General features: G+C 40.6%; 6 protein-coding genes and 1 long non-coding RNA gene across 9 annotated transcripts; 4 read left to right on the top strand and 3 right to left on the bottom strand.

Annotated features, from left to right (window-relative positions):
* Positions 1-2,990: 2,990 nt before the first annotated feature.
* LOC119730440 lies at positions 2,991-9,355 on the bottom strand. The gene is made up of 6 exons (XM_038203329.1): positions 9,250-9,355; positions 7,861-8,062; positions 7,201-7,391; positions 6,164-6,371; positions 5,157-5,347; positions 2,991-4,165 (listed from the first exon to the last, which is right to left on the bottom strand). The coding sequence occupies exons 1-6, from the start codon at positions 9,262-9,264 to the stop codon at positions 3,419-3,421; spliced, it is 1,554 nt and encodes a 517-aa protein (XP_038059257.1). The 5' UTR covers positions 9,265-9,355; the 3' UTR covers positions 2,991-3,418.
* Positions 9,356-9,643: 288 nt separating this feature from the next.
* LOC119730442 lies at positions 9,644-13,898 on the top strand. Its single transcript, XR_005271374.1, has 3 exons — positions 9,644-9,753; positions 11,846-12,030; positions 13,839-13,898. It is a non-coding gene; the product is annotated as an uncharacterized LOC119730442 (long non-coding RNA).
* Positions 13,899-13,900: 2 nt separating this feature from the next.
* LOC119730441 (tRNA (uracil-5-)-methyltransferase homolog A-like) lies at positions 13,901-32,534 on the top strand (the record flags this gene model as incomplete). The annotated part of the gene is made up of 16 exons (XM_038203330.1): positions 13,901-13,996; positions 17,736-17,824; positions 19,618-19,693; positions 19,867-19,994; positions 20,901-21,050; positions 21,773-21,821; positions 22,148-22,211; positions 22,809-22,844; positions 24,100-24,320; positions 25,007-25,110; positions 26,404-26,498; positions 27,220-27,341; positions 29,027-29,102; positions 29,615-29,734; positions 31,089-31,185; positions 31,774-32,534. Coding segments are annotated over 16 exons (1,734 nt in total), but the record flags the coding sequence as incomplete, so codon positions are not given.
* Positions 32,535-36,050: 3,516 nt separating this feature from the next.
* LOC119730752 (probable NADH dehydrogenase) lies at positions 36,051-51,928 on the top strand. Of its 2 annotated transcripts, none has more exons than XM_038203777.1 (9): positions 36,051-36,090; positions 42,264-42,677; positions 43,576-43,666; positions 44,496-44,630; positions 46,150-46,320; positions 46,577-46,821; positions 47,595-47,748; positions 49,899-50,049; positions 51,690-51,928. In XM_038203777.1, the coding sequence occupies exons 2-9, from the start codon at positions 42,367-42,369 to the stop codon at positions 51,815-51,817; spliced, it is 1,386 nt and encodes a 461-aa protein (XP_038059705.1). In that variant the 5' UTR covers positions 36,051-36,090; positions 42,264-42,366; the 3' UTR covers positions 51,818-51,928. The 2 variants fall into 2 exon arrangements, with proteins under 2 accessions (XP_038059705.1, XP_038059706.1); XM_038203778.1 differs by having other exon boundaries at positions 36,080-36,169.
* A 6,234-nt stretch (positions 51,929-58,162) lies between these two features.
* LOC119730378 (arginine/serine-rich coiled-coil protein 2-like) lies at positions 58,163-83,901 on the bottom strand. Of its 2 annotated transcripts, XM_038203241.1 has the most exons (10): positions 83,736-83,901; positions 71,104-71,830; positions 70,765-70,883; positions 68,644-68,745; positions 66,092-66,720; positions 65,291-65,356; positions 63,985-64,217; positions 62,646-62,890; positions 62,182-62,299; positions 58,163-61,370 (listed from the first exon to the last, which is right to left on the bottom strand). In XM_038203241.1, the coding sequence occupies exons 1-10, from the start codon at positions 83,892-83,894 to the stop codon at positions 61,174-61,176; spliced, it is 2,595 nt and encodes an 864-aa protein (XP_038059169.1). In that variant the 5' UTR covers positions 83,895-83,901; the 3' UTR covers positions 58,163-61,173. The 2 variants fall into 2 exon arrangements, with proteins under 2 accessions (XP_038059169.1, XP_038059171.1); XM_038203243.1 differs by lacking the exon at positions 68,644-68,745.
* Positions 83,902-84,272: 371 nt separating this feature from the next.
* Positions 84,273-88,734, top strand: LOC119730379 (coiled-coil domain-containing protein 86-like). The gene is made up of 4 exons (XM_038203244.1): positions 84,273-84,970; positions 85,983-86,112; positions 86,544-86,618; positions 87,842-88,734. Exons 1-4 carry the CDS (start codon positions 84,273-84,275, stop codon positions 87,944-87,946), a joined length of 1,008 nt encoding a protein of 335 aa, XP_038059172.1. The 3' UTR covers positions 87,947-88,734.
* Positions 88,735-89,355: 621 nt separating this feature from the next.
* LOC119730380 (ubiquitin-protein ligase E3B-like) lies at positions 89,356-120,744 on the bottom strand. Its single transcript, XM_038203245.1, has 27 exons — positions 120,549-120,744; positions 114,965-115,130; positions 114,180-114,244; positions 113,237-113,293; positions 112,456-112,560; positions 111,572-111,671; positions 110,358-110,526; positions 109,484-109,589; positions 107,073-107,193; positions 106,789-106,823; positions 106,120-106,149; positions 105,071-105,183; positions 104,326-104,483; positions 103,564-103,728; positions 102,259-102,427; positions 101,316-101,434; positions 100,036-100,247; positions 99,490-99,609; positions 98,954-99,031; positions 98,257-98,355; positions 97,847-97,954; positions 97,174-97,311; positions 96,955-97,079; positions 95,720-95,902; positions 94,678-94,789; positions 92,880-92,972; positions 89,356-92,166 (listed from the first exon to the last, which is right to left on the bottom strand). Exons 1-27 carry the CDS (start codon positions 120,660-120,662, stop codon positions 91,975-91,977), a joined length of 3,252 nt encoding a protein of 1,083 aa, XP_038059173.1. The 5' UTR covers positions 120,663-120,744; the 3' UTR covers positions 89,356-91,974.
* Positions 120,745-121,896: the final 1,152 nt, after the last annotated feature.

A 121,896-nucleotide genomic window follows, 5' to 3' on the forward strand; every position in this document is an offset into this window, starting at 1 on the left:
CGGGTTCAAATCCAGGGTGGGAATTTTGGATTTTAGAATTTTATTTCTTTTTTGGTAAATTGAAACTTTATAGTTAGTTTTGTAACCACTAAAAAGTGTGAAATTATGCTTAGTCCAGTGGTACGGACTGCTGACTCTAAATCTGGAGGTTGCAGGTTCAATCCCACAGTGGGAATTTTAGATTTTAAAGTTTTTATTATTTTTAAGGTCAATTGAAACTTTATAGTTAATTTCTTAACAGCTAAAAAGTGTGAAGTTGTGCTTAGTCTAGTGGAACGGACTGCTGACTCTAAATCTGGAGGTTGCAGGTTCAATCCCACAGTGGGAAATTTAGATTTTAAAATTTATTACTTTTTAGGTCAATTGAAACTTTATAGTTAATTTCTTAACAGCTACATAGTGTGAAGTTGTGCTTAGTCTAGTGGTACGGACTGCTGACTCTAAATCCGGAGGTTGCAGGTTCAATCCCACAGTTGGAATTATAGATTTTAAAATTTTATTATTTTTTTAGGTCAATTGAAACTTTATAGTCAATTTCGTAACAGCTAAAAAGTGTGAAGATTTTCTTAGTCCAGTGGTACGGACTGCTGACTCTAAATTTGAAGGTTGCAGGTTCAAATCCAGGGTGGGAATTTTACATTTAAAAATTTTATATCTCTTTGGGTAAATTGAAACTTTAGAGTTAATTTCGTAACCACTAAAAAGCATGAAATTATGCTTAGTGCAGTGGTTCAGACTGCTGACTTTAAATCTGGAGGTTGCGGGTTCAAATCCAGGGTGGGAATTTTGGATTTTAGAATTTTATTTCTTTTTGGGTAAATTGAAACTTTATAGTTAGTTTTGTAACCACTAAAAAGTGTGAAATTATGCTTAGTCCAGTGGTACGGACTGCTGACTCTAAATCTGGAGGTTGCAGGTTCAATCCCACAGTGGGAATTTTTGATTTTAAAATTTTTATTATTTTTAAGGTCAATTGAAACTTTATAGTTAATTTCTTAACAGCTAAAAAGTGTGAAGTTGTGCTTAGTCTAGTGGAACGGACTGCTGACTCTAAATCTGGAGGTTGCAGGTTCAATCCCACAGTGGGAAATTTAGATTTTAAAATTTATTACTTTTTAGGTCAATTGAAACTTTATAGTTAATTTCTTAACAGCTACATAGTGTGAAGTTGTGCTTAGTCTAGTGGTACGGACTGCTGACTCTAAATCCGGAGGTTGCAGGTTCAATCCCACAGTTGGAATTATAGATTTTAAAATTTTATTATTTTTTTAGGTCAATTGAAACTTTATAGTCAATTTCGTAACAGCTAAAAAGTGTGAAGATGTGCTTAGTCCAGTGGTACGGACTGCTGACTCTAAATTTGCAGGTTCAATTCCAGGGTGGGAATTTTACATTTAAAAATTTTAAATCTTTTTGGGTAAATTGAAACTTGTGCTTAGTCTAGTGGTACGGACTGCTGACTCTAAATCTGGAGGTTGCAAGTTCAATCCCACGGTGGGAATTTTACATTTAAAAATTTTATATCTACAGTGGGAATTTTAGATTTTAAATTTTTTATTATTTTTTAGGTCAATTGAAACTTTATAGTTAATTTCGTAACAGCTAAAAAGTGTGAAGTTGTGCTTAGTCTAGTGGAACGGACTGCTGACTCTAAATCTGGAGGTTGCAGGTTCAATCCCACGGTGGGAAATTTAGATTTTAAAATTTATTACTTTTTAGGTCAATTGAAACTTGATAGTTAATTTCTTAACAGCTTAAAAAGTGTGAAGTTGTGCTTAGTCTAGTGGTACGGACTGCTGACGCTAAATCTGGAGGTTGCAGGTTCAATTCCATGGTGGGAAATTTGGATTTTAAAATTTTATTACTTTTTAGGTCAATTGAAAATTTATAGTTAATTTTGTAACAGCTAAAAAGTGTGAAGTTGTGCTTAGTCTAAAGGTACTCTGAATTGGAAGGTTGCAGGTTAAAATCCTACAGCGTAATTTTAGGTTACAAAATTTTATTAATTTTGAGGTCAACTTAAACTTTATAGTCAATTTCCAAACTAGTGTACAGTATTAAATTGTGGTAGTCGAGTGGTGTGGACTGCTGACTCTGAGTCGGAAGGTTGCAGGTCCAAATCCCACAGCGTTATTTTAGGTTACGAAATTTTATTAATTTTGAGGTCAACTTAAACTTTATTGTTAATTTCGAAACTAGTGTAAAGGTGTGAAATTGTGCTTAGTCTAGTGGTACGGACTGCTGACTCTAAATATGGAGGTTGCAGGTTCAATCCCACGGTGGGAAATTTAGATTTTAAAATTTTATTACTTTTTAGTTCAATTGAAACTTTATAGTTAATTTCCTAACAGCTAAAAAGTGTGAAGTTGTGCTTAGTTGTGTGGTACGGACTGCTGACTCTAGAAATCTGGAGGTTGCAGGTTCAATCCCACAGTTGGAATTATAGATTTTAAAATTTTTATTACTTTTTAGGTGAATTGAAACTTTATAGTTAATTTCGTAACCACTAAAAAGTGTGAAGTTTTGCTTAGTCCAATGGTACGGACTGCTGCCTCTAAATTTGAAGGTTGCAGGTTCAAATCCAGGGTGAGAATTTTACATTGAAAACTTTTATTTCTTTTTGGGTTAATTGAAACTTTATAGTTAATTTCGTAACAGCAAAAAAAGTGTTAAGTTATGCTTAGTCGGGTGGTACGGATTGCTGACCCTAAATCTGAAGGTTGCAGGTTCAATCCCACAGTGGGAATTTCAGTTTGTGAAATTTTATTACTTTTTAGGTCAATTGAAACTTTATAGTGAATTTCGTAACCACTAAGTGATGTGAATTTGTGCTTAGTCAAGTGGTATGGACTGCTGACTCTAAATTGGAAGGTTGCTGGTTCAAGTCCCACTGTGGGACTTTTAGATTATAAATTTTATTTATTTTGAGGTCAATTGAACGGCTTTATATTTTGAAGTTGAATCCAGTCCCCACTTCTAGTCTAGCAAAAGTTAAAAAGTAAAAAGCAAATATTTTCGCTTGAAGGAAATAGAGAAAGCATTTGCTTTTTTTTTATTCACGCAAATCAAAGTAAATGCTTAAAAATACGTAGTAAAAGCAAATGCTAGTTTTTATACATAGGAGCCAATAAATCATAATTGTTTATGTTTCAGTGATAGATGTAAAGTGTTTGAGGACCTACATGGATCTGTTTGGGCCTACAACGACGCCCATTCACTGAGCGGATTCGGGATTACCCATCGAGAACTCGAAAAGATAGGAGAGACCAAGGTCAGTTTCTTTGGTAACATTTTTCATTCAGGTAAGACAAACTTCCATGAAGACTCAACTCATTAGTTCAAGTCCCCCCCCCCCCAACTAAGCCCTCAGACAACACTGAGTGTACACTGTTTACAAAATATGTCAGGTTTTATTTAGTTAAGTGGCCTTCAGGCTGTTAGTTCTCCCACGTTTTAATGGTGGTTCCTCATTTGACATGTCGTCTTCATTCGTTCTCGTGTCAAAGCCATTGGGGCAGAATATTTTTGGCGTGCTGTTGGAAAGAATCAATTTCAAACTTTTGTTGTTGTGAAAATCCTGTTGCATGACATCACAGCCTGTATTGTGACGTGGATGAGTTCTACCTGATTGATAAATGTGACCCGACTCAGAGGTGGCATGTCTTGGTGACAGTCCCTCACTTGTCAGTTGGTACGGAATGTCATTTGGTGACAACTGAACGTCCTTATCCAAAGTCAAGGCCTCGTGTCCCACGGTATCTCCGGGGTTATCCACGATGTTGCCGAGCGGCTCTGAATCCTCCTCCGACGTTATCGTCATGACGACTGTCTGCTCCATGTTCCCAATGGTGTCCTCCGAGGACGACATCATGGCCATGTGTGAGATGTCCTGTGACTGGTCGGCCAGGTCTGGTACCAAGACTGCAGACCCGCTGGATGCAGATTCCTCGGGGGCTGGTTTGGATAATGCGCAGGCCTGAGCGTACAGCCGCAGCTGTGCTAGATGGTGGTGCAGCAGCTGGGTGTGCTCCTCAGACATGTGTTGCAGTAACTCTTGCAAAATGGACTGGTTCTCGCTGTCGTTGGTCAGACGTTTCAAACTGGACGTGTGCATCATGGACAGCTGCTGCTTGAGTGACGTGTTTGTGTTGGACAAATACTCAACCTGGAGGGCAAGAAGGATGGGCAGAGAAATTATTTGTTTACAGATGGAATTTTAATAGACCATTAAGCCCTGCCCCATGATGTGTAACCAATCACAACCATGACTGCACACGCCAAATGTCCATTCAGTGCAGTTCGAGCATGATTGCCTACGGAGGCACATATGTTGTTGCCCAATTATGAGTGCAACTAGAGTACGAGCGCAACCACGGATCCTCTACACAAGGATAAACGACTCATCTGAGCTTGTGTACAAAATGTGTGGAACAGTTGGTCTATTTCTATCATATTTGATAGGAATACGTATAGAAAATGTAGAACAATGCACATGCGCCATGATCGCCCACAGCTGGCATCCTGACAAAAATCTGACCACTGAAAGAACGCATTCACGCGCTTAGTCTCGCGCATGTGCACGCATGACAAACAAGTGCCACACCTCGCCTACAACCAGAAATTTGGGAAAAGTAATTGATCCTTGTGTAGAGCATCTGTGGTGCAATTTGATTCAAGTTTGTTGACAGCGTCCTCTGGTACTGCAGTGGCTTGACCACACTTGTCAGGTATGTGTACCTGTCAGGGGTGTTGATACTGGGGGATGGGGGGAAACATGTCCTTTTTAAAAAATATATCATATCATTAGTCCCCCCCCCTCCACTTTTTCAATCCCCGAATAAGAAGTGTAGCCCACATTTGATTCCACAGCTCAGAATAGCTAAGGCAATGATTCCGAAATCGAATATGATGTTTAACTGATGGTCTTTTGCTGAAAAGAAAGTGGTCAGAAATTGCCTCAGATTGCAACACAGAAAGTCTAGAATCCAAAATTTTTAGAATATTCAGCTTCGTGCCCGTATTAGTTCTGATCAAGGTATGTCCACCCCCCCCCCTCCCACTTTTGAGAAGCGATTGACGCCCTTGGTACCTGTTGCATTCAGGGAACAAGATCCAAACTCATTCTCAGACCAAGACCAGATGGAACGCCCACTTACCTTTGTACGAAGCCTTTCTATAGTGCCTTTCATCCTGTGCTCTGTCTGGGCCCACGTGGTCCGCTCCTCCTCAAGAGTCTTCTCCAGACGTTCCTTCTCCTGCAGCAGCAGCGACAAGTTGTGCTCTGTGTAGCATGTCTCGCCCTCAAAATCCCCTTTGCTTCCTTCGTCTGGTATCTCAATAAAGACAACTGTTTATGAGAGGACAGAACGGTCGAGGGAAAGGTTGAGTAATTGTCCTGGATAGTGATTCTTGTGCTAATGAAAGTCCCTCAGAACAAGGTCACTCCAGGTGTGGGCTACACAAAGAGGTGAAAAGACGGGAGGAATTTACGGAGTAGAAAGGTTGCCATGTATGTTGCGCTTGAATGGGGACAGATAATATGTAGCGGCAAAAAGAAGATACAGACAAGGAAGTCCCAAGTGATGCAGTGTGTGACAAGGACATTTTATTCCTTATACATATAAACTGGGTGCAAGCAATCACTACTTTGTAACCTTATTACTAACGTAAGGTGGGCAGGGTGAAGGACAAATTCCAATATTTAATTAACTGTAGTCAGCTTTCAAAATTGTTTTGCTTTGAACCTTCTCGAATCCTCCAAAATCCATCAACTTAAATAACACCAATGGCACACTCTTTGCACCTTGTAATTTCAATTTGTGTCAATATGGGCCCTCACCCGCCCCAACCCCCTAAAAAATCCTGAATTTTTGGTGGTTGTTTTGTTTATTTTAATGACTAAACAAGTGCAGGAGTGAAGACAACTGTATTAAACATGCTGTTGTCCACCCATTCCCTTCTTCCATATGGATTCACGATATATCAATTGAAAACAAAGTGGGGGGTTGGGGGAAGATTTATTCCTTGCATCAAATGCTTCCCTCTTGGCTTTTACTCAGCTTCTTCTAATTATCCTTCACTGCTGGTGGCCTTTTCCTCCCTGACCTCTGGGTAGATGCTGAAGGATCTTGGAGGATTAGGGTTAATATTCTTACCATCTTACCTTCCCCATTGGCAGTGCTCTGGTTTGGATCATTGATGCAGGCGTACTGGTACTCGATCTGCGGCTGCTGCCCGTCAGTCTGCTCATAGCTCGGGGATGATGTGTCCGTCTCCGATGGCTGCTGTGACTGGGGGACTATGAGGTGTGTTACAAGGCTGGCACTGTTGGGTGCTGGGTCGGTGTATGTGGTGAAGATCTGGTTGACATCCTGGGTAAAAATGGTGGAGTGAAGTGGTAGAGGATGATAAAATGAGACAAAACCTGCAGGGTTGCAAAAGATTTACGACACAAACGTACAGTGATAAATTTGGTTCAGACCTAATTATTTTAAAAGGCACGAAGTGTTGGCATTTGATACAATGCACCCAAATCCTTGTAGAACTACCATACCTGCTCACAACGTACATAAATTTCAACTGATTAAATTTATTTCATTGTTTTTTTTCATGCAGATTATGAAAGGGGACCATTACATCACAATAACGGAATACTCAGTTGTCGTGAAGCAGCACTGAAACTGTGAAGGTTAAAAATAAGTGCATTTTCAAACACTTTTCAGCCAAAAATCATTCTCAAAAGAATGGATACTTGAGTCAAATGTTTGATTGTGAAATTTATTTCAGAGAGTCTTTTAACCCTAAATCCCCTGCATGATTTACTAGGAACCATACCCATCCTGGCAAATTCCAACACCATATGGGAAACGGCACACACACATATTTCTGACTAAGTTTAGGGGTACTGTACCCATCCCAACAGATTCCAACAAAACACATTCCGTTGGGGTTTCATGGGTTGCGTTCTGTTTGGGTGTAAGCTATAAATAAGTCCAATGAGTTTTGGAATTCAAGCATCAGCAATTTGAAACAGTTTCTGAGTGAACCATGGTAGTTTGACCAACCTGTGCCAGTGTTTAACAGCTTATCACTGTTGACACAGTTTAATTGTAGTTGACATGTATTGTATATGCAGTCTGATGTGCCCACTGGAATAGACTGAAGTTACGTGAATGTAAAATTGACCATGACATACTGTACCCGAGTAATGACTATCTGTATTGTGGTCTCTGGATTACGGAAGTGTTGCTGGTAGTGCTTCATAGCCTCGTCCCTCCTGCTGAACCCGTTGCGACAGTGGTAGCAGTGCCAGTGGGCACCCTTGAAGCATTTCTGCTCGTGAATGATGCCGTGGACGATGCAGGATCTACAACACCGCAATATTTTAAGACCTGGGGAGGGATACAGTAGAAGATTGGTTTGACAATTTTGACAAAAGCTGACAGCCATATGCACTTTGACAAAACATGAACTATGGATCTTTTTATATGGTTCTCTTGCTGTAACAGGCACAAGTAAGCTATTGACCTGAGTTAGGACTCTTGTTCAGGCAGGGATGCAAAGTTTCTTCCGAGACACAGCCGGCGCTTGGGCATGGCCTGTGACAATTAGGTCTATCGAACACTGAATAACCAGCCCAGGTATCTGTCAATTTCATAAAACTTCAACAAATGCCAATGCTGTCCACTCCCTTCGACTTAATTCCACTCACAAAACTTTTCACAAACACGGACCACAAGTCATCTTGTAGCATGACTCGTGAAGAGAAAGTGAAAACATTGTCCTTAACCTAAAACTTATTTCTTGGGATCCAGTCACAAGTATGCCAGAGCTTGGTCTTGTTCCCAAATGCAAACTCACCCCCAAAGTTGATGCCCTTATCCACGTGCTTGACCCTGTAGTGCGCCTTGAGGAGAATCTCATCAGTGAAGAGACTGTCCTGAGAGCAGAATGGACAGTGCAGATGCGGAGCCTTCATCAAGGAGTGGCTACACTCCCTGTCTGTGCATTGTATGGGCGTCCAGTCTGCCTCAGCGCCTTTCATCCGCACTGATGGATGCGCCTACAATTGCGAAAAAACAATTGAGAAAAAATGTCAACAGTCAAATTTGTATGATTTTAACAAAAAATATGTAAATGTATAAAACGGCAATGCCAATAAAATCAGTGGAAAATCTCATTTTCTACTCAATCAAAATCTTCACAGAAATGTTCAAAGTGGAGAGGGGGGCGGAACAAATTAGGCCGAATAAAAAAACAAAATCATGTTAAGCGTCCCCGCCTGCTTCCTTTTTGGAGGCTGCCTCCTCAGGCTCCTTTTTTTTTTTTTAAACCAAACTTTTAAAAAATTTGGAAAGATTTCCATATGCGAAGTTCACTCAACACCCTGTGTACAAACCCTATGAGATTGGACTGAAAAATTCTAAGTGTTTTCTAAGAAAATGCTTGTATTTTCTCACTGCTCAAATTGACCTTGATGACATGAAATTGCAATCTGGGGGCTTGTTAGTCAATACAGAGGAAAATTAGTGAACTTCGTATATGGAAATCTTTAAAAAAATGTTCAACAGTGACATCAGTTTGGCCTCTTACACTGTATCTGTTACATCATGGAGCTTATATATACATGGAGCTTATATATATATTTCGATATAAAGCTGTTAAGTAATTTGCTGAGTCCAATGGCGGGCTTTAAAAAAAAAACCAACTGGCAGCCATAAAACCAACTGGCAGCCATCTTGAAAAAAAACCCGGTCGGGCAAACATTTTGGAGGACCAAAAAAAAGGCCTCCCTTCCTTTTTAAAAAAAAGCAGGACCCTAACTCCCCCTAAGCATGTTCTTTTTGGAAAGATTCCAATATCTGGCCATCACTTGTCAATGTCATCCTGTGCACAATGAGACTGGTCTGAAAATATCTAAGTGTTTTCTCAGTAAATACCCCAATAAATTCCCTGCTAAATTTGACTTATTAGGACATATTTATGATGTTATCAATTTCTTCTAATGGCTGAGTGATAGGTCACTGAAGGAAAACATTAGAGATGGCCAGATATGGGAATCTTTCCCAAAAAGCCTCCTACTAGCACTAGCGATCAGCAGGCATTCAATATTGTGAACAGTGAACTGTGAAGTGTCCGGAAACTGGGCGATTTCACATTTTGCTTTTTTTTTTTTTTTTTAATTACTTTTACGACGAGATGTCCAACTAAAAAATATAAATAATTTTCTAGAATCTCTTGGGTACCTACCACATGAATAGCCATGTTCAACAACTCCTTTGTCTTGAATAATCACCTAAATAAATTCTGGGGGAAAAATCAAGGGGAAAAACTAGTGTTCAGCGTAAACAGCGCCCTCCAGGGAGAAAAAAAGAAGACGTGGGTTTAAAGGGTTTTCCAAAATTCGATTCATTCCCAAGGCGGCTTCGTCTATTATAATAATTTGAAGAAGAATATGTCATTTCCACACAGCTACTCAGAAAGCGTGGGTTGTCAAATAAGAAAAGACGAGTAAGTATTTTTGGGGCTTCCGTTACGGGAGACGCATGCATCTTGTTTAAAAAGGATGTCAGTTCAATGATGAAGCTGCGACACTGCGACGAAGGCCGAGGTTTCGAAACGGCTTGCATGCTGCCAATCGATCGCGTATATCGCGCGACACATGAGGGCAGCATTCAACAACATAAACACGCGACTCTTGTAAATCTGGCGCTCCCCGAATTCTTCCCGACTGGCTGAAAACTTTCTTATTACGTCAGTATCAGCAGATAAGTTTGTTTTAATTAATGGTAACATTAATTTGGTTAGCTATTGGTGAAATCTGCATTATTTTATTTAGTGAAACGTACTGCAGAAGTAGCCGTAGACGTACTGCGTTAAATAGCGTTGTATCTAATTCGTGAAAAGTTTGAGATGCTTACTTAAAAATTTCGGCTATCGTGTGGTGTAGGGCCCGGTTCCTATAAGGAAACAAAATCCACTTTAAAATTATTGGACCTACAAAACTAGTTGGCGACATTCTCAATAAACAGGTATGTCATAGATTAAAGGGCAGGGTTTTGATTTTTTTTCAGAGAAATTTGGGGGTAAAATGATGATGACAGCACGGCGACAACACGTGACCCAAAAATAAGGATGGCGATCACTGCGCGCTGAATCGCAGGGCAAAAACTGTGCTGGAAAATCAGGATTTTTACCCCAAGAGTCTGTTCAAAATTGCAAAACGGGTGTCATTAGAATTGAGAAAAGTCTGCTTTTGATTGTAAAGTAGCTTGAGTAACTCCAGCTGACATGCTCATATTCATTCACATGTGAATGAATATGGAACATGTCAGCTGGAGTTACTCAAGCTAATTGTAAAGGTGATTTTTGAGCAATAAAAAACATTTTTTACTCTAATTTGATAAAAACAAAACAGGGGCCCTACTAGCTGGAGTTACCCAGCCCTGAGTTTTATCATTAGGTTGTCATCTAGGGCTGGAGCGAGTTTTTCTCGTAACTTGTAGTATAGGCAAAAAAATTTGGAAAATGTTCAATTTTGTCCCCGTTACACACTAATTGCAACTGCAACTCACCCCAAACTTGCCTGGAATAACCATTACACAGGTCCTTGAAGTAAAAAACGATCCACGATGAAGATTCAGCCTACAATTGCAGTGAAAACAGGAGGAATAACCGCTAACCTGACAACCTTTCAGGCATGGCCAGGACCGCAATTGGTTTGTGCACTAATATAAGGTTTACCACTCGCATCACAGCTGGAACCGCAACCAATAGTGCATAAAACAGTCATCGGGTGTTACGCTTCCGCGTGACGTCATGCGCCAACAGCCAGCGCAGCCGGCAAAAACGAGTAGTTAACAGCGATCGCTCTCTGTGGCTGTGCCTGTTAATCGACCGCCATTCATTGTACACAATTTTTTTTGTGCACAAACCAATTGCGGTCCTGGCCATGCCTGAAAGGTTGTCAGGTTAGCGGTTATTCCTCCTGTTTTCACTGCAATTGTAGGCTGAATCTTCATCGTGGATCGTTTTTTACTTCAAGGACCTGTGTAATGGTTATTCCAGGCAAGTTTGGGGTGAGTTGCAGTTGCAATTAGTGTGTAACGGGGACAAAATTGAACATTTTCCAAATTTTTTTGCCTATACTACAAGTTACGAGAAAAACTCGCTCCAGCCCCAGATGACAACCCAATGATAAAACTCAGGGCTGGGTAACTCCAGCTAGGGCCCTACACTTCATGATCGCCAAAATTTCAATGTTAACATCAAGCCGCATCCTCTTGGAAAAATTATGTGACCACCCAAACTAGTTCAAAGTTGGCGACTTTAAGAACATAATTATATGTCATAGATAAAGGGCAGTGTTGAATATTTGAGGGAAATTTTGGGGTAAAATGACGATGGCAACGACAAAACGCAACACGAAAATAAAGATAGCGATCACCGCGTGATGGACCATGTGTATAAACCTATTTATGAGATTGAGAAAAAACTCTCATAGACAGTATTGAGAGTTCCAAATTTTCAGACTAGAGTTTCTCAAGCTAGAGCTGGGGGAACAACTATTGGAAAGAGTTCCATACCTGGACATCACTTGACACCCGGTGCACAAACCCTATGAGACTGGTCTGAAAAATTTGAAGTGTTTTCTCCGTTAACGTTTTAATATTTGGTATCCAAATATACGTCACACTGCGTAGAGACATGTACACAAAGTAGTTACCATACTAGTTTCAGGTGCGCGTTGTGATTTCAAATTTCGACCCCTCCCCCTAGATATCCCACTGGTCATGGCTTTCAATAGTATGCAACTGCTTTATGTGCAATTTCTTTATATATCCAGTGTGTTTTTGGTCCAACGTAATAACACCAAAATGGATGAGAAGCAGGGAGCAACTTCTGATGATGTCCCAACTGGGGAGGTAACGTCAACCACAGTTACGGAGGGTGATGTTGTCAAGATGCCAACAGATGTGGCCATCACTATGGATGCTATTCCCAATCAAGATAAAGAGGACAAATCCAAAGGTGACTTGTTATTCTTTTACTTGGTGAAGACGTTTGCCCCTTTGCCAGGTCAGCTAAGTGTAATCCCATTCATTTGATTTCCTCCATTCTTGCCAATTACTTGATATTTTTTGGCCAAATGACTTAATTTGCTGCAAAACAGTTTCATTGTTTCAATTTTGTAAACATTTGCACCTTTGTTGAACTGTCAAACTTATTAATTTCTGATGAGTGAATGCAAAGTTTACAAAGCCATTCATATCTTAAAACATTCTTTTGATTGATTAATTAATCCAAAACACATTTTAAAAAAAAAGGAAAATGAAATATCAAAATATTACGAAGCATCAACAAAGTATCAAGTCATCGCAAAGCTGACATACCGGCGAATCGACCATTTTGGTGATTTCGAGATTTTGTTATTTTTAGTGCGCGCGTGATCCGACAAACTGACGAATAGCATACAAACATTTCGCTGGTAACCAGCTCATGTAAGATGTGCGTTCAAAGTACCAACGAATGTTATTCGTCAGTTTGTCGGATTGCGCGCGTGTCTGACAAACTGACGAAAAGCATACACACAGTGTGAAGATCAACCGGCTATTAGAGATAATTTGTACTTTGACAAACTGACGAATACGTTTACGATCAAATAAAATCATATCGCACAACTTCTCTGATTAAATAAGTAACCTGATGGATACTACGTTTCCTATTTTATTTCGAATATACATGTACACTAAAAGGGTTATTATCGAAACATTAAAGGGTAAAATATGACGCCCAGAAAAATGTCCAACTTCAAACGCGAATTACTTGAAACAGGGTTTTCGCTTATTCGTCGGTATGTCAGCTCTGTGATGAAGTATCAGAAAACCATACCAGCTCAAATATCAGAATGGTGATAGTACAAAGCATTATTTGTGTTTGGTAGTATTTAATTACACACACACACAAAATAGCAGCTTATATGAACTGTAGAAATGGGTCATTTTTGGGAGCCATCCAAATTAAGATATATACAGGTTAATCTCTAACTTTACAAAGACATTCATATTTTGTAGCATTGATTTTTCAAATATCCATGGGTTTGTTACAGTGTATATTAAGACTATTCAACTTTGGAATGCTTCTTATTCAAAATTTATTGATCTGGTTGTTATTGTGAACTGATTTTGTTGTGCAGTGTCTCACTTGAAAACTCGTAATTAAACTTAGAAAATATCTCATGCTTAAATGGAATAAACAACATTTGCAAACATCAAAAAACAAAACGACCAAATTTTTACGAAATACCTTAATAGGATGTTGGTAAATGACAGTCTAAAGCATCCTGTAAAATTATGGCACCAGGTGTGAAGTCATTTTCAAGAAAAGTGGTATTTTTGTATAAATTTTCAACGGTGGTCGGCTGACCATTGTTGGAAAAACCTAACTATTTTTAACTACTGCTCCAAATTTACCTTTTTTTTAGTCCAAATTTTGTTTGCTATTGGTTACATGTTCCTGAACGGGTGCAGGCCAGCTAGACTGGTTCCCTTACCTTACATTTTTCTGGCATCTTTAAATTGATCAATTTCATCTTTAGTGGAGTCAGGGAACCAGACTACTTGAACGTATTTTTTTTTCTTGGTTTTTTCAGCATTTTTGAACACAAAACTTCAAAAATGTCGGTGTAACAATATTTGATCTACATGTATTATACTAACCCCTCAAATAGTTCATTACAGCAAAAGCCAATGATGTACATTCCCTTTAAAAAATATCAAACTAAATTTATTTTCTATGATTGGAGTTGGTAATTTAAGTTGTCCGTTTTTGTATATTAGGCCTCGACCCACAAGATAACCATTCCACCAGCACCTCTGACGTACCAGTGACTGGCGCTGCCATAACGGATCCTTATCACTATCTGACGCAACAGCACTTCACCTCAGAGATTTTCAAGATTGAGATCCAAAACCTCCCAAGACATTTTGGATTTGCGGTGAGTTTGCTCTCTAAGCATTGAACCCTCGTTAAGGATAATCCTACAGTTTGTGCTCTTTCAAGAGTTCATATTGCACTCCACGGTTTGGATTTCTCAAGGTCTTTTTACATATATATAACAGAATTAAAAGGCCATTGGATGAATTTCACTAAAAACGTGAAAATATCCAAGCCTCGTGTTTATATGAAAGTAATGATTAACAACTAGATAATTGTAATCTTTTTTTTTCCAGTGCACTTTTTTTGCATACGTGTACACTTTAATAATTGGTTGCTGTGATATTTACAGCTTTGGGATTTTCTAAGTAATTTATGAACCTAAAATTCATTGCATTAAATACATGTGCACATAGCGGTTTGTGCATTAATAGTACCTATTGACTGCCTGCCATGTACTAAATGAACAAGACAGTCACATCAACCTCGACTAAATCACTTTTGTAACTTTTGTCTTAAAACAACAGTGACACTGAAGTTCCAGCTCATGACATCACTGTATTGCTCATAAATTTAGATCTTGGCACTATCATAAAAAAATTAAAACTTGCAACATCCTAGGACTTATCTAAAGAGGTGTATTTCATAAAATCAAAACCTCAAAATCTGTTTCAAAGGCACTTAAAAACATACATATTTACAGTGGAAAAGTGCAGGGTATATTTGTGCCAATATCCCCAATACTTGTATATTTTCACATGAAAAATTAACAAACTTGCTCATATAAGGCCAAACAAAAAAAATATTCGGTCTCTGGTCAGACCAAAGTTCCGAAATTGACGCGGCCACGCGTTTTTTTTTGGGGGGGGGGGTTTCTTCAAGCTTGGATTGTACAGACAAGGTGGGTACTATTTTGCTTTTTTGGTGTTCTCATGTACATTGGTGTACTCCAAATTTGCATTGGTGCTTTCGATCATTTGCCTTGGTGCAATTTCCCATTCCTTGGTGCTCTTTGGTAAAAAAAAATTGAGGAGGTGCGGAAATAGAGGGCGCTGTTGGAGCTTCCTCGGAACCATTTGGGGAAAAAAAAGATTGACGCGCATGATTAAAATCGACGCGCTCGCTGACCAGAGACCGACTTATTTTTTGGGGGGGCCTAACACACACAAAAACCTCATTTAAGTAACAAATAAACTCTATAGAATTTATAATTTCTGAACTACTTCCATACATACATTGAGTGAGTTCCAGTTGTTCCCTTCACTGATAGTTGGTTGCAATCTGCTCTGGGCCTGCACATTTCTGATGTCATGTGCATACAAATTAGCAATCTGCTAAAGTAATTTAACACATTTCAACTCCAGCATATTATGCTGTTTATGTTTCTCGATGTCAAATCTACTTGGCATGCCAATGAAAAAGATGTGAAAAGCCTTAAAACCGCTCTATAGTTTGAACACCACACAGCAAGTTCAAAAACACACTGACTGTGCTCACTGCTGCCCTTACGTGGATGGCTTGCACTCATCAGTTGCCAGAGAACATTGTTCTTGACAACTTTCCAACTATTGACTCCCTTCTGGTTCTGGATGTGCATACTGCTGCCCTTGTGCTGATGGCTCGGTGCCAGTCAGCCCAGGACATTGTTCCTGAGTACTTGCAAGTGACTGCTGGCTCTCTGCTGGTTCTAGATGTACACACTGTTCCCCTTGCATGGATGACTTGCAGTCAGTCCGACTAGAGCATTGTTCCTGATGAGAACTTGCAAGTGCTGGGGTCCCCGCTGGTTCTGCATGTACCTCAACATGCACTTGAACATGCTGCTGACTGTGCATGGATGCCTTACTGCTGCTTTGCCTGGAACATTGTTCTTGACAGCTGTCCGACTGCTGACTCTCTGTGTGTTGTGCATGCCCTTGGCTTGGTGGCTTGCTGCTGCTTGGACTGGCAGCACGGTGCTCTTGGTCATTTTCTGCCTTTGGAATCACACGAAGTTCAATCTGCTTCCTTGGCTGCGATGGTCGGCTGGGATTCCGTCTTGGGCAGCAACGACAGCACAGTTTCAGGAATGAGAAAGCCTCGACTATAGCTGCACGATAGTCAGCGTTTGTGGCACTGTAGACCAGGGAATTGATTGAGCTATTTACGAGTCTGAAGATTTCTATGCATATAACTAGAACAAATAATTTTTCTCCAAATTGAAGACGTTCATCTTCTCGGGCAGGGGAAATATACGTGTTCACAATGACAATAATTTCAGTTGCTATGTCCAGTGAGTTCAGAATTAAGAAAACAGCAGTATTGACGATTACCATACAGAAAACCTTGCCTGCTCGCTTGGGACGGTTTCGCAACTGTGCTGATTGCTTGCCTACTTTAGCTACTATATAGATGTACAGAACAAGAATGGCTATTGAACAGACAGTATTGATAATGGAAGGAATCCAAAAGATGATGTGACGAAAAACAGTCTCTGGTAAGAATATCAGAATCCCACCAACAATAATTGTTGGCACCCAGAGTCCTGCTGATATCTTTGCTGCTCGAGATTTAGAGGATTTTTGCTTGAATGTCAGAGGATTGCGCACTGCAGAGAATCTCTCAGCTGCTATGGTAACCACAAAAAAAGCAGAAACTTCAAAAAGCATGTATTTGACGCATGAGAATGCTTTTTGCCTTAAGAAGTCGGACTCTGTGGGTGAAAAAAATAATGCATATATGAAGTGAATCATAAGATAGAGTGAGTCAGCCACAGCCAGATTAGATAAGTAGATGTTGATGATTGTGCGCATGGACTTCACTCGACTGACTGTAAAGAGAAAGACAAAGTTCAAGAGGAGGCCGATTGGTGCAATGATTTCAGCACTTAACGTTGATATTTGTTGACTTCTTTTGTAGCTGTTGTAAAAGTGCTTTTGTACTTCAGTTGATAGAGTTGAGCTGTTTTGGTAGCCATCACCCATAGTTCATGTACAGTCTTACAGTAGTGCAGCATTAATCTTCATATCCAACATTTTATTCAGATGCAGCAAAGAGTGTTCTGCCTTATTTCAAGATCACTCCAGTTTTATACTAACAGGGAATATTAGATTTTGAGAAATGTGTAGTCGAAACAGAAAGTTGCTTCGCATTTTCTCCCTATTTTCTGCATTTCTCTTAGACATATTGTAATGCACGTGACATATCTCATGACAGCAGTAGCTGTAACCAAAGCAGACAACTCAGTTTCGTTACTGGCATTGGGAAATAAAGTTGTTTCAGTTTTTATTATTTGCTCCAGATTGCTCCAATTGTACACATTGTGTAATGCTTTGGTTTATAAATTTGTTAATGTAACAGAAGTCGGACAAGTTGATTCCCACAAATGTGCTATTAGTTTAGTGTGTTTTGGAAAATTCATGAAGTTTCATTGGAAACTATAGAAGAGTGAAGTCAAAGAGTGAAGTCTTTTCTTAAGCTTGAGCAAGTGGATTTTCACTGTGAACTCCTTCAGTTCTGTTGAAAAACAGTTAATTGAAATTGATGTGGAGTTTATAATTGAATAGGTAATGGTATCTTTGCCCCCCAAATCACTCAAAACAAGGTGTTGGATTTTGTCAATGGCGGCAGGTATAGGTCTCCAGAACTAAACACAATAAAGGTGCACATCTCAAGTTCTCCAACATGTTTTTTTTTTTTATTGTTAACCAATAATATTTCCAAGGTCTGGGTCAGAGGCTAGACTAGTCAGTGTTTGGTACCAAGACTTTCCCATAAAAAGGAACCATGCACTGGCAAGACTTGCATACTTTGTTTTACAGCAACTGAAGAAGATGTTGACTGGTCTGCAACTGAAACCCAAGAAAGTCAAGGCAGTCAACAAGGCAACCTATGCTTTTGTCACATTCAGGTAAAGAATGCAAACTCTCAATTGATATGTACAACCATGGTGAGTTGTTGCTTGCCAAATCAAGTAGGCATCTACATCTAGTCGAGTGTCAGTATTTGAAAAGATGCTAAGCAGAAACTATGAGTTGTGAATAAATGTGGTAAGCAAAACTTTAAAATGAAGGACCTGTCAGATTTTGTGACATTTTGGCTCTGGATCTAACTTTGTACAGCTATGGGTAGTTTCAGTATTATGTAATGCTGGTGACACAGCTTTTAAGAGCTCAGTGAATAAACCTGAAAATGTGTTTGTCAAATCTTATACACCCATCATCTTGTAATGGTCAAGGAGATTACAGACTAGCATTTTGGATCATTTCTCTGAATCAATTAAGTAGATATCCTGGCTAACTGGCTCTGTCATGGACATTACACTTCCTTTCATAACCCAGGATTTGTCCATAATTGTATTTCTTTTCTTTCCTACAATTGTCACAAGGGAATTGTGTTCTGTTTTAGACTATAAATGTGCATCATGTACATGTACCTGGTATGTTCACGAATGTAGCTTCTGGTATTTGTGATAACAATGAAAGAAACATGTTTTTAAAAAGCCCCGTCCCGCCTGCTCCCCCCCCCCCCCCCCCCCCCCCCCGACCAAAGAGTGACCCTTTTCATTTTTCTTTCACTTAATTGATGAATATTACAAAGAATGTGCCACTGGTTTACTACACGCGTTTGGAAATTGGAGTGTTAAGAAAACGTCCTAGCACAAATAACCAGCAAGATAGGGATCAACATTTGACATGAAAATTCTAGTCAGGAGTGAGTGACATGGGAGCTTCTTAAAGATCGAAAGTTGAGTGTGCTGACGTAACGAAACACAAATAAGAGCACAGGGAAACTTGACACAGGTTTTTAGTTTTGTTAACACAAGTTTTAGTTTTTGGATAATCAAGAAAGAAATTTAAAATACAGATATAAATAGTCACTGCATTAACATAGCATTGAAACCACACTCTCCTCCTTGAAATGGAAAGTGTACTTAGACTTCTGTTTTCAATTGTTATACTTAAAAAGCATCCGTGAACTTTTCTTCTTGGTTAGGGGACAAACTGATCCACTTTGCTAGCAGACTGGTTCCTGGTCCATGCATTATCGATACTGATTGTGGGGCGGGAACCAGGCAACCTCGGGAGAACAGAAATATCTTCTGGCAGCCAACAATTTGAAATTGTAAAGTAATAATTCAATAACTAAACATTGGCTGATTGTTTTTTTTTGTTTAAAAGTGAATAACTGTTGTATTGCTAGAAAAATAACAATTCAGAAAAGAGTATACAGTGTTTATACATCTGCGAAGGGCAAGACCTAATATTGATTTACATCACCCCAACGCAAAATTCCATCTTATGAATAGTTAGATGCGGTACTCACTGCTATGTACAATGTACATCAGATTCAAACCAGCCAGCCGATTCCGCAAGCTCGATGTTTGAGTGGTGAGACGTCTGCACTAGAAAGCAGGAGGTTGTGGGTTAAAGTTTAACCCAAGTGATTTTTTCCAACTTTCACTTTGGAGGTAACACACTGAGTATACAGTGTTTATACGTCAGTGAAGGGCAAAACCAAATATCAATTTAGAAAAGAAATCAAATTTTTGGGATGAAACTCAAAAATAGCACAGGGAACACAACTTTAAATCCTCCACAACACAAACATTCCATCTTACAAATATTCATCTCCTTTCCTGTTACATTCAGTGCTTGCGATGGATTAACTGATGGAAATCCAATTGTTTGTTTCATCCCTCAGCTGCCAAGAAGATAAGGAGGAGGCATTGAAAGTACTCAACGGACACAAATGGAAAGGACAAGTGCTCAAAGCCAAGGTATTCACAAAGTCAAATGTGGTTTTACTATTGACACAAGTTTCTGTTGGCACTTGCCATTGGATTTAAATGATTAAGAACTGCCTCAGCATTGGCTACCAATGCAAGGGGTCTAGTGGCTGTTATTGCTGTGGTTACAGGTTCACGTTCCCGCAATAACTCTTTTCCCGTAGCTTGCCAAGCCAGTTGAGGACCCGTACACTAAGAGCCTTGCTCTGAAGAGAAGCCAAGAGGAATCTGATGGAAACACCCAAGAAGCTAAGAGGAGGAAGGAGGAGGACAGCTTACCAGTAGAAGAGAGGTGAAGACATTGAGATAGAATGCAGGGTTGGGCTGGATTCGAACCACCATCCATTAGAAAAGTACTTCGGTTCTCAACCAACTGAAGTCATCACAACACTCATTTCTTCTTCTGTGCTCTCCGGTATTAAAATCATGCAAGTGTAGAAAAAAATGGTTCATTTGATGGAATTGATCAATTCTGTTCTGTCCATTTATTTGGAAGATTTTGTAGGATATAGGAAGGTAGACCCCTACCTATACTGCCATTTAGGCTTGATATCCCTTGAAAGTGGAAGTTCAAAGAATGTGATTCCCTTCACTGTAGTAGATTTTTTGAGTAGTTCAAGAAGTTCATGATCAGCACAAGAAAACCATTCTTACATCCAGAGATTACTATTTTAAGAGCCCAACCAGTCAGTTCCATAGCTCATTTGACATTGTGAACATGAAATTTGTTGAGTGGAATAGTTGCGTGGTCAGTTTTCTCTTCCTTGTCATTTATTCTCCTTGAAGAGAGATGTCTGTGTAGAGTTTGTGTTTCACGTTTAGAATGACTCTTATTTTATCTGATAAACTTTTCAAGTTGAACACATTTCCCTCAGTGTTTCAAGCCTAAAATTTACTTTACACATGCACCACCAGAACTATGAACTGAAGTTTTGAGAATGGTTGTATGTAGAAAGATCAGAAGTTCCACTCACTATCCATTACCCATTATGAGATATGGCGGACACAATACGAGGGTGATATTTGGTTTGGGTGAGTCTTTTGTATTGACCCCAAATTTACCGAAATCAAATGGCGCCCTCCGATTGTGTCCGCCATATCTCAAAAAAGGGTAATAGCAGTTGAAGCGTTCACAATTATGAAATTCTTAAGACTCTGAAATACTGAGTGTGCTTTTTGCTCTTTTCCCAATCTGCAGGTTAAACAACACAGTGACTCCACTGTGGAACCAGCCCTATGAGAATCAGCTATCCACCAAACAGACCAACACTAGGGAGTTTCTGAGGAATTTATCCAAGATGCTGCAACGGAATGTTGGGGAGATGTCTCCCTGGCTGAAGCAACAAAGGTGAGCTCCTCACCAAAGACACGGGATGGTTGTGGGCTAGAATGGAAATGTGATCTTCCTTGAACAAAAAACTGTTTCCAGACGCAGTTTTATGGCTAGTGGACTTACAGCTGCCCTGAAAACTTGTTAATGCCCCAGAAAATGTAGCCTAATTGTTTTGAGAGTCAGTTTAAACTCACCAAAGGTTTTATCAAATTTTATGAAATAAGCTCCCTTCTCTACACACACAAGTCTCCCAGATTAAAAAACAGATACACAAAAACAAAAACAAGGAAAAAGCTCAAAATAAAAAAATGACAAAACCTGCTTGAGTTGGACTCGCACCAATAACCTCCTGCTTACTAGTGCAGATGTCTTAATTACTTGACCACCAGACTTGCTGGGGCTGACTGGCTGGTTCCAATCCGATACAGCAGGTACCACAACCAATGAGTTTAATGGATTGTTTACATAGGGGAGTTGTGAATGTTAATATCTGGTTTTGCCCTTCACCAATGTACATTTGAAAGCTTTCTTGGTTAGGATGTGAACCCATGACCTCCTGCTTACTAGTGCAGACATCTTAACCACTCAACAACAGAGCTTGCCAAGGTTGGTCGGCCAGTTTGAATTTTGTATGTGTATAGCTGTGGGTACCACAAGAACAAATTCACAAGCTTGCTCAGATGGGACTCGAACCCACGTCCTCATGTTTAATAGTGCACTCTTCATATCATTGACAGGAAGAGCCACAGTGGGATGGCATGTGAGTTGGAGCCAATTAAGCCATCGGTGAGTAAGCTTCGTTGACTGATATTTGTTGACTACAAAGACATGATTTTTATGTTAATTCATCTGTAGTATAGTGAATGGTGCTATGAATCAAAATCTCAGCGATATTTTACTTTGGCACATAGTTTGTGTTAGGTTAGCTTGACTGGTGTGAACTCGGGTAGCTAGACAGAGTCACCTTACTTTTACTAAATTAATGTTTCCAACCAGGTTTTTTTGATAGATAAACGTTACGGTGTGTGAATCTTTTGTGGGATAAATATTCCTGACATTGGAGATGTCTGATTTGTTCCTTTAATTTTCATTGTTTGTTTCCTCACCAACAGCCAGTATTAGAGAGTTATCGCAACAAGTGTGAGTTTACCATCGGCAAGAGTGTAGATGGCATCGGTGAGTGAAACTGGCATTAATCTTTTAATCAAATTTCTTGATTTTGTTGTTATGCATCCTTTGGATTTGATGATTTCTGGGCAAGTCTGAAGTGTCATTGGTGGGAGGTGAACCCCAATCCCCTGCTTATAAAAAGTCTCTCATTCAGGGGCAGATTGAGACCAACTGTCCCTGGAGTTACTGGAAAACTAAGTCTCAAATTTATCCCCACCCCCTCCCATGTTTTGACCAGGGGTGTGGGGTGGGGGATGGTTAAGGGAATCATCATGTGTTGGGAAAAATACGCTGATCGTTGAATCCTGTCATCATGACTTGACAAAGAAGTTGAAGTATTTCTGAGAGAAGCAAAGAGTAACCCCAGGCAAAATGAAAGTAAAACTTGAAATCAAAGCATTCTTTTCATATTTTCTTTATTGAAGATAGAGTACACCGATCCACTAGTATTGGTGCTCCAGGCACTACATCATTAAGCTAAACAGAAAGTTTCAGGATTTTTTCCAGTTATTCCCCAAATTTCTTGTCAGGTCTTCACGAAACTTGGCCCTGGATAAATTGTGCAAATGTTTCAGTTTCATGTCTTCTTATTTTCATTGACAGATAATACTGTTGGTTTCCGGCTTGGTACTTACAAAGGTTAGTATTTCCTCTGAAGTTTCCTTTTTTGCAAAAGACGTAGATCAGCTTTCATGTTTGATTGGATCGACTGTCTGGGGGCGTGGCCTATGAGTAGCTGATTAACTCTGAACAAAGAACTCAATCAGTTACCAACCAATCAGAATGCAGCATACAGAAAGATTGACAGATGCACATGTTGTACGTTCGCTACATTGTCTAATCTATCTGTCAGGATTGAATTATTTAAGAAAGGAACAAGCTAAAAATATTTTAACCCTTAATTGTCAGGAAAATCCCCTTTCCTAACCAATGTTGGCTTACTTTTGTGGCATGAATATAAAGGGTATACATTTGTACTCTCAACATTGACCAGCAGGCTCTTTACTCAGTGGCTTTTTTACAACCAAGATTGAGTTTTTACAACCAAGATTACAACCAAGATTTAGGTCACAAAATTCAGAAAAATCACTGCTTAGATTTTGTTGATCACTGATCTTTGCTTTTACAAGCAAATCCGTTTGCAGTTTGCATCCTGCCGCTGGCTATATTTTGTGTCCTTGAGCAAGCCACCTTACAACCACTTGACTCTCTCCATCCAGGAGAATAAATAGGTGCCGGCATTTGCTGGGGAGTAAGCTGCTATAGACTTGCCCATTCCATCCAGCGGGGAATAGAAGACATTCTCAGCTGTTCCATGCCGCAGAAACTGAAGATATAAACACACCAGCCTGAAGAGCCATATAGATCCATTGCATTGCAGACATATTTGCGGTGCATGCCTTTGTTCTTTCACAAGGACACACATGAATAAACCTCCTGTGCATTCATTGTTACTGAATTAAAATAATAATAAACACCTCAAAGATGGCTACTGAATGCAAATAGTCAATAATCCAGTTCGGTATTAGACTAGGTCAGAGGTCACTCGGGATAAATCACTCGGGATAAATCACTCGGGAATCGGCTGACATGATGTTACGCGATGTCATGCGAACACCCGTTCTGCTCGTAATTAATACGCAAGCGCTGTGCGCCCGGTAACCTGTGCATTAATGCGCCTTCGATGTGCATTCGATTATCCCGAATGACCCGTGACCCATATCATTGTGCGCATGCGCAGTTGGAATACTGAACTGGCTTATTGGCTTGAAACAGACTTGACTTTGAGAAGCGTAGTGCCTGACAAACACAAAAATCCCATTTTATTATCTCATTGCTATGAAAACAAAAGTTACAGTAAAATTTTGTGTGTCACTGGTACTCTGCTTACCAGGTGGTCACATGTCCGTGGTCAACCCGTCCGCCTGCAGCCACATCTGCCCTTCCACTAAGGCCATCGTCAGTGCCTTCCAGCAGTATCTACAGCAGGAATCGTCGCTGCCGAGCTACGACCCGCAGATGCACTCGGGTCATTGGAGGATGCTGCTGGTCAGAACCAGTCTGAACGGCGGGAAGATGGCCGCTGCATTCATGCACCCACAAGCGCTGTCCAAGGTCTTGTCTTGAATATTCTTCGAGTTTGTGATTATGATAATAATGATGATTGATGATGATTATGAAAGGCTTTGATTTCATGATAATCCGAATCAACTTTGTGCAGTGTGCATGATTTCATTGTTCACTTTACCGTACTCTAATGCTAATGGTAATTCTGTGTTATATTACCAAAATTTTCAAGTAAGTTTTCAGGTATGACATACTCAAACTTGGATTAACCTTAAAAAGCTATTTCCACAACAAATTATAGCTCTTCCCCCTGAGTTTATTCGGAGGTGTATGATAAATAGTAAATACTGCCCTGCATCTTTTTTACCCCATTGTCACTTGTATAAACATTTTATTAACAAAGGCCTCCAAAAACCAACATTAACAACATTGTCAACAAAACTATTTTTTGGCCATGTGTAGCCCTGTCCAGTGTCGACAACAAAACTCAAGAGTTTTGTTAAACATATGCTGTGTGTATAACTTTCATGAAACAATGATGGACTTCACACTTGTTTAATTCAGGCATAACTAGGGTTTGATTATACGTTTTGAAGAGGAAACAAATGTGAAGCTTTATTCTTATTCCATCCAGATAAGCTTGCTGACATTTTCTTGAAGATTCTCATACATGAAGAACAACCCCATCTTGTATTCAGAAACTGTTTTTGGTTTTTACATTTTTGTTTGTTCAGGAAGCAATCGATGCCGAGAAGAAGAAACTGTGTGGTTACTTCAAGGAAGGGGAGGGCAAGAACTGTCAGCTGACGTCATTGTATTTGAATCTCCAGGGAGAAAGGTGAGTTCATGAGAACATCTCTCTCAAAGTGATTTGTTATGTAGGGGTCACTGATTGTCCATGTAAAATATGTCTGGTTTCCATTTCATCTGGTTCGTTAGTGTGACGTCATCTCAATCCAACCATGCGTACTTCAGCACGAATGGAACCGGAAGTTAACGCAACTCGAGCGTTTATCCAATGGGCGTTAGTTGTCAGTTGTGCGCGCGCATGTATGACATTTCTGTTTCCTCTTTTGTAATGTGTGACATTGCGGATTTAAACTGAAAATGACTGAATTAAAGTTTTTGTTAAACAATTTTGCTGCAGAATTTCAATAAATAAAAATGCACACAAACGCCCACATTATGCTGAGAATTGAGAACAACACACTGGTCATTCTTTTAATTTAGGGTCCAATGTGTGACATTTTCCCGCTTCCCATTACCTATGAACTTTGTAATGTAACATTCAAGTATCATTAAGAATGACTTCAAACACTTTTTATTTGTTGAGTAGGTAGCTTAATATTCATACTCACTCTTGGAAGATGACTGCATTAAAAGTGCATCTGAATTGTAAAATCATAGAAAATAGTGGACCCCAAATTAATAGAATGACCCAGATATTTCATTTCCAGTGTTCTAGATTTCTGTTTGTTCAAAACACTATGGGCTCCGTGCGCCAACAAAGAGGACGCGTTTTTACCTCTTTTGAGAGCTCTGTGGACGGGACACACAGCGTGAGCGTACTGTACTGTACTGGTTCGTGCGCAAAGTACGCACGACTTCCTGAATGTGCCAAAGCTGTTAGCCACCGCGTCTTTGCGTGAGCGACAGTCATCGTCGGCGCGTGAATACGTTCAAATTTAACTTGGGATGGTCTCCCAGACTAATCCCCGCCCCCAATAACTTTGGAGCATTCGAAATACGCAGTAGATGGATCGGGAACCAGTCTAGGTCTCCCCCAACTCTCCTTTTCTGGCCGTTTAAGAAGTACTTGTGCACGGAGCCCATAGGTTTTATGAAAAGCTGAATTTCATGTCAAAAAGATGAATTCCGTCAGTTAAATTCATTTTTCTGCTAATCTGACATCCGTTGCTCTATGCGTGATGGACTTTTCCGTTAATAGTGGCTTGTGCCCTTTGCCTGCCCTTCACGTCAGTGAAAAGCAAAACTTCCGCAACCAACTTCATGTTGCTGTGGAAAATCATTTGTCTCAATGCATGAGATAAACAGAAGACAAAAAAAATTGTTGAAAATTAGTGAGCCATTCTTTGCTGAATTTGGTCTGCTTGTTTTTCTCCAATTGTAGCGGCCAAAGCTATGAACACCTGGAAGGAGATGAACACATTACAGAGGAGCTGTTGGGTCTCAAGTTCAGAATATCACCTGATGCATTCTTCCAAGGTAAAGCAAAAATCAAGGCAGCAAAATGACAAAAATTGAAGAAATGTTTTCTCAAACTTTAATAAGTACTGTTATCTTCTCTTACGTTTGTTCCACTGTTGATACTAAAACTGGTATTAAAATATAAGAAAATTATTGATTTTTCACTTCTTAAAGATATAGTCTATCATTTGTAATTTGTGCATTTTGTTCGTTTGAAGCAACAAAAGGTTCAAAATCTAATGAAGGATACTGAACAACTAACCTGATGAAGTTTCAGCTCAGCTTCAGCTGTATATTCCGAGAAAAAAAGCATTCTAGGATCTCAATTTCAAATCAAAAGTTGCTGAATCATGTTTTGAATTGCAGCTACACGCGATGTCGCGCACTGATCCGATGAATTATAGCAACCGCGTGCGCCTGTGTTGCGCGCGCTGCGCCGAATAACAAAACGAACTACTAATTTAAATTTTCCTACGGTGCGTCTTATGACGCACCATTGGAAAGGCCTTCTTTCGTTGATTACTTCAAAATGATAATTTCACAGGGAGTTTAGTCCACTTACTATCTTTCAACCAAGTATGTTTTTTAACAATAATACGTCAGTTACTTTTTCGGATGGCTGCAAATGATGGACTATAGCTTTAAGCACAGTAACAGAACACCAAGGCAGCTGACTGGGCTTGGATGACTCCGGCAACCACTGTTCATTATTTGTATTGTGTTGTTTGTCCTTGTGTAGTGAACACCAAGGCAGCTGAAGTGCTGTACACCACCGTAGCGGATTGGGCCCAAGTTACTCCAGCAACCACTGTTCTAGATGTCTGCTGTGGTACTGGTACCATCGGAATCACACTAGCAAAGGTGAAGCTAAGTTTCATCTGATTTTGCGCAAACTTGTAGCATCAATCAAAAATCAAGCTCACGTCGTCACAAGTCATACAGTCTCAAGTCAAATGGCAAGGGTGTTCCAACGGACATTCCTCTGTCAGTGTTCATTCCCTGTTACTTATGACGCACTTGTGATTGACTAATGATTGACTTGTGATCCACTTGTGATCGACTTGTGATTTGCTTGTGATTTGCTTGTGATTGACTCGTGATTGACCCATGCTAAGCTCATGATTGACTTGTGTCTTGTAATTGACTTGAGAATTTACTTGTGATTGACTCATGATTAACTTGTGATTGACTTGTGGTCGAGTTGTGATTGACTTGTGATTGACTTGTGATTGACTTGTGGTCGAGTTGTGATTTACTTGTGATTGCAGGCATACAACTTTTCCTCGGATCCGCTGATTTCCTCGTTTTTTACTTCTCATGAATGACATTACAAATTGAAAAATACTGTACAAAGTCTTGTGTGGTTTGGAGTTTCCTCGTTTTTTCTAAATTCCCAGTTGCATGCCTGTGATTGACCCATGATATGCTCATGATTGACTTGTGTCTTGTGATTGACTTGAGAATTGACTTGTGATAACTTGGTTACAAGTGTGTTTTTATGCCCCGCGGCGAAGCCGAAGGGGCATACTGTTTCCGCCTTGTCCTTCCGTGGGTGGGTGTGTGGGTGGGTGTGTGGGTGGGTGTGTGTGTGTGTCCGGACAAATCTTGTCAGCGCGATAACTTGAGAAATACTTAACACATGAACTTCAAATTTGGTTTGTGGATTGTTCTTGGTAATCCTAAGAAGCCTTTTGCATTTGGGGCCAAAAGGCCAAAGGTCAAGTTTACAGTGGCTAAAACAATAGAAATCTTGTCAGCGCGATAACTTGAGAAATACTTAACATATGAACTTCAAATTTGGTTTGTGGATTGTTCTTGGTAATCCTAAGAAGCCTATTGCATTTGGGGCCAAAAGGCCAAAGGTCAAGTTCACAGTCGCTAAAACAATAGAAATCTTGTCAGCGCGATAACTTGAGAAATACTTTACATGTGAACTTCAAATTTGGTTTGTGGATTGTTTTTGGCAATCCTAAGAAGCCTTTTGCATTGGGGGCCAAAAGGCCTTAAGGTCAAGTTCACAGTGGCTAAAACAATAGAAATCTTGTCAGCGCGATAACTTGAGAAATACTTTACATGTGAACTTCAAATTTGGTTTGTGGATTGTTCTTGGCAATCCTAAGAAGCCTATTGCATTTGGGGCCAAAAGGTCAAGGGTCAAGTTCACAGTGGCTAAAACAATAGAAATCTTGTCAGCGCGATAACTTGAGAAATACTTAACATATAAACTTCAAATTTGGTTTGTGGATTGTTCTTTGTAATCCTAAGAAGCCTATTGAATTTGGGGCCAAAAGGTCAAGGGTCAAGTTCACAGTGGCTAAAACAATAGAAATCATGTATTTATTCTGAGATTATAGGGATTAGGGATTAATTCATATAAAACCTACAGAAGACACTAATGCTGTCAATGAATGTTCCATGTGACCAAGGTACATGTAAGTTGATGTTAAAAGAGTGGTGTTATGTCATAGGAACTGTCACCGTTGCGGGGCATTTGTGTTTGTAAACACACCTGACTTGTTTTTTCATTGTCTCATTTCTTTCCTCAGAGAGTAAAGAAGGTCATTGGCATAGAGATGAACCAGCAGGCTATCGACGACGCGGTCTTCAATGCAAAGGCAAACAGTAAGTCCATGGTTCTAATGGCTCAGTGCATAGACAGTAGAGGGAGTTCTTGTGGACCTACTTCAGGGTGTGACTTTCAAATTTAAGATACTAAACACATAGCTACAGTTTGAAAGGAAAAACACCAGAATATTCTTGTGCACTGTTGTGAATGATACAAGGAAACTACATTTGCAATCAAGATTAACCCGTATTAACAAAAACATGATGATGAAAATATGACTTTTAAATTTGAATTCTGGGCTGTACTGACTACCAATATTTTAATAAGCATTGTATACTAGGTGCTGGCTACAGCTTATGAGAACAAATCCACAAGTTTGCTTGGGTGGGACTTGAACCTATGACCCCCAGCTTTAGAAGGCAGCTGTCTAACCACTCAACCACCGAGCTGGCTGAGGTCAGTTGGCTGGCTTGAAGCTGATAAAGCAGAGAGTGCAGCAATGCGTAACAAAGATAACATTTGTTTGTTTGTTTCTCAATCTTTTCCTTTGTCTGTCTGTGTATTCCAGATCTCAGTAATATAGAGTACGTGTGCGGTAAAGCTGAGGTAGTGTTACCAGACATGACCCAAGATCTGAAGGATTGTGATGACATTGTTGGCATTGTGGACCCACCCAGGCCTGGCATGCGTAAGGGTTTCAATCCTGTCTTCATATCTGGGCCAAATTTCATAGCACTGCTTAACAGTAAGCAGAAAAGTTGTGCTAATTATAGCAGAAAATCATGCTGCTGCTTAAGCACTATTTCATGCTAACGGTTGCGCTCGCATGGAGATTTCTATTGTTACGGCACTGATTTAAAGAGGTTGTGGAATGCTGAAAGTTGTTTTGTTTTTTATATTTTTTATTGTAAAGTAGACCCATATATATCATAATGACAACGTCCCATTCTTTTGTAATGTGCGTTTATATGTTTATAAAACTGAAATTCATCAAGTAATTTGTTGGTCAGTGAGCGCATAATTGAAATCGACAGTCGTCGGGTTCTTCGTAAAATGAGAATAATCGTGACGTAATATACAGGACTTGAATATACTACGCTGCATCGGGAGTCCTGTTTATTACGTCATGATTTAATGTTTTGTTTGCTGCCCCCAACGACGACTTTTACACAGATTGCACGTTCCGGTTGAAACAAGACCTGAAAAACAGCTCTCAAAAGTACCTTTTGTTCTCATTTCATGACAGACACAGTAGTCGTTTTTATTTCATCACACCTTAGGCTACATATACACGAAAAATGACGGAAATGTCTTCGAGCATTCCACAACCTCTTTAAGCAAAGTTTTCTTCTGCGGTTAAGCGTGCTTTTACTGTGCTTACTGCTTAATGGTCCCTATAAAATAGATGGATACTCGGTAAGCACAAAGTTGGCTGTTAAGCAGCGCTATGAAATTGGGCCCTGTTGAGAATAGGAGTTACTCACAGCACAGTGAATACAGTGAAACGTCGCTATACTGAAAACACTGCTATATCGAACATTGTGCTTGGCTCCCGATTTTATGTGTACAAAACGTACCAAACACTGTTGTTGAAAAATGTCAACAGAAAAGTGACAAGTGGCTATTGTTTCCCCCCCGGAATAGAAGGGGAAAGCCACCCATTGTTGTAGGTAGTAAGCTCAAAAACTTTGTTATTATGAAATTCAGTAGTGGCCATGTGTTGAAAGTCGTCTTTTAGTAACTACCTAGGGTTGCAGGGTTAAGTTCTGAGGGGCGCTATTTATTGAAAAGTGAGTACCAGAGCACCGGCAGCTTAAAATTGCTATACCGAACAATTTCTCTAGATTCCGGTGTGTTCGTTATAGTGGCGTTCCACTGTACCACTAAACGTTCGCCTCAGATTTGCTATGATTGATTTCCTTCATCAGAGGGTGAAAACTGGTCAGACATCAAACACGTACCAACCAATATTAATTATGGAAGCTCATTTATTATTTTGTTTAACTTTAATCAGAGTTCATTCTGTTGGCTTACTTTTTCAGCTCCTAAGGTGCTGCAGGCCATTCGGAGATGCTCCACCTTAAGACGTCTTATTTACGTGTCTTGCCACCCGCAAAATGCCATCAACAACTTTATAGAGTGAGTAGAAATTAAATTACTTTTATTGCTGATTATAGCTGCCACCTATGTAAAAACCAAACTTGTGCAGTGCTGTGTAGAGCATAACACAAAAGATCCTTTCCTGAAAACCACATGTCCGTAACCATTTTAACATTTCTCAAAACAAAATCCAAAAATGAGAGCAACAAACACATGTTTCTCTTTTTGTTACTTTTTTTTAAACTCAAACAAGCTATGAATATATGTCAAAATATAAAGTTCATGTGAATACATTCTTGGCCAATTACTGCCTTGTGTCATTGTTAAATGTGTTTTTAGTTTGTACATATCTCGAATCTGGAAGTCAATCACCAGTTAATCACAAGCCAATCACAAGTCAATCGCAAGCCAGTCGCAAGCCAATCGCAGGTCAATCACAAGCCAATCACAAGCCAGTCACAAGTCAACACAAGTCAGTGTGCACATATAACAAACAATGACACACATGACCAACATATTCCCTTTTCACAGTTCATTTGAATAGCTTGTGACTTAACTTGAGACTGGATGACTAGTTATGACATTCTCCTCGGGGTAGTTACTCATTTAGTTTTTGTCCTCCCCCAGTCTCTGCCGACCGATTTCAAATCGCAACAAGGGCATCCCATTCCGGCCGACCAAGGCAGTGGCCGTTGACCTCTTCCCACACACCAAACACTGTGAGCTGGTCATACTGTTTGAGAGAGCTGACCGAGTTGATTCCTACTACGAGGTGCCCGAGGGAGTGAAAAGATCCAGCAATACGGACGGCGAAGTTTCAACATCAGTCACCAGTTGAATTTTGCTTTTACAAAACTGTCACTGTTAACAAAGCTAAGCTAGTATACCTTGGTGCCATGTGGAAGATTTCTATTAGATAATAAAATTGATGCAACTTGCGGGTATTTTGGCGTTCCCGTACGTTTTTGATCCCATAAATGACTATCATGCAACCTGTGTGAGGTTAAAGCTGGAGTACATCATTTGCAGCTATCCAAAAAGTAACTGACAAAATTATCGTTGAAAAACATACTTGGTTTACAGATAGTAATGGTACAAAATTCCCTGTGAAATTATTCTATTTGGCATGCTGTCATTTTGAAGAAAACAATAAAAGAAGGCCATTTTCAATGTCTCAAGACGTATTTTTGGAAATTTCCGTTGGTAGTTTATTTTTAACGTTCCCAAAATGACTAATTTGGTTCTTACATATGTTTTCCCCACAAGTTCAAGGAAAATTTGAATTATATTAAAAAAGAAAAATGTATGTACGCTTTATTTCAATTTTGTATCAAAACTTGTTTTCTTTTCAAGTAAATAAATGAAATCATGTTTTAGATATCTGGATATGCATTTGTGTCTGTGTTTGCATCTTTGTTACTTTCCGTTTCAATTTGATTGTCTTACATTTTTTTTTTTACATAACAAGAGATGATTTTGACCTTTTGTTTTGCAGTCTGTCATCCAAAGCTCATGAACTCTCTGTGAAGATGCAACCAGACTGACAGTGTTAAAATTAAATTTCACATAATTAACCATTAATGTTGGGAGTACATTTTCTTTGGATACACCTTGTACCTATCCGTAGCCTTTCTATGCATTTTTGGGTAAGACTGACCATAGCAAACTGAAGAGTCCTCGGCTGAGGGAAGTGGTCTCAATCTCATTACTTGGCAAACTCGGCTTGAATACCTCTGCACAGAATTACAAATGAATACAAACTTACTTAAGCAAGTGTGCCTCTTAAAAAATCTACAATTTGGCACAGAAATAGCACAGTGACTGCATAGCGTTGTTCCCTAACGTGGCGCACTTCGACGTTTCCCCCGACTACTTTCCTCATGCAGTGTTGTCAAACTCTTTGTTGACAGACTTCAAATTCATTCAGTTTAATATCGATACTATAATTTACTATTAATAATGCTTGCTGTTGAACCTTTGTGAACAATTTCAGTGTCATGAAATTTAGTCCGAAATTCAAAAACGGTGACGTCCGGAAATTGGGCACAAGTTCAGCGGAGTGTTCCCTAACGTGGCGTACTTGAACAAATCCTGGAAAAATCCCACATTAAACATTAAGAATTTCTTTAAAGTTGATAAATTCTGAGAAATCATTATTATCTCCCCTCACATACCCAACTACAAGTGTGCCAAACAATTATTTTCTTGTTTTGGGGCGAACTTATTAAAAGGGTTTACTGTGCACTTTGAAATAAAAATCGGAAAATCACGCAAAATATAATTACTCTTGAAATTTCTGCCGGGTACGTAAGTTCAAGATTTATGAATGGGAAAGTTGAGAGATTGATGACATTTTCCTTTCTGTGAAATTTTGAGATAAAAGTTTTGCTCTAGCAAGGCACCAGAGGCGAAAAAAACCAAGGTGCACCACGTTGGGGGCCGCGCCATGTTAAGGTACACCAACAAACTCTTCCAAATTTTCCCTCTCCCACCAAATCATATAAAGACCATACATCAGTGGCTGCCTTTTTTCGGGAGTCACAAAAAAAACCTTGAAATTTGTTCCTGGCGGGGGGGGGGGGGGGGGGCCTTGCCACCCCCCTCTCCGGCCCCACGGTCCCCCAATGATCCGCCGTTGGCCAAGATCACCATTTGCGGTTACGCCCAAGTGTTGCTTTTTCGAGTGAGAATTGAATTATTGCCAGAACAATGATTATTTGTCGCAAATAGTCCCACATTTGTAGAGTTATCCCCACTGTAAAACGTCGAAATTTGTACTGCCATACATTACCAGCACATTAATCGTAAAAGTTGGTACTTTGATTCGGTCACCTTTTTTTCAAATGGGGCTTGCGGTCGCTGCCTTAGTTAATTGAACGTGATGGGGAGTAATAAATAACTGTCTGATATTTTCTACACACTCCCCTGGTGTAGGGGGTTTTGCATAGAAATTTTCATATACCAACTTTTACGACAATGTGTTAGTAATGATTTGTCCCGCTTAGAACACTGTATTGTTATGGTCAACAATGCTCCGATGTTTGACGGTTTCTTATGAAATTAAATCTCGTAATGTGTAAACATGATGACAATTCATTAGGCGAAAATTCCATTTAAAACATTTTGTTTTTCTCTAGTTGTTGCCCCCCAAACGAGTTTGGTGGTGGATAATTATCGAGACCACTATTTATGTGGCGCGCCCTCTATTAAATAAAAAAATATTGGTGCGGATGCTGCACTATTGAACAAAAATAACAACTCAGTTTCCGATCAATAACTCAAGAAATACAAGATGTATTAAACTGAAATTTCGTGCAATTATTTTCCACGATGTGTAACAGAGGGGTATTGAATATCATGAGAAACAGTCCAACGATAAAAGTAATATGATCGTAACAATGTAGTGTTTTACATGCGAAAAATACACATTGATTTTCATTCGGATTGCATTTGTCGCGTTTAAAACACTGTATTGTTACGGTCAATATTGCTTCATTGTTTGATACAACGTGTGTGCAACTGAAATTTCGTGCAATTATTTTCCACGATGTGTAACAGAGGGGTTTTGAATATCATGAGAAACAGTCCAACGATAAAAATAATATGATCGTAACAATGTAGTGTTTTACACGCGAAAAATACACATTGATTTTCATTCGGATTGCATTTGTCGCGTTTAAAACACTGTATTGTTACGGTCAATATTGCTTCATTGTTTGATGGTTCCTTATGAAATGAAATCTCGTAATGTTCAACATAATGACAAATCACCAGACAAAAATTCAATTTAAAACATTTTGTGTTTCTTTAGTTGTTGCCCCCAAACGAGTTTGGTGGTGGATAATTATCGAGACCACTATGTGGCGCGCCCTCCATTAAATAAAAGAATATTGGTGTGGATGCTGCACTATTGAACAAAAATAACAACTCAGTTTCCGATCAATAACTCAAGAAGTACAAGATGTGTTAAACTGAAATTTTGTGCGATTAATTTCCACAATGTGTAACAGAGGGGTATTGAATATCATGAGAAACAGTCCAACGATAAAAAATAATATGATAAATAATAATAATATAAAGTCTAGGTAAAATTGTGGAACTTGAACAGTAAACTTGAAATGTTTTCAAACACGGGAATCTGATTTGCAAATAGGGTCGGAACGGCTGCAAGACTCGATCAGTTTAGATCAGTGGTACAGATGTGCACTATGACTGCAAAGTGATCATTTTTGACAACTATCATGTCCAGTCCAGCAGGCAGCAAGACTCTAAAAAAAAAAGCACACACACATTTTTTCGTGAACAAACATGTACATATATAGTATACATGTACATGTTTGTTCACGAAAAATTGTGTTTTTTTTTTTCAGAGTCTTGCTGCCTGGACTGGACATGATAAGAATGATCCCCATGCAGTTATGAAGCCATTCCCGGAGCAAAGCCGAAGTTTGAAAATCATCCCAACTCAAGATTTCTAGAGGGCGCTGTTAAACTTGCCGGATCGTCTGCACTCGACTCTGCAGTTATCTTCAACGCAGTGGCTATTGTTACGGCAGCCGTAACGCATTTCCCATTTTCTATCGTTACGGTAGACTGCAACTTTTATAAAAACATGACAAGAAAATATAAAATTAGAAGGAAAAAAGTGAATTTGAACGTTATGAAATTCGGACTTTATTTCCCTTTTAAAAAAAATCCTCCAAAGCCTCAGGTTAGAAAAGGAAAAAAATTCGAGTGCAAAACTGAGTTTCGAACCCGTAACCTCGCGGTGCAAAATCCTACCCTCTATCGCCTGAGCTGTCGCACTACTTGCTAAAGTATGTGGAAACAAATAATTATATACCTGCGTGCGTATCAAAAAAGTATCGTAGAGGGCGCTAAACAACGACTGCCGTAACGATAGCCACTTCGTATCTTCAATTTCGTCAATTTAATTCCATGGAGGTAGGTCTAGGTGTTAATTCTTACGAAGAGAGAAGCAATGTCAATGACGAGAATGCAAGTGTCATTTGAATTGTCTTAGGTATGGTTTTATTATATAACCATTTATTTTATCATTTTTATTGCTCCTGACCAAGGGCATTTTGATGGGGGGGGGGGGGGGGGGGGGGGGTACTAGATTTAGAACATCGGGCACAATTGCAGAATACCCCGCCACTCGATCTATAGTATCAACCTCGTAGCCGGCTGCGAGGTCACGGTTGATTGACCTCAATAAACATTCTCAGCGCTACTTGTATGTATTATATAACTGACATACAGATCCTAGTCATTTGATTGGTGGAACTCACATCACATGACATTCGTTATTGCTCCCATTCACGCCGCGGCTCAAAAAGTACTATCCGCCCATGGGGAATGGGAAATACAACAGTTAAGATCATGACGCAGTATTTGTGTGCAAATGCATGCTGGTGTGCGCGTTCAGCGTTGCGCGTAGTGCGTATTGTTCCAAAGAGCCAGCGCTATAGCGTTGGGTTCAAGCATTTTCGTGAAGGGGTGGTTTGGACTAGAGAAATAGATTTTCCTCCAGTTTCGTATTGAAAAAGAGTTCAAATGTATCAAATGACAAGGATCTATATGTCAGTTATATAAAACAAATATTGAGTGGCTTTAAATTGTGAAATGGGAGGAATATTATCGCTCGGTAAAATCTGGACTTTTCCAGTTCACTCTGCTTCGCCTCGTGAAATGGAAAAGTCCAGATTTTACCTTGCGATAATATTCCTCCCATTCCACGCTGAGCCACTCAATATTTGTATACTATGCGTCATGCTCCATTGCACTCCCACTTCGTGACCGCGTAGCCGCCAACAGGGTGGTTGGTTTGGACTTAGAATTTTTTCAGCAACTCCCATTCCTTTTGTGTTGCTTCGTTCTCAAGCATATTCAAGGGGACTCCACTCCGTAGCCTCGCAGCCGCCAACAGGGTGGTTGGTTCGGGTGTATTTCCGAGTGGCGGGGTATTCTGCAATTACTCCGAACATCGGCTTCTCACCATGGAGGAATATTCCTCCATGATCTAACGGACGAAGAGAAGCCTTCTAATTTTAGGGGCAGGGTAGCTTCAGCTCATGCTCATCGGGATGAGCTAGCTGGAGACTGGAGACTGGAGTTACTCAAGCTGGGGAGGGGGGTACTTCATTGTAATTTTACTCCCTTTTTCTGGCATTTATCGTATATTTGTAATTCAAATTGTGCACCATACTTAACCATACTATTTGTTGATTCCCCGCTTGACTTGCTCTTAAGTTTTCAAGATGCTGATGAATAGAGGTGCAGGGGCGGGTCCAGGAATTTTCGTAGGGGGTGGGGGGGGGGGGGGGGGGGGTTTCATCAGCCCAAAAATCTGAAAATGTACACACGTTTTTCTCTCCGGACACTTGAACAGACGGACATTAGACCAGTATAATTTTTTGGGGGGTGTCACAGCAGGGGGGGGGGGGGGGTGGATTTTTTGACTTATTTTTTAGGAATTTATATTTTTATTTTTTTTTTGACAGAGCTGGTTTTTTTTTTTTTTACCCCTAAACCCCCCCCCCCCTGGATCCGCACCTGAGGTGTTTTGTCAGCCATCAAACCATTGTGTCGTTTATTAATCATACGTGTATCGGTGTGTATCATCAGTAGGTTAGTGTGGCATTAATCATGTGCAGTTTATATAAAGCAAAGAGTGTAATGCAGTATTTCAAGATCACTCCAGTTTTATACTAACAGGGAATATAAGATCTTGAGAAATGTGTAGTTGAAACAGAAAGTTTCTTCGCATTTTCTTCCTATTTTTCCGCATTTCTCTTCTGACATTTTTTAATGCACGTCCGTGTATCTCATGACAGCTGTATCTGTAACCAAATCAGACAACTCAGTTTCGTTACTGGCATTGACATCAAATCTGAGAATAAAATTTGTTTCAGTTTCTTTATTTGATCTATATTTATCATGCACATGTGTTGTGTAATCTTTTGGTTAAAATGTGTTCATGTTGCCGATTATGGAATGTAACATTCACTCAAAACCTCTTTAAAAACTTCTGTTTGTACAAAAATATAAAATCATCAAGTACCAAGTGGTACAACCCACGGCGCGTAATGCATTAACACGGGTTAGGGCACCTCAAGAGTATAGAACCGAAAACCATACATGCACGCACCGTGCGCACGTGCACCCACTCTTGTTTTACTATACTCCCATCCCGAGGACAATGCTTTGTGTTTTCCTTTGTCTCTATAATATAACACTCTCCCATAGACTAAGCACACAAACCTACTACAGAGGACCGTTTTGAACGAAAGACCCAACTCCCGAGGACTGAAAGGATCTGTTGTTCTCCCTTTGTGTGTCTGTTCTCTGGGGTTATTGTAGAACAAGTACACAATGAACAGTCTTTGTCATGAACACAAAAATAATCAAATTTTCTGTGGGATTTTTTGATTATGACTGTGTCAGTTTATGTACATACATTGTAGTAGGTTACGTAACGCATTACTCTTGTATACATAAATTTACGTCTTGGGTCAATTCTTGATGCTGATCTGACAATACCAACATTTTCTTAAGTGCTGTACACGAAGACAAAGGAATGTCTGCAGTACCGGTACGTATGTCAGAAAATACGGAGGAACCTTCAACTGTAGCACTGGTTTTTTTTTGTAGCTTCTGATTTTGAAAAAGGGCTGAAAAAAAATCCCCTTCACTGTTGTTTTCACGTTCCAATCAGTGCAGTCATAGAAAATAGTGTTGGGCATCGCGACGAGTGACATTTGCACCCTTTACGCCATAAACCATGTCGTGAAACTATGCAAAAACAATCATGACTGTTGCTTGTAGTGACAATCTACATGGCGCTGTCCTAAAGTAAAAAAAAAACAGAGTAAATTTTACCTTGTTGTGAAACTTGTCACTTGGTGTTGACGCTGAAATGACCCACGTACTACGCAATCACAGTACATGCAATCACATGCCTTCACTTGGTCCACGAACCGTACAACCACAAATTTTGCGACGTAACAGGGTATGATCTAATATGCAATTAGACGCATGTGCATCAGTGTCACCAAAACAGCTACTTTGTATTCAAAAGAAACTCAAATTTGGCCGAGTAAACCAACCCACCCACCCACCAAGAAAGTGAGCTCAAGACCATGACGTGTTTTCATGCCGCCTTGACGTGTTTTCATGCTGTCTTTTTTTTTTCAAATGAAAAGTTTGTGTTCTTCCCTTGAATGTTGATTTATTTACAAATTTATACAACAATTCACTGCATTGTTCTCGACAGCTTTCAAATGACAAGACCCCCTTCTGGTTCTTGATGTGCATACTGCTGGCCTTAAGCTGATGGCTCAGTGCCAGTCAGCCCAGGACATTGTTCCTGGGTACTTGCAAGTGACTGCTGGCTCTCTGCTGGTTCTAGATGTACACACTGTTCCCCTTGCATGGATGGTTTGCAGTCAGTCAGACTAGAGCATTGTTCCTGATGAGAACTTGCAAGTGCTGGGGTCCCTGCTGGTTCTGCATGTACCTCAACATGCACTTGAACATGCTGCTGACTGTGCATGGATGCCTTGCTGCTGCTTTGCCTGGAACATTGTTCTTGACAGTTGTCCAGTGACTGCTGACTCTCTGTGTGTTGTGCATGCCCTTGGCTTGGTGGCTTGCTGCTGCTTGGCCTGGCAGCACGGTGCTCTTGGTCATTTTTTGCCTGTGGAATCACACAAAGCTCAATCTGCTTCCCTGGCTGCGATGGTCGGCTGGGATTCCGTCTTGGGCAGCAACGACAGCACAGTTTGAGGAATGAGAAAGCCTTGACTACAGCGTCACGATAGTCGGCGTTTGTGGCACTGTAGACCAGGGGATCAAGCGAGCTATCCACAAGTCGAATTATTTTTGCAGACAAAATCAGCATTCTAACTTTCTCTGCAAGTTTTATAGTTTCAACAGCCTGGAAAGGCACACTTGTAAAATAACTATCTGCTACAATGACAATAATTGCAGCTGCAATCTCCAATGAATTCCAAATGAAGAAAACAGCAGTATTGATGATAACCATACGGAGGACCTTGCCGGTTTGCTTGGGACGGTTTGGAAACAGGGCTGATTGCTTGCGTACTTTCACTACTACATAGATGTACAAAGCAAGAGTTGCTATTAAGCAGACAATGTTGATGATGAAAGGAATCCAAAAGATGACTTGACGGAAGACAGTCTCAGGCAAGAATATCAGAATCCCACCAACAATAGTTGTTGGCACCCAGATTCCTGCTGATATCTTTGCTGCTCGAGATTTAGAGGCTGTTTCCTGGAATGTCAGAGGATTGCGCACTGCAGAGAATCTCTCAGCTGCTATGGTAACCACAAAGAAAGTAGAAGCAGCCACCAGCATGCTGGCTACACTTAAGATTGCCTTTTGGGCAAAGGAATTAACCTCTATAGGTAAAAACAAAGCAAATATGAAGAAAGTCATAAGGTAGAGTGAGTCAGCCACAGCCAGATTGGATAAGTAGATGTTGATGATTGTACGCATGGATTTCACTCGAATGACTGTGAAGAGAAAGACAAAGTTGATGAGGAGGCCGATTGGTGCAATGATTTCAGCACTCAGCAATATTATATCTTCACTTCTGTCTAGAGTCCTGAAATAGCGATCAAGATGCTTTTGTACTTCAGTTGATAGAGTGGAGTTGTCTTGGTAGCCATCACCCATGGTTTGTGTACAGTGCAGCATTGATCTTTGTGTTCAACAGTTTATTCAGATACAACATAGCATGTAATGGCGTATTTCAGGCTCATTCCAGTTTTATACACATAGGGAATATAAGATCTTGAGAAATGTGTAGTTCAAACAGAAAGTCTTTCCACATTTTCTCCCTACATTTCCGCATTTCTCTTAGACATATTGTAATGCATGTGACATATCTCATGATAGCAGTAGCTGTAACCAAAGCAGACAACTCAGTTTCATTAAGTACTGGTATTGACATGAAATCTGAGAATTAAGTTGTTTCAGTTTAAATGAATTGCTCCAGGCCTATACATTTGTGGAATCTTTAGTTTTAAATTTGTTCATGATACCGATTGTAGAAAGTGGCATTCACTCAATTTTTAAAAAAAAAACTCACTACACTTTGGACAAGGAATACAGACAATATCATAATTTAAAATCCTTGCTGTCTTTTTTTTCAACTTGACATTGTTTTCTTGACCTGGGATGTTGATTTATTTATCAGTACAACAATTCAGTACTGCCCTTTCATTTTAATAACAAATTTGATCCGATATGGAATGAAGTAAAAGTGAAAGTTTAAAACTGAAAGTTTTTATTCTCAAATCATACTTTTATTTCTGTTTATTTGTTTTTTGTTTTGTTTTGTTTTTGTTTTGATCTTTTAAGTTGGTGCTGTTGGTTAAAATCAGACTATGCCTCGTCTCATAACCAATAACAACCTGCCAAACCAACTGGACAAAAATGTCGCTAACTAAGCTTGAGGATCTTTGATAGGAAAGACAGAGTATCGTTGTGATGTGAGAAATAAACTTTAAATTAGCAAAAGATTGTTTCTTAATAAATTTAGCTAATAACTTATCAATTCGACCTGAGCAAACGTATGGGAAAATGTAAGACTGTGTGTCTGCCGTATGCGGTTGTAAACCTAGCCATACTGGACATTTTAATTTCTTTTTAATTTTCCTAAAAGTATGGGATTCAAACAAATCCTACGTTTAATTCCAGAATATATCACCTTTTCTTGCTGTTTTGTGGCTCTGGAGGATTTTTTTGTAAGGGAAGTAAAAGTCCGAAATTGCACTGTGTCTGATTCCCATCCCATGAATATGAAATCACAGCAACAGTGTAATCGTGGAACCAGATGATTTTTCTCACGGTACAAACAAGCGTGCAACTTTTCCTCAGATCCGCTGATTTCCTCGTTTTTTTACTTCTCATGAATGTCATTACAAATTGACAAATCATGTACAAAAGTCTTGTGAGATGTGGAATTTCCTCCTCTTTTTTTAAAATTCATACCGGTAGTTGCATGCCTGTACAAAATACCTGGTGCGAAGGCTTCTTTTATGTATACATGTATTTATTACAAATTTATTTATTTATTTATTTTCTACAGAAGAGTCATGACAGTTGGAGAAAGACGAGTGGACAAAGTTAAACCACCTTTTGGGAAGATGCTTAGTTGCAGACAATAAACGTTAAGGAGCAGATAGCTCAACATGAGAGGACTAGTGTGGAGCAGATCAGGACTTGCTTGGAGAGCAGTAGCGCTTTCCTCATCTTATCCTGTGGAAAATCCTCTGAAAATCTTTCCCAAATCAGTCCTTCGAAGATGTGCCAGCCAGTCGGCAGTATCAAACGGAGGTCCCGAAAGGCAGAAGCTGTTGATATTGGGGACTGGGTGGAGCAGCTACAGTGTGCTCAAGACCATAGACAAGGAGCAGTTTGATGTCATCGTTGTCAGTCCTCGCAACCACTTCCTCTTTACGCCACTGCTGGCGAGTACGACGGTTGGCACTCTTGAATTCAGGTTTGTGTTGTTTGTTTTGGCATTATAATAACATCTCTAGCAGCGGCAATGTAAACTACAAGCTGATATTAATTTCCAGGTTTCCTGGCCAATCTGGAAATCATGGAAAAACCTGGAAACTGAGTTTACATTTTTCTAGTTGGGAAAACTCAGGGAATATGGGGGGGGGGGAAACACCAAAATCAGGGAGTTGGACAGTGACACATAAGGGAAATCCGCCAGCTTGGCTTATGTTCATCTTGTGATATTTCTGCAAGTTGTGACTGGCCTATGGTAGCTTTTAAAGTGAGTATGCAAAAAGTGGGAATATTACACACCTCTATGTACATGTACCCCTCTTTTCATAGTCCAACAGCCTTTCTCATTGAATTTTGGAAATATCTCTGAGACATATCACAGAAAACTCAGGAAATTTTGTTTTCAAAGTCCTCTGAACCTTGATCATGCTTGTCTTGAACAGTTAAGGCATGGATCCTCAACACAAGGATAACGACTCATGTGAGCTTGTGTACAAAATGTACGGAACGGATTGTCTAGAGGCGTGATAATGGCCCGTGGGCGTATGGAACATACAGTGCGCGAGTGCGCAAGACTCGGCGCGCGCGCCCTTCATGAAACCCAATCAGGGGAGACTTGACAGAAATTCAACTGCAGTTTTGGCCGACTCTATTCTCGCGCATGCGCATTGTATGTTCTATACACGCACAAGCCGTTATCACGCCTCTAACCAGAAATTTAGGAAGTCGTTTATAACCTTATGTAGAGGATGGTTAAGGCATACAAATCAGAGGGCACTACTCTGGTAACACCAACCCTCCCAGATCAGTGTCCAACATTTTAAAATCTTCATGTATTTTAAATAAGATATAACATCAGTCTTTTATTTTGGTATTGACAGGAGCATCATTGAACCAGTGAGGAACACCGGCTTCAGGAAAACTGATCACTTTCATTTGAGCGAAGCTGTTGGTCTGGACGTTGACAAGAAGGTACCTGTGCCATTGACCATTTCATATATAAATTATAAAGAATGAGAGGGGTTTGACATTTCCATCCAGGAGTAGTCTGTCGGAGGCAAAAGAGGAAGATCCACCTGGAATGAAACGTTAGACCCTCACCTTTATGATGATTATTTTATTCATCACAATGGCATTGGCAGTATCTGTCGGACCACTAGCACTTATTGTTTTGTATATCCCCATCTACAAATCCCCATTTTCTTTTTTAAGGAAAAGAACTTGAAGATAGAAGATATCGCTTACCATATTTTGTTGAATAGTTCATTCCATATTATGAATAGTTAATGCGGTATCCGCTGCTATGTAGATCAGATTTGAACCAGCCAACCGATCCCGTTAGCTCGGTGGTCGAGTGGTAAGACATCTGCACTAGAAAGCAGGAGGTTGTGGGTTTGATTTTTCCAACTTTCACTTGGGAGGTAACACACTGAGTATACAGTGTTTATATGTCGGTGAAGGGCAAAACGTAATTTGATTTGACATATTTTGTTGTCAATGGTTTGTTGGGTTTTTTCCACGAGGGAGTGTCTCCAATCTTGACGAATCCGTGTACCATGCTCCATTTATGGTGCAATGTGTTCCCTTTGAGAACTTACACCATTAATACTAATTAGTGTGAGTGCATAAACACTGTTGTCAAATGTTTCTGCATCGGACCACGTGATCATCCAAACCATTGTTTCAATTTTCTGAGTCTTTATTTAAAACAGACAGTATACATGTATTTTCCGTAGACTGTTTAAGTATACTAAGACACTTTCTCTTTTATTATTATTGTTATTTGTTTTGGTCATTGCAGGAGTTGCATTGTCAGAGCGTGATTAAACCAGACATGACGTACGCCCTCAGTTATGATAAGCTGGTCATTGGGGTCGGTGCTGTCAGTAATACCTTTGGCGTCCCGGGGGTGACAGAACATGCTTTCTTCCTCAAGGTGTGTGACTATCAATTTATTATCAGTACAAAGGGTCATGTTCATGGTGCTGCCAGTGTTGTGGTTGAGTCCATCACAAGTCCAGTCACAACTCCATCACAAGTTCTCCAGTCTCAAGTCAAGTCTCAAACCATTCAGAAACATTCCATTATGATGGAATTGTGATGGACTTGACTTCTCGACTGCAAAATATGTTAACACAGGTTAGCAGGAAAATACACACAGGTTAGCAGGTTAGCGGCCTCGCTTGCTGCGAGCGGGTCGCTGACAGATATTTCCGGCCTCGCTGCCTGCGTGTTTATCCGTCATCTGTTTCGAATACCGCAAAACATTTGTGTGTATTCACATCATTCGACACGAACTGGCTAAGCACATTTCAAAGCATAGACATGCTTACACTTCTGTCTGCTTAGAGATTTTGTCATTTGACTCATTATTTTAGGCAAATCCTGCCGTCTTCATGTGCTTTGCTGTGCATACAGGTTGCGGTCTCTGTTACAGAGATCGAGCCACTTTCAGCAGAACATTGTGTGCTTTGCAGTGCCGTGGGCTTGGCCAAAAAATCAGATCTGTCAGTCAAAGCTGATCGAATGAATAGAAAGCTTTATGCTGACGGTCAGATGAAAAATTGGACTTATGTCAAACATTTGCTATCTTTCAACAACTGAGGACATTTTTTGAGACCCCACTGAAAACATAACAATGGCCCAAACACCAAAGCATGCTTAAAATAGGAATGCTCATCTTCACGTATTATTATTATTATTATTATTTATTTGGCCTTCAACAACAGGTACAAAGTACAACATACACGAACAACATACAATTCCAAAAAACACTACAATTAGAGACAAAAACAACCCTATCAAAGTTGGCCAGGACTGACAAAAGTATAATGAAACACTTTGACTCGAAAGCCTGCCAATCCTAACTTGAATAGGTTACACATAGAATAGAAATAAAATATATAAAATAAATGCATTAATTACTTTATGATAAAATTTTGCTCAGAAAAACAGTGAAATAAAAAAATAAATAAAATAAAAACATTATTTTATATTAACATTAAAAAAACAACCAAAACATAAGATATACTTGGTTACTGTCAAAGTAAGCAAATAACACTATTTCAATTTTCTACACTTATCTCCAAAAGTTATTCAGTATAGCCTGATTCACCGAACACAATTAGAAGCCATTTTTGAGGTGGAACCATGTCCATGCGCGTGCCACACTCGTTCTTAAAGATAAGGCCTAAATGTGTACATTGTGTTAAAACCCTTTTGGCTAAGGTAGTCCAAAGTGTGTGCGCATTACCTGAGCCCTATGCCTGGTTCCATCTCAAAATTGGCTTCTAATGTTTGCCGTATTAGTCTATAAAACCAATTTTTTTTTTTAACACAACTTGTCATGTTGTAGTATATTAATACACACATACGTTTATGTTGAAAGAATATTTTGATGATACACTCTTTTTTTTGTAATGACGAATCACATTCACGTCCTTGTCCTCATGCAGGAGATACGCGATGCCCGTGCCATCAGAAATCGCATCCTTAACAACTTTGAGTATGCTCTGCATCCCAGCATCTCGCAAGAAGATCGGGAGAAATTGCTCCACATTGTCATCGTGGGCGGGGGACCGACCGGGGTGGAATTTGGGGCGGAGCTGTATGATTTTGTCAGGGAGGTATGTGTTGCACAAAACAGCTTGCTGTTGTTTCTAATAATTAATGGAACAAGGCTTTGCTTTGCCTGCTTCTTGGTGTAGCGTGCCGGCTTTGCAGCCTGGCCTGCTTTGCTGGGAGGTGGCTGCCTAGCCTCGCTCGCTGCACGGGGAATACCCGCTTTGTGGGCGATCAACTCATGAAAGAAAACATAAATGGCAAATATATTCAGACACTTTGTACCTCTTTCATCTTAGCTCATCTTTCATCCCTCCTTAGGATGTTTCCCGTCTCTACAAGGAGGAGCGAGCCCTGATCCGCGTCTCCCTCATCGAGGGTCGACAGATCCTGTCCTCCTTCACCCCAAAACAGCAAGAGTATGCCACGGCCAAGATACGCAGCAGGGGGCAGATGGAGCTGATCACCGCCAACGTGACGGAAGTCAGAGCGGATGGGGTCACCCTCAGCGACGGCAGGAACCTCCCCAGTGAGCTTGTGGTTTGGTCCACGGGACTCTACCCAAGGTCAGTCCATTTCCACAAATGAGGGGGGGGGGGGGGGGGAATGTGTCGGTCGAACCTTTGCTTTGACTTTGGTGTAAGGGAGGAACCTCCCCAATGAGCTAGTGGTATGGTCCACAGGACTGCCCCCAAGGTCAGTCCATTCCCAAGAGGGGAAGCTTTGCTTTGTCTTGGACCCATACCACCAGCTCATTGGGGAGGTTCAAGCCATCTAATGAGATGGCTTGAACCTCCCCAATGAGCAGGTGGTATGGGTCCACGTACAGGACCCTCCCCAAGGTCAGTCCATTTCCACATAGGGGGGGTGTCTTGGGTCATACCCTTACTAAGTCTTTGGGAAGACGGGGTCCCTGTCGGCGATGGCAAGCATCTCACCAGCGAGCTAGTGGTATGGTCCATAGGGACTCTCCCCTATGCCAGTCTATTTCTGGGCAATTCCACGGTTACTCACGTTACATTTTTTGATGTACTTTTGAGTTTCCTTGGGCTGTAATTACCTTACTGAAAAGGTTTAGTAACTGTTATCCCCATGGTAGATAGAGTGGACCTAGACCTACCTAAGCACCAAAGATGACATCCAGAAAAATGTGTTATACATGATAAACAAGACGTACGAAATAGGATACTCACGTTACGAAAATGTAACGTGAGTAACCATGGAATTGCCATTGTGCATATGGGCATGTGTGTTTAAAGCATGATGCTGCTGTGAATGTCTACCCACACAGCTTGATTTATCTGTATCTAAACTCAAAATCATTCCTTTCAATTCTCAGGCCCTTTGTGAAGCAGCTTCCATTTGCCAAGAATCAACAAGGCCAGCTTCTTACCGATGAGCACTTGAGGGTCCTGGATGACCACAGCGGCAGCATCTATGCCATCGGTGACTGCGCTGACATACAGAACCTCAGCCTGCCCTGTACAGCACAGGTGGGTTGCAGCGTATGCTCTTCATGTCAAAGATTTCTTGCCATGTTTGATACATGTGACCAGCGAAATACAGACTTATGGGCCTTATTCACGAGTTGGCCATTTTTGTCGAGTTCCCTGAATGTATTTCATTAATTGTTAACCTGTTGAATGGGATGACGCCAGACTTTTTATGCAGGCACAATGCAGCCTTATTTTACTGTCATTTTTTTTTTTAAATCTGGCTTTAAACATTAGGGAATGTGTAATTGCAAATTGTTTAATTATTCATTGAAGCAGACTGGAATTAATTAAAAATTCACTTGGTTTCATTTCTCTTTACAAGTTCAAAAGAACTTCAGATTCCACCTCACTTTCAATTCAATATTTTTTCAATTCAATATTTTTTCCCTATTTTTTCTCCAGCATACCTTTCCTTGTCCCATAGGCAGCCTGTTCAATGTGGTCCATGTGTGTGTTTTTAGGGTTTTACAGTGTTTTTGAGATTATTTAATTTATTGCCTTTTCATTGAATGTTTTAACGTTTATATTGTATGTTTATATATTTAATTTTCTGTATTGTAGGTATTTGAAATTTTATGTGCAAAGCGAGAAGGAACATTTCATGCTGGCATGACGAATAAATAAATTGAATTGAATTGAATTGAATTGAATATGGCCGCCTCGTGAATAAGGCCCATTGACTGCATTCCGTATGTCACAGTACACATGGAAAAAATCATGTGTGAGGCTAGAGTCCATATACCATAGAGTCCATGAGCGGGTTCCATAGGAGTCCAAATTGTATATAAGTCTGTCACGATCCAACATATACCATCAGGCCGATGTTTATCTACGTTTCCTTGGCGTGAGATGACTGAGAATATTTCTATTCCTCCCTGGATGTGACACCAGTCCATCGCAGGTTACTCCCCAGCTAATGCTGGTACCAATTTATACTCCTGAGTAGAGAGAGGCAGATGGGGGTGAAGTGGCTTGCCCAAGGACACGACATATTTTGTATAAACCAGTGCTCTCAATCATTGTCAAACTTAAATGCGCTTTCCTATGGTGCTCAGTGGTCCGTGAGCCCCCACTGGCTCCATAGGAAAGTGCACCATGTAAACAAAGTGTGACGTCATCAGTACAGAGGCTTATTAATTCAGACACTTGGCCCGCGAAATTCAAAATGGAAGTTTTGGTTTGATCAGAATTTGTAAGGAATTTGTGTGTATGATGCATGCTTGGAGAAAAATTGATGATATTTAACAAATTTAAAATTAACAATTCTAATCTTTGTTTCGAAGTGCTTAAAGTTATAGTCCATCATTTGTAATTTGTACATTTTGTTCGTTTGAAGCAACAAAAGTGCTCAAAATCTAAAGAAGGGCACTGAACAACTAACCTGATAAAGTTTCAGCTCAGCTTCAGCTGTATATTCTGAGAAAAACAGCATTCTAGGATCTCAATTTCAAATCAAAAGTTGCTGAATCATGTTTTGAATTGCGCCTGAATTCAGCGTCCAAGACACGTTCTCGCTGAGCCGAATGCAGCAACGCGATGTTGCGCACTGATCTGACGAATTATAACAACCGCGTGTGCGTCGTGCCAATGCTTGCGCGCGCTTCGCCGAATAACAAAATGAACTACTAATTTAAATTTTCCTACAGTGCGTCTTAAGAAGCACCGTTGGAAAGGCCTTCTTTCATTGATTACTTCAAAATGACAGCTTGCCAGAAAGAATAATTTCACAGGGAGTTTAGTCCCCTTACTATCTTTCAACCAAGTATGTTTTTCAACAATAATTACGCCAGCTACTTTTCGGATAGCTGCAAATGATGGACTGTAGCTTTAAAAGCAACCATATGTGATTTTTGCACTAATACGAAACACATAGGCAGTCACTCACTCGTCAGATTTTTTGAGTGGTAGGCTGTATTCAAACTTACTAGTCTACAGCTTGTACTTACGCATGTGCCGATGCAAGTGGCCGAACCATTTCAAACAGCCATATGTGTTTTACTGCCAGCCGTAACCAAGAGCTTCTCCAATAACTGATTGCACATATGGTTTATAGAAAACAACTTGAGTAAAAAATCAGGGCCTGATATTGATTTTAATTTTGACATTGCAAAACTGATGTTTATTTTTCTAATCTTGTTCCCAATCAGGTTGCAGAGAGACAAGGCAGGTATGTGGCTCAGTCCCTCGGCAAGAACTCAGGGGAGGATTGCCCTCCGTTCCAGTACCAGAATATGGGTATGCTGGCCTATGTAGGAAACTACAAGGGGCTGACTAACACACCGGTCCTCAAGAATCAAGGTTAGATGAACCACTTCAATAAAACCTACAACTTTCACTTGTCAGTATGGAAACATTTTTTGCAGAGCCAGTCTACAAATACATAGTGAGAAAAAGAAAAGAAAAGGAAACCCAAATGTCGGGACCATTGTTTTAGTGACGTTCTGCATGTAGCACTTTCAAAATCTAGAATATGAAAGCCCAATTCTTAAGCTTTCTTTTAGTACAAGAATCATTCAAATCACTCATGTACTTTTCAAGTTACGGAATTTTAAACACAACCACCATTTTAAAGTTCTGTTCACGGATCACAAGAAAGTGTTCTTTCAGCAAAACGAAAACAAATCACATAGGGATGTGTGTGAATTGTTTTCGTTTTGCTGAAAGAACACACACCTTTTCTGTGATCCGTGGACAGAACTTTAAAACGGTGGTTGTGTTTAAAATTCCGTAACTTGAAAAGTACATGACTGATTTGAATGATTCATGAACTAAAAGAAAGCTTATAAATTGGACTTTCATATCCTAGATTTTGAAAGTGCTACCTGCAGAACTTCACTAAAACAATTGTACCGACATTTGGGTTTCGTTTTTTTACTCACCCTGTACACAGATTTTCTTTTGTATAGATCTTTCATTTCAAGATAAGCTATAAAATTTACAAAAGGCTACCTTGTATGCAATTTCATCATGTCTTGTATGGAGCATATACTCCAGTGTCACCATCCATTCAAACGGCATGCAGCATTTGCCTCTTATGACAATCACTGTTACTCGAGGTTTCATTCAGAAATCCTGCTTGCACTATTTGGAGATTTCTACTGAAATCTAAGTCCTTGGCAAATTTCCAGAAATATTTAGTGTATTTTTGTTGGTCCAAACGTTCACACAACACTGTCCTGCTTCTGAGACTTATTTCCAGAAGGCCATGTAATGTTAAGTATGATGGAATAATACGTCAGGCAGATGAACATTTTAAGTCTGGAATAGTTGCTGTGCCAGTTGACTTTGGAAAGCTCAGTGTTCAAGTGGTTAGGCATCTGCAGTAGTAAGCAGGAGGTCAAGGGTTCGAATCCCGCCCGAGGGCAAAACCCAGAAATACAATTAAAATTTAGTGTTAACTGTTGAACTTCGACAAGCACATGACTACAAGTTATCAATATTTAAGGTGCATATCCTGTGCTCTCCAACAAATTCCATTTTTTGTCTTTTAATAAAGTTTCAACTTGTGTGTTTTATTCCACAACCAAAGAACCTTCCTTTTCACTTTTTTTTGATATCTGCAACACTCTGAAAATAAAGCTTTTTGTTTCGGGCACAAACGGATAGATCTGCTTTTCCAGGAGACTGGCTCTGGTCCATACATTATCAATACTGTTTGTGGGGCGGGAACCAGCTTACCCCATGAGAACGGAATAATTGTCTGGTAACCAAATACTTCGAAATTGTAAAGTAATAATTCAGTAACTAAATGAGGGTCCATGTTTTTGGTCGATGTCTTATTTAAAAGTGAATAATTTTGTATTGGAAGAAAAATAGCAATTTAGACATGGAATTTTTGGGATAAAATTTGAAAAGAGTATGGGGAACCAACTTTAAAACTTGGAGGCCTCCAAGGTTCTACCCTTAATAACTCTTCTCGATGCAATCTCTTGGTACAGGGTTCTACTCCTGGCTGCTGTGGCGGTCTGCGTACCTCACCCGTCTGGGTAGTTGGAGACTACGGATGCAGGTTCCCATTGACTGGACCAAGACGTTGTTATTTGGCAGAGACATCTCTAGATTCTAGGCTTAAAATTAGGGATTTTAAGGATTGGACGTAGTTGTATGGGCAGGGATTGAAAATGAGAGGTGCCTTTTTGTCTTCTTTTAGGAATACACCCAAAAGAATTTATACAAATTTTATGAATGTTTATATAGTATACACTTTAGTGTATTTGTAAAAAGTATTTGTTTTGAGCGATTTCACCTTAATTTTTCGCCGGAATTTCACCTTTAGTAGCACACGGGTAAGCCTTATATTTTTAGTCAAAATCGGCCAAAAATTGACTTTTCTCAAAACAAGGCAGAAATTCATCTGGATGCAAGAGGAACATCAATCAATACTCTAACACACATAAATTTGAAGATTTGGGCAAAAATCGTCAATTTTTGGAGAAAAAAAGTAATTTTTTGAACGATTTCACCTCAATTTTTCGACAGAATTTCCCCTTTTATAGCACATCTGTCCAGCAATCGATTGGGAATGCGTTCTAGGGCCCTTAAGGCATCTTTCTAGCAACTTTCAGGAAATTTCATTTTTTTGGCCAAAATTTTAGTCAAAATCGGCCAAAAATTGACTTTTCTCAAAACAAGGCAGAAATTCATCTGGATACAAGAAGAACATCAATCAATACTCTAACACACATAATTTTGAGAATTTGGGTGAAATTTATGGGTACTTGCAATATACGTTTTGCAATATATATTAGAAGTACTAGTCTTTACACTCCCTATGGGTGAATAACGTAGTTGTTTGTAACGTACGCCAGCTGTTATCAAGTGTAAATCATGACAAATTAAAATGTATTATTTAGAATATTTCCTTTGTAGTAATTTATCATGAAATATAAGTCTAAATTCTATTTACCCATTTTGTGTGAACAAAGAGTTTACTGGATAGTACAAAATCATTGTGGTATGTAAACCTGGAAATTTTAATAAAAATTATATAGTTTGTATTTTTACAAGACTATTATTGCTCTGCATTACTTTAAGGCGGTTTGTTTGCCCAAAATTTCCCGTTTAACTTTAACTATTTTATTTCACTGAAACGGACAGTTAAGCATAAGTGTGTCTTGTAGAAAAGACCAACTTGAAAATAATAATTTTAAAAAACATGGACGATGACCACTATTCTTTTCAACAGGAAATCATATTTATTGGAACAAACTCGATACTTGCAGCAAAACACAACTTGCATACTACTCTTATTCACTATTGTATATAAAAAAAAAAAGATTCCATAGCATACATATTTTGAAGTTGGAGATGGTTACCAATAGGCATGCATGCGCATCACCAACAAATACTAGTACATTCATTTGAATTAATTGCAAGGTCTAATTAACATGCATATATTCATATATGCTAATATTGAAAGCACTATGCAAACACACCTACCAGTTGACACTAAATCGCTGAAATTTAATGAATTCCCTAAACCTGGCATATCCCACGGTCGAAATTGAGAACAGAAAAAGATTACCCACCAAATAGGGCCTTTAAGGCATCTTTCTAGCAACTTTCAGGACATTTCATTTTTTGGCCAAAATTTAAAAAAAATGCAAGGGGTAAGCCTTACATTTTTAGTCAAAATGGCCAAAAATTGACTTTTCTCAAAACAAGACAGAAATTCATCTGGATGCAAGAGGAACATGAATCAATACTCTTTAATACACACATAATTTTAAAGATTTGGGCAAAATCATCAATTTTTGGGGAAGAAAAAGTAACTGTTTTGAGCGATTTTACCTGAATTTTTCGACAGAATTTCCCCTTTAGTAGCACATCTGTCCAGCAATCGATTTGGAATGCGTTCTAAGGCCCTTAAGGCATCTTTCTAGCAACTTTCAGGAAATTTCATTTTTTGGCCAAAATTGAAAAAAAATGAAAGGGGTAAGCCTTACATTTTTAGTCAAAATCGGCCAAAAATTGACTTTTCTCAAAACGAGAGAAATTCATCTGGATGCAAAAGGAACATGAATCAATACTCTTACACACATAATTTTAAAGATTTGGGCAAAATCATCAATTTTTGGGGAAGAAAAAGTAATTGTTATGAGCGATTTCACCTTAATTTTTCGACAGAATTTCCCCTTTAGTAGCACATCTGTCCGGCAATTGATTTGGAATGCGTTCTAGGGCCCTTGAGGCATCTTTCTAGCAACTTTCAGGAAATTTCATTTTTTGGCCAAAATTGAAAAAAATGCAAGGGGTTAGCCTTACATTTTTAGTCACAATCGGCCAAAAATTGACTTTTCTCAAAACAAGACAGAAATTCATCTGGATGCAAGAGGAACATGAATCAATACTCTTACACACATAATTTTGAATATATATGGGCAAAAATCTTCAATTTTGGGGGGAAGAAAAAGTAATTGTTTTGAGAGCTTGAACCTTATTTTGTTGACAGAATTTTCCCTTTAATAGCACATCCGTCCAGCAATCGATTTCGCATGCGTTCTAGGGCCTTTAAGGCATCTTTCTATCAACTTTCAGAAAATTTCATTTTTTGGCCAAAATTGAAAAAAAATGCAAGGGGTTAGCCTTACATTTTTAGTCAAAATCGGCCAAAAGTTGACTTTTCTCAAAACAAGGCAGAAATTCATCTGGATGCAAGAGGAACATCAATCAATACTCTAACACAAATAATTTTGAAGAATTGGGCAAAAATTGTCAATTTTTGGAGAAAAAAATAGTATTTTTTTGAGCGATTTTACCTGAATATTTCGACAGAATTTCCCCTTTAGTAGCACATCTGTCCGGCAATTGATTTGGAATGCGTTCTAGGGCCCTTGAGGCATCTTTCTAGCAACTTTCAGGAAATTTCATTTTTTGGCCAAAATTGAAAAAAAGCAAGGGGTAAGCCTTACATTTTTAGTCAAAATTGGCCAAAAGTTGACTTTTCTCAAAACAAGGCAGAAATTCATCTGGATGCAAGAGGAACAGGAATCGATACTCTTACACACATAATTTTGAAGATTTGGGCCAAAATCATCAATTTTTGGATAAAAAAAGAGGAATTGTTTTGATCGATTTCACCTTAATATTTTGACAGAATTTCCCCTTTAGTAGCACATCTGTCCAGCAATCGATTTGGAATGCGTTCTAAGGCCCTTAAGGCATCTTTCTAGCAACTTTCAGGAAATTTCATTTTTTGGCCAAAATTGAAAAAAAATGCAAGGGGTTAGCCTTACATTTTTAGTCAAAATCGGCCAAAAATTGACTTTTCTCAGAACAAGGCAGGAATTCATCTGGATGCTCTGCATTACTTTAAGGCGGTTTGTTTGCCCAGAATTTGCCGTTTAACTTGAATTGATTTATTTCGCTGAAACGGACAGTTAAGCATAGGTGTGTCTTGTAGAAAAGACCAACTTGAAAATAATAATTTTAAAAAACATGGACGATGACCACTATTCTTTTCAACAGGAAATTATATTTATTGGAACAAACTCGATACTTGCAGCAAAACACAATTTGCATTCTACTCTTATTCACTATTGTAGATAAAAAAAAACAAGATTTCATAGCATTCATATTTTGAAGTTGGAAATAGTTACCAATAGGCATGCATGCGCATCACCAACAATTACTAGTACATTCATTTGAATAAATTGCAAGGTCTGATTAACATGCATATATTCATATATTATCCAATATTGAAAGCACTATGCAAACACACCTACCAGTTGACACTAAATCGCTGAAATTAAATGACTTCCCTAAACCTGGCATATCCCACGGTCGAATTTGAGAACAGAAAAAGATTACCCACCAAATAGGGCCTTTAAGGCATCTTTCTAGCAACTTTCAGGAAATTTCATTTTTTGGCCAAAATTGAAAAAAAATGCAAGGGGTTAACCTTACATTTTTAGTCAAAATCGGCCAAAAATTGACTTTTCTCAAAACAAGGCAGAAATTCATCTGGATGCAAGAGGAACATCAATCAACACTCTAACACACATAATTTTGAAGATTTAGGCAAAAATCGTCAATTTTTGGAGAAAAAAATAGTAATTTTTTGAGCGATTTTACCTGAATTTTTTGACAGAATTTCCCCTTTAGTAGCACATCTGTCCAGCAAGCGATTGGGAATGCGTTCTAAGGCCTTTATGGCATTTTTCTAGCATCTTTCAGGAAATTTCAATTTTTGGCCAAAATTGAAAAAAAATGCAAGGGGTAAGCCTTACATTTTTAGTCAAAATCGGCCAAAAATTGACTTCTCAAAACAAGGCAGAAATTCATCTGGATGCAAGAGGAACATCAATCAATACTCTTGCACACATAATTTTGAAGATTTGGGCAAAAATCTTCAATTTGTGGGGGAAAAAAAGTAATGCGATTTCACCTTAATATTTTGACAGAATCTCCCTTTTAGTAGCACATCTGTCCAGCAATCGATTGGGAATGAGTTCTAAGGCCTTTAAGGCATCTTTCTAGCATCTTTCAGGAAATTTCATTTTTTGGCCAAAATTGAAAAAAAATGCAAGGGGTAAGCCTTAAATTTTTAGTCAAAATCGGCCAAATATTGACTTTTCTCAAAACAAGGCAGAAATTCATCTGGATGCAAGAGGAACATCAATCATTACTCTTACAAACATAATTTTGAAGATTTGGGCAAAAATCGTCAATTTTTGGAGAAAAAAATAGTAATTTTTTGAGCGATTTTACCTTAATTTTTCGACAGAATTTCCCCTTTTATAGCACATCTGTCCGGATATTGATTTGGAATGCGTTCAAGGGCCTTTAAGGCATCTTTCTAGCAACTTTCAGGAAATTTAATTTTTTGGCCAAAATTGAAAAAAAATGCAAGGGGTTAGCCTTACATTTTTAGTCAAAATCGGCCAAAAATTGACTTATCTCAAAACAAGGCAGAAATTCATCTGGATGCAAGAGGAACATCAATCAATACTCTAACACACATAATTTTGAAGATTTGGGCAAACATCGTCAATTTTTGGAGAAAAAAATTGTAATTTTTTGAGCGATTTTACCCTAATTTTTCGACAGAATTTCCCCTTTTATAGCACATCTGTCCGGATATTGATTTGGAATGCGTTCTAGGGCCCTTAAGGCATCTTTCTAGCAACTTTCAGGAAATTTCATTTTTTGGCCAAAATTGAAAAAAAAAGCAAGGGGTTAGCCTTACATTTTTAGTCAAAATCGGCCAAAAATTGACTTTTCTCAAAACAAGGCAGAAATTCATCTGGATGCAAGAGGAACATCAATCAATACTCTTACACACATAGTTTTTAAGATTTGGGCAAAAATCTTCAATTTTTGGGGAAGAAAAAGTAATTGTTTTGAGCAATTTCACCTTAATATTTTGACAGAATTTCCCCTTTAATAGCACATCCGTCCAGCAATCGATTTCGCATGCGTTCTAGGGCCTTTAAGGCATCTTTCTAGCAACTTTCAGGAAATTTAATTTTTTTGCCAAAATTGAAAAAAAATGCAAGGGGTTAGCCTTACATTTGTAGTCAAAATCGGCCAAAAATTGACTTTTCTCAAAACAAGGCAGAAATTCATCTGGATGCAAGAGGAACATCAATCAATACTCTTACACACATAGTTTTGAAGATTTGGGCAAAAATCTTCAATTTTTGGGGAAGAAAAAGTTATTGTTTTGAGCAATTTCACCTTAATATTTTGACAGAATTTCCCCTTTAATAGCACATCCGTCCAGCAATCGATTTCGCATGCGTTCTAGGGACTTTAAGGCATCTTTCTAGCAACTTTCAGGAAATTTCATTTTTTTGGCCAAAATTGAAAAAAAAATGCAAGGGGTAAGCCTTACATTTTTCGTCAAAATCGGCCAAAAATTGAATTTTCTCAAAACAAGGCAGAAATTCATCTGGATGCAAGAAGAACATCAATCAATACTCTAACACACGTAATTTTGAGAATTTGGGTGAAATTTATGGGTACTTGCATTATACGTTTTGCAATATATATTAGAAGTACTAGTCTTTACACTCCCTATGGGTGAATAACGTAGTTGTTTGTAACGTACGCCAGCTGTTATCAAGTGTAAATCATGACAAATTAAAATGTATTATTTAGAGTATTTCCTTTGTAGTAGTTTATCATGAAATATAAGTCTAAATTCTATTTACCCATTTTGTATGAACAAAGAGTTTACTGGATCAAAATCATTGTGGTATGTAAACCTGGAAATTTTAATACAACTTATATAGTTTGTATTTTTACAAGACTATTATGCTCTGCATTATTTTAAGGCGGTTTGTTTGCCCAGAATTTGCCGTTTATTAAACTTGAATTAATTTATTTCGCTGAAACGGACAGTTAAGCAAAGGTGTGTATTGTAGAAAAGGCCGACTTGAAAATAATTATTAAAAAAAAACCCCACAGATCTTTGCAATAGGAAATCATATTTATTGGAACAAACTTGATACTTGCAGCAAAACACAATTTGCATACTACTCTTATTGTATATAAAAAAACCAAGATTCCATAGCATACATATTTTGAAGTTGGAGATAGTTACCAATAGGCATGCATGCGCATCACCAACAATTACTAGTACATTCATTTGAATAAATTGCAAGTTCTAATTAACATGCATATATTCATATATGCTAATAATGAAAGCGCTATGCAAACACACGTACCAGCCGATACTAAATCACTGAAATTTAATCCCACGGTTGCAATAGAGCTAGCAGAAAGTGAGGTAAAACTCTATTTTTGGAACGTCAGAGTAGAAATGAAAAGCAATTAAATAAAAAATCATTACAACTTAATACCAGTCTGCTCTGATGAATAATTTTTAAATTTGTGATTAAACATGCGCTAATGTTTTAAACCACATTTGAAAGATTTAAAAGTGCGGATTGGCACCATCCCATTCCAACAGTTTACAATTTATAAAATAGATTCAGGGAACACGATCGAAAATGGCGTCCTCATGAATAAGGTCTATAGCTATGTAACAATATTTTCCAAATGCAACACACTGTTATTTTCTTCACTAACATTTTACTTGATTTCTTCATTACTATTTTTGCAACATGGGGATATAATTTTTCACATGCGAAAGTCAATTTTCTTCTTGTATTTAGGGAAAATCAGGGAGACAACTGGCTACATAAACATACTCTGAACAAAAAAATTCATGTTTTCTGACAAAATTCTTCACCAAGACAAATCCTATAACAAAGCAACCTTAGGGCCACTGAAGGACTTGAACAACTTGAGCATTTCTTTAGATTCTGGCCCTCGAAGAATGCATTTCAAAACTCCACTTATGTGTGCACGGAGCACTTCATTTGAATCATCAACTCTTCTAATAATTGGGAATGTTTCTCGCTATGCATTTATCACTAGGCCAATTCCAGTTGAAAAATACAAAGCATTCCAAATACGTTCCTAACAAGATACGCTGTGCTACAAAAATGAGGCAATTCCACTAGAAAATGAAGTTCTGAGCTTTTACAGGAGAGCAACATTTCTTCAACAAGGGAAAGTTAGAAAATCAAACAGAAAGAGTCATGTAATGAACTTGGTTGTAAATTTATACAATCTAAGGCATGAAACGGGTAATGATGCAAACAAACACCAACTTATTAATGAGGCAGAAAATATAACTGCACCTATAATAAAAGTGGTTGCTGAAGGTACAATTTTTTTTTCTAAGGATTAGATTTGTAAACAATTGATTTTTTTTCTTCAAAGCACTACCTTCCTTAACTACACTATGCTGAGCTACAACACACCAAAATGCACATATTATCAACAGAACATTCACAGTCTAGTAACAGTACTAAAATGAAAAATAATCAGTAATCAAGAACGTGAATCACAAGTCATCGACTCATGTACATTGTTATATACACAGCATTTATGCACTGAAATGAATGTCATCAAAGCATACATCGTATGAAGACCTTTTGAAGTTCCACATACATGTACATATCATTCCATATTTAGCCACACTTTTTTATGGACAAAAATCACACATCAAAAACAGGAAAGCTAGTCATGGGAGAAGTCGGACATTTCGTAATCCAGTTATTTTGGTGAAAAATATTAATAACCTGATAACATTCAGTGTTTTTTCCCCTTGCAAGAAGTGGGGAAAATCAGCTGGTGTAAGTTTAAGGGGACAAGAATGTTTACGCAACGTTTGTTTTGTGGAAAAAGATTGCATAAAAAAACACACAAAAAAAACCCCCAAAACAATTCAGCTTTGTCAAGCTGAAGTCACTGAGTAATATGTTTGAAATACATGAAATCATTATACAATGTAGTACTAATGTGAATGAAATCCTGGTGAAGTCCAAAACCTCAGTTGCTATATTTACATGAGAAGAAGAACAAATGAAATGTTCACTGGCTATGTCAGCTCACTACAAATTGTGGACTCCTGGTGAGGATGAAAATGGTAATCTTAATTCAAGACCAGTAGTTGGGATTCATTGCGGAGTCCTTGTGCCACAGCGCGTGGCATTTGTAAACTAGGAACGACTTGCCATTATCCAAATTATGATCTTTATCATTTTGATGCCGTTACTAATCAAGAGTATTCCGTTGCAGTTCTGTTGCTCGACCAGCTCTACTAATGGCAGCATTAACGATTCAAAACAAGCGAAAACTAGGCTCCTGAATCCAAACAAATTTGACAGCCCCAAAAAATAGCAATCATTACTAGTGCCTAAAACAAAAAAGCAAAACAAAACACTCTTGATTTGTCATAAATGTGGAAATATTCAAGGCCACCTCTCGAAATTCAACTACACATCTATCTGCACCTAATATCCTATACAGCAATGACAATAGCAAATCACTATGATGTGGCCTAATCCTTAAAATGCATTGGCAGTTGGCATTTAAAACTCCTTTTTTTTTGAGTGAAAGATTCTGAAACATATCAAAAAGTTTTGCCACAATCTGATGTATTTGGTAAGTAAGGTGCAGTACGTGACATACAACCTTTATAAATGCATTAGTCAGATAAAAACAATATACGTTCCTTCAATGTGCACCTTACAAATCAGATACATGTACTTCAGTTTGTAGTGGGAACATAATATCTTCCATAGCAGAAACTATAAATCATTGAACTTGTCAAAGAGCCAAGGCTTGTGATTTCCTAGTATGTTTCTTAGGGCCTTGGTTTGGGGTTGGGTTAGGCTGGGGTGGGGACTACCATACCAACGCGCTTCCAAAGCCCAGCCCAAAGCTTCTCTGGGTGTGGGTCTTGCATGGGCTATCTTGTACTCCTAATCTAGCTGGATGTGGTTGTGGGAGGGGCCTGAGCTTGGGGTTGCGCTGGGGCGGGGACTACCATTCCACCGCTACCAAAGCCCAGCCAAAAGCTTCTCTGGGTGTGGGTCCTGACGCGGGCTATCTGATACTCCTAGTCTAGCTGGATGTGGTTGTGGGAGGGGCCTGAGCTTGGGGTTGCGCTGGGGCGGGGACTACCATACCACCGCTACCAAAGCCCAGCCCAAAGCTTCTCTGGGTGTGGGTCTTGACGCGGGCTATCTGGTACTCCTGGTCTAGCTGCTTGAAAAGTCTTGCTTGCTCCTCTTGCTGACGAGTCACTTCCTCGGATTCAGCTGTGACAAAAAATAAAATTAAAAATGAGAGGATTACTGCAGAGTAAGTTAGTTTTAGCCTAATGTCAGTATTTGTTCAGTTTTATTGTCAATATCGGCCATGGATTTACAATATGTCTTTCAGGGAATTCAGGTTGATGCAGCAGTATTTTCTTTTTTGTCGCAAGTGCAAAAAATGCCACCAGATTGAGTTTTCAGTCCCTATGTGCTTCCCATGTGTTTTCCCCATCTTACTTCAAGAGTTTGCCCTGGAAGAAAATTCCAGGGTTTTCTTCCCACCTCTAAAACTGAACATTTCTTCAACTACATGTAGGTTTCTTCAGGCTTCTGTAGGGCATATTCACTTTCCAAAAAACTTTAATTTCATTACTGGAACAATTTCAATTTGCACAAGTGTACTTTAACCTGACATGATCAGTCACATTGTAAAAGTGTCCAAATTGACCACTAATACACGTGGCCACTGTTTTAGAGTAAATACTGTGACAGGAAGGACGATGAAAGGTCCAAAGCCGCAAAAACTGGAAAAACAGTCTTTGACACAGATGACTGTGTAACTTGTATTATTGCCTCGTAAGCGGAAATAAATTACAATCTGAATGCACAGCTGTACAACACTGAGTCTGACTATGTTTGTTTTGATGCAAAGGGAATAACAATCATGATAAATTCATTTGCAGTAGTACATTATCAGTTAAATACTTGGGTATCCTCAACAACTACGAGTAAGCTTGCTAGAATGGCTGCATTAACGACAGCACATCTAGCACACCCCCCCTTCCTGAAATTAGTGCCAGCAATTTCATCTCACCAGTTTCTGGATCTTCTTCACCCTCCTTAATTCCCATCAGACGGCGGAACTTAGCCTTGGTGGCATCGTCGTCAAAGGCAGTCCTCTCCCATTGGTTGCTGGATGCCTTCTCTGCCATCTACAATCAAGAAGAAAAACACCATACTCCTTTAGTTTCAGATAGTTGGACTCAAATGTCCAGAAACCATAGGCGTCGCCAGGATTTTTTTTTGGAGGGGGGCACAGCACCCCCCCCCCCCCCCCCCGCCAGAATCCCTGTAGTTTTGCAGCATATTCTCGATTTATCATTTTTCGAGGGTGGACAGGGACATTTTTCCCCCTAACCCATCATATTAACAGCTATATGACTTCGCGCATCTTTCCCCCCCCCCCCCCCTATTTTTGCTTTTCTGGAGGGGGCTAGCACCCCCATTGCCCCCCCCCCCCCACGGTCCCATCACTTCAGAATGCCCCAGCCTCCCTACCTCATCCTTCTTGTTAGACCACAGCAGCTTCCTCTTGCGTGTCTGCTCAGCGATCTGTACCGGATTGACAGTCAGCGGGTTGTAGTACTTGGGCATGCTGATGCCGGTCTGCGCTAGGACCTTGGCTTGCATGGCCGCGGCGGCTGCAGCGGCTTGGATCAAGGGGTCTATGCCCATGGGGGTCAGGGACATCAGGGGAGGCGGGTTCAGGCTTGTGGTGGCCTTCTCCACTCCTTTGGCAATCTCTGTTCAGAAACACACACAAGAACATAAGTTTACCAATTAAAGCTACGGTACATCATTTGCAGCTTTTCAAACAGTAAATGACATAATTATTGTTGAAAAACATACCTGGTTGAAAGATAGTAAGGGAACTAAAACTCCCCGTGAAATTATTCTTTATGGCATGCTTTCATTTTGAAGAAATAAATGAAAGAAGGCCTTTCCAATGATAGACGCATCGTTGGAAATTTCTGTTAGCAGTTAATTTTTTTTATTTGGCGAAGCCACGCAAGCGTTGACACGACGCACACATAACTTACATTTGTGCACAACTAACAACATGCCTACATCTCTAGTCAAATGATGGTTAAAATGACATCACAAAACGTCTTGCTTCCGGCTCCCTGTTGTTTTATGATGCATGCGGCTATTGGTAACCAGTGATACAACTGTGCCCTGGGTTCCAGTCCCAAATAGTCAACTACAGTAGCCCAACAATCCTGCATACGGTTGACCGTAGTCTTTGCCTGAAGTTGCTCATAGCTGTCGGAGGACCTGACAAGACACTAAGCTCATATCCACAGAGCAGCAAACAAGTCAACGCTCCCCATAGAGCTTTATTAAATTACTAGAGCGCTAACTCGCCATTCTGTGCGCGGAGACGCTTTGAAGCCGTCCTGGGCGCAGACATTTTGAATTCATGTGCATGTTTGTAGAACACAATGAAATTAGATGGATTAGCCTAAATTTTGAAAGTGTACTCTACATGCAACGCGCAAGTAGAACACACGCAAACACCTTAAGCGCGTCATTGACGGTTCAAAAAGCGTGATGGCAAAAAGCATCTGCAGCGAATACGCGCACGCGTTGCGCTGTTTGCGTAGAGCAAAATGGCACGCTCATTTGCTGATCGTGCGTTCCGGTTTTGGGCGTATTGGCTTCGATAACGCACCAGTATGAAATACAAACGCAGATACGCAAATAGCCGTACAAAAGCTGTACAAAATGTCTAGGTCTCCATAGGTTTGGGTACAAACATGGATGCGCCCAGCAGGCATTACACTGTACACGAAGTTAGCGCTCTAGTATTTTAATATAGCTCTATGACGCTCCCTACCTTTCTCCATGGCTGTGTCCTTCGTATCCTTCTCCTCCTTCAGTGCCTTCACCTTCTCCTCCTTGTCTCGCTTCTCCTTCATCTCCATCAGCTTCTTGGCTCTCTCCAGCCGGCGCGCCAGGGCCTCCTGGGCATGCATGGCCGGGTCTCTGACCCGGGTCATGGGGGAGACTGAACGGCTACGGCTGCGACTAGGGCTGCGAGTGCGCCGACGCCTCCTTGGGGATCTCGATCTAGGGGAAAGATTGATCAACAGATCGTTTGGAGAGAGTGTGCATTGACCAGCCAAAGCCTCAGTCATGTCTGACTCACTAAAACAGGATGGAATTATTAGGATAAACTGGGATATTTACCGATGATTAACCACATTTGAACAAATGTTCTACTTTTTAACCCTATTCCGCAATCCTCCAAAAGGCATAGAGTTCATAGGCTGTACCCCCATTGTTTATTTTGAGCCGTGCATAATTGTGCCCTGCGTTATGCTCGATATAAGCCACACTGCTTCTGAATGTCATTGGCACTGCCTCAACCATTACAGTGTTTGTTGGAGGATTTTGAAGGATTGAGGCAATGGTCATCCTTCCACTGAACAAATTTAAGAAATAACGGATAATTTTGGAGGATTAAGGCCGAAAGGCAACAAACTAGTGTTGCTTGATTTTGGAGGATTCATTGTGTTCAGTTCGTAGGCTGTACCCAGCATTGTTTATGTTCAGCCATGCAAAATTGAGCCCTGCGTTATGCTCGACATCATCCGCACTGCTTCTGAATGTCATCGGCACTGCCTCAACCCATTAACAGTGAATGCTGGAGGATTTTGAAGGATTGAGGCAATGGTCATCCTTCCACTGAACACATTTAAGAAATAACGGATGATTTCAGAGGATTGAGGTCGAATACAATTTTTACATGGTGGTAATTGGAGGATTTTGCAGGATTGAGGACTGTTACTAGCCAACAGAGTCTAGGAGATTAGGGTTACTATCTGTTTTATACCTTCACCAACGTTATATTTATAAGAACTGTTCACTCAGTGCTGTCCGACAGCTTTCTACAAAAAAAAAAAAATCACAAGCTTGTTTGGATGAGGCAAGAACCTACAATTTCCTGCCTTACATGTGTATATGCAGATGTCTTAAACACTCTTTACATTTCTCTTGATAAAATATGATTCTTACATTAAAAATAATCATGAAAAAAAGTTGCAGTCAAAATGTAAGTACTCCAGACATGCATGACCTGCTATTCATTCCTAACAATGTAAGCTCTGATAAAATAACACAAATATAGATATGACATTTACTTTGAGCGACGGCGACGTGGGGAACGCGATCTGGACTTTGGTCTTCGCTTGCGTGGGCTGCGTGACCTGAAAATATATAATAGAACATTCTTGAACACTGAATTTCTCAACTGCTTTGCTTGCAGAAGACTCTGTTTAAGGTTAAAGGGATTGAGCTGTAAAGATTTTACAGACACTGTGATTAGAAAGCATCATTGTTTCATCTTGCTCTGAATATTGTTACACAAGAAAACAATATTTATACAAGGAAATAGAGAATCTTCCAAATAAGTGTATGACCATATCAAATTAGGTTTTGCCCTTCACCAATGTATTAACACTGTATACTTAGTGTGTTACCTCCTGAGTGAAAGTTGGAAAAAATAATAATAATACGTCGGTGAAGGGCAAACCCTAATTTGATATACATCACCCCGATGCAAAAAATGTCATCATATGAAGTGTATGACCATTCATGACAAAATGACGCAAATGTTGTACAGAAATTTGGCGACAGATTTATCAAAATAGCCACCAGGAGTACTTTTGAGTAATAGGCCATTTAATAGCATCTGGAAAAATGGAAAACAGGGGGACAATCAACCATTGCAACCATTTTTTTCAGCTTACATTAGATTTGTCAACTAGAGTGTTATATTGCAACAAGGAGCCAATCATGCACTTTCTTCTGCATGTAATTGATTAAACAAAAGACAAGTTGTCCTTTAAACTCACTTCATAGGATTGGGTCGCATAAAATTAATATTTGTTGTCTTGATTTGTCAAAGATAATGCCATAGTTATTCTGAGCATGTCACTTACCTGGATCTTCTACGCCTCTTGGGTGAGCGTGATCTCTTCCTAGATCGTGACCTGGACCGTCTGTGTGACTTGGATCGCGACCTCTTTCGTGACCTTGACCTGGACTTCTTGCGGGGCGGTGATCTAGACCGGGACCTCCGTCGGGATCGCGATGACTTACTGCGTCTTGCCGGCGTGGGCGATCGCGATCGAGAGCGAGAGCCACGGCGTCGCCTCCGCTTTGGGGAGCGGCTGCGTGATTTCCGTTTGGATCTCTTGGGTGTGAGAGAACGGGACCGGGACCTGCGACCGGATTTCGTCTTCCTCCTGGCAGGGGATGCAGATCGGGACCTGGACTCCCGGGCTCTTCTTGACGTCTTGGGCTTTGGGGATGGGGATCTTGATCGGGAGGCCTGTTTTCTCGCCTTCGGGGACGGAGACACGGAGTGCTCACTTCCGGATGCTGATGGGGAGCGGGAGCGGGAGCGCGCATCTCTAGACTCGGATCCTGTCTTCTTCGGAGAGGGAGATCTCAATCTGGCAGGGCTCAGCGAAGACGATCGGGCTCGCTTGCTGGAGGAATCGACCGTCCTCAGTTTGGAGCTGCTGACGTCAGCCAGTCGCGGGGACGAGGAGGACACGCTGCTCTCCTGTTGTGGGAAGAATGCTCTTTCAGGGAAATGGCCCAACAACAAAACAGTGTTAGTGTTTTTGGAACCGGACTCTGTTCATAACACTGTCAAGCTGAGTGATACATTTCAAAATCTCAAAGCGCACAAATTCACCATCTCATTCACAACGTTTGCAACATCACAAATATTTACCTTCAATACTAACATTTTCTATTTGACCAACAGTACTTTTTTTCTTATACATTAAAAATAACAGTACAGGTACTAGATTGAGCACACTGATGTTCAAAGAAGTTGTATCGATGCTAGCCAGAATATCCCAGAACAGGAAATATATCCAAGTAAATTTCCAAATACAGTAATAATGTTCAAGCTCGCTTCCTTTTTTAATTCAAATTCCAAAGCAAAGGATAAAAAAGGGCATTTAGGTCAATGCTAAATGTCACAATACTACAATTGTTGCAATCATGAAATTGCTTCGACTTCTTTCTCTATCCCTAATTTTCGCAAACACGTATGAACCGTCCCTTCAAAAGGCTTTGCAAAATACTGGAGAATCTCTTGTGCTTTACACCCACTCATGGCAATACATTTTCAACAAGGACCTTGCAACAATTTGCAAAATTTTGTATAATGCTATCTTTGAATTCATGCTATCTTTGTCTGATTTCATGTGAATTACACGTATGGCACTCTGTGTGTTACCTGCTGGGTTTGCTTCAAGTGGCAGAAAAACAATTATCATCATGTGTGGCTCTATTAAATTTAGGAACCCTCCCCCTCTGGCTGGTAATTTCAACAAAGGCCAGTCCAGCAGTCAAAATAAACCAAGTGCCTATTTTGCAACAGTTGACTGGCTGTAATTGTTATGAAACCTGATGCACATGTAGCCATGCTTTGACTATAGGAGATTGATAAGCCAGCTGTGCCTACTAGTCACCTGTTTTTGTCTGTTCATGGAATTTGACTGTCACAGTGCCTACAAGAAATATGATTTTGACTGTTGGTGACTAGCCTGTGTAAAAGGTAAAATTTTGAACCGTCTGTGACTGATCAAACAAAAGGAGGATTTTAATTAAACTGGACGCATCTTTGGTACACATTTTTTTCACCAAATAAGCACAAGAAAGCAAGTTTGTATGCAGGTGCTTCGGTTATCCCTCTTTTTATGAAGAAATTTTGTCAGTATGTACCCACCATGTCATCCCTACCACAATATTTTCGTTGGAAACTCCTAAAAAAAAAAAGAGAATGACTTCTACTTCACAAAGAGGCCACCAAGGAAACAACTTGTTCCGATTGATGTATTTTTTTTTAATAAACAATGACAAACAGACAACAACGAGGTGAATGCCACTGTTTGAAAAATAAAAGAAAAAGTATCATGTGGAATTCCATGTATGTACAGCTAATGTCCATGAAACTACAGTGGAACACCGCTCTACCGAACATTCGGCTATACCGAACATCATCCTTTGCTCCCGGTTCTAATGTACAAGACGTACCGAACATTGTTGTTGAAAAAAGTCAACTAAACAAAAATCTACCTGTTGTATAAACGCTATTTGGGCCACTTTTAGTTCCCAAACATACATTATTATTATTTCCCCAAGGAATAAAAAGGAAAACCACCCGTTGCTAAAATTTGTGACAACTCTTAGTGCGGACGCGGGATGTGAGAAATGCCAGTTCACTATTGGTCAAAAGAGGGTACCGGCCGTTCAAAATTGCTATACTGAACGATCATTATTACGAACACTTTCTGTGGATCCCGCGATGTTCGTTATAGCGGCGTTCCACTGTATTGAAAATAAACAACACAACAGTTTTTTTCGTAAAAAGTTCAAAGGGATACATATATATGTTCCCCCAATACTGTCAGTGTACGAGTCAGGGGGAATGTTGGGATTTGTCAGGGCACATAGATACTTAGATATTCACCTGGTGTGGCGTACTTTGCTTTGCCGTGGATGGTGCGTCAACAACGACGGGGTGGGTATCCCGGCGCTCAGGAACAACTGACTCACGGGCCGGTGAGCCAGGCTGAATGGTATATTCATTGTATATGGCAAAGCAGGTTATCATCTACATCTTCCAAGTTTTGCTTTAAGCCTACATGTCTTATAGCTACTTTTTACTTTTTTCCCTTTTACTTTTCAACACATTTGACGGGGAAAAAAAATCCAATTTTTGAAACTAGTATGTAGGGCAATTTTTTTTTTTAAGTTTGAGAAATGTTCTTCCAAAAAACATTCGCGATTCAAATTCTAAGGGAAAAATTCTTCCAAAATACATGCACTTTTCAAAAGGAGAGGGTTGGATTTTACGAGGGGAAGTCATGCCACACAATTGTTTTGAATTATACCAGGTGCAGAATGTGCTGCCCAAAAACCACGACAGAACAGTCGGCTGTCTTTAGGGGAATGGCAAGATTTGGGTTCTTCAAATTACAGGCGAAACCAAAAATACACACAACTTTGATCTTACTTTTCGAGATTCACTGCATTGAAAAGAAGTGCAGAAAAGAATTACCTACACATTAAACTTTATTCGCTGAAAACCTATTACTACAGAGGAATTGATATTTACTTACAGTTCACTGCTAAAAGCAAAAATACAACACAAGCAGAAAACGTGCACATAAAAAGAGAAGTGTGAGCCAGACCAATACATAGAACAAATGAACTATCAATAATTAAGACTACACCATGTGAGCAGGTCGAAGATAGTAAATTAAAAGGGAAGCAATAAACCACAAAATGGTTCATTTATGTACAAAATGCATCTTTACAATTTAAAAGGCACTTTTTCGAATGTACATGCTTGCACCAAGAGCCTTTATTGATTTTTTTTAATAGAAAACAAGAAACAGGTGGAAGGTTGGTGCTGTAGTGTAGGAAGTGTTTCAAAGTTTCAGTCGAATAATGAATCCAAGATTTCAAGAGTACATACATCACTATCGAATGTATGAGCGTGTATGAATTGTGAAGGAACAGTTCCCAAAATTTTCAGATCCAGTTCATTTTGAGGGGGGATTTTGCATCCTGGTCTTAAACCGGACAGCCCGGCACGCAGCGTTGACGGCTTTTCTGATCAAAGCCAGTTCCTTCGGCGCCATGCAACCAGGGAAATCCAGCTCTACCTGCGACAGGATGGCGTTCAGGCGCAAGGGGTCCAGTTTCTCCGTCACGCCGCCTTGCATTTTGTGACGCCCTTCAAAGTTACACTTGGACATCTCCTCCTCGGTGAACAAATGCTTGAGGAGCTTACAGGCATAGGTTTTAGCATCGGGGCTAACGCCAAGTGCTTTTTGCAAGAATGTGTGGTTGATGAGCACCGGGGGCTCGGCCAGGGGCAGGCCGAGTTGAACGATATCGTCCTGGCCAATTCGACCGGCCAGGACTGGCTTGCCCTCTAAGGAATTCCTACGGGCAGGTTTTATTTTGGGGATGGGTATCACAGCTCCAGGGGTGGGGAACATCTGCTTTGGGGTGGTGGTCACCGTCCGTCCACCGAGGGTGAAGCTTTGGTTTGGGGACCAGGCATTGTCTGAAGCCGTTGGTTGTTGTTGATGTCTCAACGACTGGACTAGATGGATGAGGTTGTTCAGCGCCTGAACCATGCTGCCCTGCACTGTCTCCAACCGGGCAACCTGCACAGCCAGCACATCCAGTTTGCTTGCCAGGCTGTTGAGTTGGTCCTAGGGAAGGGGTCACATTAAACAGCAAGATTCCTCAGTCAATTTGATCAGTCATGTGTAACTGTCAGGTGACCTTGTTATCCCTAACCTGCGACATACTGACAGTTCAGATCGCTGTCGTTATGACGTAATGGTAGCAAACCTACACTACAGCACCTCTACCCACCAGTTCTTGCATAGCCAACCCACTTCATAAAAAAGCATACTACTTCAAATCAGTTTTTCAGAATTACATTCATGACAATGTACTGCTGCTCTCTGTCTTAATTTACAAATCCACTTGTCCTAACGCAATGGTTGGCTCACACAAGCAGAAATAGATAAGTAAGATTAGCACAATCAACAAAAAAAAACTGACTTACGTCAGAACTGCGTGCCCGGTGAGGACTTGGACTGCGACTTCGGCTTAGACTCTTTGATTTACTTCGAGTCTTGCTCCTACTTCGACTCCGACTACGGTTATGCTTGCGTCGTCTTGACCCTTGGGGAAAATACAAAAATCAGGAGATTTTAGAGGTACTTTCTGCAATGTTTATTCATGTAGTTTACACCACGACAAGGGCGTCACCAATTTGTTCTTAGTGTCTATTTCAATCTATTCTAATTTTTTTTGGCTGTTTGCAATTCAATAACTAGTTCAGACCTGCAACCTTTTAAAAAAAATCATAAATAGCATGCAGTTATATGCAACAGTTACTTACTATCAGAGGATCTTCGTCTCTCCCTAGAATAAGACCTACTGCGTCTGCGCTTTCTGTCTCGGGACCTAGAGCGACTGTGCTTCCGTCTTTTATCACTGGAGCGGGTCACTGAACGGCGCCTACGTCTGGTAGGAGTTTTCGATCTGGAACGACGTCGCCGGGAAGGCGATCGAGACCTAGATCTCGATCTCGACCTACGTCGACGCTTGGGTGATCTGGATCGAGAGCGTCTCGGCGTTCTCGACTTTGAGCGCCGCTTCCTTTTCGGTGTCTTGGATCTTGAGGATTTACGTTTTGGCGTTCGGGATCTGGATCGATGACTCCTTCTTGGGGTCGGGGATCTGGACCTGGATCTGGATCGTCGCTTTCTCCTTGGTGTTCTGGACCTGGAGTGTTTTCGGCGTTTGGGGGACTCCGATCTTGAACGGTGTCTTCTGGATGACGGTTTGGGTGATCTGGACTTTGAGCGAGACACGGACCTCGATGAGGACCGTGAGCGTGACTTCCTGGATTTGACAGGGTCAGAGATCGAGTCTTGTGGTAACATCGTCACAGGAGTGGGCTGGTCTGTTGTACTGGGAGCAGCATCTTCACCGTTATCTATCAGAGCTTCCATTTTAATGTTTACAGGATCAAGTTGCCCAGTGATTTCAAGACCAGACATTTCTCTTGGTTCTTCTACTGCTTGACTGCGCTGAGAGGCTATATTCATTCTTTTGTCTCTGAGCTGTGTGAAAGATGAAAAGGAAAGCACGTATAAGAAGCAAGGGAAGCTACTAAAGACTTGGGACAATTGAAGGCAAAACACACTTTGTATGTTAATCTTAATCAAAATGATAAGTCAGCAATTTCCTTTAATTAGGATAGGATTCTAGGCATACGCAAGTAGCCCTGTTACACCCCAACTATGGCCTTAAATAGTTGGGCCAGTCCCAACAATAGTTTGGGAATTCCTAACTTTAGTAAAAAGTAAAATATCTCCACTTCTGGTGATCCAATTTCAAAAATTCTAGAAGTTTTAAATTTCTGAAAGCCAACCTGACATCTTGAAAATAAAGCCAGGCTCCAAAAGGGCCAGAAAAAAAATCTGAAAGTGCCTGATGACATGCACATGTATGGGCAGAGGTCAAAGTCACAGAGCAATCTACCCTTCAAATTGATAATAGGCATAATAAGAGAGGAAATTTGGATACGCAACATTTCTCCAAATGTCTTTCATATCAGCTTGTTAAAAAAAAAATTGATGTTCTCTTTCTAATGCCACTTTGTTGGCCCTTTTCGGTCGTGCTTTTTAGCATCAACAAAGGGCCAACAAGCGTCAACAAACACAATCAGCGTCAACAAAATGTCAAAAAGCTCAAAATGCACATTAATTAAAGCTTTAAAAAGCTTTCATCGTTTTCAACAAACTCTCACGTCATATAATATAAGAAATTGGGGGAATTCACGTTTACAATCCCACATAAAAACAGAATTTGTATGACAACAAAATAACGGTGACTGGGTGCCGCCATTTTTGTTTTCTCTTTCGAGCATGCGCGACTGTACATGTCGCAGAAATACAAGATAGCGACCAGTTTTGGCGGAAAAAGACACTGTTGATGTATTTTTTTGCTTAAAAATTGCACATTTTAAGATTTTTAAAAATTTTGTGATACGTTTAAATATTCATAGGAGCAGGGTCCGCAATAAGCGGTATCGCATCGCAATTTGCGACACATTCGAGGCCGACTGCGACGCAATTTTTAAAGTGCATCGCAAAACTGCTATACAACATTTTGATCATGAAAAGTTGACACAAAGTGTACTTGCCACCAAATTTCGGTCCACTAAATTCCACAACTATCGGACATGGTAAACATCCATGTTTTGATTTAGTTAAGCTTAAATACTGAAAAAGAACGTCAATTTTGTTCAGCTGTATAAAATCTGTACGTGTTTAGTTTGTAAACAGGCGGCGTCTGATAACGAGACCACGTGATAAACGCAGCTAATAATTTGGAATCGCACTTATGATCCGGACATAAGGAATGCCCGGAGCGTCAGTGCGATACCAAATTATCCGCAGCATGTATCACGTGGTAAATCACGTGCACGATCAGAGGAGGTTGCAGGACGTACGTCGAGATTTTACCTCGTACTTTGAATCTGCTGCGACTGTGCGAGGAATAATTTATGGATTTATAAAAGAAATAACACGTTTGTACACTATCTGGTCAAGTATTCAACAAACGTTATTCTTATTCTCACTCACTGGTAAATATATGCATGAAATGTGTATTTTGGTGGCTAAAAAAGTTACATGCACGTCGTGCATGCTCAGCAAAAAAGCTACGTGCACAAGCTAAAATCTACATGCACTGGTACGTGCATGCGTGCACCCGGGTAAATCAAGCCCTTTTCTCATCACTATTCTTTAGATATTTGTCGGTTTATCTTAAACATTTTGCCGACACGGAAAACGGGTTTACCCCTTCAAGTAAATCACTTGATACGCACGTGGGATTCGTGGGAACTAAAACGTCAAAATCCCAGCTGTGTTGTCGTTTGTGCGCTGTGTAGCATATTGATGAAAACATGGCTACTACGAAAACTACCAGTATCAAGGCAAATACTGCCAATAATTGGCAGGCGGATCTAGACCCGGGCCAGGAATGGCCCGGGTTAATAAATTGCTTTTTCACTCGAAAGTTATTCCAGCAAGCATGCAGCTCCTGAAATAAACAGACAACTGATGAGTCATTAAGTTCAGAGCTTAACGTAAGTTACTTCTTATTGCTTTGTAATTTGTACAGTCTGACACTGACAGGTAAATAGTAATTGCAAAGCCGAGGCTAAATTTGAGTATAACAAAACTGCTATGCAAAATTGGTAAACTGCTATGTAAATCAAAATTTGCATAGCAGTTTTGCTATACAAAAAAAATCCTTAAGGCTTACCCTAGCCCGACTGCGTCTGGCCGTACAGTACTATCGCAAGCTCTGTAGTACGGCCAGACGCCCGATGCTTCCACAGAGACTGAATTTTGTTGGCCGCCGATGTAGCGATTTTGCTACATCTTTCGATCGCGATTATCTTTTCATCCAGGACACAAATTTCAAAAGTTAAGGTTCGTAGTCGTAGAGCACAACTCATACCTTTTCGAAAAAACGTTGTTTGGTCTCAATATTTTCATCCATCTGGCCACAAGACGAATTTCAGTCATCAGATTCCACAAATATCGTCACCCATGCGATCCCCCATGCGATTTCAAGATGGCGGCCGCGCTGTAATGTATGCAATATGCAGGCGCGCCCGCGCAAACTCATGAATATGCATACACAGTCTGTGACGTACGACCTCGTGTTTTTGGAAGTATTTTTTAGTTTCGATCAAATAAGAGTCAAGGGTTCTTTTTATCATTCAAAAATGATCTTTTCAACCTAAAGCAGACTTCTCTCAATCCAGTGACACCTTTTTTGGGGATTTTGAACAGTTTCTTGGGGTAGAAATTTTACGATTGGTGCCGTGTGATTCAGCGCGACTTGCGCGTTTACGGTACATTGTGGTGATCGCCATCTTTATTTTCGTGTTGCATTTTGTCGTTGTCATCGTCATTTTAGTTTTTTACCCCCAAAATTCCCTTAAAAATTCAAAACCCTGCCCAAGTTTATCTATGGCGGTGCATGTAGGCCTAGGTTCTCTTATACCGTTATAGGGAACCTGGCCCGTAAATACAACAATGGCACGACCCACCTTTTTATTTTACTAGTTTTTTGTTGAAAAAATACACTTTTTTTTGATTGGCTGTATTTGTACCACTGCACCACATACGAACTTGGCCTATGCATCGTGCGGGAATTTGCACGCCTGCGCACTTGCAGTCATTTTTAGAAAAATATGTCGGTGACTTGCCTACGTCACAGACAACCCGAACGTTTGCGGGTCAATCCAGGTCAATTCCCGCGCGGACCATCTATTTTTGAACCGATCGATATTGCGGTCGGCCGATATGTAATCTGATACGTTCCCACGCCACGGCAAGGCACTATGCATACATGCTGCATACAAATACGTATACGTGTATGTACATGTATTGGATGATCCAGGGGATCGGCGAGCTTCAAGTCAATTTTTTCAAATCGGAGTTCGACTCGAAGCTTGCTTCATTTTATTTTTGACCAAAATGCAATTTGGCATTACATGTATATTCAAAGTTACATAATAATACAGCAAATATGAAAGACCGTTTAGATCTCTACATCATTTGTTGTGAATTAGCCACTGGAAAACACAGTACAAAATAACTTTATTTAAGTTTAATAACTTTTCAAAATCTGCACCTGTGGTTTTTAGTATTTTACGACGATGGAAAAAAAAAAACATTTTTAAAGTTCTTTATCCTTTTTTCCCCGGCATATTTTTAAAGTTATATTTCATTGTCATAGTGCTAGCCCAGGGCGGATAGGCATCGTGTCTTTTTGCTATCAGTCTTTATGTTATCATTTTAAAAATTATTGTGTTTTACAGGCATATTTTATTCATAGGTTAATTTAAATGTAAGTTTTACTATTGTCAGTTCTTGCATGCTGTTTTTACTGTTTTTACTCTTTGATTTACACCAGGACAAGAATGTGTTTGCTTTTAATTTAGATGACTAATACAAGTACGAATATGAATGTTCACCACTTGTCAATAATGTCGAGAAGTTATAACAACAAAGGCATGAAAATAAAAGGAAATACACTTGATGCCAACTTCACGAAAGGGGTAGATCATGGGGGCAATTCCGAAGAGTCGTCAAAGAACAGACGCAAAACAAACAATCCAGATTATAATCTCCCCCAGGCTAATACATAGTCAAAAACCCGTTCTTTAAAAATCGAATCAGAGTAAGTAAGCAGTAAGCAGTAAGCATGACAAGTCTTTCTGGTCCCTCCCCTGTTCATACCAGACCCCTTGTGGTTTGCCATCTCCCTTTGTTTCTGTGTTCTCTCATCCACCCTCCCCTGCATCTTTCCACACCTTTCCCACCTAATCCTCCTTTTGTGTTTCTTCTTTCACCCCTGCATGTTTGTGTGCACCCCCTTGTTAATGCATGTGCCTCTGTCATTTCTGTTTTATTAGCCTCTGAAGAAGAACTTGCTAAGTTCGCAACGTCAGGCCACATTAATTTTTAGATTTAAGTCTTTTAAAAAATAGTTTTGAAATTTTTGAATCAAATTGCAAAAGGTTTTAAGCGTTTTTACGGAGGGACTAAATTATCAATCCAAAAATCATACCTTTTTTCAAAATTCTTGTTCCGGCTGAAATTGCACGCAACGAACATTTTTTGGAAAGAAGTCTGGGTCAAAATCAGATAAAATCAACGAAATCATAACAATCAATGTTGAGAAAACTTCACCTGAATGTCTTTTGATTTTTTACGAAGAGACAAATTCGTGCAAAGGGTGGGGAATGGGTATCGGCAATTTGCCAAAACAACAAGTGTGTGGGATTTAGTTTTCACGACCAGACAAACATCTATGGGGATTAGTTACGATACCGGTACCTCGCAATTGTTGTTCCATTATTCTGTAATTGGTACATCTTTGAAGTTTCATCTGTGTTTCAAAAGTTAGTCAGTAGTATGCGAAATGTTTATTCCAAATCATGACCAACTTAAAACCTCTTTTCTGACAACCACTGCAAGTTCAACGGGTGCATTATGTTATACCTGTTCCCCAAACCTAACCCTAACCGTTAAACCCCGACACCTATTGCGGCAAATTCACCCCTTCGTGAAAACGCTGACAAATTGGAATAAGCGAAATCTGGATAAAGTCAACACTGATAACTCAAAACCTGAAAGTCAAACCATCCCTCCATGGTCAAAGAAAACTGCATAGTACTACGAAATAAAACAATATATATACCCTGATTAACCAAATTTCGAGTTGTTCCGTAGCTGCATGGGAGGCTATACTATCAAGGTTGGGGCCTTAGGCCTATATATCGCAAGTCCGACTCCTCCGATGATAAACCTGGACCCCCGCCACGCCTCGGAAGTCCGAAATTTCCAAATTATTAGGCGTCGGACTGATGAGGTGTCGGACCTAGGCGTCGGAATTTTATAACAGTTATGGGCCTTATATTAGATTTTGCCGGACTTGGGGCCTATATGCGTCTGACATAATTATATGAGGCTTAGCGGAGCCCTTAACATTTCCCTTTAAGTCCAATGTTATTGAAAGGTCAGAAACGATGGAAAATGATGAATACTCCGAATACAAAATACTCTAAATAATTATGGAGAACTAGTGATCAAAGGCATCTTGTGAGCGAATAGTTCGTCAGTACTGATTGTTATTCTCCTCTGATGTCATTGTGTATCGTCTAAACATGAGAATGCAGTTTCTATTTTGTTGGTTTCTGACAAAGGAAGGCATTTCAAATACATGTATTTTGCACCAATTTTTAGAGAAAATATTCTGAACTTGCGGAAAAAGGACCCACCAAGTCAGAACGTCGGCCAAAGAGGCGAAAAAAGATATGGTTTTTTTTGCATGCGGGAGGTGTTTGGTACGCCCACGGGGGTACGGACATGCGGATCCAGATAATCCACCCTAAGAATTTCTGTGTAATAAGCCATGCTAGAGTAAACTTTTAAATAATAAAACATGAATCAATGAAGTTGGAGGCTCACTCGGATGGCAGGTAAGGGAGCCGCTGGTACGTTCAAGTTTGACACCACCGAGGAGAAAGAGAAGGCTGCCGGCCAAGGCTAATGCAGCTAAGGAGAAGGAGAGAATCAAGGCCAAGAAGGAACGGGAAATGAAAGCCAAGATTGCAGAAAAGCCAAGAAAGCCAAAATGGTGAATAAAGTCAAGAAACCCGCGCCGAAGAAGTCACCCAAGAAAGCTGCCAAGAAAACGCCATCCAAGTCAAATATACATCTGTCAGCCAAGCCAGCCAAGCCAGCCAAGAAGCCAGCCAAGAAGCCAGCCAAGAAGCCAGCCAAGAAGCCAGCCAGCAAGAACACATCGAGCAAGCAGAAGAAAGTGTCGGCCAAGCCTTCGAAGAAATCATCGAATCAACAAACTAAAACCAAAACGGCTCTTTTCAGAGCCGCAACATTTTCACAAAATAGATATGAGATATTCGTTTCTGCAATTTGCATTTTTATTAAATTTTATATTTTTCATGATTACTGTTTTTAAGTTTTCGTATAAAGCCCCCCCCCCCCCAAAAAAAACCCCAAAAACATCATTGCATGAAAATAAGATATTTTCACCCCATATTCCATTCCGCGCCAGGGGACAGCGCAAAGGGTGAATAACAAAAACCATGATATTCCAACCTCCTGATTCGGAGTACTCTAAACTCCCCCCCCCCCCCCCCCACACACACACACACACACCCACGCTTAATTGCACAGGCGTAGAAGTGGGGACGCGGCCCCATCCCCCATTTGCCCCCATTCGCCCCTCCCCCCGTCCCTAACGCCCCCTTCCCTGGGGTCTGGATAATGGTGCACGGAAAAAAGGAAAAATTAGGAACAAAGGAAATTTTATCCCCGCCCCGCCCCAAGGCCAAAAGGGTCAATAAAAAATGTGCATGGAGTGTTCCTGGTGCACCGCCCCCTATCTCCCCACCCTTCCAACCTGCACTCCAACCCGCGGGCCTCCCTCACCCCACCCACTCAACCCCGTCCCGTCGCTTTGGGATAGTAAGGGACGAAAAAAAAGGCCATCAACAAACGGAATCCTTGCTCTGTAACGCTTCTTCTCCTGCACGGGTGCATGTTTATGTTCCCCAATTCCGATGTTCCCTAATACCGATGTTCCTCGAAATCCTTACCAATATAACCCTAACCCTAACCCTAACCCTAATCCTATGGATTTGGGGGAACATCGGTATTGGGGAACATCGGGTAGATCCCCTGCTCTGCTGCACGTACGTACGTGTATACTGTATACAGACTAACTGATCATTCGCAATTTTTGGCATTTCCTTCGAAAAATGTCCATGCATATTGCTCGCGACCATCGCACAATCAAACCGACCACCCACATGTGGCACACCATTCGACAGCTAAAATCCTCAACTATTCGAAATAAATTCATTTGAATTTGAACCAAATACTGGAAAGAAGACAAACGGGATTGAAGAGATGGACTCCTACTCCTAGCGAGAGTGGCCGAAATTGATCGACGACGATGTCATGCGCGTATTTCAAAGCAAGAATTTGACGATTGCGTCATAAAATTCGGCGCTGTTCACCTAATTTGCATACGAAGGTTTCTGTGAATAGTTTGTCGTGGCCCCCACCCTCTGCCCCAAGGATCGGGATTATAATGCAAGGACCCAATCAAAAGAAGATTGAGAAATTCCAGGCCCTCCCAATCTGCGGCTCTCCCGGGGATATTCAACCCTCCTGGTTTGGAGTACTCTAACCCCTCCACCTCTCTCTCCCCTCTCTCTCCCAGGAATGATATTCCATCCTCTTTGTTTTGGGAAATCCAACCCGTCCCCCCCCCCCCCCTCCACCCACGGGCAAGCAAGTCTGAATAAAATCACTTGAAGAATATGCAATCCTTTGTTTGGTAAATCCACCAGCCCTGCCCGCTCCCATACCCACCCACTGGGCATGCAGATTTGGAACTTAGAATCACTGGAAGAAAATCCCCCGACCCCCAACAACCCCTACCCGGCCTCAACCCCCACCCCAACCCAGTCTCGCAGTAAAAAAGAAAGTCTGGCCAGGAACGTAATTGCACCACCACCGTAAAAAGACAAAAATCACTGTTGGAAAAGAAAATAATTTCAGCTTTCTTGGCATGGCTTGAACCGCACACCCCGCCCCCGCCACACCCGGGGGTCTGAATATGATATCCAGGACAGGGGAAATGAAATGAAAGGGGTAGGCCTACTCCCAATAATGTAATGAAGGTGCATCATTCATCAGAAAACAAAACATCTTGCTTTTTAGATTAATTTTGTTTTTTTATTAGAACGCAAGCGGTGATGGCGTGATCAATTATTGAAAATCATTTGCAGTTTTTGGCTGTTCCATCGAAAAATGCCAATGCATATTGCTCGCGACCATCGCACTATCAAATCGACCACCCACATGTGGCACACCATTCGACAGCTGAAAACCCCAAATGTTGGAAAGAAGAAAAATAGGATTGAAGAGATGGACTCCCAGTGAGATTGGCCGAAGACGATGTCATGCGCGTAATGAAACAAGAACTTGACAATGACGTCATCATGAGCGGAGCTGTTCGCCTAGTTGCATACGAAGGTTTCTGTGAATAGTTTGTCGGGGCCCCCACCCTCTGTCTCCAAGGGTCGGGATATAATGCAATGACCAAACTCCGCTGGATCGACGGCCTCACCAGATGGAGCGGTCTCAGCGTGGATAAACTAACTGCGGCGACCCTTCAGCGAAGGAAATCACCCCTTCACCAGTCACACAACCCAGAAGAAGTGGACGGTTGTTGCGTCAACGGGCAGTAGCCTACGACGTCTGATGATGATGATGATGATGATGATGATGATGAAAACAAAAGAAGATTGGGAAATTCCAGGCCCTCCCCTTCTGATGCTCCCCGGGATATTCAACCCTCCTGGTTTGGAGTACCTTAACCCCCCCCCCCCCACCCCCACCCCCGACTCATGCGGCCCCACCACCTCTCTCCCCCCCCCAAGAGCAGCACGTCTTAAGATTAATAACTAAAAGAACATAAAGGACATTCCACCCTCTTTGTTTTGGGAACCCCCCCCCCCCCGCCCCCACAACCCCTACCCGGCCTCAACGGGGTCCGCTCATATGTCCGACGCCTCATAAATCCGACAAAATCACATCCCCTAACCAAATAAAGGCCCATAAGTCCGACGCCTCATAGGTCCGACGCCTAATAAATCTGACGCCTCATAGGTCGACGCCTCATAGCTCCGACGCCTCGTAAGTCCGACACCTCGTAAGTCCGACACTCGTTTTTCCGTTGTCGGACTTTTGAGGAGTTGGACTTATGAGGCGTCGGATCTATGAGGCGGAATAAATAAAGTCCGACGCCTCATAAGTCCGAAATTTCGGACTTATGAGGCGTCGGACCTATGAGGCGTCGGACTTATGATACGGTCCCGCCTCAACCCCGGCCCGGTCCATGATATCGCAGTAAAAGAAAGTCTGGTCTGGAACGTCATTGCACCAAATTAAAAGACAAACTTCACTTGTTGGAAAAAACAATTTCAGCCCTCTTGGCGTGGTTTGAACACCACGCTCCGCCCCCCCCCCCACCGCCCCATCCCCAGGGTCGGAATATGGTATCCAGGGCAGGGAAAAGGAAAAAAAAGACAGTGGTATTCCCAATAATAAAGTCACATCATTTATCAGAAAACAAAACATCTTGATTATTTGGTGACTGCTCTATGTTCCGACACCCCTATGTTCCGACAACCTAGATTGTGTTACTCCCGGTTAGGGTTAGGGCTAGGAATAGGAATATGTGCAGTCGGAACATAGGGGTGTCGGAACATAGAGGTGTAACCGATTATTTTATTAATCTTGGGTTTTTATTAGAACGCGCGCGGTGCCGGCGGGCCGGATATAACCGGCGTGATCATTTGAAAATCATTCGCAATTTTTGGCAGTTCCAGTGATGAATTTCCATGCATTTTGCTCGCGACCATCGCACTATTAAACCGACCACCCACTTAGGCCACACCATTCGCCAGCTAAAAAACTCAACTACTCGGAATTAATTCATTTGATCTCAAACAAAATGTTGGAAGGAAGAAAAACAGGATTGAAAGATGGACTCCCTTGGACAATACGAAGTTTGAGTTACAAAAAGGAAAACGCTAAAACAATATTTTAATCGTCAAAACTCACCCTTTCATTTAACAATTTTGACTCTGTCTTCGGCAAAAGGAAGCGGACATGATTCTGTTGCTTTCAGCATGTAAATTTCTGGCAGGTGCATCCTCCGATGTAGGCCTACAGTGATATTATTCATAAAACTGAAGGAGTCTGGCCGAAAATTGGCCGAAGTAGATGGCATGCGCGTAAGCAAGAATTTCATGATGATGCTATAATGAGCGGCGCTGTTTACCTAATTTGCATATCAAGATTTCTGTGTTGGTGGGGGCCCCCACCACCCATCGCCCACTAGGGTCGGGATATGTTGCAAGGACCGAAAAAAGAAAAGGAAATATGAAATTCCACCCTCCTCCTTTTGAGCCCCCCCCCCCCCGGATTTTAAGCTTCCTGGTTTTGAGTACTCTAACCCCGGCCCCCCTCTACACTCACGAGGCATCCTCCCCCACGCCCCCCCCCCCCCTCCACCGGGAACCCCTTATGTGCACTCCCCTTCCATGGGGTCCTGATATGGTGCAGGTGTAAGAAATGAAAGACAGGAATTATTCCATTATCCTGGTTCTCAGTACCCCCCTCCCGTTCCTTTCCCCCCACCCAGGGGACCCCACCCCGCCCCTCAAGGTGTTGGGATATGTGCAATGGCCATTCAACCAAAGAATGTGCATATTCCACCCACTGTGTCTTTGTTCCCCCGCCCCCCCCCCCATCCCCTCCCCCTCCCCCACCCCACCTGCAGGCCTCCCCCACCCCACCCGCGGGCCATCCCCACCCCAACCCACCGCCCAACTCCGTTGCATCGGGATACAGGGTAAAAGGGACAGAAAAAAGAGACACACACACATTTCATCAAACGGGATCCCTTTAATCAAACGGGATCCCTTTAATCTTCGTAACCGCCTTTCACTGAGCTATATATATCTCCTGCACGTTGCACGTGTTTATATCACGTGATTACTTCACTATCATTCGCAATTTTGGGCAGTTTTAGCGAGCAATTTTTATGCATATTGCTCGCGGCCATCGCCGTATCAGACCGGCCACCCACATGTGCCACACCATATCAAAGCTGAAAACCTGTTCTATATGGAACTAATTCCGGTTTTCCCGAACCAAATTCGAGAAGAGAGAAATTTAGGATTAAAAAGATGGACTCCCTCGAAAAATAAGAAGTTTTGGTTCCTAAAAAAAAAACCGCTAAAAAATGTTTCAACTGTCAAAACTCAAGCAATAGGTCATCGATTTTGATGCTTTTTTCGGCAAAAGAAAGCAGATATCATGAGCTTTTCTACTGTAAATTTCTGGCATGTGCACTCTCCGATGCATAATGATTTCATTCATAAAACTGAAGCGAGTCGGGCTGAAATTGATGGCATGAGCGCAAGCACGAACTCAACGTTGACGTCATAATGAGGGGCGTGTTGACCCCAATTTGCATAGGTGAATTTCCGCGATAAGTTTGTATGTGTGCACCAGATCACATTTTCATGAATGAAACCCGATTTTTAACATTTGTTACATTTGTTACACTGACATTATATATATGGATAATATGGCCAAAAAAAGGTGGTGGCAACTGTGTTCTTTCATGTCTTTTCATCAATGACAATGTAATTTTATATACGAAGTGAAGGGCGCCCTCATGTCGAAATACGTGCGCCAAACGATTTTCGACATTGTTTCACTTCAAACAGGGTTTTTGTTTTGTGTAAAGCTCCGTTTATTGGAGCGTCGAAGACGATATTTTTTATACATTAAGACCAACATATTTCAAACAAGTTTTGGAACATACCTTCTTCAAAAATTCTTCGCTCAATGTGTTTAATGCAGGAGAATTTCCGCCACTTCTTGTTTCGCTAGAATCGCTAATGTAACCAGAAATGCCGTCCATGTTGAAAGTACCCGGATGGAAAATTTGGTCCGCGAAAATTAACGCCCAACCGTGCGCCATTGGGTGCGTCTATTAAAATATAGGTAATAATAGATTATTATTTAGTAAACTACTCCAGATTACAAATCTTATAAGCAGTATTTTGTTGCTTGTATGCAGTCCAAAAGAAATATACTGCTTTTTGTTTGTAAATAAACCAGTTTTAGCTAAGTAAATTAAAGATACTTTTATCGCAAATTGAGAAAGTTTGCCCCAATTTTATATGGACTCTCCTTGACTTGTAGCCCAAAAATATCGCACAGAGTTCATTGAACTGGTAAGCGTGTAATAGCAGGAACATAAACACGTGTTCCATTGATTTACAATTAAAAGAAGGCACGGGAAAATGTATGTACTTAGTCTATAGCTCCACGGTTAGACTTACTCTCAGTTGCTAAAATGGTTTTAACTCGGAGCCAAGGAACTTCAAGGTCGTCCTCGAAATCAAACACTAACAGTGATTCTGGAAATTCAAAGAACAGTGGCGATGTTAAAAAGACTGATTCCAAAAGAAAAAGTCCTTCAATAATCCCATCCAACGATAAAACCCCCCTGCCTGATTCCAGTACCGCGCCTGTTGCAGCATGTGACAAAGATGCAGTTGCTATAGCAACGAATGATGAATGCGCCGAGAAGGAGCAAACGAAAGGAAAGCGAAGCAGAAGAAGAAACAGGAAGAGAAAACTGACTGCCGATCACGAAGGACAAACGGAAGAAGTGGACAATCCGGAAGCATCTATTTCATCAACATCATCTGCTGATGATGGAATGACCATGGGAGCTAACGTTAAACACCAGAGAACAGTGACGTCTGAAGAGGCAAAACAAGATGTTAGCTTGGCCAATTCCAAACCGGCCCCGCCATCAACTTCTTCCATCATGGACAAAACGCAAAAGGAAAACGTACTCGCAACACAAGGAACTGGGGCTGAACGCAAACTTGAAGAGGAGGGATCTGAAGCTACGATCTCCCAGGCTGTTAACGTAAAGGATGTTCTGCAGCTGTACAAGCAAGAGTCATATGCCGAGGGACAGGCAGTCAAACCTAAAGGCCAACCAAAGTCTGGCAGGTTCTGGAAGACGGAGCAGACAACACGGTAATTGATGGAATGCACAAAGTTGGTGCGATGTTTCCCCCGGGATGCTTTGCCCACTAGAAGAATGAGTGGCTTATTACCTATATAGCATCGCTCCCAAGTATAGTTGGGACCGTCCCAACTGTAGTAGTGCGGCAGTTGGGGGGCCCAACTATAGTTGGGACACTTGCTGCAGTGCTCTCGCACAGCTCAGCCAAGACGTGCTAAATTGCGTGCGGGGCCCAGGTGTCATCCTCCATGCCGTACTGTACACGTAGGCAACACTTGGTAGAACAAGTACCTGACGAGTCATATAGTTTTTGTTCTTGCCATCATGATCATACTACTCCGTGGTGTCATGGATGAGACAGCCATAGACAAATTTGTTATCAAATTTGCCATGAAAATTATTCTGAATTCATGGACAAGCCCAGTTTTCAGCAGATATACTGAGCTTGGATGAATCTTTAACTCAGTGGCTATCGTTATGGCAGCCGTCGATTTCCAACATTTATAACTACCCGGCCAACCAGCACTTTGGTAGCTTGATTGGTCACATGTTTGACTACTGTGCCGGGATCTGGGTTCGAAACTGCTGCTGCGCTGTTCAATTTTTTTTTTTAATAGTTTTCTGTACTTTCAACTTCAAGTTTCATGTTTGTATTCAAATAGTTGCTTTTAAGTAGATTTTATTTCTTCATAATCTGTGGCTTTGGAGGATTTCTTTTTTAAGGGAAATAAAGTCCGAGAGCCATTCGGTTGAATGATAGTCTGGTTCCAACAGCCAAAGATCCTGACGTTGAATACTTTTAGGTCAGGGAACCAGACGGTCTCATGACAATAGCAGTTGAAATCGCTTGACAGCTGCCATAACGATAACCACTGCGCATCTTTAATGCATATCACAATTTTAATATTCATTTTAACCAAGATCTTTGGCTTAGTAATGGTTAAAGTTACCAGATATATTAAGGTTCAAACAAACTGTGCTCTGCCAATAGGCTAAAACCCACATCCATGTTTTTCATCTCAGGTTCTCGGGGATGAAACAAGACCGACCGCTGAAAACCTCCTGGCAGAAAAAGATGCAGCAGAAGGCTGAAATGAAGAACCTGAAGATGTTTGAGGCCGAGCTGAAGGAGGCTAAGAGCACTGAACTGGAGGTGTGGTTTCTTATTTATTGTAGGAATTTGACATTCACCTACACAGAATAGATTTCCTTTCTCTTCATTTTTATACCAAGTGTGGTTCTTCAGGAAAGGGGTGGCTCAGGGGTGGGGAACCAGTAGTGTGGTGTCCCCCCCCCCCCTCCTGTTGCTAGCTGTCACAGTTTTATTCAGTTTCAGTGACCATTGTATGATTGTATAGATTTGGAAAGTTTTTGCAAAATTTCTTCAGCTTTGTGCTGTGAGTGTGAACACAATTTTTGAAATACTGTGGTGATTCCAAATGGTACCCCCCTCCCCCCCCCCCCGCCAACAGAGCTGCATGTTTTTGGTACCTCTAGAGGGACATGTTTAAGCAAACCCCAATTGCTAAATGTTATTAATTGCTTCACTTCATTTGTTTCTCATTTTTTTGCTTTGCATTTCAGAGGAAGAAGAAGCACCGAGCCAAGAAAATCAAGCGCAAGCTGGAGAACCAGCGCAAGTCAGAGGTTGTGCAAGTGGTGAGTTCTGTAGAAAATCTATATGTACAATGTTATGTCCGAGTTGTGTTTTGCATTAACCCTTACAGAACTCAACCCATCAAACCCCAGCGGCATGTTTTGTTGGAATCTGTCAGGATGGGTACAGTACCCCTAAACTTTTACATTGGGTTGGCACACCTCCAGAGTGGGAGTCAGAAATATGTGTGTGCAGTTTCCCATATGGTGTTGGAATTTGCCAGGATGGGTATGGATCCTAGTAAATCATGCTAGGGAGTTAGGGTTAAAGGTAACTGGCTTACTGACTGGCTGGCTTAGCAGTTAGCAGTGTGATGACTTGTTTGGTTGTTTACCTGGGTAGACACTCAATTGATGGGAGAAGTTTCAAAGTATGTTTTGTGGCCAAGTTTATTGGGGTCTTAACCCTAACCGCCCTGAATCCTCCAAAATCCTTTTTGCAAATTGGAGGAATTTGCAGGATTGAGGTTACATGGCAAAAGTGCGTTGCTGATTTCGGAGTACGCACTGTGTCAAGGTCTTGGGCCGGACCTTGTGTTGTTTATGCCCAGCCGTGCATAAACTTAGTCCTTGATTATACTTGACATCCTCCGCACTGCTCCAGGATGTCACTGCCTCTGCCTCAGCCTATTGACAGACATAGCCGGAGGATTTTGCAGGATTCAGGCAGTGGTCATCCCTCCATGGACCATATTCAAGAAATAACGGAGGAATTTGCAGGATTGAGGCTATATGCTAATTTTCCATGAGGCCAATTGGAGGATTTTGCAGGATTGAGGCTACATCCTAGCAAAAAGGCCTAGGGAGTTAGGGTTTTGAGGGAACAGATATGGAATTTTCATACTTTCAACGAAGAGCTTGCGTCCTTTCTGTGAAAGCTTACAACTGCTTCAATGACATCTGTTGAAAAAGTGCTAGTAATTTGTTGCAGTTGTTGCCTGCTTGCCTTCTGCTCCTGCGACATAGGAACAAATCCCACTTTGACAATCATGTGGACAAAGACACTTACCCGATATTGTGCTGTTAAAAAAATTTATCAAGAGTTTCTTCACAAAACGTTTGTTTAGATTTGCAAGCTAACACTATCCTTTTTTTTTTAATAATCTTAAATTTTATAACTAGAAATTGAAAGACACCTTTTGCTTTTTCTTTACACCCAACCTTCATTTTTTTTTGTTTTACTTCATAGGATGACTCGATTCTCATTTTTTTTCTTGTGTTTTCAGATCTCCAATCCTGGCAAGATCAAACGAATGAAGAAGAAACAGCTCAGGAAGATTGAGATGCGTTCAATGCCTGACTCCAGCAAGAAACAAGTCTTCACATCATAAACATATTGTTGTCCTTTAGTCAACTATTTTTATTGGATTTTTTTCCTTTTAATTTCAACATCATAATCCTTTTAATTTCAACATTTTTAAGTGTGTCAGACTCCCTACGACTGTTCTGAGCAACAAAAGACCAGTATGAAGCAACTATTTGATGAATTTGACTTCTCTAAAGTATTTCAAAGTCACATCACCTAGTTTTTGCAACCACAGTAAATGCAGTTTTCTGTAGCAAAAGTATTTTATTTGATGCATAGAAAATCAAAATGGCGCCATATTCGAAGAACGCTCTTGAAATTCTGCCATAACGAGAAGGGCTGAAGTTTTTGCATAAACTTGTTACTAAGAGGATACAGTTCAGAAATATTGGAAGCTACACGTACCTCTAGTCTCCTTGGCAACTGGTTTAAAATTGATTTTGCGGTTTATAACTCAAACTGTTCAACACATTTGTAGATGCAAACCTCTGATGAAGTTTTACATGCCATGAGAAAATGTGCCATATTGAAAACAGGATTCTTGGAAATACAGTATATATTTTATTTCTTTTTCATGATAAAGCCAAAACTAAGAAACCTTCAAATTCATGGTACGTGAACTTTTGATGTCGATACTGTGTTCCAGAATGGTTACTTTTTAAACACTTCGTCAAGAATTAAAAAAACTTCTTTGAACATACATGTATGTTAATAAGTGATATTTGTATTAATAACACAGACAGGTATGTTGCACCTTGAAACTAATACAGTGAATAAAACAAATGGGAAAAGATGGTAATGTTCAGAACCCAATTAATTTTTGTACCGCAAAAATGGGAGTTAATAAAGTTTTATATTTACATGTACATTACTTACAATACAAAAACAAAATAAGTTTCATTTATATTGCACAAAATTCCAGGATGGTGTGTATTATAGTTTTCAACAATGACATATCTACAACTCACATAATCGTTTTAAAAATCTACTGATATGAGAGATATCTAGGTAGGCCTACAAAATCTTACCAGAAAAGGAAAGGGAAAAATTGAAGTCTCGCTCAGTATGCAATTCACATGTGATTTTTCTATAGCTACCAAGGCATGTGGATGTAGTGACTGGCATGTGTGTTGCAAATGCACTAAGGCCAAAAAAAAAAATAAGTCGGTCTCTGGTCAGCGCGCGCGTCGATTTTAATCATGCGCGTCAATCTTTTTTTTTTTCCAAAATGTTCCGCGGTAGCTCTAACAGCGCCCTCTATTTCCAAACCTCAATTTTTTTTACCAAAGAGCACCAAGGAATGGGAAATTGCACCAAGGCAAATGATCGAAAGCACCAAGGCAAATTATGGAGGACACCAATGTACATGAGGACACCAAAAAAGCAAAATAGTACCCCACCTTGTCTGTACAATCCAAGCTTGAAAAAAAAAAAAAAGCCGTGTGGCCGCGTCAATTCCGGAACTTTGGTCTGACCAGAGACCGAATATTTTTTTTTTTGGCCTAACATTTTTTATACACTCAACCAAAATATATTTAAAAAACCAGGGAAAAATATGTCCATGTGCTGCCATAATTTTATATTTACAACCAGAGCATATATGTCGGGTGTTCTGGTGAACTGAGGTGGAACTGGGCACAGGCCATGGTTGAGAAAAATGATTTCCTGATTTATTGATATTTGTAATCTTTGATACGTCTACTACACATGTTTTAAGGAAATAGTATTACAATTGAGTGCAAGTGTTTTTAAGGGAAAAAAAAGTGGCATCTTTCATTTTCACATCTACAAAACTTGAAACTTTAAACGCCTTTTTCTCAGGATTTTACTTTTTGATATGTCAATAAATGCAAATTTTAAAAAGCCATAATTTGTCAACAGAATGTCTGATTGAATTGCAACAATTCACACCCTCATTTTGACCTTTGCCAAGTTCTGTCTCATTTAACTAGAACTGGGAATGCGTCACATATAACAATATAAGCATATACATACTTGTTAATTTTACTTAGTATACACACATCTAAATTTCTGTAGTAAATACAAAATTTTATGTTGTCAAAATAAAATAAAAGACTTGGGACTCGCATGACTAAATCTGAGACATCAACTGTTGTTGTTTTTTGTACATGTAAAAAAAAGTGCATTAGAAAAACGTGACAGAATAAGCCATTTGCGAGTACCCTATACCCTTTGGGATTTACATTTGAAAAACGTCTGGTACAATGACTTGCTCAGAATGCTTGGCACATTTTAACTTTGAATTCTCCAGACCAAAGACACTGTTGCTAATCACAAGATTCGGGGCAAGGTCTTGCATAGTTACATAAGAGACGTTCAGCATCAATACATTGTTCACAATGGGTGAGAATGGCACAAAGACACCAGACCATGCTGGAGCTGGGGGTTGCTAGCATAAGGCTTGCCCCGAATCACGTGATCTAGTAACAGTCTCTTTGGTCGGGAGAATGCTAGGTTAAAGCGTGCAAAGCATTGTATTAAGTCAGCGTTCCAGATTTTATTCAAATTTAACTCGCAAATGGCTTATTGAGATATACACGTACTGGAAAACATTCAGACTGAGATACATAATTGCATAACAAACTTGTGAAATTTGGAGAATGGACTTCGGTCAAGAATAAATAAAATAAAATTGGGGGGCTAGTCGTCCTTACAGCTGAGAAGCTGAATCGCGAAAGACACAGCTACAACACGGTTGAGCCGAAGGCATAGGCAGCCGCCATACGACCCATGTCTTGCCACGGTGCACAGCCAGATAGAAAGTGTTGATTTTTGTGGAGGGCGGAAAACCGCAGAACCCGGAGAGGAGGGAATCAACGGCACAATAGAGAGAATCAACCAACAACTCTACTTACATATGACCCCAGCCGGGAATCGAACCCAGGCCACAGTGGTGAGAGGTGTTCATTTGAGAGGTGAACATTTGTCAAGTTTTGTCTTCAATGACTTGAAATTGAGTACTGGTCCCAATTTCACGCATCTGCTTACCATAATGAGGAATCCTGCTAATTTGCTTTATCCATCCTATGCCTCGAGTAATTCCTGATATCAATTGCGCAAACTGCTCGTCACCATGGGAATGCTGTAAATTATTGACATGGTTTGTTCTGCTCTTTCCTTTTTAAGCATGCCTTCAGTCAGCAGTGATGGGATTAAGTGCATGCTACATGTAAATGGAGCACACGTGCAGTCACAAGTCAGTGAAAAGCAAAGCACATTAGTCCGTACATGTAAATCTAATGGGTACTGAAAAAAAAAGATCCAGGGGGAAATTCCATGGACCGCTACAGAGTAATAAGCATTGAAGAACATTCGGATTGAATTCCTCACCTCGTGATTTCACCTAAGACGAACCCAGAAAGCTCTGGAAATGTGAAGACATTTTCGGAGCACACTTTGGATGCATACATCAGCTCGGCAGCAGATGGTCAAGGCGACCATTTGTGGCATTGGTTATTGATGTATGCCGTGCGCATGACGTGACATCGACAATGCACTACCCGTACCCAATGATAGTGCAATACGTCATCATGAATATTTAATTTTACATGAATATTTATTTATTGTTTATTAAATATTCATTAGCCTTATACTTTAAATACATCAAATAGTCCCTTACTGGCAATAATCGTTCGACTAGTGTAGCAGATAAGGCTGGTGTGATTGAATAACGAGATTGCGGGTTCGAATCCCGGTGGAGTACATAACTGGTAAATAAAGAGGATTGCAGGAGGGTAAAGAGTGAGAGTCCAGGAGGGAAAATAGTTGAAAGAACCATAGAAGGTATTTTTTGGGGCTTGAAAATTGATTGAAAAAAAGTGACGTATGTGAATGGAAAACTTTCTGAACATTCTCCTCTTAATAGGAACATTATGTGACAGGTTTGGCAAGGAAGTCTCAGCTGGTGCCCACGTGTACATCCCGTAACTACAGATTGTGTGTTTATTCTTTTGCTAGGAACACTGCATGGTGATCATAATTCCCTGGTTAGCAGATGAGCCTTAAAAATTGGGCCGCATTGTTAACAGTGTTCTACGACAACTCAAATCCTGTGTTGCTGGTGATGGCATAGCGTAGTTTCTCCTTGAGCGTGGTTTTCTTGTGGTAGTTGGGCAGCTTGAGGAGGTTGAAGCAGGTGGAGGAGGTCGGGAGCCGGCCGACTGGGTCCCTCTTCTGAATGCGTAGGAACCCACGCAGGACGCTGCCAACTGTGTCACCGGTATCCTGCAAATATACAGACCAAAGAAAATTCACTGATCCCTTCCTTGTTGGTTCCTCAGCAATGGCAATTATTTTCTCAAAGTTACTGAAGCTCACACGATGGGATTTCACGACATCAACACTATACTATCTATAAAGCGCAAAAGGTGTATGTGTGTGTGTTGACAAGTTAATCGTCCATGAGTGGATTGGGTGCTTGCCCGAGTAGCAGGCCTTCTACCGACGTAATATCATTAGCGTTCCACTCAACACTGTCAGAGTGCTTGCAATACAAAAATTCACAAGCTTACTTGGGTGGGACTTGAACCCAGAACCTGCAGCTTACAAGCTCAGATGACTGTATAATCAGGTAGCCGGCTTGATTTTTTATTTCAAAAAGTTTGTGAACTTTAAAACTTTTGTGTATTTTTCTTTGCAAGCTCTCGGACAGCACAGAGTATGCAGTGCTAATAAAATTATGACGTTGAAGGGAAAATCCCAATATTGAATAGCAAGTTTTATAAATGTTCCCTATCACATCTTAGCATGGCACCTGAAGGATGGCACCTTTACAAAATATATCTGGACTGAACTACAGATTATTCAATGGCAATAGGGAAGGTAGAAGGGTAATAACCGGTGGCAAAGGGGTTTTAACCTAAAGAACCATTTTCAATGTAAATCTCCAATACAATCCATAGCCTGGATAACATCTCAGATTTAACACATATTCTTACCTGGTCATCACTGACTTCAACACAGCGTATTGAGAAGGGTGGCTCCAGATGGGCAAAGCCTAGTAGGGGTGGCTTGGAACAACTCGTAACAAACTACAAAAAACAACAGGAACATTACTAATACAAAAAGAGATTCTTACAAAACTTTGGCACATTCTGGTACACACGCCAAAAAGACCAATTGATGAAGCCCTTCCCATTACGCACATGGGGAAACAATATGCGCGTTTCTTCAATACCACACTGCATGTTCCAGCCACGCGCATCACACACGCGTACTGGTGTACTGAAATTTGTATCCTTGTGGAGACATTTCTTTGTTCTCGTGAACTAAAGTTTTCGAGTTTGAAAGTACAGTTTCAAAATGCTCTTATTTTAACCAGAATTAATTTCCTTGGCTGAAATTCGGACTTACTATCCGTTTTCTAAAACTCTACCGTTTGCAACAGATCAACATACCTTGGAAATTCCTAGTTTTTGAGTAAAATCCATATATCTATTTTGTGAAAACCTTGTGGAGACGTATTAATCTATAGAAATTGCCCTGTGGAGACGTATACAATCCTTTGTTCCCTATTGTGTGCATGTCTCCAGAGGGCACGGTGTATCAGATCTGTACACACATGACGGACCTTTGTGCACACATGTCGGACATCTATCGGGGCTGTGATTGGTCAGAACACCATAGGGCGGGGCGGAGTGGAGCGGTCTATTACTATTTTCATGAGGCTACTTAACTCAGCAACAATTCTGCTGTGAGCTCATTCGTCTCTCTAGAGTGAACAGACTAATTGCATGAAAAGTACATGCAGATGGCATTATGTGGCACACTCACGAGTGCCACTATCTGGCTCGTTATTGTTACGTCATCTCAATTAAATCATGCGTACTTTACACGGTGCAGCATAGCACGAATGGAAACGGAAGTTAAAGCAACTTGAGCATTTATCCAATGGGCGCTAGTAATCAGTGGTGCGCGCGCGTGTATGACGGTTTTACTAACGAACCGGATTGCAAGTACGTAATGGTTTATGCTCACTCGTTAACCCATGTGTTGCACTGAGTATGTACAAAAACCTATTAAAAGTGAAAGAGTCTGTGCACAGTCAGTTACAAGCTGGTTGAGCATACTCATTGAGCGTACGGTTTCACACATGAAGATCTTGGCTTCGATGCCCCTAAGGGACCGTGACCATTCAGTCCTGGTATGGAAAGGGCCCCCCGGTACCTCGTCCGGTCCAGAGCCAGTCCGGTCTTCAGCCCAGTCTCGTCCGGTACATGGTCCTGTCTGACCAGAAGTTTTGAAGACAGTCAGGCGCATCAATTTATTGCCCTTCAGAAAACGTCCAGAGCAGAACAATAGCAGATTTACCGGATTAAAGATAAAATCCTTCTAAACGCCTTTTTAATTTACAGTCCCATTATGCGTGAAATCGCATGGCAGGGGTTTTGATCTGTGCCGACGAAAGCGTTCTATTGTTTCGCGCTGAGTGATGAAAACCACAAGCAGGTTTCTTCTGGGATATATTACATGTGTCAATACTTGCAAACAATATACCCCAGGATAGAGGAGTTCCTGATTAGCAACCGGACCAGCTCCTGGGCTGGTAGCTGGGACGGTACGAGAGGACTTCTTGGGAGGGGACGAGCTTACCGGGGGGGCCCTTTTCATACCAGGGTTGAATAGTCACGGTCCCTAACCACTTTTCCCATGCAATTATTGAACACACAGGAGCAGGCTACACAGCGAATTCTACAGGTCATGCAGAGAACCCATAGAATGATTAAGAAGATTCACCTTGAGAAACTGCCCCCTCTCTTGGGCTGTGAATTCATTTGCCAGCACATCAAACAGCCAATTGACGACACGATGGGAGTTGTGGAAGCCTCCATAGTACTGAGTGTGTTTCCTGGAAAAAATAAAATAAAATTGTTATTTTATATTTGCAGACCAGTTTGATGAGGAGTCATTCTTTACACTCAGCTCCAAAATTTTAAATGTACTACTCTTCCTCTACTAGTGTTCCTCTGTACTCCACGGCTCCGTTCACAAGTACCCCCTCACCGGCAAAGAGAGTACAGTGGGGGGTCACCGACTGATGCCATCTTGCCTGACTGCAATTCATTTGCCGCGAAGCGTGGCCACTGCGTGTGAACATAGTTTAAATCCCCTGGTGTACGTGCGTCAACCAGCGAAATGTCCTGCCCATGGGACGTCGTTGCTAGGTAAAACGGCGCCCTCTTCTCGGCGCATGGAGCCCATTGGCATTGTCCACAAACCTTACAGATTATCTCAACCATGTCATTTTATACTTGAACTGGGAGAATTTCATACTGATCCTTGCATATTAAAAATACTTCTGCAAGACTTTCCGTGCAACTTTTTAGTTTACTCTGATGAGACTCTCACTTGACTGCAAATCTTACTGAATTAAAAAATCAACAACAGCAAAGTGTGGCATCTAATCCAACAAATCAGAAACAAATTAGTTGCGGTACCTGCTGCTATATCAGATTCGAACCAGCCAGCCAATCCCGGCAAGCTTGGTGGTCGAGTGGTAAGACGTCTGCCCTAGTAAGCAAGAGGTTGTGGGTTCGAGTCCCACCCGAGATTTTTCTCACAATCACTCGGGACAACACTGAGTATACAGTGTTTATAAAACTACGTCGGTGAAGGGCAAAAAGCACATTTCTAATTTACATCACCCAACACAAAAATTCAATCTAATGAAAAAAATATAATCTTCAGCTGCTTTAACTGATAAATCAAACAGAAACGGTGGATCATGAGGTTGATTTAATTGTGCCAAACAGTCAGCTAACGACAAATAAGAACTGACCTGAGGTCGGCCAAGTCGATCTCAGCATTGTCGCCCGAGATGAGCCTCTGCAGCTCCGGCCCCGAGAACCAGGACAACCACTCAGGGTTGATGATGGACCGGAAGCCTCGCTTGAAGGCTTTAGTCTGCTCCCAGATCTGCCGGTACAGTCTGTGATGGGCCATCAGGTGGATATAGCTGATCCTGTCAGGGAAAGGATTAGGGTGTGTCTCAAATGCAAAATTCTTAGTAAAGGTTTTTTTGTCTGAAGTTGTTAAAGCCAGAGTCCATCATTTGCAGCTATCCAAAAAGTAACTGGCGTAATTATTGTTGAAAAACATACTTGGTTGAAAGATAGTATGGGGACTAAACTCCACGAAAGAAGGCCTTTCCAACGGTGAGTCTTAAGAAGCACCATTGGAAATTTCCGTTAGTAATTCGGGGTTTTTTTCATTCGGCGAAGCGCGCGCAAGCGTTGACACGACGCACAAGCGCGCGTGGTTGCTATAATTCGTCGGATCAGTGCGCCACATCGCGTAGCTGCAATCGGCTCAGTAAGAACGTGTCTCGGACGCTGAATTCAAGCCAAATTCAAAACATGATTCAGCAACTTTTGATTTGAAATCGAGATCCTAGAATGCTGTTTTTTCTCAAAATATACAGCTGAAGCTGAGCTGAAACTTCATCAGGTTAGTTGTTCAGCACCCTTCTTTAGATTTTGAGCACTTTTGTTGCTTCAAACGAACAAAATGCACGAATTAAAAATGATGGACTATACCTTTAAAGACCCCTAGGCTAGGTATAGATCCTTTGCATTGCAGCCATCTTTGAGGTGTGTGTATTTATTCCACAGGGATATGCGTGATGAGACCTCTTGTGCAATCATTGTGACTTAATTAAAATAACCAAACCACCACAAAGATGGCTGCTGCATGCAAACAGTCTATAGAAAGAAAATCTGCATTATCAGTTGAACAGCACTTTGTTCCAAAAGGAATAGGAGTTTTCAAGCTGTGATAGTACATGATCTTGAATTTATCGTGTTATTTGACAATACAGCCTTCGCTTTTAATTTCAAATTATTTTAGTTTCTGTTCAAGCCTAACCTGATCAATTTGAGGCAGTTAGCCTGGCCCTAGGAGAGTGCTGGACTTCAGCACTACACATCCCAATGTGGATTATAGATATGAACTACAGGCAACCCTTTGTACAAAAAACTACACTTGAACAACTGATATTATGGTTTCGTTCCTCACTTGTTCTCGTTTGTGACTGCCATTGCTTTGCCTCCGGGTACCAGTTCATGGGTGTGGATCCTGCCCATTACGTCCTCATCATATGAAAAAACTAGGTCCAACTCTGAGATGTCACCCTCGTAATGCTGGATAAAAAGAGAAACAGAGTAAACAATTTGATAAATAAGGATAAAAAAATTAATAATTTGAGGAGAGATAAGTACCGCTGTACCAATTTACCTTGACGTAGGTGAGGTTCTTGTACAGCTCAGCATCCATGGAAGGCAGCTCATCAATGGGGCTGTAGAGCTGATTGTGCTGCTGCTCCAGCATCTGGCTCAGGAAGAAGGAAGCGAAAGGTACTTCCACAACGATACCCTGAAGAAAATGATGCACAGAGAAGGAAAAAGGGACTCATTAAAGAATCACTGCTATACTGTAAATAGCAATTCATATACTTCACATACAAAGCTGTGAACGTCTTGCATCAACCTTGATAACTTGTATAATGACAGGCTCCACGACGATCACGGTTTGCTGGTCATTTCAGTCGCTATGCTACAGCTTACGCCATCTAAAACGACTGCGCAAGATACGCCATAAATCGTTGCGCAAGTCGAGGACTTACGCACTATGAAACTTTCCTGAAATTGTCATAACTGAAATGTTGCGCAGCACGAAATGTTGTGCAACTTACGCAATAAATTGTGGCGAAAGTCGACTTACGCCATTGCGTAAAGCTTCGTGAAATCGGCTGCAGTATCCAAACGAAATAGAACTGGGAGGAAATGTGCCATTTCTAGATACACTAGGGAGATTAAACGCACAGGGGTATGGTACTGTTTAAACTAGATGTGTTTCCACGTGCAGAAAAGCTTTGCTTAGAAAAACCTGAGCAAATTATGTGACTCACCTCATAAACAGCTTTAGCGAGCATCTTGCTGACAAACTCAAAGAGGCCCAGATGGTTCTCATTGATGGAGGAGGTGGGGCTGGGGTAAAGGTGCTGGTCACTGGTAGTCTGCCCAAAAAAAAGCCTGATAAATTAATTCTAGTACAAATAATAGTTCAGATACCAGCTATAATTCGCAAACAAAAGAGTTGTTACATCAGTGTAAGATGGAGCTAAAGGCTCCATGCGCGAACCCATGTAATGAGGCAGGGACTGAAAACCCAATTTACATATTGGCCCAAGTGGGATTCGAACCCAGGTCACAGCGGTGGAAGGCGAGGACTGTACTGCTATGCCAACCTGACTCCCCATTTTCCGTTAAGTATAAGGTAAATTAATTCCACAATCAAAGAGTAAAAATCCGAGCTCACCTTGAACAAGTTGAGTGTTGGGTTAAAGACAGTTCTGATGATCTCTTCTAGAAATTCCTTGAAGACACCGTCTTGGTCAATACCTGCCTCATCTAGCCCCTGCACACAGCACATGGAAATTACGTTGGAAGGAGCAAATAAGAGGAATTGTTTGGCACATCATGTTGAATATCTGTGTAATAACACATGAACTTACAAGTGAGCTCAATTAAAATTGACCCCTTTTCATTTGGGAGGGTGCAATCTTGTATGATGTGGCCCTAACTATGGAGGAATGAATGTAAGGGCATCCCTTTATATTTCTCTGTTTCTCATATTTATTTGCCTCTGAAGAAGGGTTGGTCGTTCGAACAAAAAATTAAAATCTGCAGACAAATAATTTGCAGTTGCAACTGTAAAGATGGCTAAATTACATGATGCTAATTTGCGTATTGTCTATTTTTTTGCAATGAGTTGATCACTGAATAAAACAACAAAACCATATTTGGCACGATGTAGTTGACTTACATCATACTTCGTCTGCACCAAGCAGCTCACTAATGTGTAATGTTTTGGCTGTAGTGGAAATTTTTTTACTACGATTACCAACAAGGAAAAATATGCTGCAGGGTTTTAGCTCACAAAACAATAAGCCTAAAAATTTGTCACTGTCAAGAGAACAGAAAAAAACCACCATGGAGCCAACATGCTATCCTACCTGCATATTGATGAACCTGACTCTGATAAGGCCCTTGAATGTCTGAGGCGAGAGACCAGCTAGCAGTTGGTACCCATCCTGTAAGGAAATGTACAAAAAGGATATAAATGCCATCGAGAGAGTCAAACAGAATTGTCGTCAGTGTGGAAGTTTTTCAAGCTAAATTTTAGTGATAGCTAGGGCTTCATCAATGAAGCCAAGTGATTATCATGTCTGGTACCTCGACTCACCTCTAGTAGTCCGGCCCTGTGTATAAGTGTTGAGTAAAGGGAGTGGCTTGCTGTCTGAGTGAATCCATGTGTTTATGATGTCTGGTATCCTGACTCACCTCTATTAGTATGGCTCTGTGGACTGTAATTAGTGTTGAGTGAGGGGAGTGGCTTGCTGTCTCAGTGAAGCCGAGTGTTTATCATGTCTGGTATCCTGACTCACCTCTATTAGTCTGGCTCTGTGTACTGTAGTTAGTGTTGAGTGAGGGGAGTGGCTTGCTGTCTGAGTGGAGCCGAGTGTTTATCATGTCTGGTACCTTGACTCACCTCTACTAGTCTGGATCTGTGTACAGTGATGAGTGTTGAGTGAGGCGAGTGGCTGGCTGTCTCTGTAAAGCCAAGGGCTTTCTTTTCCTCTGCTACTCTCTTGCGGAATAACATCACACGCTGGACAAAAACAAAATGTTGACCTCATATAATCAAAACTGATTCCCTAGAATAGCAACAATCATCTGATTTTCTGAGAAAGGACACTGAATAAATTCACTGGAAAGGGCATTGAATAAGCTTTCCAATAATGTATAGAATATGGAATCTGACAAAATCTGACAGAGTTATAGGTATTTTCATCCTAATTAATTTTCGGGTCTCAGAATCTTTCTTTTTTTAAATCAAGGATGTTATCCTTAAAGTTCTCAAATGAAATCCATAGGAACTTTCCTTCACTGAAAGTAAAATATACTCTTTATTCTAACTTCTTATGCCTAAATCTTAATTTCAATCATTTTTGCTTGTACAATGTGCACTTTCCAACTGGTTTTGTGCTGGGAGTCATATACAACAAGTGCACATCTTGGCTAATTGTGACTATACCTCTCTATGTGGGATGACGTGCGGCATCCGCTGCAGGATAAGCGTGGTCCTCTTACTCCCCTTCTCCAGCTCCGCCCTGAATGTGGTCAGTTTGAGGTCCTTGATCAGCCAGTGGTTGGGTGGGGCGTACCGTCGCCGACAGTCCCTATCATACAGCAGGCTCAGTAGGGAGTGGGTGGAGCTGTACAGGCTGGCTTGCTTCACTGTGCCGTCTGGGTCATCGTGGAATAAATGGAAGAAATTAATAACTGTATTTATATAGCGCTTTTTGCCAGAGGATACAAAGCGCTGGGGGAGAATGCAACCAAAGCCAGGTAAATGAAGTATATGAACATATGAGACCCATTATGAAGCACCTTTTTGCTAGGTACTGTGGCGCATAATTGCTGCCACTGCCAGAAACACCGGGGCAAACCCCTCCTCTTAGCGACAAGTGTTACTGGGTTCTTTAACGTGCATTACACAACACACGGGACCTACGGCTTTACGTCCCATCCAAAGGACAAAGCAATAATGGTAAAGTGCCTTGCTCAAGAGCACAAGCACCATGTTCCCACGGTCAGGATTTGAACCCGTGTACCACGGCACACGAGTCAAACACCGTAACCTAGACCACAGCGCCCCAAATTGGAATGGATGGAGATTTTTTGGCATAAGGTAGATGTTAAAGGTATGGTAGATCATTTGTCATTTGTGCATGTTGTTTGTTTGAAGCAACAAAAGTGCTCAAAATCTAAATACGGGTGCTTAACAACTAACCTTGTTTTAGCTCTGTGAATGCTGTCTATTCCAAGAAAATAATATTGTAGGATCTCGATTTCAATTCAAAAATTGCCGAGTCATGTTTTGAATTGTGCCTGAAATCAGCATCCGGGACACGTTTTCATTCAGCCAATTGCAGCTACGGGATGTCACGCACTGAACCGACGAATTATAGCAACTGCACGCACGTGTGCATCGCGTCAACAATTACGTGCACCCATTCACGGATTTGCCGAATTACAAACCAACTACTAACGGAAATTTCCAAAAATGCGTCACCTGACACATCATTGGAAATGGCCTTCTTTCATTGTTTTCTTCAAAATGACAGCATGCCAGAAGAAATAATTTCACAGGAAGTTTAGTGCCATTACCATCTTTAAATGCGTCAGTTACTTTTGCATAGCTGCAAACGGTGTTTTTTCATTTGCCGCTCATTTCATCTTAGATCCACTGGTGCCACACATAAAATCCCATTGTTGGTTTTAAAGTTAATTTTTTTCACAATTTGCACATACCTATGCCATGCTCCCATATCATCTTGAAGACGAAAGCATTGAGGAATGCTGTGACTGCAATCAAGTCATCCTGATGGAATGGGATCTGCTGATCATAGAACTCAACATCATCCAGAATCCTGTGGAAATAACACGGAAAGACTGATTTGACCGGATAAACACTGCAATGCAAGTCTGTGCAGAATCTACATAGCATAAAGCCAGTAGAAACAGTGATGTTCCCATTTACAGAAAAATAGTCCAACACCAGTTTGAAATATGGTCAAAACAAAAGCACTGCATGCACAAAGAGCTGCAATAACAATGACCGTATCCCATTCATGCGTGTGGACAAACTGGTTTTTGACCATTTTTTAGAAAATGGCTGCCGTTTCTTAATTTAGACTTTATATTCAATGCTGTTTTCTCAGAAATTTGTATCTGAAACTTTTTTTGGGACCACCCTGTAGATTGCATCCTTCTATTACATCCATCATATTTCAAAAAAGCTATGAGCACACCCAGGTGTGAAAGCTAAGCTAAGATGGTACTAAATTTTCCGTTGGAACATTAACCCTAACTCCCCAGCCTAATTTACTAGGAACCGTACCCATTCAGGCAAATTCCAACACCCACATGGGAAATTGTACACACACACTGTTGGACTTAGTTTCTGGAGGTATGCAAACCCCAGTGTAAAAGACCATCTGTTTAGGGGTACTGTACCTATCCCAACAGATGTAAACACAAACCTGCTGTTGAAATTTGATGGGTTGAGTTCGGTTAGGGTTAACATTAAATTATTATAAGCTGAGGGTAGAGAAATACACAAAGTTCATAAAGTGCAGAATGGACACCTCATATAATCCAGGTAAGATCTGTGGACGTAGAGCCAAGGTAGTTTTACTGACAAAATAAAATGGCCAAAAGGCTATAGATAGTAGGATTTGGTTATTGTGCTTACGGAATTAAGTAGCTGGCCACGTCGCAGAAGAGGACCAAGACAGACAGGATAGTGTGCGAGTCCATGGAGGACGACAGGCACTCCTGGAACAGCTTGAGACCACCATGGGGACCCAGCTCAGCGATGAAATGCCAAAGTCTGGGTAAGAGGAGGTCACGGTAGCTAAGACCTACAGGAAAAAGATCAGAGATCAATCAACAGCTGACTCATTCAATGATGCCCCAATGGTGCTAGCATGTAATCAGCTGTGTCGTGAAGAGAGTTGGGAAGTTGAATATTTCAATATGGGTGGAAGATATACATGAGCACTTTGAAATACTACGGCCCTCAGCACTTTGAAATACTACGGCCCGCGTCTTTGGAATGCTTTGGACGAATCCATTCGTGGCCAGTCATCCGTTGGCCAATTCAAACGAAATTACAAGGGCTTTAATCTCAAATTATGTAATGCAGCTTCTTTGATCTCATTGGCTATTTGTTAAGATTTTTTTTATTCTCCCCTTTCCTCACCATGTTTATTGTTTTCAACAATTTGTATAGTTGTGTGTTTGTGTGTTCTTGTTTTGTTTTGTTCTTTGCAGTCTCGTTATTGTCTTAGTCCATGTTTTTGTCATTGTGTACGTTGTTCGTGACTCTCTCTGTGTTTTTTTTCTCGGGTTATAAACTATTTGCACAAGGCATGTCTGTACAAGCTTTCGCTTCAAGAAAATGCCTCCGTACTTTCTTCTTTATTTTTTTAGATTTTATATTAATTTAATTTATTTGAATTTTCATTTAATTATTTCAGTTCATTTATTTCTTTTGAATTGTTACCTTTATTTATATTTAGTTTATTTGGTTCACTACTATGTGTCAGAAAGCATGGAAATAAAATACAATCCAAAAATCAAAAATGATGGAGAATCAATTTGGTAACGGGGTGGCTGTAGCACCATTTATCTTCGAGCACGCTTGAATCCTCAATCCTGATTGGCAGTGGTATTATCCCATGGTGCACAATCCATATTGCATGGCGCATATCACATGTTTGTGTGGGCGCTGTGGTCCAATGGGTACAGTGTTTCGACTCATGTGCCGTGGTACCTGGGTTCAAAATGTGACAGGGCACATGGGCCAGACACTTTACTACAATTGCCTCTCTCCACCCAGGAGTATAAATGGGTACCTGTGAAGGTAGAGACCAAATTGCGCTGATCTGGAGCTGCTGCAGAAAAATGCCTTCACCATGCAAACCTTCAAGTCTTATCAAAAGTTTCTTGCTGTATGTCTTCAATCCCTTTCAACGTTTCGTATGTAAGATCTTACCAGTCAGTATCTCTCGTCTCAGCTCCGTCAGTGTAGCGATGGCTGTCTGGTACATATCACACACGTTACACACGGCGATAACCTCTGCTGACTGTAGGCTCTTGCCTCCCTTCTGCGTGCCAAGCTTGGAGGTGGTCCTCTGCAGCCGCCTCAAGAAACTTCCACCTGGAAGGAAGAAGAGACTATTAACAAGCCAGGAAAGTTCACACAGGGTAAGATAATTGGAGATTTGGCGACGGCAGACTTGTTTGTATCGTAGGGACTCTTTGGCAAGTTCCCCTTCACTATTGATAAACACTCACTGTGAACAGCGATTTGAATACATCATGTGAAAATTGAAACCTGATGAAGTTTTAGCTCAGTGAATGCTGTCTATTCCGAGAAAACAATATTCTAGGATCTCAATTTCAATTCAAAAGTTGCAGAGTCGTATTTGAATTGCGCCCAAAATCAGCATCCGGGACATTTTCTCATTCAGCCGATTGTAGCTACAAAACTGTCATAAGCTGTACATTATGCTTGAAATCGAAAAATGGTTACAGAAATTATTAAATGTCCAAAGTTAGGGTTTGTCCAAGATGTTCTGTTTCTGGTGAAGCGGAAATCAGTGGCCCTACACGAGCAACCCTCTCATCAACTTTAAGTCTTAGATTGTTTTCTTACTTCAAACTTGTCAAGGTCTCAGAATTTGCTAGAATGAAATTGAATGCCTTCTCTTTTATTATTTCTTAAAATCCATGAAATCGCAGAAAAGAAACAAACCTTTTGAATGTGTCTTTGTTGAGGAAGGCGCTGGCGACTTTCCTGAGGATTCCTGTTCAGGGGCCGCCTTCAGAATGTCAAGGAATACTGCCTGCAATATCTGCTGGCCCCATAACATGTTTAACTGCTTGACCACAAAGACCATGGCTTCATGTAACCTACAATTACAAGATAAGAAAAAAGGCCAGAAATTAACCCAAATTTGTTAAACACTTCTTTGATACTAATTGGCTAAGTTTTACTTTTACTTAATATTTTATTTGATCTATGTAAACCATCTGTATACTTATTACATTGTCTTCTCCAACAAGATGAAAGTTAAGTCACATTTAATTTCTCTCTTTTGTAACATCTGTAGATAGAAAACAAGAAATTTTGCAAGGTGCTCAACACTGCGGGGGTCCACTATTGTTAGGTCTTTTGAGAAAAAAAATGGAAAATGTCGAAATTAAATAGAGTTTAGAAAATTCTGTCTTAAAATAAAAAAAACAAAAGCAGAAAACAAATTAAAAAAGGATGTCTAGCAACTCGATTCTTGCCACGTATACATTCAAGTATTTACATGTACTATAGATTTCATGTAATCTCAAAGAGTGACCAAAATATAGTGGTCTGGGAAGGTACAAACAAACCTAAAGTGTATACGAACGAAGCATATCTACGATATGGAATCGCCAAATATTCCTCATTTACTAGGGTTGGATGTTAACCTGAGGTCACGCAATTGGGATACCGGTTGTACTACCTGTGGTCGGTGGGCTGGGAGAACCAACCAAGTACAGGGTGCCACTGAGTTGTGTGTGATTTCTTCTTGCCCACGTAGCCTTGGCAATGGGTGAGTAAGGAGACAGTCACTCGCTGTTCAACAAAAAACAAAAGGTTTCAAGAAACTTATGCTGAGTCCAATATGGGCGTCCGGGGCTACGGCTAAGTCTATAGATCTTTATCATGTGGCCACCATTTCAATCATGTTCCCTGTATCCAATAACAGTACTAAATGATGTTTTTTGTGCGAAAAGGAACCAGACTATTTTCCCTTCCAGCCTCGCTTTGGTTACATTGATTTGAATGGGAACAAATCACGATGACTGCAACACGATAATGGTCTATTGTCGGCATTTACCCACAAACTTTTTGTAATGGACAAAGAACATGTTATCTCTAGAAAAGAGATTCGGACATGGTCTCTAGCTTCAACTTGACAAGGCAACCTTCGCTTATATTTTGGTTCTGCTAACTGCTGAATTCCATGTTTATGATCACTGTTTTTGTGCCTACATCCCTGGTACAGAGATTCTGGGTTATCCAGTTCACGTCGGATGACATGTATACACGCAAAGGTTTTTTTTTCCGTATACGGAATGGACGAGGGATATGCAATGAGCAAGGCCGGAAATATCTGTTAGCAACCCGCTTGCAGCGTGTTCTACCTGCATGTTGGCCTGAACCCGTCTGGTATCAAGGTTTGTGAAAAACAATTCCGCGCCTGGGTCTTGTCAATGTCAAAATAATCCCGGCGCGAACTGGTTAACCCTGTAAGCACAGAATTATGTGATTAACACTTAATACGCAAATAACCAGAAGTTCTTTGCTAATCCACAAAAATTGTTTACTGTAAGTACAGGTTATTTGCCACGAATACCTGTGCTTCTTTGCTTACAGTTAGCAGAAACCATTAGGGCCCTGTGTGCTATGTTATATCTAGTTAAGACAGAGATGGCAAACAAATTGAATAGGATAATACATAAATGCGAAACTCATAAGGGATGTGTTCAATAAGGTGTCTACACTCACCGTAAAAACTTGAACATTGCTTGAGAGAACCTGAGAAATGGAAGGATTCAATGAAAATTTCAACTCAAAATGTTTTTGACTCATTAACAAGAAGAAAAGGTGTACACAAACTGTATTTACAATCATTGTCATGCTTAAAACATTTGTATACAATTTTTATATTGCAATTCAAAGAATTGATTATTTACATGCTGGAAAAACTAACGATACTTTATTAGATCTGAGAGGAAAATATCATTTGCATTTCAACAGACTTTCATATTCAAATCTTTTTGACAATTTCCATGGGCATCGCCAGGATTTTTTCTGGAGGGGGCAAAAGCACATTTTGTCCCCAAAATCCTTGTACTTTCTCTAGCATATTCTCAATTTATCACTTTTTGAGGGTGGGCGGGGGGAAATTTGCCCACCCTACCCCCATTGACACCCCTGTGGACGCCCATTTTGTTAAATGTGTATTAAATTAATAGCAATATGATTTCACACGTCTTTCTGTTTTAATTTTTTTCTCTCCTTTTTTTTATATTTTTTTTTTATTGCTTTTCCGGGGGGGGGGGGGGGGGGGACACAACAAGTGCCCCCTTGCACCCCCCTCCCCTTCGTGACCCCCATGACAACTTCAAAAGTAATTGGGAAAAAAAGACAAAAAGTAAAAAAATCCATGATTACCTGCTGTTCCAGTTGGCCCATGTATATTAAGTTGGCTGCAAAGAGGAATAGAAAATTCCAAAATTAACAAATGTAAATAAAACAATTTTTTAATTATGTCAGATATATATGCTTGATCGTCTTCGACATTGTGCTCACATTAAAGAGCAGTTGTATTCTGTTTTTGTTTTCAAATCAAACTCATGGAAAAGGCATTGTTCTACAATAGTTGTGTTGTGCAACTGGGGAGGGGGTATCTTCACTCTCAAATAATTAGCGCTGGCAAGTCAAGATATGAACTTTACCTAGTAGGCACAGTGCATAGTTTCCCTCCAGAACATTGAAGATGATCTTTGTGTTCTGCTCCTTGGCAAGAAAGTCCAGGCTCTGCTTGAAGAGGTTATGGGTCTTGATGGAGACGATGCACTGCAAAAAGTGCAAAACTGGAAGCTTATACTGGAATTTGCTGTACAAAATTAGAAGCCATTTTTGCGGTGGTGCCTGCTCACGCTTATGCCGCATGCATTGTTAAAGACAGGGCCCGCACGCATCTTGGTATTAAATTTGGTTAATTCAGGGTGCATGCGTACTACCTGGGTGCAACTCATACGAAAATGGTGTCATCGCTGAAAATGGCTGTTGCCAAGTTAGTCTATTTGAGTAAGCATCAAACTGACGATTAAGTTAAAGACTTTGATTAATTTAAAAGACATTTTCAGTGGTGGCACCATTCTCGAGTGAGTTATAGTGATATTGAACTATATATTAGCTTAGTGGTTTTATGTAATGTCATTGTTCAGAAATGCCAGTGGAAGCTGAATCTCTATACTCTTTAGTGTGGATATTAAACTTGAATTTGATTTGATTTGTTGCTGAAGCATCTTCTCTCATTTTTATGACATGTACCTAACTACCGTAATTTTCGGAAAATAAGCCGCGCGGCATATAAGCCGCAGCACGCAAAAATCTGCAAATTAAGATTTGAAGTCAGAGTATAAGCCGCACCGGCGTATAAGCCGCACCGACGGCAGCGGTTTCAATTTTCTAAGGCCTCCAAATTCTAGCCAAAATGCTCTGAACCAGTTCCATTTACACTACAGAAGCTATAAAAAGGGCCACAAAAGTTGTATCAAATCATTTACAATCGATACTCTCACAAATAAACACCGGGAATTGCTGCCGGCTGCCCCGTCCGTTCCCTGGCCGTAAAAGTTAATACATCGCCCGGCGCGGCAGCCTGCGCCGGCCTATGACAACAAATTTTCTACAGCACGTGAGAGAGTATGCAACCCACCGTGATTTCCCCCATTGCGTGTGTTGTCTTACTGGAGCGCTACGTACAAATCTTGCTTTGTGGCAACAGATGCTGATTTATTTTGTCCTAAAAATATACAGGTCCGTTTTTATCTCAAAACTTATCAAATTTTTGTGATTACTAACGAGCAGTATTCAAGTTTCGATCGTAACTTTCCTCGAAAATAGTCAAAACGATGCTGCCATTTTCATGGACGAATCCATTAATTTTGTAAGGGGTGATGTAGTCCCTGTTTTGAGGTTTACATTGTTTCTTGAATACATTTCAAGTACAAAAATTATATTGTGACGTTGAACAACTGATTATCGAATAAAGAAATGTTTCGGACACCATAAAAAGTATTAGTCGCTTTTTTCTTTTTTTAAACAGCGGAAATGTTGGTAATTATTGTTTCCAAGATAGTACACCCCTATATTACCTCAAATGGTGTGGTCCGCTGGGGAAAGCATGCTGCATGCAGCAGCACTAGAATCACGTACGGCTTGTTGCAAGCGTCGATCGAAGACAACTTTCACCGTACTTTTAACCGCTCGGCACCTTTACGTGGCACGTGGTTTCGGTTCGTTAATGACTTTCTTAATTGATAATTCATTTCAGCAACATATCTCTTCTTAAACCAGTACATGTACATTAAATACACATGTGAATTTCATTTTTATTCTTCAAGGCTCGGCTTAAGCCGTGTTCACATTGGAGTACTTTTTTACAAGATTTGACCAAGATAATGACAAAAACCGAAGGGGTAAAATCTCAACAGTGTCTGCACTTGAATTTTTTACTCGGGAAAATTTTACAGACTGTGGCTAAAGGAACCGATCTAGGCATCAACATGTGTCCACGCGATCAGTCGTAATATCCTCGATCGTCATACCGTATGGCATTAAGGAACGTTGTTCGCTAATATCAGAAATAAATACCTTGTTACAGAATATATTAGAAGGTGCAATAGGGCTCGCTCAATGACGGCCATCTCTGTAGGAGAGCTGCAACTGCGTATTTTACGCAATCAAGCACGCATTATGCGCAGTGTTGAAAATGTTCCAAACACACGCGCTTGTTGCTCGAAATGTGTTCGAAATACGACATCTTCAAGGCTCGGCGTATAAGCCGCCCTGTGTATAAGCCGCAGTAAACATTTTCATGGGCAAAATCAACGTATAAGCCGCGGCTTAAATTCCGAAAATTACGGTACATGTTGGCCCAACTGTTAGAAACATCTTGGTAGTCCATTCAGATGGATATAAAACACAAGCTGGGGCCTCTAATACATTCCACAAAGTAGATCATAGTGTTTGGTCATATTTTCCACAAATGCTTTTTGTGGATAATTCTCCAGAGTCGAAACAAATGGTCCCGTACTTGTAAGAAAACTCATTTGGTTTGTAATATAACGTTTCTTACCTCGGGTGCAATGGACGTTAGGTGCAGCACCAGAGCTGGTACAGACAACACATACAGGTGGAACAGGCTGGCCAAATTGTCGGAAAACTTACTCGCAATTAAAGGCCTGCAAGAAAAGAAAAACTTGTTAACATATCACAGCAGTATATCGCAAGGTGTAAAATGCACATGTGATTCAAGGCTCTGCATGGCAGATAGAATATCTTGGGACAAGTTTGCAGATACACAAAATGAATTGACTGACACTATGATCCTAAGATAGACAGGAGGCAAATACGACTACATTCCAGAGAAATATAATGCCACTCACTTGCCCAAGTTATTTTCATTGTTGTCTCTGGATTGTTTCGTGTTTCCTTCTTTGACGCTTCAGGTGTGTGGGGGTTGCTGAGAAGCACACTTATAGTGCTTGCAATTTTCCCACTCTACCTGATTCATCTTGTTTAGTGATGATAAAGCACAAGCGTGGACTTACTGCATGGCAATAGACCTTACTCACAAGGAAGTCATTTTTGATCATGTTCCCTGAACTGTATTTACCCTTACCAATTTTGTCGCATGACAATTTTGCAAGTTGTTATATAATAGGCAAAGATCAATTGGCGGGTTTACATTTAAGCGACAAAGTAGTGCGATTTATAGCGCTAATTTCAAAAATCGCACAACATATCACGTATTTGTTTGTTCACACATGCCAGTGTGCGATATTGCCGTGCGACATAGTCGTTGCGACAGAATCACGTACAATGTATGTGTAAGTAGGCCTTGTAAACTGTTGAATGGGATGGTGCCAGACTATTTATGCGTTCCAAGCCTCACTTTCCATTTTTTTGAAATAATTTGGATGTGGCCTCATAGTGCAGCATGGACGTACCGCAGTGCAATAGTAAAGAGTGCTGACAGCATCGTGTGTGACAGCGACGGCTTCCTCCTGGCCAGGCCCTGCACCAATAACTGCTGCAACATGGGGAACAGACCCCTGGTGTTGAGGTGACCCATGACATTGGAGCACAGCTGGTTCAGGCTTGGTCTCAAAGCCTCCGCTGTGGAAAGAAAATGTTTGGTTAAAAATTATGGAAAAATATGGGTGAACACTCCGAGGCTAAAGCCGTGTTCACATTGGAGTACATTTTTACAAGATTTGACCAAGATGATGACAAAAACCGAAGGGGTAAAATCTCAACAGTGTCTGCACTTGAATATTGTACTCAGGAAAATTTTACAGAGACCGTGGCTAAACGAACCGATCTGGGCATAAATATGTCGTAATATCCTCGATCGTCATACCGTATGGCATTATGGAACGTTGCTCACTAATATCACAAATAAATACTTTGTTACAGAATATATTAGAAGGTGCAATCATGTCCATAATATCTACGAGGACTTTCAGAAACAAAGTTGAACAGAAAATCGAACGCTGTGTGTGAAGAAAACGATTAAAATGCCAGCCTAAGAAATCACGCACAGCCATGCGCAGTGTGCCTGTGTAGTGTGACCTTGGCACAATCTCGGACAGTTTTCCTGTTTTACTTTTCGTATCAGGAAGGTGACAAGGTCACTTTTCCTGGGCATACGTTGGGCGGTAAGAGTAACCACTGGACTTGGGAAAAGTAACAAAGAGGACACCTTTCTGGGCTGTTTGCATTGGACTTAAAATGAGCAAAAGTACTCATCGTCTAGGTGAGCTTTACTAAAAAAAAGTCCAACATGATCATGGCTATGGGCTCCGTGCGCCAACAAAAGAGGGCACATTTTTACCACTTTTGAGAGCCACTTGGACGGGACACCGCATGTGCGTACCGGGACTGGTTCATCCGCGAAGAACACACGACTTCTTTATTCTGAATGTGCACAAAGCTAAATCATTGCGTCAGTGCACGAATACATTCAAAGTTAACTTGTGATGGTCTCCCAGACTAATCCCCGCCCCCAATAACTTTGGATCATTCGAAATATGCAGTGGATGGATCGGGGAACCAGTCCAAGTCTACCCCATTTTTTTTCTCCTTTTCTGGCCGTTGAAGGGGTTCTTTTGCACGGAGCCCATACAGAAAAATGCAGGAGACGGGTTTTATGTGTACATACCTCCTTGTACCTTGAGTATCTTCCACGTCGTGGTATCAGTGAATGTGACCAACATGTGGAGGTAGAGAGTAATGACCTTGGCATCCACCGGAGATTCAGGCTGCAACAATTAAAGACCAAAATGGGGCACTTTTAATCCTTGGCATCAACAGATGATTCAGAGTCAGGAGAATAGAAAAGAAGATACCTTTTTCATGCTGCCACCATTTCAGTCATGTTCCCTGTATCTAATAACAGTACTGAATGATAATGTTGCTTGCGCAAAAAGGAACCAGACTATTTTTCCTTCCAGCCTCGCTTTGGTTACGTTGATTTGGATGGGAAAAAAATCAAGATGGCTGCAACATGATAATGGTCTAGTACCCGGTATAGACTAATCTGGCGGCAGCCGTTTTCTGCGATGGCACCAGGCTCACGCAGATCACGCTCAGGTAATACGTATGCACTCTGGGCTCCTTCTACCAATAGGGCTACCAAAATGCAGCCGCGCCTCGTCTTTAAGAACACGTGCGGCATACGCATGAGTATGCCGCATTCATGCCGCATTCGGCGAATTACACTACATGTTTATCAATCCAAGCCTAACGTCAATAATCTACCAAGCGGAAAATACGGCTGAGAAAATGTATTGGCAAAGTAAGCACGTGTAGCTTTGCCAATGGTCGCATCCATGGTATGCACGCTTAAGTCATAACGTTTTTGTATCAGAGCTGCAATACAGTCGAGTCGATCACAAGTTACTCACGCATCATCCAGTCTCAAGGCCTGTGACAAGCCATTCAAATGAACTCTAACAAGTCTTAATCATCGCTTATAGGGGATAACGACCTGACTTGTGATTCAAATTGGGATTGACTACATGACAATTCTGATTTTGTGCATACCTTCAGTTCTTTCAGCCGCGTGCAGCACAGATCAAGAATGGACTTCAGTTGTTTGATCCACGGCAGCACGTGGTCCTTGGACAGCGCTAGCGACACATACCAGACCTGGAAATAATCAACCATGACAATCAGTCACAGCAATCTGTATAAGAAACTAATCGTCAATTGATTTGTTATCCATGCTTAAGTATTTCTGTGCACACTTTATAAGACGTAAAATCTCAAATAGATAGCACGTGGCAGTTTTGCGAGTAGAAAAATCAAGTCTCCATCAAATTTGTATTAGTTTTGGCAAAGTACATAATGACTTTTTACGAAATAAACATTGTCAAGATTTGACTTCTCAATAAGATACACAGGGTATGAATATTCACTGTTTTATTAATGGAAATTTAAAATTTAAAATCAAGACAGGCCCTAGCCTGTTTCAATAACATTCACATACAAACTGCTTCCTTTTTAGGCCAACTTTAAATATTTATCTTTTTGGCCCACCACTTCATTTCTTCAATTTGCAGGCAACAAATGTCATGCGTATTGGATGCGTCAACCATGTCAATCGCTACCTGAAGCGTATACCATTTCAATGGATAACGCAGCACGGATAGCGCAATACGGATACATGGATGTATACATACTGTTTTTCGAACGAATGATTTTTAAGCATCACGCAGTGCTCACTACACTTAACGGACATACGGATATTCGGCCTAACACTCCTAGATCCTGTGCAAAATATCTACCAAGACGTATTGCAGAATTGTGCAATGCATGGTCTTACCTTAGGATCACCCTTATCCATGCAGGCTAGAATGTAGCGACACAGATTTTCCAACCTCTGAGCAAAAATTAAAAGTAAAGTGTTATTAGTTTCATAATGTAATCAGTTTAACAGTTTAACTATTCTTTTTGAACATAACACTAGAATATAATAATAATAGTGCGGTGCTTATATAGGGTTCCACTACACCAAATACGCGTTAACAATTGGCGCCCCATATCACTGTTGAACATCGATTAACAAGAACCCTCGCCACAAGAATGCCCAAATTTTTGCCCAGCATTGTTCAGGAAGATCAGACTTAAAGGTATAGTCCATCATTTGTAATTTGTGCATTTTGTTCGTTTGAAGCAACAAAAGTGCTCAAGATCTAAAGAAGGGTACTAAACAACTAACCTGATGAAGTTTCAGCTCAGCTTTAGCTGTATATTTTGAGAAAAACAACATTCTAGGATCTCAATTTCAAATCAAAAGTTGCTGAATTATGTTTTGAATTGGGCCCGAGTCCAGCATCCGAGACACGTTCTCACTGAGCCGATTGCAGCTACGCGATGTCACGTACTGATCCGACGAATTGTAGCAACCGAGGGCGCGTGTGCGTCGTGCCAATGCTTGCGCGCGCTTCGCCGAATAACAAAACGAACTACTAATTTGAATTTCCTACGGTGCTTTCCACCGTTGGAAAGGCCTTGTTTTGTTGATTTCTTCAAAATGACAGTTTGCCAGAAAGAATAATTTCACAGGGAGTTCATTCCCCTTACTATCTTTCAACCAAGTATGTTTTTCAACAATAATTATGCCAGTTACTTTTTGGATAGCTGCAAATGATGGACTCTGGCTTTAAAGCAAATGTATATTCCCTTTCAGATGACTGTGCCATTGTGCACGCGTACATAAACTTTGTCCACTTTATAGTACAGCCTACCTACTTTAAACTGCCTACCTTCCTATCCATGTCGTCCGCATACACCGTGAGAAATTTGCAGACAGCGTGGAAAACATCTTGGGCTGTAAAGAGCAATTCAACAAAACATGTTTATGCCTTCACTGCATTTTATGGAGAAAGCAAAATCACTGGCCATGCAAAACTGAATTCAAATGTCAATGTTGGCAGGCAAAATTAGGTGTTTAAATTTACCTTGAACTGATAACCAGGGCACCTCAATAACCGACATTCCATGCTTTTATAATACATCTGCATTTAGGATAGGTGTCCAAATTTTCTCAGACAGGTCCCAGGCTAGCCCCATAAATGTGGCTAATTTAATGGACTACCTCTGTAAGTAAAGTCCACACTTGGAACATGTACCTGAAAATGTAGAACTTTGTCAAGTTTTATTTTCAAATTTAGACTTGTTTTTACGCTTTAGAGGCACACTCACCCTCTTTAAAGCAAAGTAGTCCCCCTTTTTCAGACGTCTTTTTTCCGTGTAATTTCGTTTTGGAATTTAGATACGCTAACGTGTGCAAACGAACCTGGAAATTACACAAAATATAGACATTTGAAAAAGGGGGACTACTTTTCTATCGTTTTAAAGAGGGTGAGTGTTGCTTCTAAAGCTTAAATAAACTACAAACAGAGTCTAAATGTGAAAATAAAAACTTGAGAAAGTTCTACATGTTCGGGTACATGTTCCAAGTGTGGCCTTTATTTACGGAGGTAGCCCAGTAAATTGGCCACATTTATGGGGCTAGTCCCAGGCTAGAAAAAAACTTAATTTGTTGTACCTGGTTTGAACTGCTGTTTGTTGTTGGCTTGAGACTGCACTGGTTGTGGTGATGTTGTTGATGAGGCTGATGAAGTAGATGCACAGTATGCACCAAGAATGGAATCCAGACTCCCCAGCATCTGTCGCCTGTACCTCCGCCTACAAAGGAACCCTCGCACAAGCGCCTAGTTTAAAATTTAAAAAAAGAGAAATAAAACTAGAGGTCTATGTCTGTTTGAAAACAGAACATAGGGCTTTTCCGCTTATGATTTTTTTCGTGACTTTAAAGGGAATATACATCATTTGCTTTTGCTGTAATTTTCAGAAATGGATGGAATTGGGGGGGTTGGAAATATATAGCAAATATAGTTACACTGACTTTTTTGAGGTTTTGGGTTCGAAAATGCTATAAAAACCAAGAAAAACGATCATTTTCCTGTAGTCTGGTTCCCTGACTCCATATAAGAAGAAACAGAGCAGTTTACATACATTGGGGAATTGTAAGGTCAGGGAACCAGTCTAGCTGGCTCGTACCCGTTCATAGGTTTGTAATCGATTGCAGACGAGTGCGATGGTCAATTGGGGCCAGTATTTGAAAAAAGCCAGTTGTTTCCAACGCTGATCGGCCGATCAGCGTTGGAAATTGATACAAAAATACCACTTTTCTTGAAAATGACAGTATACCAGGTGCTATGATTTTACAGGATGCTTTACACTGTCATTCACTAACATTCCAGCAAGGTATTTAAAAATGAATTGGTAGTTTTATATTTTGATGTTTGCAAATGTTGTATTTTCCCTTTAAGCTTTTTTTGCCAATGTGCAGTCATGTAAATTATAATTTTTTGTTCAAAGTTCATAAAGAGTAATACTGAGCTAGTACCTAACAGATATAAAATATAAAAAAATTTGCTGATAACGTCATCTTGACATCACCTTGGATTTTGCATATTGATATCTAGCTTCTCACTAAGATTCATGACAACAGGACCTTCCTTTATGTGTTTTAAAAAAATTGCATTTTTGATGATGTCATCATGATGTCACACACTTTTCACATTTTTGTGCAAATATCTCTGAACCCACATACAAACACAGCCAATACCACAATTGCTTTCTTTTAAATTCTCAAACGAATTGGAGTCAACTTTTTTCTATTTAACACACAAACACTTAAATAGCACAAATTATACAAATGTAGGGATGGAATGCCGTATTATCGCAGTACTTATCACGTTTCTCGTTAGGAATAGAGATTGCCCACTAACCTTCCAGAATTGTCCTGTCTTATGTGTGGTATAACTCTTCCTTTTTAAATTAATATAAAAAAATCTGACGGGTAGTGTGGTTTATTCCGTGTACGATGCCTGTGAAAATAGACATGCTGTGAGTATGCGAACGGAGGTGGACTCCCTATTATCGCTGTTGGTGGGAAGTGGTTTTTATAATGAGCTCAATTTTTTTATTCATAATTAATGTTTGACTAAAACATCCCCTGAAAAAGTTTGATATTTTCCCAGCAACGTTCTAGTTGATTAAAGACTATATGCCTGCAGGATGATTTCTTAAGACCCTGCCCCTCCCCCGAAAGGAGAACAAAAAGCACTGATACAAGTGTACTAATTGGCGAATGGGGGCACCATTCAGTTTACACGGTGAGCCGTTTTATTATTTTTAGATAGTGGATATATATTGCCGGTGATAACGCCGGCAAACTAACGTTTACTAAAGGTTTGCCGGCGGTAATCCATATCAACAGAGGGCGCTGTACTCTTTAAGATAGGGCTGAATTATAAGATGTATTAAATTCCCATCAAAGTTGTGTAGCACAATCGGTGCAGTGGTTAAGCAGTGATATACTGGTAGCGCTTCCGGTTGCACCTACATGCTCATATCCTGGCAAAATTGTCTCGGTTTTTGCCTTTTGATCACCGACATCAACTTCAAAAACCACACAGTCGGATCACACAGACGTAAGGATCCTCCTAGCTCCTGGATCGGAAATCCAAGTTACCTGATCGCCAAAAACCTGGAATTTTGAACAGATTCTGCTCATTACTCCGAGTACAAGTAGGCCTACTGTACAAGGACTACGTACGCCTATAGCATTCAGCAGTGTGTTTTGGCTCGTCATTGTGCTTCAGAAATTGATTGACGCATGGCTGGATCGGCATTGTTGGCCATTGTGCTTATCCTATTGTCAGCAGTAGTCATGGTTGCCACTACAACAAACTCCTACAGCCATGATGAGTTGCTGTCGTTCAAACCTACAGGTAAAACCACAGTGCCCCTTCACGTTCACACCAGACTGAAAGAGCTTGGAATTGGTGTGCCAAGACCAACCAAAAGGGGCCGCAGATCATGGGCTAAACAACAGAAACCCATCCCCGTACTGAGCCACCAAGACATACCCTACGAGATTCACCCTGATTTTCAAGCGGGACAAAAAGGTGCAAATCCCACCAACCTCACCAACATTTCACCAAGCTTACCACCCACAAAACAACTTGTTCCCACTACATTCGGTCTGTGGAATGCTCGATCGATGAAACCCAAGATCCCTATCTTATGTGATTTAATTATATCCAACCACATCGATATTATCGCCATAACTGAAACATGGCTGACTGGTGATCATCGGGATCATCGTGCTATTGCAGATCTTATGGCAACACTTCCTGACTACCAAATTCGGCACATACCTCGGAAAAACAGAAATGGTGGTGGCGTCTGTGTGTATCTTCGAAGCAGCTTCAATGCCCATATGAACGAAGGTAGAACATTTGATTCATTTGAACATATTGATTTATCAATTAACGCTCGATCCCAGACCCCCCTTCGGCTCGTACGAGAGTACTTTGAAAGATCTCCTAAATCAACACGCCCCCCTCATCTCTCGTAACATACCATGTCGCCCACACGCCCCGTGGTACAATGAACACATCCACAAAGCAAAACAAGAACTACGTAAACGTGAACGCAAGTGGAAATCCTCTAAACTGGCAGTTCACAAACAACTTCTGAATGAACAGATCTACCGGTACAATCGTATGATAACTCAAGCCAAAACCGAATATCACAGGACACAACTTGCCGACTGCGATTCTCAACAACTGTTTCGCAAAGTCGACAAATTATGCACCCCGAAATCTTCAAGAACCCTTCCGCCAGAGAATGAACCAGAGTCACTAGTGGATCGTTTCTCACAATTCTTTTCCAATAAGACCCAGACCATCATAGCCGAACTTGATAACGCTTCAACAGTTGAGACAACAGTACCAGTGGCCGACTCGTGCGAGACATCTTTCACTGGATTTGACATCCTTTCTGATAGTTCTGTCAGAAAGTTGATCACCGGGTCACCTTCAACAACATGCAGACTTGATCCAATTCCCACATCGTTACTGAAGAAGTGTCTAAATGAACTCACTCCCATCATCACAACAATCATCAATCTCTCCCTTGAGAACGGCCATTTTCCTGATGCTTTCAAATCTGCCCACGTCACCCCCCTGCTCAAGAAACCCAACATGGATCCGGAACCACTAAAAAACTACAGACCTATTGCCAATTTGAAATTTCTCGCTAAGATAACTGAACGCGCAGCTTCGTCTCAGGTCCAAGATTATCTTCTCGAGAACAGTCTTCACAGCAACATGCAGTCTGCATACAAGCGTCGTCATAGTGTGGAGACGGCTCTTCTCCGAGTGAACAACGACTTGTTACTAGCTGCTGACAAGGGCCAAGAGGCGGTTCTTGTCCTACTGGACTACTCCGCAGCCTTTGACACCATCAACCACGAGATCATGCTTCATCGTCTTTGTCACAGGTATGGCATATCCGGCCATGCTATCAATTGGTTCGAATCTTACTTCAAACACCGTACTCAGCACATTTCAATAAATGATGACCTATCTGACGCTTATGTCCCTGAAGTCGTTGTCCCTCAAGGATCTGTGCTGGGACCCTTGTGTTTCATAATGTACACATCCCCCCTTGAGGACATAATCGAGGCCCACGGTGTCGGAAAAATGATCTATGCTGACGACACTCAAGTTTACATCACTTTGAAAGAGCGGGATCGACTTACAGCCATTCCCCAGTTAGAACTCTGCCTTAACGACATCAAATCATGGTCCACATCAAATAAACTGAAATTAAATGCAGACAAAACGGAGGTCCTTCATATAACATCCTGCCATAGAAGCCACACTCAACTCCCCCCTGTTCATATCGGCAACGCTTCCCTCCAGCCCGTTTCTAAGGTACGAAACCTAGGTGTTACAATGCAACCTAATCTACAAATGGACACGCACATCAATAGCATCTGTCGGTCTGCATCATTTGCCCTTCATTAAAATCGGACAGATCCGCAAATTCCTCGACCCGCACACCACAGAAAAGCTTGCTCATGCATTTATTACTTGTCGCCTAGATTTTTGCAACAGTTTACTTCAAGGGCTACCAGACTCACAAATCGCCAAACTCCAACGCATCCAAAATTCAGCTGCAAGACTAGTCACCCTCTCGAAGCCCCATCAACCCATATCACCTATTCTCCGTAATCTGCACTGGCTCCCAGTCAAGAGGAGGATAATCTACAAAACCCTTCTCCTAACATACCAATGTCTCCATCGTCTCGCCCCTACTTACCTCCAGCAATTAATCCATAAATATGAACCCCGTAGAAATCTTCGATCAAGCTCACAATCCCTGCTCGCCTGCTCCTCAACATCGACAAGGTCATACGGTCAGCGAGCGTTTTCATCTGCAGCCCCAACCCTCTGGAACAAACTACCCAATCACATCAAGGAAGCCCCAACCCTGGACGTTTTCAAAGCTAATCTTAAAACCCATCTGTTCACTGCAAATGAAATATAATGTTAGTGTTTTCCTCTGTTAATTGTTCAGCGCATTGGGACCCCGTGTAAAATGCGCTTTATAAGAATGGTTTATTATTATTATTATTATTGACTCTGGTGAGTGGGATGTCCCGAGTTCGAATCCTTATCCCCGCCACAATTTTAAGGTTTTTTTTTCCCATCTCCAAATAAATAAGAATGTTCTTCTTAAAATTATTATTTTAATATGTCTCAAACATTTTATTGCAGAGTATTACTTTTTCTTTTTCAGATTTGTGGCTCTGGAGGATTTTTTTTTAAAGGGAAATAAAGTCCGAAATTATAAAATGGTCTGATTCCCATCTTGTACATAAAAAAATACAACGATAATATTGGCATGGAGCCAGACTAAAATTTGTCACCGGAAAATGTTGAAGTTGATCCGGCAAACTAACGTTTACTGAAGGTTTGCCGTCTCCGGCAAAATATCCACTGCCTTATTTTTAACGCGCTGTTTTTAGTTTGATCCTGTAAAAGTGTTTACGATTTCGCGGTGAAAATATCGTCCTTCGACGTTATTTTGCGTTTGCTAAAATAAACCACCCTTGACTCTAATGTTATCGAATCTTACAAAGAGGGGCCCGTAACTGGAATCCCGTAAATAACCCAGTCCTACACATATCATGGAGGCAATGCCAATGACATGAATGAGTGGCCAGTCACTGAGTCAGTGGTGCAGTACAGTGGCAGTGCAGTGCTCACCTGGATTTTCACGACGGCATCTCCTCTTTGCTTATTCTGCGCCCTTTCATTCCTGGAAGCCTTGGCCTTCTCAAGCAGTTCTGCCTTTTTAGAAGCTTCTGTTTTGCTGAACATTTTTTTCCAAAATCAGTTTTGATCATTAAAACTTAAAGGAACACTGTTGTCAACATCCGCACCATTTACATAGGATTTGTTATGAGCTCTAATATCTCAAGAGGGCGCTCTTCAAATATTATGGTCAGTAGACACTAGTGCTAAATACCCATACATGTACTTCAAAATTCTTTTATTATTCACAACTCTCACAGGTTTTTAAGCTGCACAGAAAAATGATGATCAACATGTCATCTTTCCTTTTCTTTCAAAATGTTGGTGGGTTGACAATGATTGACTTTTCGAGAAATTCTCACCCAAAGAAGACGACCCCTATTTTTCACAAAGCGGAAAATAGCCAATTCGAAAAACGATCCCTCTACATGGCAAAATAGCGCTACTTTCTAGCCCAATTTCATCCAGAATGCTCAGAATTGGAAGCCCCAAGTCCGGGCCAGAGGTTCATTGCCATGTATCTCTTCCATTCCCCAGTTGCGATGGCTGAACTTTCTATTATATCATATATTAAGGGGTATAACTTTTAACCATCTCTAAGAGCTCTGAAATAAGTTCATGATCTTCATGAAGGCATAATTATAAAGTCACAAAACGTTTGTCTTTGATATTCTGACATGGGTATGAAGAAAACATCTGCAAATATCTTCAACGGAAAACATATTAATTACATAGCTGATTATTGAACCCTGTAAAAGAAAAAACACCCAAATTTTTACCTGAAACAATAATCAAACGTTTTGTACATTAGGAACACATTCTCGTAAAAGTTGGTCCGGTTTTATTCTTTATGATGTAGGCGGAGGCTTGCGGTTTTGCCGATGTCAATGAGCATGATAGGCCGTGTGATAAAGTTTGTGCACAAAACCCCGGCGCTTGGGGTTTTGTGAAGAATGATTGGAGGACCACTTTTTTTTTTACGGCAATGTGCTATTTTAACGCTCCGTTTTACCCGCCAGCGAAAAGGTTTGCGATCGAACTTCGGTCTTTATTTCAAAGATCATGATTTGATCATCGTAGCGAAAAGATATAGTCTTTAGTCGTGTTCTCTAACGTGGCCGCTTCGAAGCTTACCCAACTTTCCTTGTGTAGTGTTGATTAGCCTATTGCCAAACCTCTTTGTTGACAAATCTCTAATTCATGCAGTAAAATACTGGTACTTTTACCTTATTAATGCTTGCTATTTAACCTCTGTGAACAATTTCGGTTCATAAAATTTAATCCGAAATCATTTCCAAAA

This window comes from Patiria miniata, unplaced genomic scaffold, assembly GCF_015706575.1.
Source record: "Patiria miniata isolate m_02_andy unplaced genomic scaffold, ASM1570657v1 HiC_scaffold_22, whole genome shotgun sequence".
In the NCBI taxonomy this organism is placed as follows: domain Eukaryota; kingdom Metazoa; phylum Echinodermata; class Asteroidea; order Valvatida; family Asterinidae; genus Patiria; species Patiria miniata.

Excerpts from the sequence above, each read along its gene's own strand:
- LOC119730380 (XM_038203245.1), bottom strand. The coding sequence starts at position 120,662 with ATGTTCAGCAAAACAGAAGCTTCTAAAAAGGCAGAACTGCTTGAGAAG. Across the intron at positions 110,527-111,571 it reads GATACTCAAGGTACAAGGAG|CGGAGGCTTTGAGACCAAGC; the intron begins GTATGTACACAT and ends TTCTTTCCACAG. Across the intron at positions 99,032-99,489 it reads ACAGATCCAGACTAGTAGAG|GATGGGTACCAACTGCTAGC; the intron begins GTGAGTCAAGGT and ends ATTTCCTTACAG.
- LOC119730378 (XM_038203241.1), bottom strand. The coding sequence starts at position 83,894 with ATGGCGCACGGTTGGGCGTTAATTTTCGCGGACCAAATTTTCCATCCG. Across the intron at positions 62,891-63,984 it reads GGACACAGCCATGGAGAAAG|AGATTGCCAAAGGAGTGGAG; the intron begins GTAGGGAGCGTC and ends GTTTCTGAACAG. Across the intron at positions 61,371-62,181 it reads TGAAGAAGATCCAGAAACTG|CTGAATCCGAGGAAGTGACT; the intron begins GTGAGATGAAAT and ends TTTTTGTCACAG.
- LOC119730440 (XM_038203329.1), bottom strand. Across the intron at positions 7,392-7,860 it reads TAAGGGCATCAACTTTGGGG|GTCTTAAAATATTGCGGTGT; the intron begins GTGAGTTTGCAT and ends ATCCCTCCCCAG. Across the intron at positions 5,348-6,163 it reads GAGCACTGCCAATGGGGAAG|TTGTCTTTATTGAGATACCA; the intron begins GTAAGATGGTAA and ends TCTCATAAACAG.
- LOC119730752 (XM_038203777.1), top strand. The coding sequence starts at position 42,367 with ATGAGAGGACTAGTGTGGAGCAGATCAGGACTTGCTTGGAGAGCAGTA. Across the intron at positions 42,678-43,575 it reads GTTGGCACTCTTGAATTCAG|GAGCATCATTGAACCAGTGA; the intron begins GTTTGTGTTGTT and ends TGGTATTGACAG. Across the intron at positions 46,822-47,594 it reads TCCACGGGACTCTACCCAAG|GCCCTTTGTGAAGCAGCTTC; the intron begins GTCAGTCCATTT and ends TTCAATTCTCAG.
- LOC119730379 (XM_038203244.1), top strand. The coding sequence starts at position 84,273 with ATGGTTTTAACTCGGAGCCAAGGAACTTCAAGGTCGTCCTCGAAATCA. Across the intron at positions 86,113-86,543 it reads CTAAGAGCACTGAACTGGAG|AGGAAGAAGAAGCACCGAGC; the intron begins GTGTGGTTTCTT and ends TTTGCATTTCAG. Across the intron at positions 86,619-87,841 it reads AGTCAGAGGTTGTGCAAGTG|ATCTCCAATCCTGGCAAGAT; the intron begins GTGAGTTCTGTA and ends TTGTGTTTTCAG.